The sequence below is a fragment of the Budorcas taxicolor genome, chromosome 7, assembly GCF_023091745.1.
Source record: "Budorcas taxicolor isolate Tak-1 chromosome 7, Takin1.1, whole genome shotgun sequence".
NCBI lineage: Eukaryota > Metazoa > Chordata > Mammalia > Artiodactyla > Bovidae > Budorcas > Budorcas taxicolor.
In genome coordinates this window covers 14,285,587-14,429,765 of record NC_068916.1, presented here as the reverse complement: position 1 = coordinate 14,429,765, position 144,179 = coordinate 14,285,587, and the positions used below count along the sequence as shown (strand labels likewise).

The 144,179-nt window shown below is 40.5% G+C and overlaps 3 protein-coding genes and 2 pseudogenes across 3 annotated transcripts; 2 read left to right on the top strand and 3 right to left on the bottom strand.

The window, feature by feature from the left end:
* Positions 1 to 9,198: 9,198 nt before the first annotated feature.
* On the bottom strand, positions 9,199 to 26,433 carry LOC128050522 (zinc finger protein 266-like). Its single transcript, XM_052642773.1, has 6 exons — positions 26,346 to 26,433; positions 17,286 to 17,374; positions 16,650 to 16,776; positions 15,944 to 16,024; positions 14,993 to 15,075; positions 9,199 to 10,623 (listed from the first exon to the last, which is right to left on the bottom strand). Exons 2-6 carry the CDS (start codon positions 17,316 to 17,318, stop codon positions 9,199 to 9,201), a joined length of 1,749 nt encoding a protein of 582 aa, XP_052498733.1. The 5' UTR covers positions 17,319 to 17,374; positions 26,346 to 26,433.
* A 12,596-nt stretch (positions 26,434 to 39,029) lies between these two features.
* LOC128050521 (zinc finger protein 26-like) lies at positions 39,030 to 95,105 on the bottom strand. The gene is made up of 7 exons (XM_052642772.1): positions 94,748 to 95,105; positions 88,959 to 89,041; positions 43,643 to 43,732; positions 42,999 to 43,125; positions 42,305 to 42,385; positions 41,400 to 41,482; positions 39,030 to 40,916 (listed from the first exon to the last, which is right to left on the bottom strand). The coding sequence occupies exons 3-7, from the start codon at positions 43,673 to 43,675 to the stop codon at positions 39,030 to 39,032; spliced, it is 2,211 nt and encodes a 736-aa protein (XP_052498732.1). The 5' UTR covers positions 43,676 to 43,732; positions 88,959 to 89,041; positions 94,748 to 95,105.
* Positions 63,181 to 63,891, top strand: LOC128050520 (olfactory receptor 7A10-like; annotated as a pseudogene).
* A 10,089-nt stretch (positions 95,106 to 105,194) lies between the features above and the next one.
* On the top strand, positions 105,195 to 116,992 carry ZNF699 (zinc finger protein 699). Its single transcript, XM_052642770.1, has 4 exons — positions 105,195 to 105,242; positions 106,468 to 106,594; positions 115,000 to 115,180; positions 115,534 to 116,992. Exons 1-4 carry the CDS (start codon positions 105,195 to 105,197, stop codon positions 116,990 to 116,992), a joined length of 1,815 nt encoding a protein of 604 aa, XP_052498730.1.
* Positions 116,993 to 127,852: 10,860 nt separating this feature from the next.
* On the bottom strand, positions 127,853 to 135,795 carry LOC128050518 (putative gustatory receptor clone PTE01; annotated as a pseudogene).
* Positions 135,796 to 144,179: the final 8,384 nt, after the last annotated feature.

Sequence of the window (144,179 nt, the reverse complement as noted above, 5' to 3'; positions counted from 1 at the left end):
CTACAGAGTAGTCCCTCTCCCTACAACTAGAGAAAGCCTGCATGTAGCTACTGAAGACCCAGCATCAGTTCAGTTCAGTTCAGTTCAGTCGCTCAGTCGTGTCTGACTCTGCGACCCCATGAACTGCAGCATACCAGGCCTCCCTGTCCATCACCAACTCCTGGAGTTCACTCAAACTCATGTCCATCGAGTCGGTGATGCCATCCAGCCATCTCATCCTCTGTCGTCCCCTTCTCCTCCTGCCCCCAAATCCCTCCCAGCAGCAGGGTCTTTTCCAATGAGTCAGCTCTTCACACGAGGTGGCCAAAGTACTGGAGTTTCAGCTTTAGCATCAGTCCTTCCAAAGAACAGCCAGGACTGATCTCCTTTAAAATGGACCAGTTGGATCTCTTCACAGTCCAAGGGACTCTAAAGTCTTCTTCAACACCACAGTTCAAAAGCATCAGTTCTTCAACACTCAGCTTTCTTTACAGTCCAACTCTCACATCCATACATGACCACTGGGAAAACCATAGCCTAGACTAGACGGACCTTTGTTGGCAAAGTAATGTCTCTGCTTTTGAATATGCTATCTAGGTTGGTCATAACTTTTCTTCCAAGGAGCAAGTGTCTTAATTTCATGGCTGCAATCACCATCTGCAGTGATTTTGGAGCCCAAAGAAATAAAGTCTGACACTGTTTCCACTGTTTCCCCATCTATTTCCCATGAAGTGATGGGACCAGATGCCATGATCTTTGTTTTCTGAATGTTGAGCTTTAAGCCAACTTGTTCACTCTCCTCTTTCACTTTCATCAAGAGGCCTTTTAGTTCCTCTTCACGTTCTGCCGTAAGGGTGGTGTCATCTGCATATCTGAGGATATTGATATTTCTCCCGGCAATCTTGATTCCAGCTTGCGCTTCTTTCAGCCCAGCGTTTCTCATGATGTACTCTGCATAGAAGTTAAATAAGCAGGGTGACAATATACAGCCTTGACATACTCCTTTTCCTATTTGGAACCAGTCTGTTGTTCCATGCCCAGTTCTAACTGTTGCTTCCTGACCTGCATACAGGTTTCTCAAGAGGCAGGTCAGGTGGTCTGGTATTCCCATCTCTTTCAGAATTTTCCACAGTTTATTGTGATCCACACAGTCAAAGGCTTTGGCATAGTCAATAAAGCAGAAATAGATGTTTTTCTGGAACTCTCTTGCTTTTTCCATGATCCAGAGGATGTTGGCAATTTGATCTCTGGTTCCTCTGCCTTTTCTAAAACCAGCTTGAACATCTGGAAGTTCACAGTTCACGTACTGCTGAAGCCTGGCTTGGAGAATTTTGAGCATTACTTTACTAGCTTGTGAGATGAGTGCAATTGTGCAGTAGTTTGAGCATTCCTTGGCATTGCCTTTCTTTGGGATTGGAATGAAAACTGACCTTTTCCAGTCGTGTGGCCACTGCTGAGTTTTCCAAATTTGCTGGCATATTGAGTGCAGCACTTTCACAGCATCATCTTTCAGGATGTGGTGCACTGGAGATGGGAATGGCAAACCACTTCAGTATTCTTGCCTTGAGAACCCCATGAACAGTATGAAAAGGCAAAATGATAGGATACCAAAAGAGGAACTCCCCAGGTCAGTAGGTGCCCAATATGCGACTGGAGATCAGTGGAGAAATAACTCCAGAAAGAATGAAGGGATGGAGCCAAAGCAAAAACAATACCCAGCTGTGGATGTGACTGGTGATAGAAGCAAGGTCCGATGCTGTAAAGAGCAATATTGCATAGGAACATGGAATGTCAGGTCTATGAATCAAGGCAAATTGGAAGTGGTCAAAGAGGAGATGGCAAGAGTGAAAGTCAACATTCTAGGAATCTGCAAACTAAAATGGACTGGAATGGGTGAACTTAATCAGATGACCGTTATATCTACTACTGTGGGCAGGAATCCCTCAGAAGAAATGGAGTAGCCATCATTGTCGACAAAAGAGTCCAAAATGCAGTACTTGGATGCAATCTCAAAAATGACAGAATGATTCTGTTCGTTTCCAAGGCAAACCATTCAATATCACAGTAATCCAAGCCTATGCCCCGACCAGTAACGCTGAAGAAGCTGAAGTTGAACGGTTCTATGAAGACCTACAAGACCTTTTAGAACTAACACCCCAAAAAGATGTCCTTTTCATTATAGGGGACTGGAATGCAAAAGTAGGAAGTCAAGAAACACCTGGAGTAACAGGCAAATTTGGCCTTGGAATACGGAATGAGGCAGGGCAAGGACTAACAGAGTTTTGCCAAAAGAACGCACTGGTCATAGCAAACACCCTCTTCCAACAACACAAGAGAAGACTCTACACATGAACATCACCAGATGGTCAACACTGAAATCAGACTGATTATATTCTTTGCAGCCAAAGATGGAGAAGCTGTATACAGTCAGCAAAAACAAGACCGGGAGCTGACTGTGGCTCAGATCATGAACTCCTTATTGCCAAATTCAGACTTAAATCGAAGAAAGTAGGGAAAACCACTATACTGTTCAGGTATGACCTCAATCAAATCCCTTATGATTTATACAGTGTAAGTGAGAAATAGATTTAAGGGCCTCGATCTGATAGATAGAGTGCCTGATGAACTATGGAATGAAGTTCGTGACACTGTGCAGGAGACAGGGATCAAGAACATCCCCATGGAAAAGAAATGCAAAACAGCAAAATGGCTGTCTGGGGAGGCCTTATAAAAAGCTGTGAAAAGAAGAGAAGCGAAAAGCAAAGGAAAAAAGGAAAGATATAAGCATCTGAATGCAGAGTTCCAAAGAACAGCAAGAAGAGATAAGAAAGCCTTCCTCAGAGATCAATGCAAAGAAATAGAGGAAAACAACAGAATGGGAAAGACTAGAGATCTCTTCAAGAAAATTAGAGATACCAAGGGAACATTTCATGCAAAGATGGGCTCAATAAAGGACAGAAATGGTATGGACCTAAGAGAAGCAGAAGATATTAAGAAGAGGTGGCAAGAATACACAGAAGAACTGTACAAAAAAGATCTTCACGACCCAGATAATCACGATGGTGTGATCGCTCACCTAGAGCCAGACATCTTGGAATGTGAAGTCAAGTGGGACTTAGGAAGCATCACTACGAACAAAGCTAGTGGAGGTGACAGAATTCCAGTTGAGCTATTTCAAATCCTGAAAGATGATGCTGTGAAAGTGCTGCACTTGATATGCCAGCAAATTTGGAAAACTCAGCAGTGGCCACACGACTGGAAAAGGTCAGTTTTCATTCCAATCCCAAAGAAAGGCAATGCCAAGGAATGCTCAAACTACTGCACAATTGCATTCATCTCACAAGCTAGTAAAGTAATGCTCAAAATTCTCCAAGCCAGGCTTCAGCAGTACGTGAACTGTGAACTTCCAGATGTTCAAGCTGGTTTTAGAAAAGGCAGAGGAACCAGAGATCAAATTGCCAACATCTGCTGGATCATGGAAAAAGCAAGAGTTCCAGAAAAACATCTATTTCTGCTTTATTGACTATGCCAAAGCCTTTGACTGTGTGGATCACAATAAACTGTGGAAAATTCTGAAAGAGATGGGAATACCAGACCACCTGACCTGCCTCTTGAGAAACCTATATGCAGGTCAGGAAGCAACAGTTAGAACTGGGCATGGAACAACAGACTGGTTCCAAATAGGAAAAGGAGTATGTCAAGGCTGTATATTGTCACCCTGCTTATTTAACTTCTATGCAGAGTACATCATGAGAAACACTGGGTTGGAAGAAGCACAAGCTGGAATCAAGATTGCCGGGAGAAATATCAGTAACCTCAGATATGCAGATGACACCACCCTTACGGCAGAACGTGAAGAGGAACTAAAAGGCCTCTTGATGAAAGTGAAAGAGGAGAGTGAACAAGTTGGCTTAAAGCTCAACATTCAGAAAACAAAGATCATGGCATCTGGTCCCATCACTTCATGGGAAATAGACGGGGAAACAGTGGAAACAGCGTCAGACTTTATTTCTTTGGGCTCCAAAATCACTGCAGATGGTGATTGCAGCCATGAAATTAAGACGGTTACTCTTTGGAAGGAAAGTTATGACCAATCTAAGGAGCATATTGAAAAGCAGAGACATTACTTTGCAAACAAAGGTCCATCTAGTCAAGGCTATGGTTTTCCCAGTGGTCATGTATGGATGTGAGAGTTGGACTGTGAAGAAAGCTAAGTGCCGAAGAATTGATGCTTTTGAACTGTGGTGTTGGAGAAGACTTTTTAGAGTCCCTTGGACTGTGAAGAGATTCAATTGGTCCATTTTAAAGGAGATCAGTCCTGGCTGTTCTTTGGAAGGACTGATGCTAAAGCTGAAACTCCAGTACTTTGGCCACCTCATGCGAAGAGTTGACTCACTGGAAAAGACTCTGATGCTGGGAGGGATTGAGGGCAGGAGGAAAAGGGGACGACAGAGGATGAGATGGCTGGATGGCATCACCGACTTGGTGGACATGAGTTTGAGTGAACTCCGGGAGTTGGTGATGGACAGGGAGGCCTGGCGTCTGCAATTCATGAGGTTGCAAAGAGTCGGACATGACAGAGCGACTGAACTGAACTGAACTGAAAGCCAAGTCGCAAATCCAGAAATTATTTTTAAAAGCAGAATCCTTTGTTATATAAAAAAAATGACAGCAAAATGTGAAAAATTATCATAGTAGAATAACCATTAGGTAAATGTAAACACATTTGATAATTAATGTGAACCTTCTGATAAAACATGTTAGAACATGAGGGTTTTAAAAAATTTCAATTCTCAAAGGCCATCCCTGAAACCCACAGCAAACAAGGCTACCAGAGAAACTGTGGTACTGCTCCTGAACGACAAAAAATGCCTGATATCAGTGCTATTTTAACATAGTAGGGGAAGTCCTACCCTGTTTTGTCAGATATGAAAAACCCAGAAATACACATTTGAAAAGAAATTTTTTTTCAAATTTACATATCTATATTGAAAAATATATTTCAATTTCTACACTTAAAATTCCAACAGAACCCAGTGTTTAGACTTTAGCATGGTATCCATGTAAATAAAAAGCAGTAAGAGGAAACAAAGGCCTAACAACAGGATTGACTGAATGGACCACGACTTCGAAGATGAGCAGGCTCATCAGTATGGGGAGAATTCCTACAAAAGCTCTAGGAAACTGGATAAGTGATGGAAAATCTTTTTGATGAATATCCTGTGGGGTGAGCCTTCAACCTGCATTGCCCTTCCAGCCTCTAAATCCCACGCTAGACCTGGTCCCACCTCCAGGCCCAACCCTGGGTGTGCGCGCCACCTTCTGCCCAGAGCCCGCGTCACAAACGTGTTTCTAGCCTCATCCTCTTTCCTTTGGTCCAATGCTGTCTCCACTTGCCTCTCTGGGCAGAGCCAAAGTCCTACCTGCATCCAGTCATGAGGGAACTACTTACAACTGTGTGACGCCGCCTAATACGGCTGACATCCAAAGCCCCATGCTTCTTTTTCAAGATGCAGGATGGAAACGATGCATGAGATTCGCGTTGTCTGTGCTTCTCCCTGTGTGATTAGCTTTGTGGTGGTTAGTTGCATCCCGGCTAGGTGAGCCCCTCAGTGAACCCGAGTGTACCATGCTGGAAGGAGGGCGTCCAAAGACGAGTTCCTAGTAGGAGGCTTCAACGGGCCTCCTTTGGACGGCCTGGCTGGCACTGCTGATAACTACCCAATCAGTGTAGGTGTAATCAAGATTTTTAATTTTGTTTCTTGGGACTACTTTATTGAGACATAATTTGCCTACCATACAATACACCTATTTAATTTATACGACTCAATGTTGTCACAATTTTATAATCTTTTCACTTCAAAAGCAGCTTCTGGCTGTCAAATCACCCACTTCATTTCTCTCAATATCTAAACAACCACAAATATACTTTCTCTATGTGTAGACTTGCACTTTCTCGATTTTTCATATAGATAACTATTTTCACTTAAAATGTTCTTCAAGGTTATCCATGTTGTAGCATACATGGCTCACATCATCTTGGCTTCGGAGAATTTCCATGTGACTATGCCACTTTGTAACTCACTGAATAACAAAAGCTGGGACCATATTTACTTGATTTATCTTGGGGAGGCCAAGCGGAATGAGGTCAGTCTGCAGTAATCTCAACATTGCCCACAAGGTCTCAGACTCAGGCAATTGTAAGAAATTCAGTGGGTAGGTCTTTAAAAAAATATTTATTTGACTGTATTGGATCTTAGTTGCAGCACATGGCATCTTTCATTGTGGTATATGGACTCTAGTAGTGCGCAGGTTTAGTTACAGCATGTGGGATCTTAGTTCCCAGACTAGGGATCAAACACGAGTCCCCTGCATTACTTAACTCCAGGGGTTAAGGCGATGCTTAATCTCTGGACCACTGGAAAAATCTATAGGATACTCAGGTCTTATTTCAGACAATTAGGCTACATCTAAAGCCAATCTGTAACCCTTAGTCATTGCAAATAATTAAAGGGGGCAACAGATGGGCTGAGTCACAATGTACACACCCCAAATTAAACTACAACATGACATATTCCTCCATACATACAATTGTGTAACACAAAAGTGCACATGCAATTCTTGTTCAGGATTTATTGTTAAGGTTGATCTGGATTATCATTATCATTACAATGGTTTGATTAAACCTCAATAAAGCATCATCAAGCAGCTGCAGGCATGATAGCCAAACTCAACATAACCCAAGGCTGCTCAAGCATGAGAACTTTGTCAAGGCTAAAATGAGTTTCTGCAGGTCTGTATCTGCACCCAAGACCCACACTCAGGAACTGCCACTGATGGCATCAAGCACAACAGATGATCAGGACCAGCTCTATTCACATGAGTTTTTCTGTTCTCACAGCAGATGAGTGGAATAACAAATACAGAAGCAAGTTATATCATCAGTGACAACTGTTTTCTGACCAAGAAAAATAGTTGTTTTGTCAGACTGTAGTGTTGGGTTTAGGGGTGAAAGAGAACATTATTCTCAATTACTTTCTGCACAGCTTGAGATTAAAGATTCTCCCTCAGATGCTGGGGTGTTCACCTACAAAAGTCATGAAATCGGGGTGACTCACATTAGATGTAATCTCCACTCATGCCATGCCAGGATCAGGGTAAGAATGACAGGATAATTTTACAAAATTTATAGACATACCATATCCCTCACCTTGGACAGCATGAAAAGAGTTAGTCGACCAGTCATGTCCAACTCTTTGTGACCCCATGGACTGTAGACCACCAGGCTCCTCTGTCCATGGAATTCTCCAGGCAAGAATACTGGCATGGGTAGCCATTCCCTTCTCCAGGGGATATTCCCGACCCAGGGATTGGACCCAGGTCTCCTGCACTGCAGGTAGATTCTCTACCGTCTGAGCCGCCAGGGAAGTCCTCACCGTATGTGAGGTTGGTGAGCACTGTACACATTTAAGCACTCACTGTTTTCACAATTGTGAAGACAATGTCAATCCAACAGAGAATCCAGCAGGTTAGACAAGGATAAAGTGTGTATCCTATAGATCCACTTTAGACCCAGCTGCAAACTGAAAGTGTAGTCACTATACTGGCCTGGTCTAGCTATGAGAGTGAAGAAAGACACACCGTGTGCACGAATTTGTTCTTGTTGTTTAGTTCCTCAGTTGTGTCGGACTCTTTCCAAGGTCAGAGCCAAATCACAAATGCTTAAAATAGATCTACAGAACCCCCAGAACTCTACACCTCTCAGCAACTCTAAGATTTCAGACTCAGGGTAGTATTTTCCAAATACTCCAGTTTCTCTTGGCTGTGAAACACCTCATGTTTATTAAGAATGAGGAACAATCTAATGGAAAATGATGACTCTACAACTAACTTCTTACATTCATAAAGTTTTTCTCCACAGTGAGATTATAAGTGAACATTAAACTATTTAGCAGAACTAGAATTTACACAGGAAAAGATACATTGGATGTCTTCAATAAATAACCATGTAAATCTCTAAGAACAAGTTAAAATTACTTTCTTTTTCCTAAAGGTATAAACTGTAAAAAATAATAAAACTTACCCACATAGCTTAAATCAGTAGGATTTCTGTCTGCTGCAAGATCTCCCATATTTAAAAAATATTAATTTCACTAAGGAAAGAGTGAAGGGCTGTCCATGCCTCTTAATATTATAATATGGCTTCACTGTGTTTTTTTTTTTTTTTAAGTTTATTTATTTGGCTGCTTTGAGTCTTCTTTGCGGCATGTAAGAAGTTTGTTGCCTCATGCCAGATCCTTTGTTGCTGTGTGTGGACTCACTAGTTGCAGTGTGCAGACTCAGTACTTGTAGTGTGCGACCTTAGTTGCTCTGTGGCATGTGGGATCTTAGTTCCCCAAGCAGGGATTGAACTCGTGTCCACTGCATTGCAAGGCAGATCCTTAACCACTGGACCACCAGGGAAATCCCCATTGTGATAGCTTACAAACCAGTTGTGAGACTGAGGTCCTTCCCACATTCTTAACATTTGTAGAGCAGCTCCCAAGTGTTGACCTTTCATGTTGTTGAAGTGAATCAGAAAGACAAAAAGCTTTCCTCTGTGCCTTACATTTATAGGGTTTCTCTCCAGTGTGAATAGCTTTGTGTGTGGTAACGGATGAACTGGTGCGTGTTTCCCCACATATATTACACTTGAAAGTCTTTTGCCCTGTATAAGCTCTAAAATACTTAAGAGAATTCCCTGGCAGTCCAGTGGTGGTTACAGCTCCATGTTCTCACTCCCAAGGGCCCAGGTATAATCCTTGGTTGGGAAACTAACACCCTACAAGCTGCATGGTACAGCCAAAATGAATAAATAACATTTCAAAACTGCTTAGAAGCAGCAAATCCCTCCCCTCATTCCAAACATTTATACGGTATCTCACCAGTGTGAATACACTTGTGAATGGCAAAGGGTGAAGAATTTGCAAATCTTTTCCCACACTTATTACACTCTAAAGGCATCTTTCCATTCTGAGTTCAAAAATATTTAGTAAGGGACTTCCCTGGTGGTCCAGTGGTTAAAACTCTGCCTTCCAATGCAGGGGACTTGGGTTCAATCACTGGGAACTAAGGTCCTACATGCTGTGGGTGCAGCCAAAATTTTTAAGAAAATGTTTCATAAGATATGAGAAAGCAGCAAGGGGTTTTCCACATCTGTCACATTTCAATGGCCTCTCTTCAATGTCGTTTTATATGGTAAGAAAGGCTTGAGAAGTGAGAAAACGTTTTTCCACATTCCTTACATTCATATGGTTTCTCTCCAGTGTGAGTTCGTTTGTGTATGATAAGATATGAAGAAGTGGTAAATGTTTTCCCACACACATTACACTCAAAAGGCTTCTCTCCAGTGTGAGTTCTAAAATGTATAGTAAGATATGAGGAATTAGCAAAGGCCTTCCCACATTTGTCACATTTAATAGTCTTCTGTGCAGTATGAGACTGCAGATGTCTAATAAGGTGGGAAGAAGAAGCAAAGGCTTTCCCACATGTATCACATTTAAAAGGCTTCTCACCAGTGTGAATTTTCATATGTCGAGTAAGGCCTGAAGATCGAGTGAAGGTTTTTCCACATGTGTCACACTTAAAAGGCTTCTCTCCAGTGTGTGTTTTCATATGTTCAGTAAGGCCTGAGGATCGAGTGAAGGTTTTTCCACATGTGTCACACTTAAAAGGCTTCTCTCCAGTATGAGTTTTCATATGTTCAATAAGGCCTGAGGATCGAGTGAAGGTTTTCCCACATTCCTTACATTTATAGGGTTGATCTCCAGTGTGAGTTCCCATGTGAATGTTAAAGGGCAGAGAATGTTTGAAGTCTTTCCCACATTCCTCACATTTGTAAGGTTTTATTACTGTGTGAATTTGACTGTGAACACGAAGGTATGAGGATAATCTAAAGGCTTTCCCACAATCCCTGCATTTGTAGGGTTTTATTCCAGTGTGAATTTGACTGTGAACACGAAGGTATGAGGACAATCTAAAGGTTTTCCCACATTCCTTACATTTGTAGGGTTTTATTCCAGTGTGAATTCGACTATGAACAAGAAGGTATGAGGAAAACCTAAAGGCTTTCCCACATGTGTCACACTGAAAAGGCTTCTCTCCAGTGTGTGTTTTTATATGTTGTCTATGGCTTAGGGATGCAGTGGAGACTTTTCCAGAGTCCTCACATCTGTAGCATTTGTTAGCAGTGTGAGTTGGCACATGTGCATGAAGGCTTGTTGAGTGACCAGAAGTTTTTCCACATTCCTTCCATTTGTAGAGCTTTTCTTTATTGTGAGCTCTCACTTGTGTCCAAAGGTAAGACTGATTAACAAAGGCTCTCCCAACATCTCTGCATTCTAAGGCTTTTTCTTGTACGTAAGATTTCCAGGGCACAATATTTGGAGACAGCATGACAGTTTCTCGACACTGATTAAACATGGAACATTTTTCTCCAGTAAAGGATTTGTTGTGCAGAGTAAGGAAGTTTTTCCCATCCTGATTATCTTCATAAGGGTTCCCTCCATTTTGAGTACTCCTGTGTGTCCTAAGGCATGAGTGGTCACTGAAGTCTTTCCCACATTGCTCACTGTCATAGAGTTCCTGTACATTAAGGCCTCTTGCCTGTGGAGAAATGGAAGGATGATGATTCAAAGATTTCTCAGACTCATTAACTCCTCCTCTCCATCTCAAAACAGAAACATTATTATAATGAGAATGAATGATTTATACCATCTCCATTACATTCATACTATTCTTGCCCTGTTGATTTATTTCAATTTAAATGATGAAATCCTTCTGTAAGAATGATGTGCCATATACTCTCATCTTAAAAGAGTTCTACAGGGGACTCCCTGGTGGTTCAATGGTTAAGAATTCACCTTCCTATGCAGAGGATGTGGGTCCAATACTTGGTCATGGAACTAAGAACCCATATGCCATGGGGCAACTGAGTCTGTGTGCTACAACTAGAGAGAAAGCCAACACACTGCAATTAAGACTCACAGGAGTCAAATAAATAAGCCATCAAAATAAAGTAGGGGATTGATTCAAGATGGTGGAATAGAAGGATGTGCACTCTTCTCTTGTGAGAGCACTGAAATTGCAACTAGCTGTTGAACAACCATAGACAGAAAGATGCTGGAACTGACCAAAAAAAGTATACCCCACGTCCAAACAGAAAGGAGAAGTGGCAACAAGATGGTGGGAGGAGTGCTATCACAATAAAATCAAATCACATACCCACTGCATGGGTGTCCCACAAACTGGAAAACAATAATACCAAGTAAGTTCTCACACTGTTGTGAAGGTTCTGAGCCCCGTCCAAGGCTTCTCAGCTTCCAGATCCAGCAAAGGGACTAGAATCATCCTGCAATCTGACTTTGAAAGCCAGTGGGATTTGACTGCAGGACTTCCATAGGACTGGTAGAAACAGAGACTGCACTATTGGAAGTCATAAACAAAATCTTGCATGCACCAGGACCCAGGAGAAAGGAGCAGTGACCCCACAGGAGACTGAACCAAACCTACCTGCTAGTGTTGGAGGGTCTCCATCAGAAGCGTGGACCACCAGTGGCTCACCTTGAGATGGGGGCACTGGCAGCAGCAGTCCTGGGAGGTGCCCCTTGGTGTAAGCCCTCTTGGAGATAACCATTAACCTTACCATAGCGCCTGTAGACTCTAGGACTGGGCTGCCTCAGGCCAAACAACTAACAGGGAGGGAGTACAGCCCCACCCATCAGCTGACAATTGGATTAAAGTTTTACTGAACAAGGCCCTGCCTACCAGAGCAAGACCCAGTTTTTCCAACTGCCAGTCTCTCCCATTAGAAAGCTTACACAAGCCTCATAGCCTTATCCACCAGAAGGCAGACAAAAGCAACAAGAAAAACATCAATTCTTCAGCTGTCAGAACAGAAACCACATCACAATAAGTTATTTAAAATGAAAAGGCAAAGGATTATGTCTGAGATGAAGGGACAAGATAAAGCCCTAGGAAAACAACTACATGAATTAGAGATATGCAACCTTCCACAAAGAGAATTCAGAACAGTAATAGTGAAGATGGTCCAGGATCTCAGAAAGAGAATGGGGAAAATACAAGAAATGTTTACCAAAGACTTAGAAGAACTAAAGAACAACAAACAGAGATGAACAAGACTAGAAGACACAGCAGAATAACTAGATAGGATAAGTGACCTGTAAGACAAAATGACAGAAATCACTGGCACAAAACAGAATATAGGGGAAAAAAAAAATTGAAGACAGCCTAAGAGACTTCTGGGATAACATTAAATGCACCAAAATTGACATGATAGGGGTCCCAGAAGGAGGGATCTGAGAAAACATTTGAAGAGATAATAGCTGAAAACTTCCCTAATGTGGGAAAGGAAATAGTCAACCAAGTCCAAGAAGTGCAGAGAATCTCAGGCAGGATAAACCCACGGAGGAACACACTGACACACATAGTAATCAAACTGACAAAAATTAAAGACAAAGATATTAATAAAATATTAAAAGCAACAAGGGAAAAACGTTGCTTTTATATACAAATAATACACAAGGGAACTCCTATAATGTTATCACCTGATTTCTCAAAAGAAATTCTATAAGCCAGAAAGGAATGGGATGATATATTAATATTTAAAGTGATAAAAGGGAAGAATGTATAACCAAGTATATTCTACCCAGCAGGACTCTCATTCAGATTTGACAAAGAAAAGTTTTAGACAAGCAAAAGTTAATGAGAATTCAGCACCACTAAACCAGCTTTACAACAAACGCTAAAGGAACTTCTCCAGGCAGGAAACACAAGCAAAGGAAAATACCTACAAAAAATAAACCTGAAACAATTAATAAAATGGAAATAGGATCATACATATCAATAATTACCTTAACTGTAAATTGGTTAAATGCACCAACCAAAGCAAATTGGCTGGGTGGATGAAAACATGCACATATATGCACTTCCACTTACCATATCACTCTACTTAACCACCTAAATTGTATGTAATTCTTTTATATTGTTAGGTTAATCATGTGTCCATTATAGCTTGCAATTATAACTATCTTTTATTTTTTGTCTGGCTATTGGTTGTGAAAATTGATAAACATCCTTTACTATTGTGATTATGTAACTATTATTCATTTTAACACCACTGTATCATAATTGGTCAACAGAAAATAATAGAATTCTATATTACTAAAATTACCACTTAACAGAAAAACTTGTAACCACTTTTTAAAATCCAGATGACTTATCCATGAATTATCTTGGAATTTTTTGAAAAATACAAATGCCCAGGTATTGTTTTTTCCTCCAAAGCTCCAGATGTGATTCTAATGAGCAGTCATGTTTAAAAATAACTAAACTATATGATGAGCTTTTACTTTTATATAATTTCACCTTTTCTTTTTCATCTTCAATGCTCCCATTTCACTTAGTTTGTTTTCCAGTTTTTTTGTTGTTGTTCTTTCTTAAGCCTTTATGAAGTGTAGAAGAAAAGTTTTTGTATACATATATATACGTAAATAGTATGTATAATATATATTTTAGAAAACTTACAAATTTTTGATTAGCTACAAAATTTATGATATTTTGGTTCTACATGTTTAAGTATAATACAATGCTAGATTTAATTTATATTCACTCAGAAACTCTGATACAGATCTATTTATTCTAGCATCTAGTATCACTGGTAAAAGCCAAGAAAGCTTACTATTTTAGTTGTTTTTTAAAAAAAATTGAATGAGGCTTGAAACATTTAATCCAATTCTGAGAATATAAAGAAATACTATGTTGCTAAAAAAAATTAACATATGATACAATATTATTAATTAAAGTACAGATTTTGTTCAAATTTCACAAAATTTGATGTTAGTGTCCATTATTTGTTATTCAAGATTCCACATTGTATTTAGTTGCATTGAGCAACTTCAGCTGCATGCAATAAGTTCTGATAAATTTTCTTTTCATTTTTATTGTTACTAATATTTTCTAATTTTCCTTCTTATGGCTTCTTAGCTACACTTATCATTTAAAAGTGGACATTTAATTTCCAAATACATGGGGTTTCTAAAGTATCCTTGATATTAATTTCTCATTTAAATGCTTTCTTCTCTGCCATCACCTTCTGTGTTTTTTCAGTCTTTCAACTTTATTGAGGCTTTCAATGGCTAAGTTAAAGATCTCTCTTGGTAAATGTCACATTACACTTGAAAATATGAGGGTTTTTTCAGTTATCTCTCGATATTGATTTCTAACATAATTTCCTACAGTGACAAGAGAACAGACACTATGATTTCAATACTCTTAGAGCATGAAATTTCTGCACCTTGTTTTATGTCCCTGGATATGTTCTAGTGTCTCCTGGATTACAGCCTATGGGAACCTGAATAGAATTTATATCCTGCAGTTGTGTGAAAATTGTATAAATCTTAATTATGTTGAATTGGTTCATAGTGTCTTTAAGGTCTGCTATACCCTTCTACTTTTCCTCTGTTCATTCTATTAATTTCTGAGAGCTGATATTGAAACTCTACTAAAAACCTTAATTTTTATACCTGAAACAATAATTGTAGTATATATAGTGTATAAATGTAGTATATATATGTAACTTTGTTCTGTATTTTCCAAGTCTCCTGTAAATGTGTTATCATACTTTCATAATTAAAAAAAAAAGGACAAAAAAATAAACCTGTTTCTTAAAAAAGAAAAAAAGGCTTCTACACAGCTTCATTGAATTGTTTTGAAAACTCTATGTCTAATTTATATAAGTGGGAATGATTCCTTGCAGGAATTTTGAAGCAACAAGTATCAACCTAGGGATAGGATATCCCCAACCTAGTCATAATCAGAATTCTTTGAGAAACATTGCTATCTCCAGGGTGAATGCCTTTGATCTCAAATATCACTTGTGCTCAAATTCTACAAAAATCCTAAAATTATCTATGTGGAAAATAAGAAATATTTTTTTGAAACTTAGTGACCTTACCTTTTCTATCCCATTTGACATTTTTTTCCCAAAAATATTCTGCCCAATTCTTGAGTCTTTGGCTTCAAGTTGGATTCCCCACTCTAAAAGAGAATGACAAATTTAAGACTTTGCAAAAAGAAGTGGATGTTAAAAGTAGTAAAAACAATAAGGCTCAGTTGTATGTTTTTCCAAATTAAGCATATCTTTTAAAAAGGCAAGATAGATTTGGGGAGTTTGATTATGTCAAAAATTAAGTAGTAATATATGTATATGTAGTTAAAATTCAGCATTTGATTTATTTGATTTATTTATTTTTACAGAAATACATGTTTTTATTTATTTTTTTAACTTTTACTTTTACTTTATTTTACTTTACAGTACTGTATCGGTTTTGCCATACATTGACATGAATCCACCACGGGTTCAGCATTTGATTTAAAAGACAAGTCTTTGAAAATTAACATGAAGGAAAGAGACAGAGTATTATCAGGGAACGTTCTGGACAAAGAGTATACATCAAAATGTTAAAACTAAAGAAGAAACAAAAGGTTATTTTATGAGATCATTGGAAATTCTAATTAAATGGAAAGTAAGTACATGAGGGGCTTCCCAGGTGGTGCTAGTGGTAAAGAACTGGCCTGGCAATGCAGGAGACACGAGAGACATGGGTTCGATCCCTGGTCGGGAAGATCCTCTGGAGGAGAGCACTCCAGTATTCTTGCCTGGAGAGTCCCACGGACAGAAGATCCTGGTGGACTACAATCAAAAGAGTCACAACGACTTGGACATGAGTGAAATGACTTAGCACTCACATACAAGTACATGTGAGAAGTTGAGGAAGGTACAGAGCATCAAAAACCAATGACCTCAGCCTTCTGAGAGAAAAGCACATCTTAACAAGTTGCCTCCTTATAAACTAAAAACACACTGAAATTTTATTAACATGCAAACTTCTTTACAATCACTCACCTTGGAGGACTCCTTTCTCCACAGTACTCAACTCTTCTTCTTCCAACCAAGAGATCAGAGTGGGTTTGAACACCTGATATCCTGTTCATGAGGAAAGATCTATTGATAGAAACAGCCCTCCAAACAAGACAAATCTTCCCATGAATAAGGTCCAGTATCTAATCAGGTCATTAGAATGAATGTGGTATTAATAATATTCCAAAAGAGATATAAAGGTGAATAGCTTCTCTTTCTGTGTCTCAGACAGATCATCTCTCTGGCTCCTGAAATACACTTTCAGACCTATATGTACATTTACAAAGCACTAAGACTTTTACTAAAGTGGGAAATGAAATAAGTGCAAAAAGAAAATATTCATTCTCATGGAGAAGGCACTAAACTAGTGGTTCCCAAATTTTGGTGTCTATGAAAATCATGTCCAGTGCTTGTTAAAACACAGATGACTGGGCCCAAATTCCAGTGTTTCATTTACTATGCCTTAGGTGAACAATTGAGAATGCACATTTCTAAAAGAATGATAGTAACACTGTTAGTTCTAAAACCATATTGTTACAGAAACCACACTGGGTTAAAACTCATTCATGTAGAGACGAATGTCTACTAGTTCCCATTGTGTTCAGGTTGACATCACCTATCTCAGAACACAGACGGTACAGCACATATATGTCTGTCTCCTAAGAGGCTACAGGAATGATGGCGGCTGTACCTGCTGTGGTCAGGTTCTTGTAGTTCTCCAGCATCACATCTCTGTATAGCTTTCTCTGAAAGCAGTTCAGTAAAGTCCATTCTTCCTGGGTGAAGTTCACAGCCACATCAGCAAAGGTCACTGAGTCCTGAACCGTCATACACATACTAGCTTCAGTGAAGTAAGATCTTCAACAGTGTTCAGTGGGGAATGGAGTAGGAAGACTCAATATCAATAGAGGGCTTCAAGTTCTCTCATCATCTCCCCCACGACACAATGGTCTTCTTTCTATCTACACTCATTTCTGATCAATATGGAACCAGTAACATAATTCTAAGCAAATTACAAATATTTTTACAAGCTGATGAATAAATAAATTCACTGAGAAATACACACTATCATTCCTTATCATGTCAGAACAACAGGCAAAAACAAAACAAAACAAAATGGGGAGTTGCAATCATGAGACAATATCAGAAGGTAATTATTGAAATATTATGATTATTCAGAGCAATCCCTCTGAATAATCAATATGAGAGCTTCCACTTTGTGAGGCAATTCAACAGGGATTCAGACAGACTTTATTTAAGTAGCTCAAATGTGTCCATCTGGTAAATGCAGCAGGTCATTTTGTACAAGGATACACTTTCTTCTTACCTGAGAACAATTTCTTAAACACTCAGTTACCATCCTGTTTGCTTCTATCTTTTCCTCAGGAAGGCAGGAAGAGTCCTTAGTAAGAACACCTAGGAGAAGAAAGAAGGCATGGGCACCCAGAATTGATCATAATTCCCACAGTCCTTGCCTGGAAATCATTCCACTTTAGTTCAAAATTTCCGAATATCCCTGCACATTCAGAAAATCTCAGAGAGGAAAGTTGGTGAAGTAGGAGGCCACTGAGCTCACATCCCTCTAAGGAATAAATAAAAAGTACATCCACATGTGGAGCAAGTCTCACTGAAAACAAACTGGACATCAGCAGAAAGATGCTTCCAAAACCAAGTCTGTAAAAAAGGTCCCCACGGAGTCAGGTAGGAAAGGAGGCAAGTGGTCGGGGGGTCCACCAGGAAGGGGACACAGAAGAGGAATATCATGAGCCTGGAGGTCTGAACCACAAATTGGACACTGCAAACCTGTGGTCTGACATCAGGAAGACAAGTTCCTTTAGCTGGTTTGAAAACAAGTGGGACTTACAGGAAGGCTGTAAGAATCCAGGACTCCACTCCTGATGAGAGAGCACAGCTTGCTTATTCCCAGGAACAAGGTGGAAGAAGCAGGCTGAACCTGCCTGAAGCTCAGGTCAGTTTCTAACTAGGGAAAAGTGTTTGCTGCCAAGGAAGAGTGTACACTTGGGGGAGGTACCAGATTTGGACCCAACACCTCATCTGAATGGGGTGAGGGAGCATACTGCTGGCACTTGTGGAGGTGGTGGATCGCAAGTTGTCTGGATCCTTGACTGGCTTCTTAGACAGTCTCAGTGTGTGTCTGACACACAACAAACCTCCTGCTCTAGCTGCTGAGAGAAAAGAGAGTGCATACTTGGAGGGAACAGAACCAACTCAGACTCAACAGTCAAGGCTTCTGCTTCCAGCACATTGGGACCTGCCCCTGTCCCTGCTGACAGGACACTGATAGCCACTGGGCATAGGAAAAGAACCAGCCCACACAGGGTTCTGGCTCTAGCCCTTCTATCTCCAGCCCAACTCCAATTTTATCTCCAGCTATCACCCAACAAGGTGACAGCTGCCAAAACACCCCGAGGAAAGACAAAACATGTGCTCACTTTGTTTTTTAAAATGTTATTTATTTATGGCCATGCCACACAAGTTGTTGGGTTCTAGCTCCCTGACCAGGGATTGAACCCATCCCCTTGCAGTGGAAGTGCAGAGTCTCCACCACTGGACAACCAGGGAAGTTGCCCTGTGCTTACTTTAGATCCAGCCACCAATCAAAGCTATGGGGTACACGAAGAATGCATAAGGGTCGTCCCACAAAACGACACACCTTCAAAGATGGGATAGGCAACTGTTTTACTTAATTTCATAGGGACAGAGAAAGTTAAACAAAAGGAGAAGACAAAAGAATTTGTTTCAAATGAAAGGACACACACAAAACCCTGACAAACAACTAATTCAATGAAGATAAATATAACAAGATGTTAAAGCCGTAGTAATAAGAATGCTAATTGAACTCGGGAAAAGAAAGAAAGAACACAATGAGAATTATAACTAGAAAATATAAAAAAGAACCAGTCAGAAGTGGAGAATACAATAACTGAAATGAAAAACACACTAGAAAGGATTAACAGTAGATGGGGTGACATAGAAAGGATAAGTGATCTGGAAAATAGAATAACAGAAACCACTCAATCAGAAAAATCAGAAGAAAAAACAAATTAAAAAAATTAGGACAGTTTAGGAATTCCTTGGTGGTCCAGCGATTGGGACTGAGCACTTTTACTGCTGTGGGCCTGGGTTTGATTCCTGGTCAAGGAACTAAGTATCTTCAAAGCCACATGGTGGGGCAACAAAAAAAAAAAAAAAAGTTTAAGGAGCTTCTGGGACAACATTGGAAGGGTCCCAGAATGAGTAGAGAGGAAAGGGTCAAAATGTATTTGATGAAATGTTGGTTGAAAATTTCCTGAATCTGAAGAAGGACACAGAAAGTACAGAGTCCCTAACAAGATGAATCCAAAGAGATCCGTACAAAAATATATAATAATAAAATGCAAAAGCTAAAGAGAAAATTCTAAAGGCAGCCAAGAGAAAAAGAATCACATACAAGGGACACCTTTAAGGCTATCAGCTGTTTTCTGCGGAAACTTTGCAGAACAGAAGGACATAATACATTTAAAGTGCTGCAAGGGAAAAACCTACAACTTAAGATACTCTACCCAACACGCTTATCATTCAAAACTGAAGGAGAGATAAAGAACTTCTCAATCAAGCAAAAACTAGAAGAGTTCAGCAATACTAAAAGAACCCAAAGAGAAATGTTAAAGGGTCTTCTCTAAGTAGAAACAAAAAGGCTACAACAAGAAGAAAGAATGTACAGGAAAGGATAATCCCACTAGTAAAGGTAAACATATAGTAAAGGCTGTAGACCAAGGGTTTAAGTAAGCTAAAATGAAGATTAAAAGAAACTGTAGGTCATCCCCATGCACCAGCCCCAAGCATGCTGTATCCTGCGTCAGATATAGACTGGCGATTCAATTCTTACATGATAGTATACATGATAGAATGTTATGGGGAGGGAGGTGGGAGGGGGGTTCATGTTTGGGAACACATGTAAGAATTAAAGATTTTAAAATTAAAAAAAATAAAATAAAAAAATAAATAAAATAAAAGCCAGAAGGCACAAAGTAAATAAATTAAAAAAAAATAATAATAAAAAAAATAAAAGAAACTGTAACTACAATAATCAGTTAAGGGATAAACATAAAACACGACATTGAAAACAAAAAATGTGGAAGAAGGGAGCAAATAATTTAGAATGTGCTTGAAGTTAAATGACTATTAGTTTCAAACAAGTAGATCTAGTTACAGGTCAACATATGAGCCCCATGGTAACCACAAATTAGTAAAGCTAAAGACATACACAGATTGAAAGTGAAAGGATGGAAAAGATATTCCACACAAATGCAAACAAACAAAAATCTGAAGTAGCATTACTCATGGCAGACAAAGAAGACTTTAAAACAAAGTCCAAAGGACAAAGAAAGGCATTTGGTAATGATAGAAGCATCAGTACAAGAGGATGTAACATTTGTTAACATATATGGCTTAATACAGGAGCACCTAAATAAATAAAGCAATTACTTACAGTCATAAAGTGAGACATTGACTACAATACAATAAAAATAGGAAATTTTAATGCCCAACTATATCAGTGGACACATCAGCAAGACAGAAAATAAGTAAGAAAACAATGGTACTAAAAGACACATTTAGGCTAGCTGGACTTAATAGATAACTACAAGACATTCCATCCCCAAATAGTAAAATAAATATTCTTTTCAAGTACACACAGAATGTTCTCCAAGAGAGATAACATGTAAGCTCGACAAATTTAAAAGGACAGAAATTATATTAAGGCTTTTTTTCTGACCACAATGGTATGAAATTAAAAATCAATTACAGAAAGAAAAATGGGAAAAGAATAAGCATGTGGAAACAAAGCAACACGCTACTACAAAACCAATAGGTCAACGATGAAATCAAAGAGGAAACTGGAAAATACGTCAAGACAAATGAAAACAGAAACAAAACTTCACCAAATTTATGGATGCAGCAAATGCAGTTAGAAGAGAAAATTCTATGATAGTAAATATCTATCATATTTATCTATCATATCGTATCTCAAGAAATAAGAAAAAACTCAAATAAACAACCTAATTTAATACTGAAAGGAAGTAGAAGAAGAACAACCAAAGCCCAAAGTTATCAGAAGGAAAGAAATAAAAAACATCAGAGAGGAAATAATCTGAGAAAATATCAGTGAAACCAAGAGCAGGTCTTTTGAAAAGATACATAATGTTGATAAGGCTTTAACCTGTCTCATCAAGAAACAAGAGGAAAGAGGGTACCAAACAAAAGCAATAAAAAAACGGGAGAGGAGAAATTGCAACTGATATCAGAGAGGCAAATAATCATAAAATAATATTATAAAAAAAAGAATTCTATGAACAGTTATACGCCAATAAATTGGACAATCTAAAAGAAATATATTTCCAGTGTCACACAATCTTCCAAAACTAAGTCAAGAAAAATAATCTGAACAGATCAATTACCACTGCTGAAACCGAAATAGTAATCAAAGCCCTTAAAAACCAAAAGTTCAGGGTGACAGTTTCACAGGGGAATCCCACCAAACATAAAAAGAAGGCTTAATACGTATTCTTTTTTGCCATGCCACATAGCATGTAGGATCCCATTTCCCTGACCAAGAACTGAACCCACACACTGCACTGGAAGAGCAGAGTCTTAACCACCGGCATGCCAGGGAAGTCCCTTTAATGCTTACTCTTATCAAACTATTCTGAAAAACTGAAGGGGTGGGAACACTCCCAAATTCATTTTATGAGACCATCATTACCTGATGCCAAAATCAGAAAAAGGTAATATAAAAAATTAAATTACATGCAAATATCTCTCATGAATATAGATGCAAAAATTCTCAACAAAGTATTAGCGAACTGAATTAAAAAATCTATTAAAAAATCATTCACAATGATCAAGTGGGATTTACTCCAGGGATTCAAGTATGATTCAACATTTGAAAAATGAAGTAATGTGATACACCACATTAACAAAAGGACGAATAAAAATCACAAGATCATTTCAATAAATGCAGGAAAAATATTTTACAAAGTCAGTATCTATTCATGATAAAGACTCTCATCAAAGCTGGTATGTAGAGAACATATCTCAACATAACAAAGGCCATTTATACAAGCCCACAGCTAACACCATACTCAGTGGAATACAGAAAGCTTTTCATCTAAAATCAGAAGTAAGACAAGGATACTCACTCTCACCACTTGTACTGGAAGTCTTAGCCACAGCTATCAGATGAGAAAAAGAAATAAAAGGCCTTCAGATAGGCAAGGCTGCAAACAGTCAGACATGACTGAACAACTAACACTTTCACTTTTTCTTTTTCAGATAGGAAAAGAAGAAGTCAAACTGTCACTATTTGCAGATGACATGGTACTATATATACATACAATACCTTAAAGTCTCCACCAAAAAACTAAAAATAAATGAATTCAGTAATACAGCAGTATACAAGATTAATATACAGAAATCCGTTGCTTTTCTATACAATAATAACTATCAGAGACAAAAAGCAAGGAAAAAATCCCATTAAAAATGCATTAAAAAGAATTAAATTACTAAGTTAGAATGAAAAAACTTAACAAAAAAGAACTATACTCTGAAAACAATAAAACACTGAAGGAAATTAAAGATGATATTACAAAGAAGTGGAAAGATATCCCATGCTCATGGATTGGAAGAATTAATACTGTTAAAATGTCCATATTACCCAAAGCAACTACAGATTTAATGCAATCCCCAGAAAAGTACTCATGACAGTTTTCACAAAACTAGAACAAATAATCCTAAAATTTATATGGAACCAGAAAAGATGCTAAATGCCCGAGGCAATCTTGAGAAAAAGAACAAAGCTGTAGATATCACATTCCTTGACTTCAGACAATACTACAACGCAGTAATCAAATGGTATAGCACTGATACAGAAAAAGACACACAGAACAACAGAATACAGAGCCCAGAAATAAACCCACACACTTATAGTCAATTAATCTATGACAAAATACACAATGGAGGCAAGAATACACAATGGAGAAAAGACAGTCTCTTCAATAAATGGTGCTCAGAAAACTGGACAGCTCATGTAAAAGAAAGAAACTAGAACATTTTCTCATACTATGTACAAAAAACTCAAAATGGATTAATGATCTAAAGGTAAGACCAGAGCCATAAAACTCCAGACAGAACAGTCTGTGACATAAATCATAATCAATTTATGATTTGGATAAATCATAAATTTGGATGACTTTTGGATCTGTCTCCAAAAGCAAAGAAAACAAAAGCAAAAATAAACGGGATTTAATTAAAAGCTTTTGTACAGCAAAATAAACCATCAACAAAATGTAAAGACAATTTACTGAATGGGAGAAAAACATCTGCAAATGATATGACCAATAATAGGTTAATATACAAAATATATAAACAGCTGTACAACTAAAAAAAATATTCTATTAAAAAATGAAGGGAAGCCTTGAAAAGACATTTTCCCAAGAACATATACAGACAGCCAAGAGTTACGTGAAAAGATACTAAACATCATTCACCATCAGACAAATGTAAATCAAAACCACAATGAGATATTACCACACACCTGTCAGAATGGCTGTCATCAAAAAGACCACAAATGACAAATTTGGCGAAGATGTGAAGAAAAGGGAACACTTGTATTTTGTTGATGTGAATTTAAATTGGTGTAGCCAGTAGGGAAAACAATATGGAGATTCCTCAGGAAACTATAATATGATCCAGCAATTACATTCCTTTGGGTACATATCCAAAGAAAATGAAAACAGTAATTTGAATAGATACATGCACCCCAATGTTCATAGCAACATTATACACATACAGAAGTCAAGATATAGAAGCAACCTAAGTATCCATCGACATATGAATGGATAAAGAAGTTTAACAAAATATCATTCAGTCATAAAATAGAATGAAATTTTGCCATTTGCAACAACACTGATAGACCTGGAGGCTATTATGCTTAGTGAAACAAGTCTGACAAGGACAAATACTGTATGTTATCACTTATATGTGAAATCTAAAAAATGAAGGAAACGAATAGAACAAAACAGACTCAGAGATACAAAGAACAAACTAGTGGCTACCAGTGGGAGGGCCAGTAAGACTGGAGCAGGGAATTAAGAGGTATGAACTACTATGTATAAAATAAAAAAGCTATGAGGATATACTGTACAGCACATGGAATGTAGGTGATATTTTATAATAACTTTAAATGGAGTATAACCGATCAAAATACATTCATTATGTTGCATACCTGAAACCAATACACTACTGTAAATAAATTATACTTTAACGAAAAGTTAAAAAAATAAAATCGACATTGCAACTCTGAGATAAACACACACTCAAAACCAAAAACTAAAAAACTCACAAATATACACTACTGCCATGAAGTACCAGGGAAGTCCTGTCCCATCTGGAGCCACAGAGATAAACGGTGTGCCATGTTACCCACCAGGCAAAGAGTAATGGGTCATTTCACAGGCAAGGAAACATAAACGCTGAGTAATGTGAGTTTTTACTTATCGAGGCAATAAAATACACGAATAGGACTATGCAGCAACTCTACCTCATGCATACATACTAGGAAGCTGTCTTAGAGAACAGCATTCTCTGGCTCATTTCAGCTCCTCTTAGATAAACAAGCAGCACAACTGCTCAGAACCACACCAAAGAAATCTCTATTTTAAAAACAGAATCCAAAGCTGAGCCTCTGGGGAAAAAAAAGCATTAATGACAAATTACCATGGGGCATATGATAGGCTGCTATGCTGCATGACTGATAGTGAAATTTACATAAATACTCATCCCTGAATCATGATCATTTCAGGGTAGCTTAAGAATGCAAGTGGATAGGGCCATCTCCATCCCTCTGAAGATATGGTTATGTGGAGCTCAGCTTCCTATCAAGCACAGATCAACAAATACTAATTATCAGTCATCAACATGATAAATTAGCTCCTTCTGTGCAGAGGACATATATGAAAGCTACTAAAACTGTATGCTCTACAACAAGAGTATCAGCATCATCAACTGCCATTTATTGACAACCATTATGTACCAACTGTCCACTAGGACCTTATAAGTCTGGTTTATATTTGGAACAACTTCAGTATTTGAATCTGCTCTTTCAATTGTAAGTTGCATATGGTCTAAACACTAATCTGGGCTTCCTTGGTGGCTCAGCTGATAAAGAATCCGCGTGCAATGCTGGAGACCTGGGTTCGATCCCTGGGTTGGGAAGATCCCTTGGAGAAGGGAATGGGCTACCCACTCCAGTATTCTGGCCTGGGGAATTCCATTGACTGTATAGTCCATGGGGTCGCAAAGAGTCCAACATGACTAAGCGACTTTCACTTTAAACACTAATCAAGGGATTTCCCTGCTGGTTGAGTGATTAAAACTGCACTTCCACTGCAGGGGTCATGGGTTCAATCCCTGGTTGGGAAAATAAGATCCTAAATGCACACTAATGAAGTATATCTGATAAAAATTTAGGGTGCAGCTAATTTTGGACACTTTAAATGAAGAAAGCAGCATAAAAAAAAATCTCATTTTAAATAGATTACATGCTTAAGTAATACTATAGTACATATTGGGCTTCCTTGGTGGCTCACATGGTATATGCCTGCAATGCAGATCCCTGAGCCAGGAATCTCTTCTGGAGAACGGAGGGGCATGAGTAGCCACTCTCCAAACAAGTATTCTTGCTTGGAGAACCCCATGGACAGAGGATCCTGGCAGGCTACAGTCCATGGGAGTCTCAAGAGTCGGATATGACTTGAAATACAATGAAGTGTTCCTTTCAGATGTACTCAAAGAAGATTCAGTTACACATATAGAGCCTTCTGAGATGTTCTTCTAGGGTTGGAATCCTCAAATCTGGCTCAAATAAAGTGGTCCAACTCTTTTTTAGATTAATTTTTCGTGGAAAATTACCCATATCCTTCCCCCGAATCACATATATACTAACATCACACCTCATGTCTTCAAAATAATTTCTCAGAGCTATCTCAGAGGCTGACTCCTGGGCAACAGTCGCCAGGTAAAACACTGAATAAACTCAACTCTTTCATTTTCAAGTGAACATCTTCATACTCAAGCAGGATCACTAACTTCAGGATAACCAGAAGGTGCAGGGGCCTCAGTAACCTGAATCAAACAGTGGATATTCATGATCTCAAGAACTAAAGTCACAAAGGGTTTCGAATAGGGAAGCACAGTGAACGACAATACCCCGAAAACTCCCCTTAGCGCCCGTACGACCTGGATGAAAGCGGGGCCTTAGGCCCCGAAGGATGTTAAGAGAAAGGGGCGAGGTCTGCCCAAGGAGACCTCTCGAAAACTCGGACCAAACCTGTCCTTTAACGCGCTCCTTGTATCCCACAGCCCTTCCTGAACGCGGGCCTCACAAAGGACACGCTGAAACACAGGACGACCAAAACCACTCCCTCCTAGAAGCACGGAGCCGCCGGATGGAAGACCGACACAGACAGTGACGCCACTTCCGCTTCCTACTTCGGCCGTGGCGGGGTGGAGTTCTGAGATTGGGGTTGTCAGTCAAATTCAGCCATTGCAGAGAAAACTTGCAGTTTCTCCCCACGTTGCGGGTGAGGGGTCTCGCAGTCGATTCAGTGGGGGGAGCTGGAAGCAGAAACACTCCCAACGGATGATTCCGAGGCTAAAACTAGGCTCGAGGGGGGAGCTGCGAGTGGAGGGCGGGACCCATGACCGGAAATGATGGGGAGGCAAGACGAGGCGCAGTCCCGGGTTTAGGGGTCAGAAGGGAGACGCGTCCAAATGGATGGTCTTCGAAAGCTTTTATATCTGTCTGTTCTCAGCTCCCTGGAGTCCTTAGAGTAAGAGTCTCCTATATTGATAAACCTGCCAATCCGAGATATGGTCTATCTCTTCGATTCAATCAATCTCATATTTGACGTTTTTTGCTTTCTTTGTATGAAGTTAGGACACCGTGCAAAACTTAAATTATTGACTCCTTTGAGTATTCTAAGTAGTGAAAATTTTCTGTAACCGTTGTATATATTGTGTTCAAGTATGTATTTCGGTTATTTTTTCGACCTTACCATACCGTCTAGGGCCTCCCGTATTAAGAGAAACAGCTCTGATAACCAGGCCTACTTCACTCATTCAGAAATAGTTCTGTTTTCTCCTTAATCATGTTTTCTGTATATTTTAGTGTGTGGCCGCAGGAGTTTATGAAGGTATTTTGAAATCCTACTTGTTAGCACATTTACGAAAATTGCTTATGAGCCTTATCAAATGTGTTTTATGCGCCTGTTAAACTGATAATTGTTTTGCCATGTTAATGTTTCATCAGTTGCAAATGAGATACTCACTTTTTACATACCCAGAGGACTCTCTTCTTTAAAAAAATTTTTTTTCTGGGTTTTCTCCTAGTCTTCCTTAAAAATTCTCTTCCAACTCTAGGTTACATACAGATTTTCTAATTTTCTTCTAAAATTTATATTTTTACTGACATTTTAATCTTCAAAGTGTGTTTTGTCATGTGTTATGGGGTAGTAGTGGAGAAGGAAATGGCAACCCACTCTACTGTTCTTGCCTGGAGAATCCCATGGAAAGAGGGACCTGGCAGGCTACAGTCTGTGGGGTCGCAAGAGTCAGACACGACTTAGTGACTAATTACTATTAAAATTCGCATTGAAGAAAGAAATGGCAACCCACTGCTGTATTCTTGTCTGGAGAATTCCATGGACGGAGGAGCCTGGCGGGTTGCAGTCCATGGGGTCACAGAGAGACACAGCTGAGTCACACACACACACACACACACACACACACAGAGACACAGCTGAGTCACACACACACACACACACACACACGGGGTAGTGGATACAATTATGTTTTTCCTCCAGAGAGAGGATCAGTTGTTACTGATAAATTATCCTTGACATACTAATTTGAAATTCCACCTTTATTCAATAAATTCCTATATATATTTAATTCAGGTTTTAGACTCTTCTGTGTCAGTAATATTTACTTATACCTGTATCAGACTATTTTGACAACAACAGATTTATGTTATTTTAAAACCTAGAAAGAGATGGCAATACCAGACCACCTAACCTGCCTCTTGAGAAATCTGTATGCAGGTCAGGAAGCAAGTTAGAACTGGACATGGAACAACAGACTGGTTCCAAATAGGAAAAGGTGTACGTCAAGGCTGTATATTGTCACCCTGCTTATTTAACTTATACACAGAGTACATCATGAGAAATACTGGACTGGAAGAAACACAAGCTGGAATCAAGATTGCCGGGAGAAATACCAATAACCTCAGATATGCAGATGACACCACCCTTATGGCAGAAGGTGAAGAGGAACTAAAAATCCTCTTGATGAAAGTGAAAGAGAGTGAAAAAGTTGGCTTAAAGCTCAACATTCAGAAAACGAAGATCATGGAATCCGGTCCCATCACTTCATGGGAAATAGATGGGGAAACAGTGGAAACAGTGTCAGACTTTATTTTTGGGGGCTCCAAAATCACTGCAGATGGTGACTGCAGCCATGAAATTAAAAGACACTTACTCCTTGGAAGGAAAGTTATGACCAACCTAGATAGCATATTCAAAAGCAGGGACATTACTTTGCCGACTAAGGTCTGTCTAGTCAAGGCAATGGTTTTTCCCGTGGTCATGTATGGATGTGAGAGTTGGACTGTGAAGAAGGCTGAGCGCCAAAGAATTGATGCTTTTGAACTGTGGTGTTGGAGAAGACTCTTGAGAGTCCCTTGGACTGCAAGGAGATTCAACCAGTCCATTCTGGAGATCAACCCTGGGATTTCTTTGGAGGGAATGATGCTGAAGCTGAAGCTCCAGTACTTTGGCCACCTCATGCGAAGAGTTGACTCATTGGAAAAGACTCTGATGCTGGGAGGGATTGGGGTCAGGAGGAGAAGGGGACGACCGAGGATGGGATGGCTGGATGGCATCACGGACTCGATGGACGTGAGTCTGAGTGAACTCCGGGAGATGATGATGGACAGGGAGGCCTGGCGTGCTGCGATTCCTGGGGTCGCAAAGAGTCGGACATGACTGAGCGACTGCACTGAACTGAACTGAACTGAAAACCTAGTTGTACTTTACAATATTGTATTGGTTAAGTAATTAACCTCCAATTAAAATAAATTTATAATAAAAAAACCTAGTTGTAAAAATATAATGAAATTTCGGTTCCATTATAAAGTACTCTTTGGTTGTTACACCACCATATTCCTAGACACTTAACATCTATGCTGCCATGATTCCACCTTCTGTCTCTATCCATTTACCTTTTCTAGACATTTCATGTAAATAAGATCATGAAAGCTTTCATCAGTAATTTTTTCACTTAGTATATTTTCCAAGATTCATACGTGTTATAGCAAATATAATTTCTTTGTATTTCAGAATGATATTCCATAGTATGAATATATTGTTTTATTTACTTATCAATTGATGAATATTTGGATTGTTTCCACTTTGTGCATATGATGAATAATGGTGCTATGAAAAAGCCATGTAATTCAAACATATTTTCATTTCTCTTGGGCCTTGTTATTAGGGTTATCCAGAGAAACAGAACAAATATGTATATATTTGTTGTATATATCTCCTATGATTATCTACTAGCGAAGGAAGGGGAGAAGGCAATAGCAACCCACTCCAGTACTCTTGCCTGGAAAATCCCATGGACGGAGGAGCCTGGAAGGCTGCAGTCCATGGGGTCACTAAGAGTTGGGCACGACTGAGTGACTTCACTTTCACTTTTCACTTTCATGCATTGGAGAAGGAAATGGCAACCCCCTCCAGTGTTCTTGCCTGGAGAATCCCAGGGACGGGGGAGCCTGGTGGGCTGCTGTCTCTGGGGTCACATAGAGTCAGACATGACTGAAGCGACTTAGCAGTAGCAGCAGCAGCAGCAGCAGCAGCAGGGGAGGAAGGAAAACCAAATCAATTAAGGAATCAAAATAATGACTGCTTTTATTGATGCCTACTACTAAATCCCACCAAACCTTCCTGAGGTACAACATATGTGTCCCAGAACTTTCCACTCAATAGATGAAAAGACCTCAGCTCATGCTTTCTATGGGCCAGAGATGGTCCTAGAGAGATTAGCATCCCTTTATGTCTGAGTTGCACACTTCTGAATACAGAGCAGATTCCCTCAAATGTCCCATAATTTGGTATCAGAAGTTTCAGGGCAGAAAGCGGGAGGTGTTTGGCATGTGCGGAGATCAGTCCTGGTTGTTCATTGGTAGGACTGATTTTGAAGCTGAAACTCCACTACTTTGGCCACCTGATGCAAAGAACTGACTCATTTGAAAAGACCCTGATGCTGGGAAAGATTGAGGGCAGGAAGAGAAGGGGACGACAGAGGATGAGATGGTTGGATGGTATCACTGACTCGATGGACATGGGTTTGGGTGGACTCTGGGAGTTGGTGATGGACAGGGAGGCCTGGCGTGCTGCGGTTCATGGAGTCACAAAGAGTTGGACATGACTGAGCAACTGACCTGAACTGATTGGCAAGGTGTCTAGTTGGGGCTGAGCAAAAAACTTGTCACAACTTCCACTGAAATAATTACAGGAGACATGGCTCAAGTAACAGCTGTAGCAAGAGGATTTTGAAATGGTGCTTGCCTTATCCTAATAATGCTAGACTGGGTGACTTACACAACAGAAATATATTTTCTAACAATCTTAGAGTCTGGAAGTTCAGCAACAAGGTCCCACCAGAGTTGGTTTCCTCTGATGCCTGTCTCCTTGTGGGGTCCAGCAGCTGACCTCTCAAAAGCCAATAGACAAGTGAGATTGGTGGAAAGGAAAGTTTGCTTTACTTTGGATGCTGGCAACCAGCAGGGTGCCAGGGGGAGGGCAGATGCCTAGCAGAAGGCTGACTCCCTGCACTGACAATCTGTGGGCAAGAGCTTTTATAGACAGAGGGAGGGGCCTACATGCAGATATAGTACAGTCAGCTCTGATAGTCTCCTTGAAATTGGTCATGTGGTGTCCTAATCAGATTCATCTTGTTTAAGTAGTTAATCTTCAGTTGAGGATCGGTTTGTTCCCATTTCCTTGATGGCAGTTCTTGGAACTGTGACAGTTCATATCATGACTACAGTCTGGTCATCAGGTAGTTAACTTCTCCCACCTGATGTGCAGTTCAGTATCTACAAGACACCTCACAGGATATCATCTATAACAGCCCTTGAGCAGGAACTAAATGTCCTTGACTCTGCTTAATATGACTATTAACTATTATTACTTGGCCTCCTTTGACAGTTTTCGTTTCTGCATTTTTTCATTTCTCTGATTAAGCTTATTCTTTGGCTAAAGTTGTTCCACAGACAAAAGGTAGGTTGAGGACATGGGGGGAACATAGACCATAATGTCCTGCTCCATTTCACTTAGATTGCAGATGGCCACCGTCACGCTGATTCTGAACCTGGTCCTCCCTTCGTGCAGGTTTCCCTGGCCTCTGGGTGTTCTGACTTCCTCTTCTTATAAGAACACCAGGGTGATTGAATAAAGGTTCACCCTGGTGACCTCATGTTAAAATTAACTACCTTTTGAAAGGCACTTTCTCCAAATACAGGCACATCTTGAGGCCTTGGGAATAAGGATATCAACATAAAATTTTGAGTGAACACAGTTCAGTCCATAATAGTACCCAAATAAGTGTAATATTATTGTTAGTCATATGAAAAAACGCTGAAAAAGAGGAACCTGATGCTATCTTGACTGCAGTGTTTTTATATTTCTTTACACTGTTATTAGATTTGGAATTTTCCCTTACAGACAAAAATTACCTAACAGCTGCATGTCATTAAAAGATATATGGAAAACAAGACATTCTGAGATTAACAGATGGACTGCAGCCATTATACAGATTTTTGATAATTACAAATGTTGAATTTGTGTAGGTGATGTTTCAGTTCAGTTCAGTCACTCAGTCATGTCCAACTCTTTGCGACCCCATGAATTGCAGCACGCCAGGCCTCCCTGTCCATCACCAATTCCCAGAGTTCACTCAAACTCACGCCCATCGAGTCGGTGACGCCATCCAGCCATCTCATCCTCTGTCATCCCCTTCTCCAAAGTTTAGTATCTGGCAAAAACTAGAAAAACTTCCCTTGGTGGCTCAGGTGATAAAAGCATCTGCTTGCAATGCAGGAGACATGGGTTTGATCCGTGGGTCGGGAAGTTCCCCTGGAGAAAGAAATGGCAACCCACTCCAGTTCTCTTGCCTGAAAAATTTCATGGATGGAGGAGTCTTGTAGGCTACAGTCCATGGGGTCGCAAAGAGTCGGACACGACTGAGTGATTTCACATTCACTTTCAGGATTTCACTTTCAAAAACTAGAAAAGAAAAAAATTGAAACATTTCTCTGCTCCCAAGTTAATTTTTTTCTATTTTGTCCTTTTTTTCCCACAAAAGATGAAACCAGTTTCTTTCTGATGCTAATAATAGCAATGGTTTGACTCATGCCTTTAAACATTTATTAAATATTATCTTATAGGTACTGGTATAAGACTTGGAAGAAAGCTGAGCGCCAAAGAATTTATGCTGTTTTTCAACTGTGGTGTTGCAGAAGACTCATGAGAGTCCCTTGAACTGCAAGGAGATCCAACCAGTCTATTCTAAAGATCAGTCCTGGGTGTTCTTTGGAAGGACTGATGCTAAAGCTGAAACTCCAATACTTTAGCCACCTCATGCGAAGAGCTGACTCATTGGAAAAGACTCTGATGCTGGGAGGGATTAGGGACAGGAGGAGAAGGGGACGACAGAGGATGAGATGGCTGGATGGCATCACCGACTCGATGGATATGAGTTTGTGTAAACTCCGCGAGCTGGTGATGGACAGGGAGGCCTGGCGTGCTGCAATTCATAGGGCCGCAAAGAGTCGGACACGACTGAGCAATTGAACTGAACCGAACAATAGTTAACACAGTAAATTTTACATGATGTACATCTTAAAATAGTAGAAAATTGTGAGTAGAGAATTACTAACAGTAGTATTTAGTGGATCTTCCAGAAGTACATCTGGCGAAAAAAGTTTTAAAACTAGTTGATCAGCAGTGCCTCTCTTAGACTCAGCTGTATAAAATATCTGTGCAGAAGACCCTAAAGTGCTAGAGGTTTCTTTCAGTTCAGTTCAGTCACTCAGTCATGTCTGACTCTTTCCATGAATCGCAGCATGCCAGGCCTCCCTGTCCATCACCAGCTCCCGGAGTTTACCCAAACTCATGTCCATTGAGTCGGTGATGTCATCCAGCCATCTCATCCTCTGTCGTTCCCTTCTCCTCCTGCCCTCAAATCCCTCCCAGCATCAGGGTCTTTTCAAATGAGTCAGCTCTTCACATGAGGTGGCCAAAGTATCAGAGTTTCAGCTTCAACATCAGTCCTTCCAATGAACACCCAGGACTGATCTCCTTGCAGTCCAAGGGAGTCTCAAGAGTCTTCTCCAATACCACAGTTCAAAAGCATCAATTCTTTGGCATTCAGCTTTCTTTACAGTCCAACTCTCACATCCATACATGACCACTGGAAAAACCATAGGTTTGGCTAGACGGACCTTTGTTGGCAAAGTAATGTCTTTGCTTTTTAATATGCTATCTAGGTTGGCCATAGCTTTCCTTCCAAGGAGTAAGTGTCTTTTAATTTCATGGCTGCAATCACCATCTGCAGTGATTTTGGAGCCCAAAGAAATAAAGTCTGACACTGTTTCCACTGTTTCCCCGTCTATTTCCCATGAAGTGATGGGACAGATGCCATGATCTCCATTTTCTGAATGTTGAGCTTTAAGCCAACTTGTTCACTCTCCTCTTGCACTTTCATCAAGAGGCTTTTTAGTTCCTCTTCACGTTCTGCCATAAGGGCGGTGTCATCTGCATATCTGAGGTTATTGATATTTCTCCCGGCAATCTTGATTCCAGCTTGTGCTTCTTCCAGCCCAGCATTTCTCATGATGTACTCTGCATAGAATAAGCAAGGTGACAATATACAGCCTTGACGTACTCCTTTTCCTGTTTGGAACCAGTCTGTTGTTCCATGTCCAGTTCTAACTGTTGCTTCCTGACCTGCATATAGGTTTCTCAAGAGGCAGGTCAGGTGGTCTGATATTGCCATCTCTTTCAGAATTTTCCAGTTTATTGTGATCCACACAGTCAAAGGCTTTGGTATAGTCAATAAAGCAGAAATAGATGTGTTTCTGGAACTCTCTTGCTTTTTCCATGATCCAGCAGATGTTGGCAATTTGATCTCTGGTTCCTCTGCCTTTTCTAAAACCAGCTTGAACATCTGGAATTTCACAGTTCACATATCGCTGAAGCCTGGCTTGGAGAATTTTGAGCATTACTTTCCTAGCATGTGAGATGAGTGCAATTGTGAGGTTGTTTGAGCATTCTTTGGCATTGCCTTTCTTTGGGATTGGAATGAAAACTGACCTTCAGCTGTTTATTTAAAATGGGTATTTTAAATGAATTAGTAAACCAAACTCAGATTCTTAGAAAATGTTAGTTTTAAAAAACTACTAAAGTCAGATTGTAAATGGAGAAATGTAGCGTATGATAAAAGAGAATATAAAGAAACTGGTTAGCTGGTTATTTCCAAGACTTAGTACACTGAACAAAACCTCTCACACAAAACATTATTCTTTGTGTGTGATGCACTGGGACTTCAAGGTTGTAAGGGGCTTTTCTCCATGTGTGGTGCAATAGCTTAGTTGCCCCACTGCATGTGAGATGCTTGTTTCCCACCCAGAGAATGGATCTGTGTCTCCTGAATCTCCTGCATTGCAAGGTGGATTCTTAACAATTGGACCACCAGGGTAGTCCCACAAAACAGTATTTTAAAATACCCACATGCAGGGTCACTTCTGTAGGCAGCCTGCTGGGGAGATCAGTAGTCTCACAAGTACAGCTGCCTCAGTCATACAAAAACAGGAACTCCCTGTTCACAGGCAGGTACCAGAGGGTGAATCAAATGCAGTGGGTCATGCAAGGACAGTAGTGGACAGACATCACTGACTGTCAGTGCTGGTGGGGAAAGGTGAACATTATTTAAAAAATGTTTTTTTAAATTGGAGAGTAATTGATTTACAATGTTGTGTTGGTTTCTGCCATACAACATGAATCAGCCATAAGAATACCTATGTACCCTCCTTCTTGAACCTTCCTCCCAACACACACACCATCCTACCGCTCAGAACCAGGTTGAGCTCCTTGTGTTGTATAGCAACTTCCCATTAGCTATCTGTTGTATATACGTCAGTGAGTGAGTTGCTCAGTAGTGTCTGACTAAGTGATTTTCCAAGTTGCTCAGTTGGGACCCCATGGACTGTAACCCATCAGGCTCTTCTGGCCCTGGAATTCTCTAGGCAAGGATATTGGAGTGGGTAGTTGTTCCCTTCTCCAGGAGATTTTCCCAACTCAGGGATCAAACCCAGGTCTCCCATGTTATAAGCAGATTCAAATACCGTTCTCTTAATTTATCCCACCTCCTCCCTTTCAGCCTCAGCCCAAGTCTGTTCTCCAGGTCTGCACTTCTATGGCTTCCCTGCAAATAGGTTCACAAATATAATTTTTTAGGTTCCATACGTATGTGTTTGGAGAAGGAAATGGCAACCCATTCCAGTATTCCTGTGTGGAAAATCCTATGGATGAGAGCCGGGCAGGCTACAGTCCATGGGGTCACAAGAGTCGGACATGACTTAGCAACTAAACCACATAAGTATTAGTATACAATCTTTGTTTTTCTCTTTTTGACTTACTTCACTCTGTGTAATAAGCTCTAGGTTCATCAAACTCACCAGAACTGACTCGAGGACATTGCTTGTATTGGTGAGTAACATTCAGTTGTACATATGTACCACAACTCCTTTATTCATTCATCTGTCAATGAACATAAAGCTTGCTTCTCTGTCCTATCCACTGCAAACTGTGCTGCAATGAACACTGGGGTACATGTGTCATTTTCAATTATGGTTTTCTCATGGTATATGCCCAGCAGTGGGATGCTGGGTCATGTTAGTTTTAGTCCTAGTTTTTAAAGAAATCTCCATACTATTCTTCATAGTGGACGTATCAACTTACATTCCCACTAACAATATAAGAAGGTTCGCTTTTCTCCACACCTTCTCCAGCATTTACTGTTTTTAGATCTTTTAATGATGGGCATTCTGACCAATGTGAGGTGATACTTCATTGTAGACTTCATTTGTATTTCACTCATGAGTGATGTGGAGCATCTTTTCATGTGTCTGGGGGCTACCTCTATGTCTTCTTTAGAGAAATGTCTGTGTAGGTCTTCTGCTGATTTTTTGACTGGGTTGTTTCTCTGGTATTTGATCTGCCTAAGCTGCTTATATATTCTGTAGATTAATCCTTTTTCAGTTGTTTCACTGCAATTATTTTCTCCTATTCTGAGGGTTGTCTTTTCATCTTGTTTATAGCTTCCTTTCATGTGCTAGAACATTTAATTAGGTCCCACTTGTTTATTTTTGTTTTTATTTCTATTATGCTAGGAGGTGGGTCAAAGAGAGAATGCTGTCATTTATATCAAAGAGTGTTCTGCCTATATTTTCCTCTAAGAATATTATAGTTTCTGGCCTTACATTTAGGTCTTTAACCCATTTTAAATTTCTTTTGTGTATGGTGTTAGGAAGTGTTCTAATTTCATTCTTTTACATGAGGCTGTCCAGTTTTTCCAGTACCACTTTTAAAAGAAGCTGTCTTTTCTCCATTGTATATTCTTGCATCCTTTGTCCAAGAAAAGGTGCCCACAGGTGTGTGGATTTACCTTTGGGCTTTATATCTTTTACCATTGGTCTATGTTTCTGTGCCAGGACCATACTCTCTTAATGAGTGTAGCTTTGTAGTATAGTCTGAAGTCATGAAGGTTGATTGTTCCACCTCCACTCTTTCTCAAGACTGCTTTGGCTATTTGGGGTCTTTTGTGTTTCCAGACAAATTAAAATTTTTTTCTTTCTAGTTCTGTGAAAAATGCCATGAGTATTGCACTGAATCTGTAGATATCACTGGATAGTACAGTCATTTTCAGAATATGGATTCTTCTAATAACAACATGATACATGTCTCCAACTCTTTGTGTTACCTTTGATTTCTTTCATCAGTATCTTATAATTTTCTGTACAGAGATCTTTTGTCTGCTTAGGTAGGTTTATCCCTTGGTATTTCATTCTTTGTGTTGCGATGGTGATGGAATTGTTTCCTTAGTATCTCTTATTTTTCAATGTTAGTGTACAAGAATGCAAGGGATTTCCACATATTAATTTTATTTCTTCCAACTTTGCTAAATTAATTGATTAGCTCTAATGATTTTCTGGTGGCATCTTTAGAGTTTTATATGTATAGGTTATGTCATCTACAAAAAGAAAGGTGAGTCTTGACACACATCAGCCTGCAAGAAGTATTTCAAGGAAGAAGCCCCCACAAGACAGTGCTCTGCATTCCCAGCTCAGGGGAGCCCAGTAGCTCCTGGAACTGCCCTTGTAGATATCTGGGTTCCAATCTACCTGGCTGGTGCAAAGGCATCACCTCGCCTTTCATGCCACTGCAGGGACCTGGTGTGCAGGAGTCACCATGGGTTGAACTGTGTGTTTGTGTTGTGATCAGGAACTCTAGGCTTTGCTCTAGTGACAAGACATGATAGATTCAGGCAGAAGGAAATCCTGAACTAGTCTCCTTACTTTTTCCATTACTACTGAGATACGAATGATAAAACTGATCCCCATATTCCTGAAGTTTATGGTGTTTTTCCAGTGTGCATACATTAGTGAATGCTAAAGGGTGAAGAATTGGTGAATAAATCCTTTCCCATGTTTATTACCCTCAAAAGGATTCTCTCCTGTGTTGATTTTGAAAATATTTAGTAGGGGACCTCCTTGGTTCTCCAGCAGTTAAGGCTCTACCTTCCAATACAGGGGGCATGTGTCACATCTCCAGTCGGAGAACTAAGGTTTCATATGCTGCACAGTGCAGTCAAATATTAAAAACAAAATGTTAAGACAGGAGTTGTCAGGAGCTGTGTTAGGCATTACTGACAAAATAGAGGCACGGCCCTAAACACCCTCCCTTTTTTCTGTAGGCATGGACCCAGAATGAAGGAATTAGGTTTTGTGATTCTGACTTGTTTTTTCCTTTCCTTGGCTGAGTTGGCTGAGAGACTATTAAAGTGCTTACTGTTTTTGAGAGGAGCAGGAGAAGGCATAAAGCCTTCTGCAGCTGTGCTCAAAGAATAATTCATAAAGTTAATCACTGACATTTGTTCAAGGACTTTTACAAAAAAATGTTCCAGGGTGAGCACAGAGACCACAGCTTGAGACCATGGGAGGGATTCCTATCTGAAGCCTATTTGTGAGAAAAGTGTTTATGGCAAAGGAGTTTGCTGAATTTAGGGCTTAGGAATAATTAAAATAGTTAGAAGCTAAAGATTTAAGGATTGTTGTAATGTTACAATATTCTACTATAGCTTATAGAAATTAGGGACTTTAGAGATATTAGCTAGAAGCCCTTTCTAAGAAATAGTGAACTTAGGATACTAGGGGCAAACAGGACTTAGAAACATAAGAAATAAACTGAGGAATATGGTATGCAGCCCAGACATTAGCATGAGTAACAGTGTATTCACAAGGACACATGAGAAAAAGTAGATGAAAGAATTGCTGAGGAAGGAACTCCTTTTGAGGGGCAACATTGATTTTTGGAGAAAAATAAATCTGGGTCAATGGGAACTAAAAATATCAAACCTCTGACCTAATGCTTTTGTAAAAGAATAAAAGAGAATCATAAGCTTGAAATAAACAGGCAGTCCAAGAAAACTGAGAGGCTGCCTCAGTTTCTCTCGCCGACACTGCCTACCCCTTCAGGTTGAATCCCTGGCTGCTGGAGCTGGACTCCGGCAAGGAGTAATCAGTAAGGGCTTTCCCACATATCATGTTCCAATGGCTTCTCTCCCAACGTCATTGTACATAGGAAGTCAGTATTGAGGAACATAAAAAGGTTTACCCATGTTCCTTACAAGAATATGGTTTCTCTCCAGTGTGTCTTCGCTTGTGCATGGTAACAGACAAAGAAGTGGTAAATGTTTTCCCACATATATTGCACTCAAAAGGCTTCTCTCCAGTGTGAGTTCTAAAATGTTTAGTAAGACGAGAAGAAACAGCAAAGGCCTTCCCACACTTGTCACACTTAAAAGGCTTCTCTCCAGTGTGAGTTCTAAAATGTTTAGTAAGACACGAGGAGTCAGCAAAGGCCTTCCCACATTTGTCACACTTATAAGGCTTCTCTCCAGTGTGTGTCGTCATATGTTGACTAAGACCTGAGGCTCGAGTGAAGGTTTTCCCACATTTTTCACATTTAGCAGTCTTCTCCCCAGTATGAGACTGTAAATGTCTACGAAGAATAGAAGAAAACCCAAAGCCTTTCCCACATGTGTCACACTTATAAGGCTTCTCTCCAGTGTGTGTTCTCATATGCCGAGAAAGGTATGAGGATTGACTGAAGGTTTTCCCACATGTGTCACATTTAAATGGCTTTTCTCCAGTGTGAGTTTTCTTATGTTGAGAAAGGCCTGAGGATTGAACAAAGGTTTTCCCACATGTGTCACACTTAAAAGGCTTCTCTCCAGTGTGAGTTCTGAAATGGTTACTAAGATATGAGTAAGCAGCAAAGGCCTTCCCACATTTGTCACACTTAAAAGGCTTCTCTCCAGTGTGTGTTCTCATATGCTGAGTAAGGTATGAGGTTTGAGTAAAAGTTGTCCCACATATGTCACACTTAAGAGGCTTTTCTCCAGTGTGTGTTTTCATATGTTTAGTAAGGCATGAGGATTGAGTGAAGGTTTTCCCACATGTGTCACACTTAAAAGGCTTCTCTCCAGTGTGAGTGTTCATGTGTTCAATAAGGCGAGAGGAACCAGTGAAGGTTTTCCCACATTCTTGACATTTGTATAGTTTTATTCCAGTGTGAATTTGACCGTGAACACGAAGGTGTGAGGATGACCCAAAGGCTTTCCCACATTCCTTACATTTATACAGTTGCTCTCCAGTGTGAGTTTTCGTATGTCCAGTGAGGTCTGAGGATCGATGGAAGTCTTTCCCACATACCTTACACTTATAGGGCTGGTCTTTAGTGTGAGTTTTCATATGTCCAGTGAGGTTTGAGGATTGAGAGAAGTCTTTCCCACATTCCTTACATTTGTAGGGTTTTATTCCAGTGTGAATTCGACTGTGAACTTGAAGGTATGAGGAGGATACAAATGCTTTCCCACATCTCTTACATTTGTAGGGTTTTATTCCAGTATGAATTCGTATGTGAATGCGTAGGTATGAGGATGATCCAAAGGCTTTTCCACACGTGTCACACTGAAAAGGCTTCTCTCCAGTGTGTGTTTTTATATGTTGTCTACGGCTTAGGGTTGCATCGGAGACTTTTCCAGAATCCTCATATATGTAATGTTTGTTAGCTGTGTGAGTTGGTACATGTCCATGGAGGCTTGTTGACTGAATGGAAGCTCTCCCACATTCATTCCAGTTGTCATGTCTTTTTTTCTTCTGAGCTCTCACTCGTGCCTGAAGAAAAGACCCATTAGCAAAGGATTGCCCACAATCTCTGTGTTCTAAGGCTTTCTCTTGTATGCTAGATTGCCAGTGCACAGTATCTGGAGTCAGCCTGATGGCTTTTCCACACTGATTAAACATGGAACATTTGTCTCCAGTAAAGGATTCATTGTGCAGAATAAGGAAGCTTTTTCCATAATGATTATATTCGTGAGAATTGCCTCCATTTTCAGTTCTTCTGTGTATACTATGGTACAAGTAGTCACTGTCACTGAAGTCTTTCCGGCTGTGCTCACAGTCATACAGTTCCTGCCCATTGTGGCTTTGTGTCTGTGGAGAAATGGATGGATGATGATTCAAAGATCTCTCAGATTCATTAACTGATCCTATCCATCTCAAAACGGAAACATCATTACAGAGAGGATGATGATTTTTACCATCTCTGTTATATTCATACACTTCCTGCCCTGTTGATTTCTTTACAGTTAAATGATGAAATCCTTTTGACACAATGAGGTGCCATATATTCTAATCATAAAACAGTTCACTACAATTTCATTAATTGTTCTCAAAGTTAATTGCCTAATTATATACATGGGAATGATTCCTCGTGGGAAGTCTGCAGCAACTATTTTGAACCTTGGGTTAGGATATTCCCAAGTTGATCATAATTAGAATTTGTTGACAGACACTGCTATCTGGGGTGAATGCCACTCAAATATCTATCACTAATGTTCATGCTGTATGGAAATCCCAATATTAACTAAAAGGAAAATAAGTATTTTTTTTATGAATGAAACTTACTGATCTTACCATTTGTACCCTATTTGATGTTTTTTCTGGCAAAATATCCTGCTGAATTCCCAAGTCATTGGATATAAGTTGCATTTCCCATTCTAAAGGAAAAGAGAATAACAAATTTAAGACTTTGCACAAAGAAGTGGATGTTAAAGGGGTTAAAAACAGTAAGGCTCATCTGTATAAGTTTCCAATTTGACATATCTTTTAATAAGGCAAGACAGACATGAGGAATTTGACTATGACAAAAATTAAACAAGAATATATATATGTATTGAGTACTTGATTTAAAAGACGAGTCTATGGAGAGTAAAAAGGAAGAAAAGAGAATATTATTAGGGAAAGTTCTGGACAAAGAACATACATCAACATGATAAAACTAAGGGACTTCACTGGTGGGCCAGTGATTAAGAATCTGCCTACCAATGCAGAGGACACATGTGAGAGCTCTGGTCCTGAAACTAATATGGCATGTGCTGTGGAAGAGCCAAGGTTATGTGCTACAACTGAGCCTGTGCTGTAGAGCCCAAGTGACACAACTAGTGAGTCTCAAGGCCCTAGAGCTCATTGTCTGCAACAAGAGAAACTAACCAATGAGAAGCCTGCACACCAAAAGTAGAGTAGCCCCTGATTGCTGCAACTGGAGAAAGCCTGCACGCAGCAACAAAGAGCCCATATTCAGCACCCTCACTCCTCCAAAAAAAATATATAACTAATACAGAAAGAAAAGACTATTTTGTGAGATCACAGGAAAGTCTGATTAAATGTATGTTTGTATGAGAAGTTCAAGAAGTCACAGAACATTAGAAACCAATGTCCTCAGCCTTCTGAGAGAAAGCCCATTTCAATAAGCTTCCTTCTTATAAATTCAAAACACACTGAAATTGAATTGACATGGGAAGTTCTTTATAATTGCTCACCTTGGAGGATTCCTCTCTCCACAGTTTTTAATACATCTTGTTCCAACCAAGAGACTAAAGTGGGTTTGAATGCCTGATATCCTGTTCATGAAGAAAGATATATTAATGAAAAAGTCCCTGTCAAACATGACAAACCTTCCCATGAATCAGGTCCTATATCTAATCAAATCATTAGAATGAATGTGGTAATTATTTTTAAAGAGAGAAAAAGGCAAACAGCTCCTGTTTCTGTGGGTCAAAGAGATTGTATCTGTGGTCAGTGAAAAACATATTCAGACCTATGTGAACATTTACAAAGCATTGAGAATGTTGTTAAACGGGAAATGAAATAAATGTAAAAGAGATGTTTGGCCTCATGGAAAAGCTGCTAAACTAGTGGTTGCCAAATGCTGGTTTCAAGAATCATGCCCACTGCCTGTTAAAACAGATAACTGGGCCCAAATTTCAAAGTTTCATTCACTATGCCAAAGGTGAACTCTTGAGAATGCGTATTTCAAACAAGAGTCATGATAATGCTGTTAGTTCTCAAAGCACATTGTTACAGAAAGTATACTGGAGTAAAACTCATTCTTTAGATACGAGTGTCTACTAGTTTCCATTGTGTTCAGATTGGCATCACCCATCTTGGAACATAGAAGGTACAGCACATATATGTCCGCTCCCTAAGAGTGTACTGGAATGATGGCAGCCTTACCTGCTGTGGTCAGGTTCTTGTAGTTTTCCAGCATCACATTTCTATATAGCTTTCTTTGAAAGGGGTTCAGTAAAGTCCACTCTTCCTGGGTGAAGTACACAGCCACATCAGCAAAGGTCACTGAGTCCTAAACCATCGCACACAAAGTAGTTTCAGTAAAGTAAAATCTCCAACAATGTACAGTGGAGAATGAGGAAGGGAGCCCCAATATCAACAGAGGGCCTCAAGGTCTCTCTTCATCTCTCCCAGGACACAATGGTCTTAGCTTTCCTTTTTAGCTACACCCACTCGTGATTGATATGGAACCAATAACACAATCCTAAACAAATTACACATACTTGGGCAAGCTAATAAATAAGGTCACTAGGAAATATCTACCCTCATTCTGTACCATGTCAGAACAGTCAAAATAAAACACACGCAGCAGCAATCATGACATAATATCAGAAGGTAATTACTGAAATATTAAGATTATTCAGAGTAATCCCTCATCAATATGAGACCTTTCACATGGGGAGGAAATTCAAAAGGAACTCAGACTGGCTTTATTTAATAAGCTGTGTACATAGGTCTAACCAGAAGGAAATGTTTCCATGTGATGCATGCAGTAGCTCACTCTGTATAACAATGCTCTGTCTTCTTACCTGAGAACAATCCCTCAAACACTCAGCTACCATCCTGTCTTGCCGCTATCTTTTCCTCAGGATCGCATAAAGGGTCCTTAGAAAGAAGACCTATGAGAAAAGAAAGAAGGCATGGGCATTTAGAGATGATCATAATTCCCACAATCACTGTATGAAAGTCATTCCATTCTAGTTCAAAATTCCTGAATATCCCTGCACACTCAGAAAATGTCACACTGAGAGGAAAGCAGGTGAAGTAGGACCCTGAGCTCACCTCCCCCTCAGGAACATAACAAAAATACATCTATATGGAGCCCCTTCCCACTGAAAACAAACTGGAGACAGAATGATGTCCAAAACCAAGGCTGTAAAAATGATCCACAGAGTCAGGTAGGAAAGGAGGGGAATTGATATGGTTTTAGTGTTTGCTGCCAAGTAGAGTGCACACTTGAGGGTATGCAGCAGATCTGGACCCAGTACTGCATCTGAATAAGGTGAGTTAGGCCAGTGCTGGCACTTGTGGAGGTTGTGGATCAGGAGTTGTCTGTATACCTGACTGGCTTCCTAGACAGTCTCAGTGTGTGTCTGGCCCGTAAAAACCCTCCTGTTCTAGCGTTGCTTCCTCCAAGGCAAAGGTACAGTTGCTGGGAGCAGAGAGAGTGCAAACATGGAGAGAACAGAACTGACTGAGAGGCAACACTCAGGGCTTCTGCTTCCAGGACCCTGGAACCAGACCTGGCTCCTGCTCCTGATGACAGGGTAGTGATAGCCACTGTGCACAGGAGAAAAACAGCTCACACAGGGCTCTGGCTCTAGCCATTGTATCACCAGCACAACTTCCTAACAAGGACGCCCCGAGGAAAGACATATCTGTGCTGACCACATTTTATTTTTTGTTTTAAAGATTTATTTACTTATTTTTGGCTATGCTGGATCTTCTTTGCCATACTCAGTTACAGTGAACTGGGGCTACTCTGTAATTGTGCATGGGCTTTTCATTGGGTTGGCTTCTCTTGTTCTGTAGCACAGGCTCTAGGGTGAACGGACTTAGTAGTAGTTGCAGCATGTGGGCTCAGTAATTGCAGTACCCAGGCTCTAGAGCACAGGCTCAATAGTTCTGGCATACAGTCTTAGTTGCTCTGTGGCATGTGGGATCTTCCTGGACCAGAGATCAAACCCATGTCCACTGCATTGGCAGATGGACTCTTCACCACTGAGCCACCAAGGAAGCCTCTTTATTTTAATTTTTAAAGTCTTATTTCTTAAATTTTGCCCACGCCACACAGCTTGTGGGATCCGAGCTCCACTACCAGGGATCAAACACTGTAGTGGAGCGTGGAGCCTCAATCAAGGGACCGCCAAGGAATATTCTTCTCTGCTTAAATCCAGCTCTCCCACCAAAGCTACTGCACACAAAGACTGCATAGGGACCTACAAAAGGACATACCTTCAAAGATGAGATAGGTAAATGTTTCACTTAATTTCACAGAGACAGAGAAAGTAAAACAAAATGAGAAGATAAAGGAGTTTGTTTCAAACAAAAGAACAAGGATAAAACATAGATGAAACAACTAATTTAACACAGATAAATAATATACCAAGCAATCAGTCTAAAGCATTAGTAAAAGAACTCCAGGGTTTCACCAGATGAAGCAAATGAAGATGAAATAGGCAGTCTACCTGAAAAAGAATTCAGCGTAAGATTATTAAAGATGATACAAGACCTCAGAAATAATATGTGGGCACGGATAAAGAACGGAGGCACAAATTGAAAATGTACAAGAAACATTTGACAAGGACCTATAAGAGACAAAGAACAGACAATCAACAATGAAAAACATAAGAACTGAAATAAAAATACACTGGAGGGAACCAACAGCAGAATAACTGAGGCAGAAGAATGGATAAATGAGCTGGAAGATAGAATGGTGGAAATAACCAAAGCAGAGAAGAACAGAGAAAAAAGAAGGAAAAAGAAATGAGGACAGTCTTAAAGACTCTGGGACAAAATTAAATGCTCCAATATTCAAATAACAGGGGTTTCAGAAGAAGAAGAGGAAAAGGGTATGAGAAACTATTTGAGGAGATTACAGTTGGAAACTTCCTTAGGGTGATGGGAAAGGAAATAGTCACCCAAGTCCAGGAAGCCCAGAGTCTCTCATAAAGAAAAACCCCAAAAGAACCACACCAACATACATATTATTCAAGCTAACAAAAATTAAACACAAAGAAAAACAATTAAAAGCAGCAAGGGAATGCTGGTGGAAAAGGAAACTGATACAGCCAAATGGAAAACAATATGGAGATTCCTTTAAAAATTAAGAATAAATCTACTATATGACTCAGAAATCTCACTACTAAATTATAGTATTTATTGCAGCAATATTTACAATAGCTAGAAAATGGAAGCAATCTAGATGTCCAGTGACAGATGAATGTATATAGCAATTATGGTACATTAATACAGTGGATTTTACCCAGCTATAAACAGGAGCATGTCTGAGTCAGTTATAGTGGATGAACCTAGACCATCTTATACAGAGTGAAGTCAGAAAGAGAGGAAAAAAAAAACCAAGAATCATATATTAAGGCATATACATGGAATGTAGCAAAATGGTACTTATGAACCTGGCAGAGAAGAAACTTGTGGACACAGAAGGGGAAGGTGAGGGTGGGCTGTATTCAGAAAGCAGCACTGACATATATACACTATCACGTGTAAAATATTAGTGGGAAGTTGCTTAATAACAAAGGGAGTCCAGTCTGATGCTCTGTGATGACCAACAGGGGTGGGATGTGGGAAGAAGAGGGAGACTCAGGAGGGAGGTGATACATACATATGCATATATATGTGTGTATATATATACATACATACATATATGTAAACTTGTGACTGATTCTTAGTTATATGGCAGAAACCAACACAAAATGTAAAGCACAAGAATGCTAGGGCTTTCCAGGTCATTCAGTGGTAAAGAATCCATCTGCCAGTGCAGGAGACATGGGTTCGAGCCCTTGATCGGGAATATTCCCTGGAAAAGGAAATGCCAACCCATGCCAGCATTCCTGCCTGGGAAATGTCATGGACCGAAGAGCCTGTTAGTCCGTAGGGTCGCAAAGAGTTGGACATGACTTGGTGACTAACGAACAACAACAAATAAGAATGGTAACTGAACTGGAGAAAAGAATGAATGAACATAGTTAAAGTTGTAACAAGGAACATAAACAATAAAAAAGAACCAGTCAGATGTGAAGAATAAAATAACTGAAATAAAAAACATGCTGCTGCGTCGCTTCAGTCGTGTCCGACTCTGTGTGACCCCATAGACGGCAGCCCACCAGGCTTCCCCATCCCTGGGATTCTCCAGGCCAGAACACTGGAGTGGGTTGCCATTTCCTTCTCCAATGCATGAAAGTGAAAAGTGAAAGTGAAGTCGCTCAGTCGTGTCCGACTGTTCGCGACCCCATGGACTGCAGCCTACCAGGCTCCTCCATCCATGGGATTTTCCAGGCAAGAGTACTGGAGTGGGGTGTCATTGCCTTCTCCGAAAAAACATGCTTGAAAGTACTAACATCAGATCAGGAGGCACAGGAGAGTGCACAACTGATATGGAAGATAGAATAACAAAAATCACCCAATCAGAAAAACAGAAAGAGAAAACAAATTTTAAAAATGAGAACAGTATGGCAATACCCTGGCAGACTAGTGGTTAGGACTCAGTGCTTTCACTAAGGGGGTCCTGGGTTTGATTCCCCATCGAGAAATTAAGATCCTGCAAACTGTGTGTTGTGATGGAAGAAAAAGGGACAGGTTAAGGAATCTCTGGTCTAATATAAATGATTCTAACATTCTCATAATTGGGTCTCAGAAGAAGAGAGAAAAAGAGGGGAAAAATGTATTTGATAAAAATATGAACTCAGATCATGAGTTCCTGATTGCAAAATTTAGGCTTAAATTGAATAAAGCAGGGAAAACCACTAGGCCATTCAGGTATGACCTAAATCAAACCCATTATAAGTGAGGGTGACAAACAGATTCAAGGGATTATATCTGGTAGACAGAGTGCCTGAATAACTATGGATGGAGGTTCATAATACTGTACAGGAGGCAGTGACCGAAACCATCCCAAAGAAAAAGATGCAAAAAGCCAACGTGATTGTCTGAAGCCAAAGCTTTACAAATAGCTGCGCAAAGAACAGAAACAAAAGGCAAAGAAGAGGAAAGATATATACCCAAATGAATGCACAATTCTAGAAAACCACAAGGAGAGATAAGAAGGCCTGCTTAAATGAATAAAGCAAAGTTAATAGAGGAAAACAACAGAATGGGAAAGACTAGACATATCTTCAAGAAAATTAGACATATGAAGCATGTTCATGCAAGCACAGGCATGATAAAAGACAGAAACGGTAACATCAAACAGAACCAGGGAAGATTAAGAAAAGGTGGCAAAAATACAAAGAAGACCTATTAAAAAAAAAAGTATTAATGACACGGATAACCATGAAGGTGTGCTCACTCACCTAGAGATAGACGTCCTGGAGTGTGGAATCAAGTAGGCCTTAGGATGCAATACTACAAACAGAGCTAGTGGAGGTGATGGAATTCCAGCTGAGCTATTTAAAATCCTAAAAGATGATGCTGTTAAAGTGCTGCACTCAATACATCTGCAAATTTGGAAAACTCAGCAGTGGCCACAGGCCTGAAAAAGGACAGTTTTCCTTCCAATCTCAAAGAAGGGCAATGCCAAAAAATGTTCAAACTTCTGTACAATTGCACCCTTTTCACATATGCTGGAGAAGAAAATGGCAACCCACTCCAGTATTCTTGCCTAGACAATCCTGTGGATGGAGGAGCCTGGTGGGCTGCTGTCCATGGGGTTGCACAGAGTTGGACATGACTGCAGTGACTTAGCAGCAGCAGCACATATGCTAGTAAGGCTATGATCAAAAATCTTTCAAGCTAGGCTTCAACAAAACAACCTGGGTTTAGAAAATGCAGAGGAACCAGAGATCAAATTGCCAACATTTATGGACCATAGGAAGGCAAGGGAGTTTCAGAAAATCATCTACTTCTGCTTCATTAAGTATGCTAAAGCCTTTGACTGGGTGGATCACAACAAACTGTGGAAAATTCTTAATGAGTGAGAATACCAGACCACCTTAACTGTTCCTTGAGAAAGCTGTATGTAGATCAAAAAGCAAGTGAAATGGACAGGGAAGGGTGACTGGTTCAAAGTTGAGAAAGGAGTACAAGAAGGCTGTATATTGTCACCTTGCTTATTTAATTTCAATGCAGAGTACATAATTTAAAATGCAAGATGGGATGAATCACAAGTGGGAATCAAGACTGCCAGGAGACATTATCAACAACCTCAAAAATGCAGATGATACCATTCTAACGACAGAACGTGAAGAGGAACTAAGGAGCTTCTTGATGAGGGTGAAAGAGGAGAGTAAAAAAGCTGGCTTAAAACTCAATGTTAAAAAAACTAAGTCAATCATGGCATCTGTTCCCATCACTTCATGGCAAAAAGAAGGGGGCGGAAAAGTAGAAGCAGAAACCATATTTTTATTATCTCCAAAATCACTGTGGATGGTGACTGCAGCCATGAAGTTAAAAGACGTTTGCTCCTTGGAAAAAAAACCTATGACAAACCTAGACAGCGTATTAAACAGCAGAGACATCACTTGCCAACAAAGGTCTGTTTATTCAAAGTTGTTTTCCAGTAGTCATGTATGGATGTGTGAGTTGGATCACAAAGAAGACTCACTGCCAAAGTATTCATGCCTTTGAATTGTGGTTCTGGAGAAGATTTTTGAGAGTCCCTTGGAATACAAGGATATCAAACCAGTGGATCCTAAAGGAATCAACCCTGAATACTCATTGGAAAGACTGATGCTAAAGCTGAAGTTCCAATACCTTGGCCACCTGACGCAAAGAGCTGACTCACTAGAAAAAACCGTGATGCTGGGAAAGACTGAAGGCAAAAGCAGAAGGGGGTGTCAGAGATAAGATGGTTAGATAGCATCACTGACTCAAAGACATGAATTTCCCGGAGACAACTCTGGGAGATACTTAAGGACACTGAAGACTGACGTGCTGCAGTCCACAGATCACAAAGTCAGACACGTCTTAGCAACTGAACAACAAGAATGACCAATAATTTCCCAAAATGGAAGAATGAAACAGATATCCAGCTACAGAAAGCACAGAGTCTCAAACAAGATGAACCCAGAGACACACACCAAAATATATCATAATTAAAATTCAAAAAGTAAACAGAGACTTCTAAAGGCAGTAAGAAAAAACAAGGAGTCATATACAAGGGACCCACTTAAGGCTATCAACTGATTTTTCTGCAGAAACCTTGCAGGACAGAGGGGCATATACTTTGAAAGTGCTAAAAGGGAAAAACCTACAAATTAAAGATACTCTACCCAGCAAGGTTATCATTCAAAATCAAAGGCAAGACAAAGAACTTTCAGGTAAGCAAAAACTAGAGGAGTTCATCAAATCTAAAACAACTCTAAGAGAAACAGTAAAGGGTCTTCTCTCAAGTGGAAAAGAAAAGGCTACAAGCAGAAGAATGTATAGGAAAGAAAAGTCCCATTAGTAAAGTAAATATATAGTAAAGCCTGTGCAACAACCATTTAAGTAAGCAAGTACAAAGATTAAAAGAAACTATAACTACAACAATCAATTAAGTGTTAAACAAGAAATATGACATTAAAGACAAAAAAACGTGCATTAAGGGAGAAATAACATAGAATGTGCTTGAAATTAAATCACTATTAGTTTAAAACAAGCAGATCTAGTTACAGGTCAACATATGAATCCCAGAGTAATCACAAATTAGTAAAGCTAAAGACACACATACAGACTGAAAGTGAAAGGACAGAAAAAAGATAGTCCATGCAAAGGCAAACAAACAGGAATTTGGAGTAGCAATACTCAGTAGACAAAGTAGACTTTAAGACAAAGTCTAAATAAAAGACAAAGGACATTATGTAATGATAAAGGCATTAACACAAGAGAATGTAACAGCTGTTAACATATGTGTATTAATACAGGAGAAGCTAAATAAATAAAGTACGTATTTACAGACAAAGGGAGACATTGAGAGTAATAGAATAATAATAGGGAATTTTAATATCCAATTAGCATCAGTGGTGGAGAAGGCAATGGCAACCCACTCCAGTACTTGTGCCTGGAAAATCCCATGGATGGAGGAGCCTGGTAAGCTGCATTCCATGGGGTCGCGAACAGTCGGACACAACTGAGCGACTTCACTTTCACTTTTCACTTTCATGCCTTGGAGAAGGAAATGGCAACCCACTCCAGTGTTCTTGCCTGGAGAATCCCAGGGACAGTGGAGCCTGGTGGGCTGCCGTCTATGGGGTAGCACAGAGTCGGACACGACTGAAGCGACTTAGCAGCAGCAGCATCAGTGGACTAGAGAAGGCAATGGCAACCCACTCCAGTACTCTTGCCTGGAAAATCCCATGGATGGAGGAGCCTGGTAGGCTGCAGTCCATGGGGTTGCTGGGAGTTAGACACGACTGAGCGACTTCACTTTCACTTTTCACTTTCATGCATTGGAGAAGGAAATGGCAACCCACTTCAGTGTTCTTGCCTGGAAACTCCCAGGGACGGGGGAGCCTGGTGGGCTGCCATCTATGGGGTCGCACAGAGTCAGACATGACTGAAGTGGCTTAGCAGCAGCAGCAGCAGCAGTGGACAGATCATCCAGACAGAAAATCCAGAATAAAACAGTAGTCTTAAGACGCATTTGGCCACTTGGACTTAATAGATATCTACAGCATATCCTAACCCAAAACAGAGACATAAACATTCATCACAAGTGCACATGGAATGTTCTCCAAGACAGATGACATGTCTGCTCAACAAATTGAATGGACAGAGACAATTCTAATTTTTTTTTACTACAATGCTGTGAAACAAAGAAATCAAATACAGAAAGAAAAATGGGAAAAGAACAAATATGTGGAGACCAAACAACATATATGTGGAGACCAAACAACATGTTACTACAAAATGAACAGGTCAACGAAGAAATTGGAAAATACCTCAAGACACATGAAAATAGAAACAAAACGTCCCTAAATTGATGGGACGCAGCAGAAGTAGTCATGATGAGGGGATTTTATAATGATACAGGCCTATCTCAAGATGTTAAGAAAAATCTCAAGTAAACAACCTAATTTACCATCCAAAGGAATTAGAAAAAGAACAAAGCCTTAAGTTAGCAGAAGGAAAGAAGTAATAAACATCAGAGAGAAAATAAAATAGAGAACCCCACTCCCCCTACATTAGAAAAGATCAGTGAACCCCAAAGCAGGTCTTTTGAAAAGATTATTAGTGTTGATAAGGCTTTAGCCTGTCTCATTAAGGAAAAAAGAAGACCTAAATAAGCAAAATAAATAATGAAAGAGGAGAAATTATAACTGATTCCACACACAGAGAAATAATCAAAAGGGAATACTATGAGAAAAAAGAAAGTATACTGTAAAGTTATATGTCAATAAATTGAACAACTAGAAGAAATATGTATCTAGAATTACAAAACCTTTGAAAACTGAATAGGAATCCATGGATAATCTAAGTAGACGGATTACTAATGTTGAAGCTGAATCAGCAATCAAAATTCCCCCAAATTAAAAGTCCAGGCAAGGCAGCTGCACAGGAGAATTCTATCCCACATATAAAGAAGGCTGAATACATAAGCTTGTGCCACACAGCATATGGGATCCCAGTTCTCTGACCACCAGGGATTGAATCAGTGCCCTCTGCACTGAAATAGTCTTAAACACTGGCCCACCAGGGAAGTCCCTTAATGTCTATTCCCAAAAACCAAAGAGGTGGAAATACTCCCAAATTCTTTCTATGAGACCATGATTACCCTGATGCTAAAACCTGAAAGGGGCAGTATATATAAAAAAAAGATTATAGGCCAATATTTCTTATGTATAGAGATACAAAAATTCTCTGCAAAATATTAGCAAATAGAATTCAACAGTCTACAAAATGGATTATTCACAATGATCAAGTGAGATTTATTCCAGGGATGAAAGAATGGTTCCAAATCTGATCATCAAGCAATGTCATATACTACATTAATAAAAGGATACTAAAAATCACAGATAATTTCAATTAATGCAGGAAAAACACTGAATAAATTCACCATAAAGACTCATCAAAGTTGGTATGGAGGGAACACATCTCAACATAATGAAGGCCATTTATGACAAGCCCCAGCTAACATCAAACTCAATGGAATACAGAAAGCTTTTCATTTAAAATCAGAAGTAAGACAAGAATGCCCACTCTCATCACTTTTCTTTAATGCAGTATTGGATGTCCCAGCCACAGCTATCAGATGAGAGAAAGAAACAAAGGCATCCAGATTGGAAAGGAAGAAGTACAATTGCCACTCTTTGAAGATTACATGGTATTATATATAAAAAACCCTAAAGTCACCATCAAAAAACTATTAGAACTAATAAATGAATTCAGTAAAGTGGCAGTATACAGGATTAATATAAAGAAATCTGTTTCTTTTCTATACCATAATAATGAATTACCAGAGAAAGAAAGCAGAAAGAAGAAGTTCCTTTGAAAAAAAGAATTCAGTTACTAGAAATAAATTTAACCAAAAAAAGACCTATACTCTGAAAACTATATCACAGTGTAGGAAATTGAAGATGATATTACAAAGAAGTGGAAAGATATCCTGTGCTCATGGACTGAAAGAATCAATACAGTTAAAATTCCATACTACCCAAAGCAACCAGAAATTTAATGTAACCCGTAGGAAAGTACTCATGATATTTTTCACAGAACTAGAAAAAAAAATTCTTAAATTATTTTAAATTACTCTGAAGAGCCAAGGCAGTATAGACATCAAAGAACAAAGCTAGGGGTATCACAGTCATTGACTTCGAACTACACAAGTTTGTTTGTGTGTGTGTGCGCACAGTAGTGTTCAACTCTGCGACCCCATGGGCTCCTCTGTCCATGGAATATCCCAGGCAAGAATATTGGAGCGGGTTGCCATTTCCTTTCCCAGGGGATCTTCCCGACCCAGGAAGCGAACCTGTGTCTTTGGTGTCTCCCTCACTGGCAGGCAGGTTCTACACCACACTACAAAGCTACAGCAATGAAAACCATATAAAACTGATACAAAAACAGACTCATAGATGAATGGAATAGTATAAAGAGCCAAAAAATAAACACACACACTTAGAGTCAACTAATCTCCTACAATGCAGTCAAAAATACACAATGTAGAAAAGACAGTATGGCCAACAAATGGTGTTGAAAACTCTGGACCGCTCATGTAAAAGAATAAAATTGGAATGTTTTCACATACCATGTATGACAAAAAGCTCAAAACGGATTAAAGACCTAAATACAAGACTAGAAACTTGGGCTTCCCTTGTAGCTCAGTCAGTAAAGAATCTGCCTGCAAGGCAGGAGACCTGGGTTTGATTCCTGCGTTGGGAAGATAATCTGGATAAGGAAATGGCAACCCACTCCAGTATTCTTGCCTGGAGAATTCCATGGACAGAGGAGCCTGGCAGGCTACAGTCTATGGGGTCACAAGAGTCGGACATGACATAGTGACTAAACCACCACCAGAAACCATAAAACTCCTAGAAGAAAACATACACAGAACGCTCTTTGACATACATATTAGCAGAATGCTTTTGGCTCTGTCTCCTAAGGCAAAGAAAACAGAGGCAAAGACAAACAAATGGAATTGAAGTAAATGTAAAAGCTTTTGTAAAGCAAAATAAACAATCAAAAAATGTAAAGAAAAAAAAAAGTAAAGACCATCTACTGAATGGCAGAAAATATCTGCAAATGATATGACCAATAATAGATTAAAGTACAAAATATGTAAATAGCTCATACAACTTAAGATTAAAAAAACCCCAAATAATCCTATTAAAAAAATGAACAGAAGACCTGAAAAGACATTTTTCCAAGGAACACACAGATGGCCAACAGGTTCATGAGACGATTCTCAAGGTCACTTATCATTAGAGAAATGCAAATCAAAACTGCAGTGAGCTATCGCTTCACACAGAATGGTCATCAGAAAGATCACAAATAACAAATTTGGCCAGACTGTGAAGAAAGGGGAACACTGGTATTCTGCTGGTGGGAATGTAAATTGGTGCAGCCACTATGGAAAATAGTATGGGGATTCCTCAAGAAACTACACCATGATCTAGCAATTCCATTTCTTTGGGTGTATATCCAAAGAAAACGAAAACAGTAATTTAAAAATATACATGCACCCCAATGTTTATAGCAACGTCATTTACAGCAGGCAAGTTATGGAAGCAACCTAAGTGTCCATCAACACATGAATGGAAGGAAAAGATTCAAAAATGAAATATTATTCAGAGTCACTGTAAAAGATTCTGATGCTGGGAAAGATTGAGGGCAAGAGGAGAAGGGGGCAGCAGAGGATAAGATGGTTGGATGGTATAACTGACTCAATGGACGCAAGTGTGAGCAAACTCAAACAGACAGGGAAGCACAGGGAAGCTTCCACTGCAGAGGTCAGGGGTTCAATTCCTGTTGGGGTAATAAGATCGTGCATGCCTCCGGGAGATAATATCCCACATACACCATGGTGGGGACAAAAATATACATAAACAAATGATGATGGTAGTTTAGTGGCTAAGTCATGTCTGACACTTGCAGCGCCATGGACTGTAGCCCGCCAGGCTCCTCTGTTTATGGGATTCTCCAACCAAGAGTCCTGGAATGAGTTGTCAATTCCTTTTCCAGGGGATCTTCCCGACCCAGGGATTGAACCCAGTCTCCTGCCTTGGAGGATTCTTTACTACTGAGTTACCAGAGAAGCCCCCAATAAATAAATATACACACAAATACACACTAAACAAGGGCTTTCTGTGATGTTCTTCCAGGGCTAATCCTCCAATATGGCTCAAATACAATTCCAAAAATTTCTTAGATTAATGTTTCGTGGACAGTTCAGTCCAGTTGCTCAGTCCTGTCCAACTGTTTGTGACCTCATGGACTGCAGCATGCCAGGCCTCCCTGTCCAGCACCAACTCTTGGAGCTTGCTCAAACTCATGTCCATCGAGTCAGTGATGCTATCCAACCATCTCATCCTCTGTCGAACCCTTATCCTCTTGCCTTCAATCTTTCCCAGCATCAGGGTCTTTTCCACTGAGTCAGTTCTTTGCATCAGGTGGCCAAAGTATGGGAGCTTCAGCATCAGTCCTTCCAATGAATATTCAGTGTTGATTTCCTTTAGGATGGACTGGTCTGATCTCCTTGTTGTCCAAGGGACTCTCAAGAGTCTTCATCAACACCACAGTTCGAAAGCATCAATTCTTCAGTGCTCAGCTTTCTTTATGGTCCAGCTCTCACATCCATCCATAATGACTACTGGAAAAACCATAGCTTTGATGATACGGACTTTTGTCAGTAAAGTCTGCTTTTTAATATGCTGTCTAGGTTGGTCATAGCTTTTCTTCCAAGGAGCAAGTGTCTTTTAATTTCACGGCTGCAGTCACATCTACAGTGATTTTGGAGCCCAAGAATATAAAGTCTGTCATTGTTTCACCATCTATTTACCATGAAATGATGGGACTGGATGCCATGATCTTTGTTTTCTGAATGTTGAGTTTTAAGCAAGCTCCTTCACACTCCTTTTCCACTTTCATTAACAGGCTCTTTAGTTTCTCTTCACCTTCTGCCATAAGGGTGGTGTCATCTGCACATCTGAGGTTATTGATATTTCTCCCAGCAATCTTGATTCCAGCTTGTGCTTCATCCAGTCCAGCATTTCACATGAAGTACTCTGCATATAAGTTAAATAAGCAAGGTGACAATATACAGCCTTTTCCCAATTTGGAACCAGTCTGTTATTCCATGTCCAGTTCTAACTGTTGCTTCTTGACTTGCATACAGATTTCTCAGGAGGCAGGTAAGGTATCCCCATCTCTTTAAGAGCTTTTCACAGTTTGTTGGGACCTACACAGGCAAACGCTTTCGTGTAGTCAGTAAAGCAGAAGTAGATGTTTTTCTTGAATTCCCCTGATTTTTCTATGATCCAATGGATGTTGGCAACTTGATCTCTGGTTCCTCTGCCTTTTCTCAATCAGCTTGAACATCTGGAAGTTCTCAGTTCAGGTACTATTGAAGCCTAGCTTGGAGAATTTTGAGCATTACTTTACTAGCGTGTGAGATGAGTGCAATTGTGCTGTAGTTTGAGCATTCTCTGCATTGTCTTTTTCTGGGATTGGAATGAAAACTGACCTTTTCCAGTCCTGTGGCCACAGCTGAGTTTTCTAAGTTTGCTGGTATATTGAATGCAGCATCATCATCTTTAATAGCATCATCTTTTAGAATTTTAAACAGCTCAGCTGGAATTTCATCACCTCCACTAGCTTTGTAGTAATGCTTCCTAAGACCCACTTGACCTCACATTCCAGGATATTTGGCTCTAGATGAGTGACCACACCATCATGGTTATCTGGGTCATTAAGACCTTTTTTGTATAGTTCTTCTTTGTATTCTTGCCCAGGGATAAACACACCTACCTTTGGTTACCTAATCTGTGACAAAGGGAAGAATATCTGATGAATAAAAAACAGACTCTTCAATAAGTGGTGCTGAGAAATCTGGATCAGTTCAGTTCAGTTCAGTTGCTAAGTCGTGTCTGACTCTTGTGAGCCCATGAATCGCAGCACGCCAGGCCTCCCTGTCCATCACCATCTCCCAGAGTTCACTCAGACTCACGTCCATCGAGTCAGTGATGCCATCCAGCCATCTCATCCTCGGTCGCCCCCTTCTCCTCCTGCCCCCAATCCCTCCCAGCATCAATGTCTTTTCCAATGAGTCAACTCTTTGCATGAGGTGGCCAAAGTACTAGAGCTTCAGCTTTAGCATCATTCCTTCCAAAGAAATTCCAGGGCTGATCTCCTTCAGAATGGACTGGTTGGATCTCCTTGCAGTCCAAGGGACTCTCAAGAGTCTTCTCCAACACCACAGTTCAAAAGTATCAATTCTTCGGTGCTCAGCCTTCTTCACAGTCCAACTCTCACATCCATACATGACCACAGGAAAAACCATAGCCTTGACTAGAAGGACCTTAGTCGGCAAAGTAATGTGTCTGCTTTTGAATATACTATCTAAGTTGGTCATAACTTTTCTTCGAAGGAGTAAGCGTCTTTTAATTTCATGGCTGCAGTCACCATCTGCAGTGATTTTGGAGCCCCAAAAAATAAAGTCTGACATTGTTTCCACTGTTTCCCCATCTATTTCCCATGAAGTGATGGGACCGGATGCCATGAGCTTCGTTTTCTGAACGTTGAGCTTTAAGCCAACTTTTTTGCTCTCCTGTTTCACTTTCATCAAGAGGCTTTTCAGCTCCTCTTCACTTTCTGCCATAAGGGTGGTCTCATCTGCATATCTGAGGTTATTGATATTTCTCCCAGCAATCTTGATTCCAGCTTGTGTTTCTTCCAGTCCAGCATTTCTCATGATGTACTCTGCATATAAGTTAAATTAGCAGGGTGACAATATACAGCCTTGATGTACTCCTTTTCCTATTTGGAACCAGTCTGTTGTTCCATGTCCAGTTCTAACTGTTGCTTCCTGACCTGCATACAGATTTCTCAAGAGGCAGGTCAGGTGGTCTGGTATTCCCATCTCTTTCAGAATTTTCCACAGTTTATTGTGATCCACACAGTCAAAGGCTTTGGCATAGTCAATAAAGCAGAAATAGATGTTTTTCTGGAACTCTCTTGCTTTTTCCATGATCCAGCAGATGTTGGCAATTTGATCTCTGGTTCCTCTGCCTTGTCTAAAACCAGCTTGAACATCAGGGAGTTCACGGTTCACATATTGCTGAAGTTTGGCTTGGAGAATTTTGAGCATTACTTTACTAGCATGTGAGATGAATGCAATTGTGCGGTACTTTGAGCATTCTTTTGCATTGCCTTTCTTTGGGCTTGGAATGAAAACTGACCTTTTCCAGTCCTGTGGCCACTGCTGAGTTTTCCAAATTTGCTGGCATATTGAGTGCAGTACTTTCACAACATCATCTTTCAGGATTTGAAACAGCTCAACTGGAATTCCATCACCTCCACTAGCTTTGCTCATAGTGATGCTTTCTAAGGCCCACTTGACTTCACATTCCAAGATGTCTGTCTCTAGATTAGTGATCACATCATCATGATTATCTGGGTCGTGAAGATCTTTCTGTACAGTTCTTCCGTGTATTCTTGCCACCTCTTCTTAATATCTTCTGCTGCTGTTAGGTCCATACTATTTCTGTCCTTTAAGAATGAAATTAGAACACTTCCTAACACCCTACACAAAAATAAACTCAAAATGGATTAAAGCCCTAAACATAGGCCGAGGCAGTATAAAATTCTTAGAGGAAAACAAAGGAGAAACACTCTTTGACATAAGTCACGATAAGATCTTTTTTGACCTACCTAGTACATTACTGAAAATTTAAGAAATTGAATGGGACCTAGTTAAACTTAAAAGACTTTTCAAAGCATAGGAAACTATATAGAAGATAAAAAGGCAACCCTCCAACTGGGAGCAAAAAATTTTGTAAGAAAGCAATACAGAAGGGTTAGACTCCAAAATATACAGACAGGTTATGGAGCTCACTATCAAAAAAGAAAATCAAACAACCCAATCAACAAATGTGGCTTTCCCACATTTTTCACATTTGTAGGGTTTTAATCCAGAGTGAAATTTTTGTGACACTGAAGGCATAAGGAACATTTAAATTGCTTACATAAAAAAGGACTCTCTCCAATGTGAGATTTTCAATGAGTCCTAATCTCAGATCTAACAAAAATGTCACCACAGTATTCACATGAAAACTTTCTATCATGGGTTTTGATATGTAAAGTAAGTAAAGAAGACAAGATGAAGGCTTTACCACATGTAGGGAACAAGGTATAAAGAAGGTTGAGAAGTGCTTGCAAACGAGACTCTCAACCAGGGCTGAACATTCTTGCAAACGAGATGTTCTGCCCAGTGTAGGGAACTAGGTATAAGGAAGGTTGAGAAGTGCTTGCAAACGAGACTCTCAACCTGAGCTGAACATTCTTGCAAACGAGATGTTCAGCTAAGAATCCTGTTTGTTCCCGTGGGAAAAGAACATTTCTTGCGCACAAGGATGTTTCTCTGATTCCTCAAAAGGAACAGACCCTGGGACAAAACGGATTCTAAGTTGATAAGGAAGTTCCCCAAAACACAGTCTTAGCTGCAGTAAATAAGTCAAGGTAAAGGTTATCTCGCCCTGTGCCTGCGCACTGTATAGTCTCTGAATCATAGTGCTTGGCAGCTTGCCCTGTAGGTTGTTGTGCAAGGGATATAAAATAAAGTAGCTGTAAGAAGCAAGTGTTAAAAATATAAAGATTTAAACCACTCTGCAGTGTTGGTGTTTCATTCCGTCTCCAGCAACCACATTCCTCATATTTATATGGTTTTGTTCCAGGGTAAAAGATGAAACAATATACAGAGAAGTTTATTCACACAATAACAGATGCTAAAAGAAATTATAGGAAGGTGCTGGGAAACAAGTTATTCTGAGGATCAGAATATCACCACACACAGGACTTTACTCTATAGGAAAGTCTACCTTTAAAATAGAAAACTCTGATGATTCCTAGCTTAAGCAAGTAGTCCTACTTAGCAACACAACCAAGGGATGTCCTAATTTACATTTCCTGATGGAACCCAACTTGATGTACACAACATCACCTTCAAAATATGCATAAGAAATAACCAGTAGAATATACCAGGAGTTGGCACATTTTGGTCATAGGTGTATTTTTGTAAATAAAGTTCTTTGGATCACAGATATGCCCATTTGTTTCCCTAAGTCGACAGTATTATTCTGCTACTAAGGCAGAGTTGAGTAATTCCATACCTTATTGCTCGTGACACATCAAGCACTAACTATCTGGGCCTCTTCAGACAATAAGTTGGCCAGCCATGGCTCTCAACCAATTACCAACAAACAGAAACTACACGACATGAAGGAAAACTTAAACATACTGTGAATATAAAACCACAAATGTAAAACTGTGACTTTTTAAACAATGTGTGACTCCTCAAAGTGTCAATATAATGAACTTAATAGACAACGGCAGGTGATTTCGGTTAAAAAAAAGACTAAAAGGCATTAACAGTTGTCACGTATAAGCCCTGATTGGGTTCTAGATCCCCAAAGTACCAAAAACACATTTTGGAACCACGTGGAGAGGACAATTTATTATAGTAGATACTTCAAAATATTATTTTTACCTTTCTTATGTGAAATAATGGAATTCTGATATTTAGTAGGATAATGCCCATACCTTTAGAAGAAGGTATTTAAAAGGCAAGTCATCATGTATGCGATTTATTTTCAACTTATTCTCAAACAGCTCACCACGGTGTTTTTGTAAATCGAGGAGAGAATAAGCATGGAAAATACTAAAACTAAATGAATCTACGACAACGAACATTCACTGTACTGGAAGGTCACATTTTATTGAGGTTCTAGGCGTTACACAATCACATAATGTGGGGAAATATACATTTTATTCAAACAAGTTATTTATGGTTTCTCATTCTTGAACTTGTATCAAAAAGCCTCCACCGTATCTCCTGGAGACCCAGTTTGACTGTGGGATCCCAGGTATTTCAGATGAGTTAACTGCTCTCGGGGTGGGTGTGGGTGTGGGGGTGTGTGTGTGTGTGTTTTGAAAACAAGTTCTGTAATCTACATACATTTAAACAGAGTAATATGCGCAGCCTTGATATCCGAAGAATCTGTACCGCTATGTAATATCCAAAAACAACGTACAAAGAGAAAGCCAAATTGTTTGGTGAAACATTATTTTTCATACAAAAGAAGCAGGCTTTTAAACCAACTCTCCCCAATACTCTAAGCAACAGAGCAGGGTAGTCAGGTTCTTAACACCCAGAGGACGTGGGGGACGGAGCAACGCACACTGGAACAGCGGAAATTCTTTTCCTCGTGGACGAAAGTCACAAAGAACTCATTGGAGGCTTTCGAATAGGGGAGCACAATGAATGTTGACACCCCGCAGACGCGCCCTCACAGCACTTACCACCCGACGGTGACTCAGATCCCGCGGACGCGAAAGGGGCCAGGCCTCTCTCAGGCGTCCCCTCGGAAGCCAGGCCTAACATGCTGTATAACGACCTCGGTGCATCCCAGAACCCTGCCTCCACGCAAGATTCACCCACAACAATGTGAAACACAGGACGACTAGCCTACCTCTTTCCACCAGGCATAGACCAGTCCGATCAAAATGCTGTCGCGAGCCAGTGACGCCACTTCCGCCTAGTGCCGTGGCTGTAGAGGGGCGGGGTTCCAGGACGCTGGCTGCCATTCAAGTTCGATTGATTGGCAAGTTCCCCTGTTAGCAGCGATACGGTAGTTTTCGTCGCGTTGGGGCGGGACCCCTAGGTCAGCTCAGAACGCGGACTGCAGGCAGAAGCAGGCCCAGCTTAAGCAGCTGAGGCCAGAACTGCGAGCAGAAATTTTGGGGGCGAGTTTTGGGGCGAGTAATTGTTCTGGATTTGGAGGGCAGAAGGGAGAGGCTGGCGATGGTTACCCACTCAAAACGATGCTACTCAAAAACTTTTCTGCCTGCCTGTTCTCAGATTCCTGGAGCGCTTAAAATTAGATTCTCCCATATTGACAAACCTGGCAATCCTTGAGATGGCCAGATTCGGCCAGACACCACTTTCTGATCAAATTCGCTGTTGTCAGGGGGTAGGGCCACAGAGCAAAGTGGGGTAAGTGCACTATCAACACACATGGAGCTGCTTGACTACTACAGAAATTTTGGAAAAAGCAGAATTATCCAAGGGGAAAACTCTACCTCAAAGAAGGAAGAACGTTCAAGCCATTGACATGCTACACCTGAAATAGGCTGAAGCTGAGCTGGACACCACAAAGGTTGATGGTCTTGAAGGCAGCGACTAATTTGTGAAAAAGAAGAAAGGAAGAAATTTTCCCTAAAATAATATCTGTACAAGATAATGGTGTTTATCATGCTCTCAGGGAAGGAATATTAGATTGTCAGTCAAAATGTGTGGGGTTTTTTCCTCATTTTTCTGATTGTTCAGTCACTCAGTCGTGTCTCCTTGCAACCTCATGGACATCAGCATGCCAGTCTTCCCTATCCTTCACTATTTCCCAGGGTTTGCTCAAACTCATGTCCATTTTTCTGGGGGTGTTCATTAATAGGATAAAGTTTCTTCATATTTGGGGACTCCTGTTTGTTTGAATTAGCTTTGCTTTGTTGGTTACCTGGCACAGTGATCAGCTACATGGATGCAGAAAACCAGAAAGTTGTCTCAAAATTCCTCTTCTTGGGACTCAGAAGATCCAGACCAGCAGCTCCTCCTCTTCAGGCTTTTCCTGTCTATGTACCTGGCCCTGGTGCTCGGGAACCTCATCATCCTCACTGTCAGCTCTGACCCCCACCTCTACCCCCAATGTACTTTTTCATCTCCCATCTGTCTCTTTCTGATATTTGTTTCAATTCCACTGTAGTTCCAAAAATGCTAGCAAATATCCAGACACAGAGCAAAGTTATCACCTATGAAGGCTGTATCATCCAGATGTATTTTTTCTTGGTTTTTGGGTACTTGGACAACTTCCTCCTGACTGTGATGGCCGATGACCACTATGTGGCCATATGCCACCCCTTGCACTACACAGTCACCATGAGTCCCCACCTGTGTGCCCTGCTGGCTCTAGTCTCTAGGTCTCTCAGTGTCCTAGTCAGCCTCTTGCACAGTCTGATGGTATTGCATCTCTCATTCTCCCTGCACATGGAAATTCTGAACTTCTTCTGTGAATTTGCTGCAGTGCTCAAGTCTGCCTGTTTGGATGCTCTCAGCAATTACATCATGCTGTATTCTGTGACTGGATTGCTGGGAATTCCTCCACTTGCTGGGATCCTTTTCTCTTAAACTAAGATTGTTTCCTCCATATTGAACATCTCTTCGGTGGAGGGGAAGTACAAAGCTTTCTGTGTACTGTGGGTCTCACCTAACAGTCATTTCCTTATTCTATGGGACAGGATTAGGAGTGTATCTCAGTTCTCCCCTTCCTCCTCAGAGCAGGCAATTGCCTCAGTGAGGTACACCGTGGTCATCCCCATGCTGAACCTCTTCATCTACAGCTTGAGGAAAGCGATATGAATGGGGCCCTGAGGAAACTTGCCAGCAGGTCTTTCTTGTCCTTGTGAGGAGACATGGATGTTGGGACGGGAGAATCACTGTAATAACCTATATAAATATATTGGCAATCAGAAATACCTAATCTTCAACTTCATTGAGTGTATGCTTTGTCCCTGTTTTTCTGAAATACCATAGCTTGAGCTTCTTCTAAGTTTTCACTTCCTAAAGCAACTGATTCTTGGACTTCTCTGATGGCTTAGTGGATAAGAATCTGCCTGCCAATGCAGGGGATGTGTGTTTGATCCCTGGCCAAGAAGATTCCACATACTGAGGAGCAACTAAGCTTGAGCACCACAATGACTGAGGCCATGATCTAGAGCTCATGAGCCGCAGCGACTGAGGCCATGTGCTGCAACCAATGATGTCAGTGCACCTCGAGTCTATGCTCCAAAACAAAAGAAGCCATTGAAATGGGAAGCCATCCAATGACAGTTGAAAGCAGCCCCTGCCAGCTACAACTAGAGAAAGACAGCCTGTAACAGTGAATACCCAGTATAATTAAAAATAAGATAAAAAATAAGTAATAAAAATAAAACAAAAGCAACTGATTCTCAAGAACTTCCTTTAGTGAAATTTATGATCTCTTTCCTGTGCAGAAATGTTCATTCTACAGTTCAGTTCAGTGCAGTTCAGTCGCTCAGTTGTGTTCAACTCTTTGCGACCCCACGGACTGCAGCATGCCAGGCCTCCCTGTTCATCACCAACTCCTGGAGTTTACTCAAACTCATGCCCATTGAGTCGGTGATGCCATTCAACCATCTCATCCTCTGTTGACCCCTTTTCCCTCCATCAATCTTTCCCAGCATCAGGGTTTTTTCAGATGAGTCAGTTCTTCACATCAGGTGGCCAAAGTATTGGAGTTTCAGCTTCAGCATCAGTCCTTCCAATGAATATTCAGGACTGATTTCCTTTAGGATGGACTGGTTGGATCTCCTTGCAGTCCAAGGGACTCTCAAGAGTCTTCTCCAACACCACAGTTCAAAAGCAGCAATTCTTTCTTTCACTCAGCTTTCTTTATAGTCCAACTCTCACATCCATACATGACCACTGGAAAAACCATAGCCTTGACTAGATGGACCTTTGTTGGCAATGTAATGTCTCTGCTTTTCAATATGCTGTCTAGGTTGGTCATAACTTTTCTTCCAAGGAGTAAGCGTCTTTTAATTTCATGGCTGCAGTCACCATCATCAGTGATTTTGGAGCCCAGGAAAATAAAGTCTGACACTGTTTCCACTGTTTCTCCATCTATTTCCCATGAAGTGACGGGACCAGATGCCCTCATCTTTGTTTTCTGAATGTTGAGTTTTAAGCCAACTTGTTCACTCTCCTCTTTCACTTTCATCAAGAGGCCTTTTAGTTCCTCTTCACTTTCTGCCGTAAGGGTGGTGTCATCTGCACATCTGAGGTTATTGATATTTCTCTTGGCAATCTTGATTCCAGCTTGTGCTTCATCCAGCCCAGCGCTTCTCATAATGTACTCTGCATATAAGTTAAATAAGCAGGGTGACAATGTACAGCCTTGATGTACTCCTTTTCCTATTTGGAACCAGTCTGTTATTCCATGTCCAGTTCTAACTGTTGCTTCCTGACCTGCATATAGATTTCTCAGGAGGCAGGCCAGGTGGTCTGGTATTCCCATCTCTTTAAGAATTTTCCATAGTTTGTGGTGATCCACACAGTCAAAGGCTTTGTTATAGTCAATAAAGCAGAAAGAGATGTTTTTCTGGAACTCTCTTGCTTTTTCTAGGATTCAACAGATGTTGGCAAATTGATCTCTGGTTCCTCCACCTTTTCTAAAACCAGCTTGAACATCTGGAAGTTCATGGTTCCTTACTGTTGAAGCCTGGCTTGGGGAATTTTGAGCATTACTTTGCTAGTGTGTGTGAGATGAGTGCCATTGTGTGGTAGTTTGAGCATTCTTTGGGATTGCCTTTCTTTGGAATTGGAATGAAAACTGACCTTTTCTAGTCCTGTGGCCACTGCTGAGTTTTCCAAATTTGCTGGCATATTGAGTGCAGCACTTTCACAGCATCATCTTTCAGGATTTGAAATAGCTCAACTGGAATTCCATCACCTCCACTAATTTTGTTCATAGTGATGCTTTCTAAGGCCCACTTGACTTTGCATTCCAGGATGTCTGGCTCTAGGTGAGTGATTATACCATTGTGATTAACTGGGTGATGAAGATCTTTTTTGTATAGTTTCAGACTTAAATTGAAGAAGTTAGGGAAAACCACTAGACCATTCAGGTATGACCTAAATCAAATCCCTTAGGATTATACAGTGGAAGTGAGAAATAGATTTAACGGATTAGATCTGATAGACAGAGTGCCTGATGAACTATGGATGGAGGTTTGTGACATTGTACAGGCAACAGGCAGCAAGACCATCCCCAAGAAAAAGAAATGCAAAAAAGCAAAATGGCTGTCTGAGGAGGTACTTTCTGAAAAGGAAAGATATACCCATTTGAATGCAGAATTCCAAAGAATAGCAAGGAGAGATAGAAAAGCCTTCCTCAGTGATCAGTGCAAAGAAATAGAGGAAAACAATAGAATGGGAAAGACTAGAGATCTCTCCAAGGGAACATTTCATGCAAAGATGTTCATTCTTGGTCTCTTTCATATACCATTAGGCATATCAAGATAATCACTGGGACTTCCCTAATTGTCCAGTGGTTAAGACTCTCTACTTCCACTGCAGGGGCCCTGGATTGGATTCCTGGTTGAGGAAATAAGATCCCGCCTGGCACACTATGTGCCCCTCTCCCTCCTGGAAAAAAATCATCAATTCACCCATCAGAATGGCTAAAGTTCAAAAGATTAAAAATACCAAGGGCTGGCAAAGACATGGAGCAATGGGGACTTTCATATATTACTAGTGTACTAGGATATTTATACTGGAGCATAAATGGATTCAGTTGCTTTGGAAACTGGCACATGCACTAAATCTAATTATACTCCTTCTCTACATCATAGCCCTCCTGCTCTTAGGTATACACCTGACTGAAATGAGTGCTTATATTCACAAAACATGTCTGAAAATGTTTACAGCAGCATTTGAAAGATAGCACCACAGTGGAAATAATTCGAATGCCCATCAGTGCTAGAATGGATAAACAAAATATGGTACACCAAAACACAGAAAATTCCACATTAACATGAAAAGAACAAATACTCCTATGCACAACAACATTGACAAACCTCAGACACAAGTTAGATTTTCATGAAAGTGTATACATTATATGATGCCATTTTTATGAAATCTAGGAGCAGGGAAACTCGTTGACGGACATAGGAGTCAGTGTAGTGGGTACTTTGGATGTGGGAAATGTTGACTGAGAAAGGTCACAAAGACACATTCTGGGTGATGGAAGTGTTTTATATCTTTGTCGAGGTGAGTAGCTATGAAGATATATATTAGTAAAAGCTCTTCATGTGTTTAAGATTTTTTCATGTTATGTTATTATATTATGCCTCAATTAAAATAAAAAAGAGATAGGACTTCCCTGGTGGCCCAGTGGTAAAGAATCTACCTTCCAATGCAGAGGACATGGGTCATGGGTTCAATCCCTGGTCAGGGAGCTAGATCCCACATGCCATGGAACAGTTAAGCCACAACTAGGGAGAAGCCCGTAGGCCACAATGCAAGATCCTGTTAGTCACAGCTATGACCTGATGGAGTCAAATAAATAAACAAATACATTTTTTAATTTAAGAAAATAAAAATGAGATAATTATATAAAGCAGTGACATTGTGTTCACTGAAAACTCTCTTCAAAATTAATATGTCATTCAAAATTTAAGTTTTATTTACTACAGGAAATTTAGAATTAATAGCTTAGCATTGAGACCAGTGTCAAACAGGTTCGTGGCCCCAGAAGAGATGATTTCAGTCCAGGACCAAAAGACACAGTCCTAGTCACTCAGAGCTTTGTGCAGTAAAGTTTATTAAAGTAACAGTGATAGAGAAAGCTTCCAACAATATCACTGGAAGGGACACAAAAGTGCCCGCATCGCTAGTTTAAGTGGGGCATTATATACTTTTCAACTGGCTGTTGGGAATAAATAAAAATAATACCACAAGGTTGAAAGAGTTCCATCAGACCCTTTCCCAAGGCATACATCCTGAGATAACTTTGGCACAAGATTAGCCAGAGACAACGGGTTCTGGGCAACCTCTCTGGGCAAGATATACTGTTGCTGTGTTATCAGGGCTACAAGTCTTGAGACACAGGTTCCTAGGCAAGATCTGTTACAATTATAATGATTAACATAGAGCCTAAGAAAAACATTTCCATGAGTAAGGCATTATGCTGTGTAATCATCAGCTCCTAAAGAAAGGCCAGATCTCAGGCAAACACATTGTTGCACAAGGCTTAAGGAAAGCAAGACTGAGAATGTTCACCTCCCCCTTAAAGGGGTCTGAACTGCATAAGCTAACACTCTCAGAATCGAAGGAAGTGTATATGGTCTGCAGGGATGAAATAAAATTAACCTAATTTGCCTAAATACCTTTGGTTATATTGATAAATTATCTGAAGCCTCCTGTTTAGGTTTCTTCTAGTTCTGCTTCTCCCCGACTCACTCCCTTCCCTACTCTTTTCTAAAGTCTTGACTATATGCTCCCTGGAAGTCAAGATATATATTTGGCCAACTTTGTCTTGCATAGCAAATCTATACCATAGTGAGCCTCTCAAATATTGTTAAGTGAATGAAACCATATTTGAGGTACCTTTTGGAACTAAGTTTGGACTAACAGGTTTAATCAACAAATCTTAGAGCCGGAAAAGTCCTTTGTGTCTTTCATGTAGCTTCATTAGTTGTTCTTTTTTTTTTTTTAATGAGAGTACAGATTTCCTTGAGGAAGACTAAATTTCCAGGAATGGACCACTGATGTCAGAGACTGTTTTGGGGAAGACAGATGAGTCTATTCTGTGAGCAACTTATTATATATTGTATTGTTTCCATAATATCTTACAGAAAAACACAAATGATCTTTTCAGCCAGTCCAGTAGTTCTTTCTGTAAACACATAGTCTATTGATCTTTGTAGCAGTGCTTCACATCCTTGATAGAAGCTCTCATTTCTATCGAAGATGAAGCCTTTACGACGTGATTCTTACCCTTGTTAATCACGAGAGAGCTTGCTTTTTCTCTCTGCCCTCTGCCCTGTGAGGACTCAATGAAAAGGAAACAATCTGCAAACCAGAAGATAACTTGATGATCCTGGTGAAAGAGATGAAACAGGATAGTCATACAGAAAGCTGTTGAAATCCTGGTAGGGGATTACAGATACAGAGGTAAAGAAACCTAGCGAACTTTGTTAGTTAATGATCGCTTAAGAAGGCTATCAGAACCTCATGAAATGAAGTAGGCTTGCTTAAGTATAAAGTATGAGACATGCCCCAGGTCATGAGGTGAAAGAAAAAAATGTTATTAATCTTCTGATGATGTGAATAAGCGCTATGACAGGCCTAGTTTGACCTCGTAGGGTCAGACACTCTTCTGCCCCATACAAAGGGGGAGCTGGTAACAAAAGCCTAACATCTACTTGAACAACAAGGAAGAAAGAGGTATTTTCTTTCTCCTCCACTCTCTTTTGATTATAAAAATATAGCTTATTTAATCCTTGGGAGGGCTTTCCTAGTGGCTCAGAGGTAAAGAATTCGCCTGCAATGCAAGAGCCACAGGAGACATGGGTTCAATTCCTGGGTCAGGAAGATCCTCTGGAGAAGGAAATGGCAACCCATTCCAGTATTCTTGCCTGGAGAATCCCATGGACAGAGGAGCCTAGTGGTTTACAGTCCATGGGGTGGCAAGAGTCAGATACGACTTAGCAACTAAACCACCACCACCACCAATCCCTGGGGTGGAGTCCCCTCCACATGGCCTGCTTGCATCTCTCACAAGTGTCCTATATTAATAGATCAACTTCATGCCTACTACTTTCCCTCTTGCTGAATTCCATCTGTGCAGAGACACAAAGAATCTGAGCCTCGGTAAGTTCAGACACCAGGTGAGTGATTGTAATGGGTTCGAGTCCCAGTCTGAGGTTCACAGTTTCGCTGGTACCTAGATCTCAGAGTTCCAGCCTGTAGAACTGTGAGAAATACATTTTCATTGTTTTCAACCCCCACCCCACCCCCACTTATGATATATATATATATATATTTTTTACAGCAACCCAAGCTGACTTAACACTCCTTTTTTTCAAGTAAATGGAAGAATTTGTGTAACCCATCAATATTATGATGTTGTTGTTTAGTTGCTAAGTCTTGTTCAACTCTTCTGTGACCTCATGGACTCTGGCCCACCAGGCTCATCTGTCCATGGGATTTCCCAGGCAGGAAAACTGGAGTGGGTTGCCATTGACTTCTCTAGGGATCCTCCTGACCCAGGGGTTGAATCTGCCTTTTGAGCACTGCAGGCAGATTCTTTACCACTGAACCACTAGGGAAGTGCTTCCAATTTTCCAAATAACCAATATTCTCTCTACACACTCTCATTTGTCAAGTTTCCTATCAAAATTGTTATTTTAAAAAATTCCCATAGTTTTTACTAATAAATTGTTTCCAATCCAAGTTCTCACTATAATGCTTTTGTGATATTAATAATTTGAGCCTTAATACCCTGCTTATATTTTTTGTCTTATCAATAAGTTCAGGGTTTAAATGCAAAAGTTTTGAAAGTACACACTGTGTAAAAAATCTATGCCATCCCTCTGAAGAAAGGAAGAGAGAATGAAGGAAAGAAGGATAAAACATTGAATTTGTTCTCAGTTTAGCTGTCACTTCTTAAGAGAAGCCTTTTCCAACTATGGAATCCCATGCAGCACAAATAAGTTCTCATCAGACACTGTTCATACTACTGTAGGTCACACTCCCTGCAAAGCTGGTTCTGAGACAAGGACAGACTTTTAGGAAGCTTTTTGGGGTGTGTTTTGGGGATAAACAGAATTACCATATGACTCAGCAATTCTACTCCTAAATCACTGAAAACACTCAAACAAATATATTGGGTTGGCAAAAAAGTCTAAGTTTTTCCGTAATATGTTACTTTTCAGCCAAACCAATATGTGCATGCAATCCAATATGTACAGCACTACTCCCAGTTAAAAACCATGGAAATAACCCAAATGCTCATCACTGGATGAAAGGATACACAAACTGTGGTACACATATACAGCGGAACATTATTCAATCATAAAAAAGAATGGAGCAATTAAATATCAGTTACACAGCCAGAGGGCAGGAGGAGAAGGGGACGACAGAGGATGAGATGATTGGATGGCATCACTGACTCAACGGACATGGGTTTGGGTGGACTCCGGGAGTTGGTGATGAACAGGGAGGCCTGGCGTGCTGCGGTTCATGGGGTCACAAAGAGTTGGACACACTGAGTGACTGAACTGAACTGAACACAGCCAGAAATTTTTCCTAAGGAATGAAATACTAATTTCATGAACGTGCTCAGTGAAAGATGCCAGATACAAAGGTCTCATATTGTATGACTCCTTTTATCTGAAATATCCAGAATAAGTAAATCCATAGAGAAAGAAAGCAGATTGGTGGTCTCCAGGGCCTGGTAGAGAGAGCAAAATAATAATTGCTGAATGGGTACGGAGTTTCCTATTGGGGTGATAAAAATAACCCAGGTCTTCTGTCAGGAGCTGCGTTAGGCATTACTGATAAAATGGAAGCATGGCCCCAGGCCCCCTCTCCTCATTTCACAGGCACAGATCCCAGGATGAAGGAGTTAGGCCTTGTAATTCTGACTTGTCTTTTCCTCTCCTCGGCTGAGTTGACTGAAAAGGAATATTAAGGTGCTTATTGTTCTTGAGAGGAGCATGAGAAGGCACAAAGCCTTCTGCAGCATTGCTAAAAAAATAATTCATAAAGTTAATCATTGACATTTGTTCAAGGTCTTTTACAAAAGAGTGTTCCAGGATGAGCACGTAGGCTGTAGATTGAGGCCATGGGAGAGATTGATATCTGAAGCCTATTTGTGAGGAGAATGTTTATGGCAAAGGAGTTTACTGAATTTAGGGCTTAGAAATAATTAAAATAGTTTGAAGTTAAAGATTTAAGGAATGTTGTAAAATTAGCATATTTTACTATAGCTTATAAAAGTTAGGAATTTTTAGAGACACTATAGCTAGAAGCCTTTTTAAGAGATAGTGAGCTCAGGATGTTGGGGGCAAACAAGGCTTAGGAAGATAAGTAGTAAACTGAGGAATGCAGTATGAGTTACAATGTAATCACAAGTTAACTATAGGACACATTAGAAGAGGTAGGTAATAGATGATAAGGCTGATTCCGAGAGACTCACTGAAGCAGGAACTCTGAAGAGCAACAATGATTTATAGAGATAATAAATCTGGGAGAGGGGGATCTGAAAATGTCAAACCTCTGGCCTAATGCTTTTGTAAAAGTATAAAAGAGAATCTTAAACTTGAAATAAACAGGCAGTCCAAAAGAAAAATGAGAGGCTGTCTCATTTGCCGACACCGTTCACCTCTTCAGGTTGAATCCTGGCTGCTTGAGTTGGACTCCGGCAGTCTTCTGCATTGCAGGCTGATTCTTTACTAGCTGAGCCACCAGGAAGCCCAAGAATACTAGAGTGGGTAACCTATCCCTTCTCCAGCAGATCTTCCCGACCCAGGAATTGAACCAGGTTCTCCTGCAGTGCAGGTGGATTCTTTACCAGCTGAACTACCAGAGAAGCCAAAAATGTCTTTAGGGAAAAGATTTAAAAATTGGAAAATGGGCATTTCTTGGAATTGCCTTTCCCAGTTTTGACAGTAAATGGTAAAATACAACATGAGAAAGAAATGATGACCAGGGCTGACAACATTCAGGGATGAGGTTCAGGGTCCCCCTACCAACTAAGCCATCTGATCTACCAGAGTATGAGTTGAGAATGGGTAGCACAGGAGGGAGACAATGAGAATCAACTGTGGCCCTGAGGCTGCCTACAGTAGCAGAGGCTATAGATTGGCCCATTGACCCTCTTTTAAGTAGTAGTTTATCTTACTCACCCTCACCCCTAAAAACAACCCATGGAAACTATGAGAGTATCAAAGAAATTATTTCAGTGAGCCCAGACTCTTGGAAAATTGCTAAATTCCTTCCCTTGACATATCTAACTTCTTTAATTAACAATAATCTTTTGACTTTCAGGTTACCTTGTCTTTGTTGTAAAAGCTCCTCTATGTCCTAGCTCACCTCTGACCTCCTTGGAACAGTTTCTCAGAATATCTGAAATGCTGTTTCCCAGGATACACTTCTCATTTGGCCCCCACTAAAACTTAACTTGCTGGGGACCTTCTTGGTGGTCCAGTGGTTTAGACTTTGCTTTCCAATGCAAGGGATGCAGATTTGAGCCCTGGTTGGGCAACTAAGATCCCACATACCATGAGATGCGGCCAAAAAAACATCAGTAACAACAAAAAAGCAGCAATAAAACAACTTAACTCGTAACTGTCATGTTGTGCAGTTTTTTCCAACAGGAGTTATGTTCCATGAGCCTGTTTCCCCACATCAAATCCTTCCTTTAGAGGCCCACGTACTCTGTTGGAGACACAGCACATCACGCTTGTCATTGACTTAGAGTGTATACTGCATTTTGCAAATTAGTTAGAATACCCTGTGTGTTCAAATGCCTACACTAAACATGATCATTCCTTAAGAAATTAAACCTCTTCTTATGTCTTCTATTAAAATTTTTAATCTTTCCTATATTTTATACTCCTTTCAGACTATACATTCCTCTTTCCTTCTCTTTATAGTTATTTTATATTTGCCACATATATGTCCTTAATATTTTTCGACCCACTTTACCTGGGTTATTTCTGTCCCTCTCTTTAGAGATAATAAGTGGAGCCCTCTCTAATAGCAACAAAGGTCTCCTGACATCAGCCATTACCAGGGGATATTTTTCAGTCTTCATTTTGATAGTTATTTCAAGAAAACCAAAACTATTAACCAGTTTATTTTTCTTCAGAAAGGACATTTTTTCTCCGTGATGTTGTGGACACCAAATAATCCATGAAACCTCCAAAGATTCATCAAGGGAAGAGCATTATAGAAAGTTGGTTCCTGTAGAAATTAAAGTTTCTCTGGGGGACACCTTGTAATTTTAAGTCAAGACAAAGAAAGAAAAATTTCTCCTTGGAGGAAATAAATCCATCTCCCTCCAAGGCTACATGCAAGGACACCGCACTGGCTGAAAATTTTCCATTCTTTTATCTTTGCACCCCAAAGGAGGAGGTGAATTGTTTGGAGAGCAGAAAAACAATAGAACAGTTTAATTTACTGAGGAGCTATGAGGATCCAACCTCTGAGACGCTGAAGACTTTAAAACTCTTCTGTTGTCCCATTCCTATAATTTTCTGACTCTAGCCAAGTGAAAACACAACTGGGCTTCCCAAGAACAGACAATGGAGAACAGAAAGCTTCAGTGATAAACATCAGAGTGTGTCCCTCAGGATGTGCTGCTGGAATAAGAAGGAATAGAGAGATGGTACTGGGTGTTGACTTAAAAATACTGACAACCTAAAAGTTCAAAGTTGTGTTTCATTCAGCAGGAATTTTTAGGACTTCAAGCTTGGGAGGCAGCAAATAAAGGAATTCTGAGAGAATTACTTTGAGAAGGTGAGGAGGGGGGCAGCCAGGTTATATAGAAGTTTTATAACCAAGGTTAAGTAGTCTGAACACCAAAAGATTATTGTTAATTAAAGAAATTGGATATACCACTTTAGGAATTTAGTGATTTTCTATGCCTGTGAAGATTCAAGAGTCTGGGCTAACTGAGATCATTCCTTTGATATGCATATCAGCTATGTAAGGCCCCCATCCTAAGCTTTCATATCCTGAGTTTCCTCAGTGCTCACCATAGGGGCTGTGCTCAGATAGCTGCTAGATGCCAGGTAATCTTTTGCTTCTTGTGTTCCCTCAGGGCTCACAGGTTCATGAAGGAGGGCTGTAATTGCCGATGACTGTGACATCCTTGTTTACTGATGTGGCAGGAAACAGTCCATCCTCATTGGCTTGACTTGTAAAATAGTGAGACTGGGAGAGTCTCATATTTACTTGATGTGTAACATTGAAGTCCCTGTTTTTTTGAAGGTGCCTTAGTTTCAAATGAAATTAGCCTTTTCTAGTTCTGGTTGTTTCTTTCTACTCTTCTTGGGATCTTGAGCCTCTTCCAGTGAAGAGTATTTTTTTCAGAGAATCTCCACCTCTTCCCTCAGTTCATTTGCTCAGTCGTGTCCGACTCTTTGCGACTCCATGAATTGCAGCACACCAGGCCTCCCTGTCCATCACCAACTCGTGGAGTTCACCCAAACTCATGTCCATTGAGTCAGTGATGCCATCCAGCCATCTCATCCTCTGTCGTCCCCTTTTCCTCCTGCCCCCAATTCCTCCCATCATCAGAGTCTTTTCCAATGAGTCAGCTCTTTGCATGAGGTGGCCAAAGTATTGGAGTTTCAGCTTTAGCATCAGTCCTCCCAACATTAAAGCTCAACATTCAGAAAACAAAGGCCATGGCATCTAGTCCCATCACTTCATGGCAAATAGATGGAGAAATAGTGGAAACAGTGGCAGACTTTATTTTCTGGAGTTCCAAAATCACTGCAGATTGTGACTGCAGCCATGAAATTAAAAGACGCTTAGTCCTTGGGAGAAAGGTTATGACCAACCTAGACAGCATATTAAAAAGCAGAGACATTACTTTGCCAACAAAGGTCCATCTAGTCAAGGCTATGGTTTTTCCAGTAGTCATGTATGGACGTGAGAGTTGGGCTATAAAGAAAGCTGAGTGAAAGAAAGAATTGATGCTTTTGAACTGTGGTGTTGGAGAAGACTCTTGAGAGTCCCTTGGACTGCAAGGAGATCCAACCAGTCCATCCTAAAGGAAATAAGTCCTGAATATTCATTGGAAGGACTGATGTTGAAGCTGAAACTCCAATACTTTGGCCACCTGATGTGAAGAGCTGAGTCATTTGAAAAAACCCTGATGCTGGGAAAGATTGAAGGTGGGAGGAGAAGGGGACAACAGGATTAGATGGTTGGAAGGCATCACTGACTCAATGGACACGAGTTTGAATAAACTCCAGGAGTTAGTGATGGACAGGGAGGCCTGGCAGGCTACAGTCCATGGGGTCCCAAAGAGTTGGACATGACTGAGCGACTGAACTGAACTGAGTACAGTTGGCACTTAATAGTTCTGTATTGATTATTGTTGTTTCACTCTAGTGTCCATGATACTCAGTTCAGTTATGTCACTCAGTCGTGTCCGACTCTGTGACCCCATGAATCGCAGCAGGCCAGGCCTCCCTGTCCATCACCAACTCTTGGAGTTCACTCAGACTCATGTCCATCGAGTCAGTGATGCCATCCAGCCATCTCATCCTCTGTCGTCCCCTTCTCCTCCTTCCCCCAATCCCTCCCAGCAGCAGAGTCTTTTCCAGTGAGTCAACTCTTCTCATGTGGTGGCCAAAGTACTGGAGTTTCAGCTTTAGCATCATTCCTTCCAAAGAAATCCCAGGGCTGATCTCCTTCAGAATGAACTGGTTGGATCTCCTTGCAGTCCAAGGGACTCTCAAGAGTCTTCTCCAACACCACAGTTTAAAAGCATCAATTCTTCGGTGCTCAGCTTTCTTCACAGTCCAACTCTCACATCCATACATGACCACTGGAAAAACCATAGCCTTGACTAGACGGACCTTTGTTGGCAAAGTAATGTCTCTACTTTTGAATATGCTATCTAGGTTGGTCATAACTTTTCTTCCAAGGAGTAAGCGTTTTTTAATTTCCTGGCTTCAATCACCATCTGCAGTGATTTTGGAGCCCCCCAAAATAAAGTCTGACACTGTGTAACAATTTAATTAAATCTTACATTCATTATGCAGGATATTTTTCTATTCTCATCTTACCATCTTTTTAGTTGTTCAAGAGAGTACTGAAATATTAAAAGTTGGAATAGACTGACTTGTTCTGTTCATAAATTTAATAAAAATATTTTCATGTTTTAATGTAGAATATCCTTTTGGATAAAGTTTTAAAAACATTTTTACTGAGTTAAATTTTGTCCTTGATTTATTCAGTTAGTGAGAGGCTTTGTCCTGGCTGATAACCACAACTGTTAAATGTAATGATTGGTACATTTTCTCAAATGAATTTTTTATTGTAATTGTGATTATGATTTCTCTTCAGTGACCTATTTTTGTGTTGAAGTATGTTAACAAACATCATTGTATTAAACTAGCTCTCCATTCTGAGAATAGTTATTACTTATTCATGATATATTGTAGATATGAGTGCATTTAACTAATACTAGTATTCAATTTTGTTTCTAAATTCAGTGTATGATAAGCTTGAAATTTTCTTTGTGTAATAGTTTATGCTTTTCAACTCAATCTTTATTACATGTGCATCATTTGCATGTGTTGAGCACCTAGTATGTGCCAGGCACCATGCAGGTCCCTGGAAAGACAATGATAAGCAAAAACAATCATGACCTCTGACCAACAAATAAATACAAAATTATCAACATGAGAAGCACTTCAAAAATAGTACAGGATGCTCAACTTTGGGGCCTCATACTTTGTGCTCCATTACCAAGTCCAAATTTACTCTGCTCACTGCATGATAGGCTAATAAATCCACATATAAGATGTTGAGGTAAGGAATATGCCTTTATTTCAAAATCCAACAGACCTAGAAGATGGCAGACTAATATTTTAAAATAACTGTCTTATCTGGGTCTAGATGCCAGATTCTTTTATAGAACAGAGATGGGGGTAGGTGAGGAAGTAAAGTAAAAAGGCTATTAATCTTGCAACTATCTCCTGGAATGGCAAGCATCAGAGAAGGATGTATTAGTTTCTTCTTTCCTGCAGCCATTCACAGGTGGACAAGGTCCTGAATAAAGGCGCAAACAAAGGTTCTGTTGTGCCCAAGTTGCGAAATCTCCCAGTGACCACCAGGGAGCTGATATCCGAAGCAAAAGCAAGAGAGTTTTTATTACCAAGCTCGAGCTGGGGCTCCCACCCAATACCGACGCAGTGGCTATACGGAGGAGCCCCGAGTTCTGGGTTACATTGCTTATATAGGGTATTCTTGCGCGAGAAATTTGAAACGGGAGTTTCCAGGTTGGGAGACATCTAATTGGTTACCTTCTGTGGAAGGGTAAGGTGTTGGTTTCTGATTGGTTCCCATTTCCCGGGCTGGCCACGGGTTCTGATTGGTTCCCATTACCTAGGTAGACTACGTTAAGTCAGGAGATTTTGGTCTGGGGTCCGATTGGCTCGAGGGTGGTGGGGTGAGGTCAGGGGATTTCCAAAGGCTCTTTTCCTGGAACCTTACAAAATGGAGTTTTTCTGTTAACAAAGTGGAGTAGCTTAGGTCCTTCAGTTTAACATTCAAGCACAGGGGCAGAGCTCCCCCAGGGAGGGTATTATGTATAGACAGTATCCTTTAAGTGAACAAAAGGAACTGGAAGCAAAGGTTAAAGTGAAAGAAACAGATCCAACATGTAGTAAGATTTTGTTTTTCCCTGTAGCACTCCTGAACCACACTCTGCTCTCCATTTCACAGGCCTCTCACATCCCTTCTGTTACCAAGCTCACTGACCCACATGGCAAATGGGAATTCTATCTCTCACTCAAAATGCTTGCCCTTTCCTTATTTCTTTTGATTAACAATTACCCAGTGTTCTGCTCATAACGTAATATTCGTATGTCAGAAAGACCTTTTCTACCTACCTCTCTCGGGCAAATTGTTTCTCAATGATTTTTTCTCTGTTTAATGAACTGCATTTTCTAGGCTTTTATAATGCCAATACTTTATTATTATTATGGAGACAATACACATTTGTTTCCATTTTAAATTTGCCTTTCAATTTTTAGGATCTATAGAGGCTTTGATGGAGAAGACGATGGCACCGCACTCCAGTACTCTTGCCTGGAAAATCCCATGGACCAGGAGGAGACTGGTGGGCTGCAGTCCATGGGGTTGCAAAGAGTCGGACACGACTGAGCGACTTCACTTTCACTTTTCACTTTCATGCACTGGAGAAGGAAATGGCAACCCACTCCAGTGTTATTGCATGGAGAATCCCAGGGACGAGGGAGCCTGGTGGGCTTCCGTCTATGGGGTCACACAGCGTTGGTCACAACTTAGCAGCAGCAACAGAGATAAACCATCTTGCAAAAAACTAGCAAGGGGACATTCTTTTTGCCCCCTTCTGATGTCTATGTCAGAAGCTTTCTCTCTCTTTCTCTTATACTTTAATAAAATTCTGTTACACAAAATCTCCAAGTAGTCAAGCCCGTCTCTGGCCCCGGATCAAAATCCTCTCCTCTGGAGGTCAGGAATCCTGGCATAGCACACAGCTCACAGCAGCAACTATTCACTTCTAGTTACTGGTAAATGATTTAGAAGACAATAAAGTCCCGAGTTTCATAGAACATACATTCTATTGGCCCGAAAATAAAATAACATGTAAATACATGTTACTGGTAAATGATTTAGAAAACAACAAAGTCCTGAGTTTCATAGAACATACATTTTATTGGCAGAAAATAAAACATGTAAGTACATGGTAAAACTAGACTTTCAGATAAGTGCCAAGAAGAGTATAAGTCTAGTTAGGAAAATTATTTTAACATAAGGTTATTATTACATAACCATCTAGAACAATTCCATGTGTGGATCTGTTTACTTTCCCAGTGTTGTTACTCTGACAAAATGTTTGGAGTTAAAAGGAAGAAAACAATGTCAGTTTAACCTTATTAAGGTTTGGTTTTCTGTGTCTGTGAAATACCCCACTGAGAACTTTGATTTCAGAGTGGCATGAGTTGGTCTGGTGTTCTGTTTCGTGGTAGCAGTGGTGGTAAGTAGAGTACGCCCGGCTGAGTCTTACACATGACGCTTCAGTTCTTGGTTTGGCTCTCACATCCATAGGAAAGTCCATCCCAACTTCTGACACCCATGCTTCACAGGTAAGCTCCCAGGGGACACAGTCCATGTTGTTGCAAACTGCAATCCAAATAGCCTATGGTATGGGCTGTAGCCAATCCTGGGCTGTCTCCCACTTCTCCCTTCAGAAGTGAAGGCTTATTTTTCCAGGTGTAGTCAAACAGCAGCCCTGAGCCTTCTCTTTAAGTGCTGTGCTCAGCTAAGGAAGTCGCCTCACACAAGATCACATCATTTGGATCTCTTGCCGTGGGACCATAACTGACCACCATCTGAATCCACCACTGTGCTTGCCCCGAGGCTGCTCCTGCTCCCAGCCACTGACTGAGCACATCAGGGAACCAGTGCTCATTGCCATGGTCACACAATGACACTGATCACCAGGGTCAGTTACCCCTGTCTGGAGGATGATTCCTGTTCTTAGCATGAAGAACCTGAAACGTCATGCAGTAGCATAGACTGAAGTTCAGTGGGACATTTTTCATGTCTCTGGAAGTATTGTCATTTTAGATGTCAAGGCTTTCAAATCTATGGAGGCCAGATATGTGGAGATCTAAAGCACAAATTCCTCATATGGCTCCTGGAAGTGACCTTACAAGGGTTCACTTCTTCTGCCAACCCCTGATTCCTGGATCCATGTCCTATAAACAGGAGATACAGCATATTATGACTGTCATTGGTTTAGAGTGTATAATGCATTCTGTGAATTATGCATCCAGAAATTCCTGTTGAATTCAAATGCTTGCACTAAATACCATCATTCACTTGAAATTAGATGTGACCCCATAAATTCACTAAATTGTAGCTTTAACTTTTTCATGTCAGATATATTTAGTTTTCTCATCAATTTTACACTTTACAATTTATTACTCCCATTGTTGAGATGTCTGCAACTAAAGAGATTAAATAATTTTGTCAAGGTCACACAGATAGACCAAAATTCTTCTAGAAAGCCTGGCTCAAGGTCCCATTGTCTAAACCACAACTCTTCAGGAGAGTTATGTATCAAAATTATTTTCATAAAAAGAAAAAATAATAAAGCTATCATTAAGATGGTATAAAGTGAGTACAGAGAAAAAGAGAGTGAGCCTGGCAATCAGGCAAGAAAACAAAACTTATTAGAGGGAAACGAGAGGGAGACTGGCTCTTAAGGAAAACCAGTGTCCTCCCTTTCTGATGGAGTCTTTCTTATACCTTGCCAATGAAAAATTCACTAAAGGGATGATTAAGTTTTAGCCTGTAGCTGAGACCTGTGGTCACATAGCCAGAGGTGTGGAATCTGGTGGTCTTATAGCTTTAAGAAGGTAGGGGCCAGTGGTCAAACAGAATGCATTTGGGTAATTTGTTCAGTCTTAAGGGTCACTGTGGTTTTATTCTTTGTGAGGTCAACATAATGAGCCATTTCAACCATTAGCCCCCATGGAGGCCCTTTCATTCCAGCCTGATTTGGGATAAGGGCCAAAGGTCAATCTTCCGTAACTGCTTCCTGTGGGACAGGGCTGTCATGGGGGTAAGAGAAGAAAAGGCTGGAATGTGAGTCAAGGGGATTTGTGTGGGGTTGAAATTTTTGATAATTTGAGTGAGTTAGAAGTAATTCATGGATAGTTTGGTTGGTGAAGGCTTGTAAGTGGTCCTGAAGAAATTTTGAAAAAGATTTATTAAACATGTCCAAAAGTTAGAATAAGGCTAAGAAGGAGAGGGCCTAGAAGTTAGGATCCAGGGTATCCAATTCCAATTGCTTAGCCAGTTTTCCCATGAATTACTGAGGTGTTGATATATTCTTGGGGCCCTGTTTATCAGATTTCTTCCTGCTTCCTTTACAACACCTGATTTGTTGGCATAGTAGCAGCAAGCTTCCTCCAAAAATAGACATAGGCCTCCTTTTTCTGCCGTGAGGTCTAACCTTCTTCTGTTTTGGAGGACCACTGCTGCCAGGGAATCTGGCTGGTTTGGGACAGTGATAAGGCTAGTAGTTATTTCTTCTAGGTTCTCAGTGAGGTCTTCAGAAAGGATTTGGTAGTAATTTAAAGAGGTTGTGAGTGAAATCAATTTTCCAGCCCTCTCCTGGCATATACCCTCATGCATGATGTGTTGGGAATGAGGGAACAGGCCTTAGGGCTCCCTGAGGTGAGACTGAAGAGCAGATAATGCAAGAGTGAGTGAGTGAGTGGTTGTAAGAGTGAGAAGGTTAGGTGATAAGAAGTCTTAAGAGATGATAAAGAGGTTTAGTGCCTATGTGTAGGGACTGATGAATGTTTGTAAGAATCTGCGTGGACTGAGGTCAGGGAAGGACATAGTGGCCCTGTTTTTGTAACCAATCTCCTTGCGGTTGGCGTCCCTCTTATAATAATCACATTTTTTTTTTCCCTTCAGGGAGGTAAAGTAGCTTTATGTTGGGGATTACTATGAATTGTTGAGCCAGTGATAGGAGTGAGGCTCGTTTTGCTTCCCTGTCTGCAGCATTGTTGTCCTGTGAAATGTGGTTTGAGGCCGCCTGGTCACCTCGGCAATGTATGATGCCTACTTCAGTTGGCATGTTCAGTTCAGTTCCCTGGTGGCTCAGAGATTAAAGCGTCTGCCTGCAATGCAGGAGACTTGGGTTCTATCCCTGGGTCGGGAAGATCCCCTGGAGAAGGAAATGGCAACCCACTCCAGTATTCTTGCCTGGAGAATCCCATGGACGGAGGAGCCTGGTGGGCTACAGTCCACAGGGTCGCAAAGAGTTGGACACGACCGAGCGACTTCACTTCACTTTACTTCACTTCTTCAGTTGGCACGATCAGTTCAGTTCAGTCTCTTAGTTGTGTCTGACTCTTTGCGACCCCATTAATCACAGCACGCCAGGCCTCCCTGTCCTTCACCAACTCCCGGAATTCATTCAAACTCACGTCCATCGAGTCGGTGATGCCATCCAGCCATCTCATCCTCTGTCGTCCCCTTTTCCTCCTGCCCCCAATCCCTCCCAGCATCAGTCTTTTCCAATGAGTCAACTCTTCTCATGTGGTGGCCAAAGTACTGGAGTTTCAGCTTCAGCATCATTCCTTCCGAAGAAATCCCAGGGCTGATCTCCTTGCAGTCCAAGGGACTCTCAAGAGTCTTCTCCAACACCACAGTTCAAAAGCATCAATTCTTGGGCACTCAGCCTTCTTCACAGTCCAACTCTCACATCCATACATGACCACTGGAAAAACCATAGCCTTGACTAGATGGACCTTAGTCGGCAAAGTAATGTCTCTGCTTTTGAATATGCTGTCTAGGTTGATCATAACTTTTCTTCCAAGGAGTAAGCGTCTTTTAATTTCCTGGCTGCAGTCACCATCTGCAGTGATTTTGGAGCCCAAGAAAATAAAGCCTGACACTGTTTCCCCATCTATTTCCCATGAAGTGATGGGACCAGATGCCATGATCTTTGTTTTCTGAATGTTGAGCTTTAAGCCAACATTTTCACTCTCCTCTTTCACTTTCATCAAGAGGCTTTTTAGTTCCTCATCACTTTCTGCCATAAGGGTGGTGTCATCTGCGTATGTGAGGTTATTGATATTTCTCCTGGCAATCTTGATTCCAGCTTGTGTTTCTTCCAGCCCAGAGTTTCTTATGATGTACTCTGCATAGAGGTTAAATAAGCAGGGTGACAATATACAGCCTTGACATACTTCTTTTCCTATTTGGAACCAGTCTGTTGTTCCATGTCCAGTTCAAACTGTTGCTTCCTGACCTGCATATAGGTTTCTCAAGAGGCAGGTCAGGTGGTCTGGTACTCCCATCTCTTTCAGAATTTTCCACAGTTTATTGTGATCCACACAGTCAAAGGCTTTGGCATAGTCATATAAAGCAGATATAGATGTTTTTCTGGAACTCTCTTGCTTTTTCCATGATCCAGCGGATGTTGGCAATTTGATCTCTGGTTCCTCTGCCTTTTCTAAAACCAGCTTGAACATCAGGAAGTTCACGGTTCACATACTGCTGAAGCCTGGCTTGGAGAATTTTGAGCATGACTTTACTAGCATGTGAGATGAGTGCAACTGTGTGGTACTTTGAGCATTGTTTGGCATTGCCTTTCTTTGGGATTGGAATGAAAACGGACCTTTTCCAGTCCTGTGGCCACTGCTGAGTTTTCCAAATTTGCTGACATATTGAGTGCAGCACTTTCACAGCATCATCTTTCAGGATTTGAAATAGCTCAACTGGAGTGCCATCACCTCCACTAGCTTTGTTCATAGTGATGCTTTTTAAGGCCCACTTGATTTCACATTCCAGGATGTCTGGCTCTAGATGAGTGATCACACCATCGTGATTATCCGGTCATGAAGATTATTTTTGTTGGTAAAGACTGAAGGCAAAAGGAGAAGAGGGCAGCAGAGGATGAAATGGTTAGATAGCATCACTGATTCAATGGACATGAATCTGAGCAAACTCTGGGAGGTAATGGAGGACAGAGAAGCCTGGAGAGCTACAGTCCATGGGGTCACAAACAGTCAGGCATGACTTAGCAACTGAACAATAACAACAATAAAAACTATTACAAAAAATAATGTTAATAAACAACAAAAAAGCAGCATAAAAGGAAATGTCTTTAAACCTGAAAACATGTCAAAAATATACAGCAAGTGTTTCAATTTACTAGGTAAAAGCTGAAGGCCTTTGAAACACAGAAAAACAGTGGCTCCTTCTACTAAGCATGTTACAGACAGCACAGTAAATTGGGGAGAGTGGACAAGGATGGGGAGACATGATAGGCTAGAAGATAATAAAGGAAGAATATCATCCTGCCATTCCTGGATGATATGACAGTGTGTAAACATCCAAAAGCATCTACAGGTAAGATTAATAGAAAACTAAGAGATATGCAGCTTGCTGGATACGGAATATAGCTCTGAGGACTCAAAACAGAACAAGGGGGCACTTTGCAGTATATAGAACAGCACTTATGACCCAAAAACTCAAGTTCTAAAAATCGACCTTAAAATTTAAAATACTAAGTCCATAAATATGAAGAAACATGGACAAACCCATTCAGATGGGAACAACTCAATCGTCCACCAACAGGATGATTCCACACAACAGAGCTGCAGAAGAGGTTTTTTTTTTTTTTTTTAAAAAAGGCAGATCTCCGTGAACTAATGAGAACTTCAAGACACGTCATTAACGTAAGAAAATGAGACACAAGAATGGACATCTTACGGAAATGCAGTCTGACTTCGAGGCTTTTTAAAGAGGGTGGACAGGAAATGGAGAAAAGACCCCGCACACGTACCCTGTCCGCATCTCCTCCTTGGTACAGACCGATCGATTGAGCAGTCTTTCTGGAGATGGGAAAAGCGAGGCCCCAACAGGTGGGGATGGAGTCGGTCGCTGCTGGGAGTAAAAGCGGCGGGTCTTGCAGCCCCATGCACGCAGCTAGGGCTAGCAGTCGCGCGAGAAGCTTGGCAATAGGCGCTGCGGTCCAGAACAGCTCGCGCCTTCTATCATACCCATGATCCTTCCCGGTTCTCCAAAGGCCACCCCAGACTCGAGTCAGAACCTGGGCTTGGGTCTGGCCGGATCGGATGCCAACGGATCACGCCGTTCCCGGAGGGGCACTTCTGCTTCTGGTCTTGACCTTAACTCCGAAGAGTGGGCAGGCCTGCTGCTGCGTCACTTCAGTCGTGTCCGACTCTCTGCGACCCCACAGACAGCAGCCCACCAGGCTCCCCCGTCCCTGGGATTCTCCAGGCAAGAACACTGGAGTGGGTTGCCATTTCCTTCTCCAATGCATGAAAGTGAAAAGTGAAAGTGAAGTCGCTCAGTCGTTTCCGACTGTTCCCGACCCCATGGACTGCAGCCCACCAGGCTCCTCTGTCCATGGGATTTTCCAGGCAAGAGTACTGGAGTGGGGTGCCATTGCCTTCTCCGGTGGGCGGGGCTAGGATGCGGCAAAGCAGAGAGTGGCTAAGGCCCAGTGAGGCTGCTGGGCCACAAGCTGAGGACAAGCCCAGAAAAGTTTGGGGGCTTGCCAGGTGTGTCGTGTTACAGAATCCACCTGGCAATGCAGGAGACGGCAGGTTTCATCCCTAGATCGAGAAGATCCCCTGGAGTAGGAAATGGCAACCCACTCTAGTATTCTTGCCTGGAAAATGCCATGGGCAGAGCAGCCTGGCGGCCTGAGTCCATGGGGTGACAGAAGTTGGACAGCCCGAGAACCCATGCAGGACATTTTATTTTAAGCAAAAGAGGCTTATCAAGTAAAGTAACTTACTCTCGATGTCACATTAAAATATAAAATGATCCCCAGGTACATGAGCCCAGGTCTTTGACTCCATTTGCTCTCCCCAAGGGAAAACGTAGAGGTCCCCAAGATTTTGAAAAGGAGACCGAGCAGTCAAAAGGAGTCCAAACTTCACTTCCTCAGCCATTATGGATTCTCTTGTGTAGTCAAAGCCTTTCCCTTCTTCCTAACCAAAATAAGCCCCCCAGAAGTCAGAGACCTTTCTGTCCCAACTCTGATTTAAACAATGATTATCCTGGTATTAAAAACAAATAACCAGACAGTCTAGATCAGACTTTAAGCTACCTGCTGAGACAGACAGACAGAGACAGGCAGGCCACTACAAATCTGAGAATGGCCAAAATCTGATACTAATAATGACAAACACTGGTAAAGATATAGAACAGGAAAGCTCATTCAGTGCTGGTGGAAATACAAAATTGTACAGCCACTTTGGGATACAATTTGGTGGTTGCTTACAAAACTAAACATAATCCTACCAAGTAATACAGTAGTCACACTCTTTGATATTTACCCAAGTAAGCTGAAAACGTATGTCCACACAAAAACCAGCACATGCATGCTCTGGTTTTTTTTTTTTGGGGGGGGGGGGAGTTGTTTCTTTGCACATGAACGTTTATAGCAGTTTTACTCATAACTGCCAAAACTTAGAAGCGGTCAAGATGTCCTTCAGAAGGTGAACAGATAAGAAACAACAGATTACCAGAGCTAAACTGAATGAACTATCAGGCCATGAAAAGAACTTAAATGCATATATATTAAGTGAAAGAAGCCATTCTGGAAAGATTAAATACTGTATGATTCCAACTGTAAGACACTCTGGAAAAGACAAAATTGGAGATCAGTGATTGCCAGCAATTAGTGAAAGTGATTGGTAGAATATATAAGCAGGGCACAGAGGATTTTTAGGGCAGTGAAAATACCCTGTATGATACTATAATGAATATATACCATTACAGTTGACCCTTGAACAACAAGGGTTGATCTGAACAGGTCCACTTATATGTAGATTTTTTTTTTCAATGAGTACATACTAGAGTACTACACAGTTCATGGATGGTTGTATTCACAGGTGCAGAACCCAGAAGGCTGACTGGTGAGTTGTACTGGGGTTTTTGACTTTGAAGAGGGTCAGGGTCCTTAGACCCCATGTGTTCAGCATTCAACTGCAGTTCTCAAATGAGATTCATTCAAATGAGAAATTCACATCTGGTTCAATAGTTTTATGCCAGCTTCATCATTCCTGGCCTCAGGTTCTGCTTGGCACCTGGAAGCCATCTATGTGGGTACCCTCAGGACTTACTGTTACATCAAACTAGTGTCCCCCACCCGTCCTAAATATTTTTATCCATCCGAAGTAGGAGCAGTGTTTGGTGGTCCTGAAGTGGAAGAACCTTGAGGTCAGGGCCAAAGGTTGTTAATGATTATAGCAGGGAGCAGAGCAAAGTTTGGTGAGAAGAGACATGCCACTTGTCTGAATTTCTGGGCTGTCTGACCCCTTCTGGAACTTCCTTCTACCTCCTCCCTCCCAAATTAGAACAATGGAATAGACCTCTTCAGTGAATTCTCCTTTCTAGGCTGTATCCCAATGAATAAGCAGCCTGCCCTCTGTTTCTGTTGGGTGCAGCCTTGTCATTTCCTCTAGGAACAAGAGGCTCTGGGTTTCTAGTGAGGTGCATGAGTATGGATGGCCAGGGCAGAGTTACTGGCAAAAGGTGTGTGTGCTTGTATTTACAGTAGAGCTCAGGAAGGGCCCCTCTCTCTTTTTTCTGGTGATATATGATGTGGACCATCTTTTCACACGCTTATTTGCTATTTGTATGTCTTCTTTGCTGCTGTGTCTATTAAGGTCTCAGTCCATTTTAAACCAGCTATTTGTTTTCTTATTGTTGAGTCTTAAGAGTCTTTTATCAGTTGTCTTTTGCAAATATTTTCTCTAAATCTGTGTTTGCCTTCTTACTCTCTGGACAATGCCTTCAGCAGAGCAGAAATTTTAAATTTTAACAATGTCAGTTTATCAATTATTTCTTTTATGGATCATGTCTTCCATGTTATATTTAAAAAAGTATTGCCATTCCCCAAAGGCTTCTAAGTTTTCGCCTGTGTTATCTTCAAGGAGTTTTACAGTTTTGTATTTAATACCCAGGGCTGCAATGCATTTTGAATTAACTTTTGTTCAGAGTGTTAAGGTCAGCGTCTAGATTTATTCTTTTGCATGTGGATGTCTGGCTGTTCCAGCATCATCTGTTGAAAAGAATTATATTTCTACATTCCATTTCCTTCACTCCTTTGTCAAAGATCAGCTGACCATATTTATGCTTAACATCATTAGTCTTTAAAAATAAGAGTATATACAAGAAACAAATTGGTATGATTGAACTTTTTTGTTTTTTCCTTTCATTTTCACTGCAGTGCATGGTTCCAGGCCTCACTGCTTTCAAGCAAAATGAAGTGATCATTCTGCAACAAAGCTCTGTTGTATTCTTTACTTTCATAAGGATTCTTATAGAGTTGAGCTGATAGTTGACCAAAATGAAATGATTTATCCAAAACTTCATCAGGATGACATATATGGGAATATTTAGCCAAGTGAATTCTATGCAAAGAAACATATTATGAGGGGTATTTCAAGTATCTGCCAAATTCACAATGCTCAGAGACTGAAAAACAGGTGAATGACACAAGCCTCAAATATCTATCAAGGTTATCGTGCTGCTTTTCTATTTTATGGAACTGTTAAACTTCCACTAGTGGAAGGGAAGGAATTATACCTTGTGAATCTTACCATGTCTACCACGTTGGATTTTTTCCCATTCAAAATATTCCACTGAGGTGCTGACCTTCTGGTATTGAGACAAATCTCCCAATCTGAAATAAGATTACAAAAAATTATGTTATTGGAAAATAAATGGAAGGAAGGTGTTAAAAATGAAGGCCAATGTGTATTTACTTTCAAACATTGACTTAAATGCAAAATTAAAATTAAAAAATGGGACAGATTCTACTGTCAGGCCAAAAGAAAGTTTCCAAAAGTGAGGGAAAAGTTAAAGAGAAGAAAAGTTTGGACTTCCATGGTCGTACAGTAGATAAGAATCCACCTGCCAATGCAGGGGATGTGGGTTTGGTCCCTGGTCCGAGAAGATCCCACTTGCTGTGGAATAACTTAGCCCACGTGCCACAACTGCTGAGCCTGAAAGCCTAGAGCCTGTGCTCCACAACAAGAGAGGCTACCAAAATGAGAAGCCTGTGCACCACAACAAGGAGTAGTCCCCACTTGTCACAACTAGAGAAAGCTGCGAACAGCAACGAAGACCCAGCACAGCCAAATAAATAAATAAATAGTTAGCCTTTCCCCCCTCTTGGAAAACTTTCTATTTTCTTCAGCTTTCCTCTTAGTTCTACCTGAAAGATCAGATGAGGTCTGCGTAACTGGTGCCCTGCTCTGAGAGGAAGATGCCTGATATAAGACTAACACGTAAAGGGATGACAAATACTTCCATAAATAAGGGGCCGAGAGTCTGCTCTTCAGGGATACCAAATACTCTCAGGTATAACTTGAGAAACAACAAAATGTTCATGTCAACTTTATCAAACCAGTAAACTTTAAAATAAAACTAAAACGCACACATATTCACATTCTCTCTCTCATTTTTCACAAAATAGACTCCCTATCTTTTGCCTAAAACCCAAGCTCAAGCTTATATACACAATTAAGTCCTAAGCCTTTTATCCTACAAAAAATAAAGTCAGTACAACGGACAGATCTTCATTTTTCAAGAGGAAGCCATTGTACTGTAAAGTCTGTGACCTCAAAGGTCACTAGATCCTACACCATCACAAACATCCTGGCATCAGGCAGTTGCCATCTCCATCAGTGTGCACTTGCAAAAGAGGAAGGGAGACCCAAAGCCTAGACAGGTTTCGTGTTCTCCCACCATCAACCCCGGGGCTTGATGGTCCTCAAGCCCCTTCTCCCCTCTACCTGGACATATTCATAGTGATCTCATCCAATTTTGTAGCTTAAGAGCACCTCTCTCTCTCCTAACGATGTATCTCACAACTAGATTGTGACCTCTTCTGGTCTTAATTTTCTCTAGTGATAGGATTAGCAATAGTTCTGAGCACATTACAGACAATAAATGCTGGAAATGCATCACTCCTCCAGTGACAGCACAAATTCTCAGAATTACATGTCAGCTCCCTGTCTATTATAGCAAAATGAGGGCACACAATCAGCATGGATGATCGGATTGAATTAGTGAATACTGGGATGATGGTATCATTCTCTTATGTAAATGAAAGACCCTAAGATCTGAGGAAATTTAACTTGGACCCAGTCCCTAAGCAGGTTCTGTTGGAATAAAAAACTCTGTTTCACTAGAAGGAAACACATCTACCTGGAAGGAAGAAGCATGTGCTTTTATAAAAGAATAGAATAAATTTCCTACTCATTTGAAAATAATTTGTCACACATCCAGTCACAGTCCTTCCCCTTCTAACTTCTCTTCATAAAGACAGAAAAAGTCCTGAGAAAGCCTTAAGGAGAAGAAACAAAACCTGAGAATTCAGGCTGCCCACAGTTTCCATACTCACAAGCCTGGAAACACCCCACACTAATTCTAAGTAAACACATACACACTGCTGCCATAAAATGCCCTACAATCCGCCTCATCTGAAATTAGAAATGGATTTTGATAAAAAGGAAAAAAGTTTAATAATCTAATTTCATTTTACAGATAAAGTCTAGACAGGTAAAATTGGTTTTTTTTTTTTTTTGGCTAACAGTGATAATTCATCATGTAATTAAGCAGAACTTCTCTCACAAAAATGGGCAGACTTACCCCTCTCTCCCCAAGTCCCAGGATTTACACAACAGGATATTGTTATATACCTTAGCACCCTCCTAGACAGCCCAGAAGCAGGACTATGTAGATCCAGACCACAAAGACATTCTGCTCACAGGCCAGTAAAGTACTGTCTCTGAAAGGAGCATCAGCAAGTACTTGCCACAAGGGAAAAAATCAAGGGCTGGCATCTGTGAATCTGACAGTGAAATCTGCCTTATACATGTTATTCCCAAAGTCTCTTCAAGACAGTTCAATTCCGATTAAGTAGTAGTGTGAGTCTTGCCTCATGCCATCAATCTTTAAGCAGTAGGCATTACTGATTTGTCATCAAGCATCATTTATTAGCCATCGCTCTGTAGAAGACAGCCATTATATATTATGTGAAAGTCATTAGAAACTGTAGACGACATGAATATAAATAATGGTCATTTATTGAGGACCCATTATGTACTGGAAACACTGAAAGCTCATATGATTATCAAGTTATTCTTACTGTCATTCAATAGTTGAGGCAGTTCATGTGCAAATAGCAGTAGTAATTGGTCCAAGATCACCACTTAGGAAGTGGTGAGCCAGAGCCTGAATCGAGGTTACTCTGTCTCAAAAGCCTGAACTCCTAAGATTATTGTTAATTCTCCAATATGACTGGACAGTGATCACGAAATAGTGTGCAGGAAATGATTAACTTAGCAGGTCTGGGTTGCCCAAAATTTTTACTAGGAATATGAGTATGAACCTATGATGTAAGAAAAGATATATTTTAATTGGGTTTTTGAAGAGTAATAATATGACAGTATGTTCACAATATAATTTATATGGAAGGAGAATATAAAGTTATAAATATTTTTTAAAAAACTTACTTATTTACATTTTTGGCCACTTTGTGTGGCATGTAGGATCTTAGTTCCCCAACCAGGGATCGAACTTGTGCCCCCTGCAGTGGCAGCATGGAGTCTTAACCACTGGACCACCAGAAAAGTCCTGAAAATATCGATTTTAGATGTCCACTGAAAGGCCTAGACACAATTAAACCCCAGAAGCACTGAATCCATGTATCATACAGACCTTGGTGTCTACAAGGAAACAGGCTTCTTGGAGAAATCATTGATTATGGTCTGGTAACAGTCAAGTTTGGGGCTTCTCTGGTGCCTCAGCAGTAAGGAATCTGCCTGCAATGCAGCCAGGAGACCTGGGTTTGATCCCTGGGTTGGGAAGATACCCTGGAGGAGGGCATGGCAACCCACTCCAGTACTCTTGCCTGCAGAATTCCATGGACAGAGGAGCCTGGCAGGCTACAGTCATAGGGTCACGCAGAGTTGGATATGACTCAAGTGACTAAGCAGCAACAGTCAAGTTCAAAGTGAACTGGGAATTGACGCTCAAAGACTTATAGGGATGTGTTGAAAGGACACATGAATCAAATTAAAAGGACTACTCTTGGCCAAGTTTGGGAGAGCCTGAGCATCAAATAACAGCATCTGTTTATAATATGATAAATGAAAGAGAAATAGGGGAATATGTTGTGAAACCCTGAAAGGGAAAAAAAAATAGAGAAGGCTGGGTAAGTGGGGAGAGAAAGCTCTTGTTTACAAAAGACTGACAGCAAGAGAATGGAAAAATTTGGAAAAAAAGAAAGAGAATTAGAAACAACAACAACAAAAAGCAGTTTTCAAGACCCCAATGTAAAAATAGGTAGAAGTAAAGATCAACAAGTGATGCTAAAACCACTGAGTGAAAGGGCTGGGCAACAGATTATTCCCCTGTTGCCAAGTTATCACCCTCAGATTGTTGTTGTTTAGTTGCTGAGTCATGTCCAACTCTTTTGTGACCCCACAGATTAGCCCATCAGGCTCTTCTGTTCATGGGATTTCCCAGACAAGAATCCTGGAGGGGGTTGTCATTTTCCTCTCCAGGGGATCTTCCTGACAAAGGAATCAAACCAGCATTCCTGCACTGTGGACAGATTCTTTACCACCGAGCCACCTGGGAAGCTTATCACCTACAGATTACCACAAAGAAAAATGTGACTGTGCGAGACAGAGATGGGTACCTTAACTAAATGTGTTGCGCTCCTAATACACAGTGGACCAGTTGCATTTATGTGCCTCCTGATTTGACATAACATGAAGTACACATCACCTGGGAAATTTTCAAGTCTTTAAACCTGCAGTCTAACGCAGTAGTCATTGCCTTGCTCTATGTGGCTATTGTGAGTACGAAATGTGGCTAGTGAGACTGAGGGGCTGAATTTGTCATTTTACTCACTTTTAATTAAATTTTAGAAATAAAACTGTTCAGTTACTAAAAAAATCTTTCAGTATGTTTGGAGCAATCTGGGTTTCCCCAAATATTTTTTTTCAACAGTCAATTTTCTGAAAGCTAAATACAGATCAGGAATTTCTAATAAAAATTTAGCATCCATACTGAGGTGAGCTTAGGTGTAAAATACATATCAGAGTCCAACAACTTGGTACAAAAGAAATGTAAAATTTCTCACTAATAACTTTCTATAAGCTACACTGGTCATTAATTTCACCAACAGTTATATATTAATAACTGGGTAAACTGGGTTAGCTATGACATATTATTAAAAATAACTTCACATGTATACTTTCTCCTAATTTGACTACTAAAAATTTTTAAATCACATTACATTTGTATTAGATACTACTGGCTGTACCAGGTGACTCAGTGGCAAAGAACCTGCCTGCAAAGGCAGGTGACCTGGGTTTGACCCCTGGGTCAAGAGGATCCCCTGGAGGAGGGAATGGCAACCCACTCCAGTAGTCTTGCCTGGAAAATCCTATGGACAGAGGAGCCTGGTGGGCTACAGTCCATGAGGTCGCAAAAGACACAGACATGACAGCACACACACCCTAGACTCAATGTCCACTTTATGAGATACACAATTACATGAAATTAAAGGAAAACATCACCATATGGGAATGCCAACATTTTTCCATATAAATCTCCTGGACTGCAGGAACCAAAAATACTGGCAAATGTTTTCGGTAAAACAGATGTAAAACCTAAATGCAAGGTGCAAACCTTATTTGAATCCAGCTCCCTCCAAAACCAGACAACTATAAAATATACTTTTGGAAAACTGGAGAAATTTTGATTTTCTTGGATGTACAACGGAGTTTTGTTCTTAGTAGGAAACTGTCCCTCATTCTTAGAAGTCAATGTTTTGCAATTTACCATTAAGTGGTTCATCATTTTATATATATATAAAATGACAGACAAAATCTTAAATTAGTGAACTTAGATTCATGGATATTCCTTTTATTGACCACAATTTTTCTTAAGATAAAAATTTCAAGATGAGGGAATTTCTTGGTGGTCCAGTGGTTAGGACTCCGCACTGTCAATCCCGTGGGCCAGGGTTCACCTCCTGGTGGGGGAACTAAGATCCCTCCAGCCGTGTAGCACGGGCGAAAAAAAAAGAATGAGAAATTCTAGATGAATACCTAGAATAAAAATCTACCCGTCAAAACTCATCTTACGTAAATTCAATTCCAACGGCGGCTACTAACGGAAAACAGCCTCGATTGGCTTCCTTCCCAGAGGCTTCCGTATTTTGAAGGTTTGGGGCTTTACGCGGCTCTCATATGGTAAATTTATTATTTATATGAATCCCTTCACTCCTGCTCTTATTAAGATCAAACACACGTGCTCCCTAATAACCTACAAAGGTTTCTTCTCTTTCCAACGGAATATGACTTACCAAACTTCAATGATCGACAACCACAGCCGGAGTAAAGCCACCGAGAGCTCACCGGGACCCGGGGGGTCGAGAAGGACGGAGATGCTATTTCTTTTCCTTGTGGAGGAAGGACCCAAAGGCTGCTCTGGAGGCTTGTGAAATAGGGAGCAACGCGGCTGGAGAGTAGGCCGGGCCGGCCCGCCTCCTCCTGGAACTGCCGCCGGGACTCCGGCGGGCCGAGTGGGTCCGAGCTCTCGGAGGAGGGGCCGCCGCCCCGCAGCACCGGCGGGGAGCCAGGGCGGCCAGGTCAGCCCTCGAGGCCACTGTCCTTTGACTTCAAGCCTCCTCTTGGGTCTGTTCCCCTCCTGCTTGACCACACAGAGAGGAGAAGAGAGAAACGAAAATTTCACCTCACACCCGAGCCGGGGCACACAAATAACAGAACTTCCGCATTGCCCACGCGCAAATACAAACGCGCAGGCGCACTTCCAGGGCCGCGTGCAGCCTAAGGGGTGGGGCCTCGGCGGTTGGGCGGGCCCTAGAGGCCACTGCTTCTAAAGTCCCGGATCCGGGAGTTACACCCTTTTCCTTCCGCTGAGAGGCACTGAGGCGCAGGTTCCGGACCCGCATGGCGGGGCTGTGGCCCAAGATTGGCTCGGAGGTTTGTTTTCCTCAGTAGTTCATGCATCTTACATAAATGACAATTGCTTTCAAATTTGGGTGCATAATTGAATAGTCATATCATAGAAGGAGGCAGATAATTAAGGTGACAGTGCACAGTTCACAATAAGCTTTAGGAATCCTAAATATGTGAACCGTGAACTTCCAGATGTTCAAGCTGGTTTTAGAAAAGGCAGAGGAACCAGAGATCAAATTGCCAACATCCACTGGATCATGGAAAAAGCAAGAGAGTTCCAGAAAAACATCTATTTCTACTTTATCAACTATGCCAAAGCCTTTGACTATGTGGATCACAATAAACTGTGGAAAATTCTGAAAGAGATGGGGATACCAGACCACGTGATCTACCTCTTGAGAAACCTGTATGCAGGTCAGGAAGCAACAGTTAGAAGTGGACATGGAACAACAGACTGGTTCCAAATAGGAAAAGGAGTACATCAAGGCTGTATATTGTCACCCTGCTTATTTAACTTCTATGCAGAGTACATCATGAGAAATGCTGGGCTGGAAGAAACACAAGCTGGAATCAAGATTGCTGGGAGAAATATCAATAACCTCAGATATGCAGATGACACCACCCTTATGGCAGAAAGTGAAGAAGAACTATAAAGCCTCTTGATGAAAGTAAAAGGGGAGAGTGAAAGGTTGGCTTAAAGCTCAACATTCAGAAAACGAAGATCATGGCATCTGGTCCCATCACTTCATGGGAAATAGATGGGGAAACAGTGGAAACAGTGTCAGACTTTATTTTTTGGGGCTCTAAAATCACTGCAGATGGTGACTGCAGCCATGAAGTTAAAAGACGCTTACTCTTTGGAAGGAAAGTTATGACCAATCTAGACAGCATATTAAAAAGCAGAGACATTACTTTGCCAACAAAAGTCTGTCTAGTCAAGGCTATGGCTTTTCCAGTGGTCATGAATGGATGCGAGAGTGAGACTATAAAGAAAGCTGAGCGCCGAAGAATTGATGCTTTTAAACTGTGGTGTTGGAGAAGACTCTTGAGAGCCCCTTGGACTGCAAGGAGATCCAACCAGTCCATCCTAAAGGACATCAGTCCTGGGTATTCATTGGAAGGACTGATGTTGAAGCTGAAACTCCAATATTTTGGCCACCTGATGCGAAGAGCTGACTCATTGTTAAAGACCCTGATGCTGGGAAAGATTGAGGTCAGGAGGAGAAGGGGATGACAGAGGATGAGATGGTTGGATGGCATCACTGACTCGATGGACATGGGTTTGGGTGGACTTAGGGAGTTGTTGGTGATGGACAGGGCGGCCTGGCCTGCTGCGATTCATGGGGTTGCAAAGAGTTGGACACAACTGAGCAAATGAACTGAACTGAACTGAACTAAGTTGTCTTTCAGCAAAAGGAAACAGAATTTTTAAAAATTTATTCTACTTTATATTGATGTATTTACTTCGCTGCATTGGATCTTAGTATTGGCGCACAGGCTTAGCTGCCCTGCAGCATGAGTGATCTTAGTTCCCCCACCAGGGATGAGCCAGTGTCCCCTGCATTGGAAGGGGATTCTTAACCACTGGACCACTGGGGAAGTCCCCAGGAAAGGGAATTTTTAATAGCTGTTATTCAGTTTGGTGTGAGGACTTGTTTCTCAGTGTTACATCATGAACTATACAATTAACCTACTAAATCTGATTTAATTATAATTTATCCTCAGAAACTTTGTGTCTTATTTCTTTATTTTTGGCTGGGAGGCTTGCAAGATCTTAGTTCCATGACCAGGGATTGAATCAGGCCCCCTGCAATGAAAGCACTTATCCCTAACCACTGGATCACCAGGGAATTCCCAGAAACTGTATATCTTTAGATAACAAAGTTTTCCAGAGATAAAAATATTTCTCTTGAGGCGAGGTTAGATCAGGTGAATATAAAAGTTCAGCAGAGGATAAGATGGTTGGATGGCATTACCAACTCAATGGGCATGAGTTTGACCAAGCTCTGGGAGATGGTGAAGGACAGGGAAGCCTGGCATGCTGCAGTCCATGGGGTCGAAAAGAGTTGGACAGGACTGAGCATCTGGACAACACCACCACCACCTAGAATCAAAGTAGAAGAATAGGGAGGTTGAAAGGCTTGGAGATTATGGTTGAGAAACTGGAAGACGTAGGAGGGGATGTTAGTGAAGCCTTGTGACATCACACTTCCAGGTGTATTGTTTTGTCATACTAAAGTGAAAAGGTATTTGGAGTCAGGATGTAAAGGAATACTAGAGAAAGCTGAACAGAGACCTACTACTGTAAAGTATGCTGATTTCAGAAGAAAAGAAGCCAGAATGGCAGTTAGGTTGGGGGGGGCCACAGGAAATGTGGGCACATGATAGAATTTATAACCCCCCCCTTTTTTTTTTACAAAATAATTCCCCTTATAATTTTTTTAAGAGGATAGGAGTGTTTCAGAGATTAGTACAAGGAATGAGTAAGCTCTTGACTATGAAATCTGCAACAATAGATCATAGTGCCTCTAGTTCTTTGAGATTGTTGTTGTTTAGTTGATAAGTCACGTCTGACTCTTTTGCGATCCCATGGTATATAGCCCACCAGGCCCTTCTGACCATGCGATTTCCCAGGCAAGAATTCTGGAGTGGGTTGCCAGAACTGTACAATTGCAGAGGCATTGCGGGGTTTATATTGATTCATATGGGTCTATAATCTTTCTTTCCCCCACATCTGTAGATGAGAAGTCAGTTATTGAGAAAAGTAAATCAGAAAACTGAACTAATTAGTGAGTTGGAGAAACATGAGTGGAGGGTCTTTAAGGGAAGCCAACATAAATTAGTATATTAGGACATCAGAGCCTGAGAGATTAAAGAAGGGAAAAAAAATCTTTCAGGTGTGAACCTAATAGTGGCTCTTCATTGAGTCAGAAGTTCCCATCTAAATAGGTTAGTGGGAATGAAGAACTGAGAAAGATGTGTTGAGTATTAACAGTCCCAGAGAGACAGGCCAGAGAAGGCAATGGCACCCCACTCCAGTACTCTTGCCTGGAAAATCCCATGGATGGAGGAGCCTGGTAGGCTGCAGTCCATGGGGTCGCGAATAGTCGGACACGACTGAGCGACTTCCCTTTCACTTTTCACTTTCATGCATTGGAGAAGGAAATGGCAACCCACTCCAGTGTTCTTGCCTGGAGAATCCCAGGGACGGGGGAGCCTGGTGGGCTGCCATCTCTGGGGTCGCACAGAGTCGGACACGACTGAAGTGACTTAGCAGCAGCAGCAGCAGCAGCAGCAGCAGCAGCAGCAGCGAGACAGGCAAGGTTGGGAGAAAAAGACGGAGTGGGAGAGAAGGTGGAAACATATGGTTGGTAAATCCCACCATTGAGAACTTTTTATTGCTTCAAGAAAGGTCCATGGAAGACTGAGAGAAATTAATGGTGGAGAATATGTCTCAAGTGTCTTAAAAAACTGGATGTTTGATGGCAACTCACAAGCAGAGTTATTTTACCTTGCTGACCCAAGGGCCATTTGTAATATAAGTTTTAAACATAGTCACACCCTCTTGGTGTATGTGTGTGTGGCATAATATCTTGACATGCAAATAAAGTTTGGGGTGGGGGTTCCATTCTGTATCTGCAGAGTGACTATGACAATAGGATAACTGGTTCTGTGGATACCAGTAAGCCTCCTTTTCCAGCTGCTAGTCTCCCCAGTGGGCTCCGGAACAAAGTAGCCACGGTGGCAGGGATGAAAGTTATACACAGGCTCAGCAAAAACCTACCACCTCGGGACTTCTCTGGTGGTCCAGTGGTTAAGCATGTGGTTAATTTCTGTCTTGCTATGCAGGCAACAGAGGTTCAATCCCTGACTGGGAAACTAAGATGCCACATGGGACTAGTCAACTAAGCCACGCCCCTAGGCCTGGTCGCGTCCCAGCTCCGCCCCACAGGCCTAGTCAACCAAGCCCCGCCACGGGCCTGGTCCTGCTCCAGCGTCATCCAACGGCAAGTCCTCGGCTGATCCGGCTCCAAGACCCAGACGCGTCTCTCCCTGGAGGAAACTAGCACTTCTCCGGTTGCTGCTGGAAGCTGCAACCGCCACCCCAAATTTCCCAGCTCCCGAGACCCCGCCCCTTACGCTGTACGTGGCTCGGAAACCGGAAGCAGTAGCACGCTTCTGCGCGTGCGCGAGCGGGCGGCCTTGTCTTCTTGCATCTCTGTCTAAATCTGATAGAAAATTTCCCATCCAGTTCGACCCAGCCGGCCCAAAGTCTGGTGCTCGGGAGGTGGAGAACTCGGCCTTGGGATCTGTGGTCAAAAGGCTGCCGCTTGGGCTCCCCGCCCCTCCCGGGGTCTGTAGCAGCCGCGGCTGGTCCCAAACTCCCTGAATCAGGAACTCTGTGAGGGTCCAGCAGTCGGGGTGAATCGGCTGCAGGCAAGAGTTGAAGGGCCATTCTTGTACTTAATCGGCCTCCAAAAGCATCCTCTGCTCTCCTTCCGGAAAGGAAAGCATCCTTGCCATTCGGGTCACGAGGACCTGAGCCTCCACCTTGTTTCTGCGCCGGTCTGTGGATTTCGGTTTGTTCGGTGAGTGCGGGGTGACGTTTGCTTAACTCCGTCTGCATCTCCCTTCCAGGTGCAAGAGATACATTTTAACCTGTTTTTTCTTTTTCTTTGATTGTGGGAGTTAGTTTGCTGCATTATATTCAGGTACATACTAGTGAACTGATTACTTAGTATCTTTTTAACCCCTGTTTGCCAGTTGCTGCTCTGAATGTTGGTCAATTATCTATAGATTTTTAAAGATTTTCAGACCGGAAGTGTGATCATATGCCAGTTTTAGCGTTTTCTTTTTATTCCTTGTATCTTACACTTTTGTTTATTTAGTGCATTTCCCAGGACTTTCAGTTCAATGTAGAAAAGCATATAAATTGCATCCTTGCCTTGTTCCTGATCCCAGAGGGAATTCTGTCATTTCATTATTAAATAGGATGTTTGCTATAGGTGTTTGTAGATAATATATATATTTTCTAATTAAAGCCTATTTCCTTCTAGTCCTAGTGGGTTAAATTATTATCAATGGGTATTGATAGACATAAGTCACTATTTTCTATTGAAGGAGATAAGTCATATGATCTTTTTCTATTGATGTGAATTATATTTATCACATGTAAGATTTACAGTCTTTTTTTATATAGTATATTCTTTTTCATTATAGTCTATCCCAGGATATTGAATATAATTCCCTTTGCTATGCAATAGGACTTTGTTGTTTATCCATTCTATAGTTTGCATCTACTAATTCCAGACTCCTAGTCCATCCCTGTCCTATCTCCTTTCCCCTTTGGTAACCACAAATCTGTTCTCTATATCTGTTGAGTCTTTTTCCATTTTGTAGATTGGCTTGTTAGCGCCACATTTTAGATTCCACATATAAGTGATATCATATGGTATTTGTCTTTCACTTTCTGGCTTACTTCGCTTAGTGTGATAATTTCTGGCAGTACCCGTTTTGCTGCAAATAGCATTATTCCTTTCTTTTTTTAAATGGCTGAGTAGTGTTCTATTTTATGTATGTATCACATCTTCTTTATTCCTTCCTCCACTGATGGATATTTAGGTTGTTTAACTGACTTCACTGTTGTGCTGTGGTGAATAGTGCTGCTTTGAACATAGGGATGCGTGTATCTTTTTGAATTGCTTTACTCCAGATATATGCCCAGGAGTGGGATTTTTGCATCATACGGTAGTTCTGTGTTTAGTTTTTTAAGGAACCTTACATAGTGTTCTCCACAATGGTTGTACCAGTTTACATTCCTACCAACAGGTAGTAGGATTCCCTTTTTGCCATGGGAGAGAGTGTGTTCTAATTTCTTTGATTTACATGCAGCTGTCCAGCTTTCCCAGCACCCACTTGCTGAAGAGATTATCTTTTACCCATTGTATATTCTTGCCTCCTTTGTTGACGATTAATTGACCACAGGAGTATGGGTTTGTTTCTGGGCTCTCTATTCTGTTCCACTGATCTGTATGCTTGTTTTTTTTATTTTTATTTTTTATTTGGGTGTGTGTGTGTGTGTGTGTGCAAATACCACACTGTTTTGATTATTGTAGTTTTGTAGTAGTCTGAAGCCTGGGATGGTTATGCCTTTTGCTTCGTTCTTTTTCCTCAGGCTTGCTTTGGCAATTCTGGGTCTTTTATGATTTCATATAAATTTTAGTATTATTTGTTCTAGTTCTGTCAAAAATGTCATGGGTAATTTGATAGGGATGGCAATAAATCTGTAGGTTGCTTTGGGTAGTATTGCCATTTTAGCTTTTCTGATTCTAAGTTTTTAAAAATATCATGGGTGGTGGTTTAGTCACTAAGTAATGTCTGACTCTTGCGACCCTGTGGACTGTAGCCTGCCAGGCTCCTCTGTCCATGGGATTCTCCAGGCAAGAGTACTGGAGTGGGTTTCCATTTCCTTCTCCAAAAAATATTATTAATTTTGTCATATATATATATATATATATATATATTTACACCTTTATGTGGTTCTTTTTCTGCTATTATACATCAATGGTTAGCCTATAATTACTAATTTTTCTTCTATAGGAACTGATGATATTTATAAATATAATTAACCCTTGAACAACATAGGTTTGAAATGCATGTGTCCACTTATATGCAGATTTTTTTTTTTCACTATTAAATACAGGATGGGCCATTGGTTGAATCCTTGGATACTGAGGGCTGACTATGAGTTAAACTCAGATTTTCCATTGCTGGAGGCTTGGTACCCCAACCCCTTCAATTGTTTGAGGGTCAGTTGTGCATAAATATATGTGCCACATCAGCCATTGATTTTTTTGTGTTATTTGAAACAGTTGTTCTATTTATTTATTCTTAAAAAGTTATTTTTGGCTGCACTGGGTCTCCATTGCCAAGCATGGATTTTCTTTAGTTGTAGCGAGTGGGGGCTACTCTTCTTTGCAGTGCGTGGGCTTCTCATGGTGTTGGCTTCTTATTGCAGAGCACAGACTCTAGGTGTGTGGGCTTCAGTAGTTGCAGCATGTGAGCTTAGTAGTTGCAGTGTGAGGGCCCTAGAGTGCTGGGGCTCAGTAGTTGTGGTGCACAGCTTAGTGGCCCTGTGGCATGTAAAATCTTTCTGGACTAGGGATCAAACCCCTGTTCCCTGCAGATTCTTAACCACTGGACCACCAGGGAAATCCTAAAACTGTTGTTTTAATTTCCTGCTTCTACCCTGTCACATAAGTGGTTCTGACTTGCTAAAGATAAATGTGTGTGTATCTCCTTATCTCTGTAATGTGATATATTTTTATATAGCATATACCATCACCTGATACTATTTTGGTAATTTACTGGTCCTCCTTAAAACAATTATAAGATTCAAGTACTTTAGGGTTTTTCTGTTTTGTTTAGTGCTGTGTCTCCTATGACTGCACATAGTTGGACAGGGCAAATATTACCTAAATAAATATGAGATGAAGGAGCAGGAGGTAGGGACCTTAAGGGGAGCATCCTTGTTGAAGACATAGGGTTTAGTCAAGAGAAGGAGCTCAAGGGCAGGAATAGAGATGCAGATGTAGAGAATGGACTTGTGGATAGAGTGGAGGAAGGAGACGGTGGGATGAATTGCGAGAGTAGCATTGACATATAAATGCTACCATGTGTACAACGGATAGTAGAAAGCTGCTGAATAGCACAGGGAGCTCAGCTTGCTGCTGTGTTACAACCTAGAGGGTGGGATGGACATGGGTGAGAGGGAGACTCAAGAGGGAGGGAATATATGTAATTCGTAGCTGATTCACATTGATATATAGAATAAACCAACATAACATTGTAAAGCATTTGTTGTTCAGTCACTAGTGAAAGTGAAAGTTGCTCAGTCGTGTCCGACTCTTTGCGACCCCATGGACTATACAGTCCATGGAATCCTCCAGGCCAGAATACTGGAGTGGGTAGCCATTTCCTTCTCCAGTGCATCTTCCCATCCCAGGGATCGAACCCAGGTCTCCCCTGCATTGCAGGCAGATCTTTACCAGCTGAGCTACCAGGGAAGCATTCAGTTGCTAAGTTGTGTCCAACTGCAGCATGCCAGGCTTCGCTGACCCTCACTATCTCCCGGAGTTTGCTCAAACTCATGTCCATTGAGTCAATGATGCCATCCAGCTGACATCCATCTTCTGTCATCCCCTTCTCCTCTTGCCCTGAATCTTTCTCAGCCTCAGAGTCTTTTCAATGAGTTGGTTCTTTGCATCAGATGGCCAAAGTATCGAAGGTTCAGCCTCAATCCTTCCAATGAGTATTCAGGGTTGATTTCCTTTAGGATTGACTGGTTTGATCTCCTTCCTGTCCAAGGGACTCTGAAAAGTCTTCCCTCCAATTAAAAATAAGTTAATAAAAAAAGAGAAGGAGCTCAAAGATAAAACAGTCAAAGGGAATACTTTATTTGTTTACTCTCCGTAGTGTGCCCGACAGCATTCTAGGCTAGACCCCAGTAATGTTAGGGCATAAGGGCCTCACTGACAAGTATATTATAAGGTATATGTTCAGAAACACACTCTTTGGGCATTTAGCTTTGAAGGTAAATACACCTGGATACACACCCTCCCTTAGCTTTCTAATTGGATAACACTGAGCACATGTCTAAGTGACTTAAGTTTCTATTGGCTCTACAATACATATATGGTCCACTGAAGTGAGAGAGACTGCTGTGTTTTCACTATTTGAAATTCATGCACTAGTGCTGTGGATGCTACTGTCAGAGATGACACATATGCCAACTTTACTTCAGGTGTTCTTGTTATGCTGTGACTATATCTCCTGTACAGGCAAAATTTAACATGAGATGTCTTCTCTGCCACCTGCATGTAAAATTCAGTCAGTTGTGCTGTTTCTCAAAAACCAGGTTTTGGAGACCCTGCAGCCCTTGGGAAGATCTCATAGTTAGAGATTGAGTAGTAATACATGTTGACCGGCCAGGCACTGCAGAAATAAATATTGGGTCTGGAACCCCTGGAGATCTGGCGTACAAGTCACACTTTCCTTTGAGATGGAATGTATATTACTACTGAAGGCATTCTCTTATATCTTTAATGTTTTCATTATCATGGGCAGATTGACAGCCAAATTTTTTAGACTCCGGCTGACTCACTTACAAAATGGACTCTTAAACCTTTTTTTTTTCCTTAATGATCTACAAGAGTGAGAGGACTGTTTCTAGCTCTGGAGGAGATAAAATTGCTCCAACTTTAAAGAAAAAAAACTTTTTATTTCGTATTGGGATGTAGCTAATTAACAGTGTTGTGATAGTTTCAGGTGAGCAACTAAGACACTCAGCCATACATATACATGTATCCATTCTTCCCTAAACTCTCCTCCCATCCAGGCCTCCACATAACATTGAACAGAGTTCCATGTGCTACACAGTAGGCCCTTGTTGGTTATCCAGTTTAAATATAGGAGTGTGTACATGTCCATTCTAAACTCCCTAATTATCCCTTTCCCCTGTCCTTCCCCCTGGCAACCATAATGTCCTTCTCTATGTCTGTAAGTCTCTTTCTGTTTTGTAAGTAAGTTACTATTATTATTTTTTTTTCTTGCTCCATTTTCTCACAAGATCAATGTGTATTTGCTTGGGTATGCAGGGGCTTTGCGTGTGTGTGTGTGTGTGTTTTGAGGAGAATGATCACTCATAACAGATGTGCTGCCGAATCCACAGTCTTGATTGTGGAGACTGTGGGGACACCCAGATTCTCATGTCTTCTTTCTCCTGTCTCAGCTGTAACATCTCAATACTCTGTCTTTCTTCATGAAGGGAACATGGAGGAAGAGAGAATAGCTGCTGAGTTACAGAAAAATGTGATACAGGTAAGTAAGAGCTAATAATTCTCCAAAAGAATATTTAAATTCCATCAGGTTATCTATGTCCTAAATTTAGAGCAGAGATCTAACAACCTATTCCTACATTGGGTCACATAGTAAGCATTTTAGGCCATAGTTTCTATTTTACTTAGTTCTGGCATTTTATTGTTTTTTGTTTGTTTGTTTTGGGCAGCTTGTGGGATCTTATTTCCCTGACCAGGAATTGAACCTGTGCCCTCAGCAGTGAAAACATGGAGTCCTAACCACTGGACTGACAGGGATTTCCCATCAGTTCTGCCATTTTAGTGTGAAAGCAGCCATATACAGTGTATAAATAAACGTTTTATTGTGTTCCAGTAAAACTTTACTTAATATAAACAGGTGATAGGCTGATTTTAGTTCACGTTTTATAATTTACAGCTCCTGGGCCTAGAGTGTAAGAAAATACAACTGACTGTGGGCCTGGGTTGAATATTGTGCTTCTTGCTGACTTCTGGGCTCCAGGTGTATGGAGGGAAAAAAGAAAAACAAAAGGTCCTTGTCTCTTGGGGATTTAAACCTCATCCAAATTTTAGCTAGTGTTTTGTGTTGTGCTGATTGCTATGGTGGGGAATAAGGAAGCAGGTGAACTTGTTTCTGTAAGAAGGATTTTTTTTTAATAGTTTTTTTTGTTGTTGTTGCAGTAGTTTTTCTATTTTACAGTAAAATGTTTTGTTACAGTTGTTTTTTCTGTTTTCTGTTTTGGTTTTTTGGCCCCAAGGCATGTGGGATCTTAGGCCCTCAACCAAGGATTGAACCCACATCCCCTGCATTAGAAAGCACAGTCTTAAGCCCTGAACGTCCAGGGAAGTCCCTCTAACAAGGGATTTTTGCTTCTTTCAATGTGGAAATTATTTCATTTTTAGAGCATTTCTCTCATTTCTGCAATATGTTCTGGATGTTTTTGATTATTGTAAGAGTGGAACTAGTCACCATCAAACAGTGGAAAGATAAATTTAGTGTTTCAAAAATGTTGTTAAATCTATGAGACAGAATTTGATCAGTCAGGATGCTTAGATAGAATGAGAAAGATCTGATGACTGAATCCTAGGGTAGATATTTGGGAGAAAAGAATCTTTTGAACTTCCTGTGAGTTGATTCTCAGTTCCCTGGTCCTGTCAGCCTCATTCACCCTCCTGCACATGCTGGGGGAGTTGGTACCTTTCTGAACAAAGTATGTGGAATGTTTTAGGACACAGTGGTCTTTGAGGATGTGGCTGTGGACTTTACCCAAGAGGAGTGGGCTCTGCTGAATCTCGCTCAGAGAAACCTCTACAGAGATGTGATGCTGGAAAACTTCCGGAACCTGGCCTCATTAGGTAAGGATGGTAACATTCCTCCAATGTTATGTTATTTAGAAAACAGGTTTATCTTATAAATTGCCCTTGTTCTAGGATTTGGGTTGAGAAACTGGAATAAATTGTTAAATAAGACAGACATGGTCACTGACCCCAAGGAGCTAGTGGAGTCTAGTGGCTTCACCATGAAAATAAACATGTGTATTGTTAAAAGTATTTCACCAATATAAAACAAGCAAAAGAATTAGTGAAAGTTTCCTTACCCATTTTGCCACTGGCACTGAATGCAGAGTTTTCATTTTCTCAGGGTTGTAAAGTTTTCACTTTCTCTCAGGGTACTGAAAGCATTATTTTTCTTTATTCAGTCATTCTTTCATTCTTTAAGCATTTTTTTTTTTTTTGAGGATGAATTTGTATCAAACCCTTTCGAATATATACTATAGACAATAAGATGTCATTGTATTCAAAATGCTTCAGTAATGGAAAGATAAATATGAAATTAACATGAGGAAAAGAAAGAAAATAAACATATATATTGAACCTGCTTTTCCTTTTTTTTTTGTGGTCAGAATCCTCAAGGAGGCTTATTAAGTGTGTATGGTGTGGGCACAGGCTTCAGGGGTCACTTTGGGGGACAGGGAGAAAATTGGTGGTTTGAGACCTTTTGAGAATTTTACTGCTATTAATTCCCTGTACTCAAAGACCACCAGTTTAACAAGTTGGGTTTATTCCTTGGAGCAGTGAGGGAGAAACACGTCATGGGGAACAATGCAGTGTGTTAGAAAGTAAATATAGGATTTATATACTTAGGTTGAATGATTTAGGGGTAGGTCCATGACAACAGGCTGTTCTATTTTCCTAGGCCTTTCATAACAAAGTGCCACAAACTGGGTAGCTAGGAACAACAGAAACTTATTCTTTTATTTTTTAAAAAAACTTCCTCTACCTCTACTCCCCAGTTTTATTCTGTAGCTAGACAACTATTTTATTTATTTAGGCTGTGCTTGGTCTTTGCTGCACTTGGGCTTTCTATAGTTGCAGTGAGTGGGGCTACTCTTTGTTGGGGTGCATGGGCTTCTCACAGTGGTGTGTTCTGTTGTTGGGGAGCCCACGCTTTAGGTGCGAGGGCTTTGGTAGTTGTAGGGTGCAAGGGCTTCAGTAGTTGTGGTGCATGGGCTTAATTGCTCCATGGCATGTGGAATCTTTCTGCACCAGGGATCGAACCTGTGTCTCCTGCCTTGGCAGGCGTCTTCTGTACCACCTGTACTGCCAGGGAAGTGTGAAATTTACTCTTCTAAATTTCAAGAGATTGAAAGTCTGAAATCAAGGTGTCATGATCCTTCTGAAGGCTCAGGAGAAAACCCCTCCTTGCCTCTTCCTAGCTTTTGGTTGTTGCTGGCAGTCCTTGGTTGGTAGCCATATCACTCTAATCTCTGCCTCCATCTTCATAGGGCCTTTGTCCTTTGTCTCTACATCTTTCTGTCCTTGTAAGGACATGAGCCATTGCATTTAGGGCTTACCCAAATCGAGTATAACTTCATGTTAACTTGATTACATCTGCAAATATCTATTTCCAAATAAAGTGATGTTCTGAATTCTCGGTGGACATGGATTTTTTTTTTCCAGTACACTCTATTTTTTTTTAGAGCAGTTTGTATGCTCACAGCAAAATTAACTGGCAAGTACAAAGATTTACAATAAATGCACTCACTGCTTTCTGCCAGAGTAGTATATTCATTACAGTTGATGAACCTATATTGACATATCATTATTAAGGTAAATCTCAAGTTTATATTCAATTCAGTTCAGTTCAGTTGCTCAGTCATGTCTGACTCTTTGTGACCCCATGAATCACAGCACACCAGGCCTCCCTGTCCATCACCATCTCCCGGAGTTCACTCAGACTCACGTCCATCGAGTCCGTGATGCCATCCAGCCATCTCATCCTCTGTCGTCCCCTTCTTCTCTTGCCCCCAATCCCTCCCAGCATCAGAGTCTTTTCCAATGAGTCAACTCTTCGCATGAGGTGGCCAAGGTACTGGAGTTTCAGCTTTAGCATCATTCCTTCCAAAGAAATCCCAGGGCTGATCTCCATCAGAATGGACTGGTTGAATCTCCTTGCAGTCCAAGGGACTCTCAAGAGTCTTGTCCAACACCACAGTTCAAAAGCATCAATTCTTCGGCTCTCAGCTTTCTTCACAGTCCAACTCTCACATCCATACATGACCACTGGAAAAACCATAGCCTTGACTAGATGGAGCTTAGTCGGCAAAGTAATGTCTCTGCTTTTGAATATACTGTCTAGGATGGTCATAACTTTTCTTCCAAGGAGTAAGCGTCTTTTAATTTCATGGCTGCAGTCACCATCTGCAGTGATTTTGGAGACCCCCAAAATAAAGTCTGACACTGTTTCCGCTGTTTCCCCATCTATTTCCCATAAAGTGATGGGACCAGATGCCATGATCTTCATTTTCTGAATGTTGAGCTTTAAGCCAACTTTTTCACTCTCCACTATCACTTTCATCAAGAGGCTTTTTAGTTCCTCTTCACTTTCTGCCATAAGGGTGGTGTCATCTGCATATCTGAGGTTATTGATATTTCTCCCAGCAATCTTGATTCCAGCTTGTGCTTCTTCCAGTCCAGCGTTTCTCATGATGTACTCTGCATAGAAGTTAAATAAGCAGGGTGACAATATACAGCCTTGACGTACTCCTTTTCCTATTTGGAACCAGTCTGTTGTTCCATGTCCAGTTCTAACTGTTGCTTCCTGACCTGCATACAGATTTCTCAAGAGGCTGGTCAGGTGGTCTTGTTCCCATCTCTCTCAGAATTTTCCACAGTTGATTGTGATCCACACAGTCAAAGGCTTTGGCATAGTCAATAAAGCAGAAATAGATGTTTTTCTGGAACTCTCTTGCTTTTTCCATGATCCAGCGGATGTTGGCAATTTGATCTCTGGTTCCTCTGCCTTTTCTAAAACCAGCTTGAACGTCAGGTAGTTCGCGGTTCATGTAGTGCTGAAGCCTGGCTTGGCGAATTTTGAGCATGACTTTACTAGCATGTGAGATGAGTGCAATTGTGCAGTAGTTTGAACATTCTTTTGCATTGCCTTTCTTTGGAATTGGCATGAAAACTGACCTTTTCCAGTCCTGAAAACAGAGGAGAGAAAGAGGTTGGTATTCCTTGGTTTACGCAGAAAGCCAATAAAGCCCCAGCATGGGACTTGCTCTGTTCACGTAAGCCACAGGCGCCCTCTCAACTAGCTGAAGGTGCCCCACCTTGGGCACCTTCTCGAGTGGGTCTTAGAAGCCCAGGCAAGAAAGTGAACTCAGAGGGCCCCTGCGCTCCAGGGGAATCAACCTGAAAAGGAAAGGGAAAGAGAGAGAAAGAATGACATGGGGAGACCAAACTTTGGTGAGCGAGGCCCGTCACTTTGTTTTCAGAGGGAACTTTTATACCCTGAGTTATACATTGAGCAAAGTGAAAAATGCAGAGTCAGCTCAACATTCCATCAGTTTTAACTTTTATCGATACCAGGTTTCTTCCTCCATACCATTTCATAAACAAGGGTCTTATTTTTTGTACATTATCTTCTTGCCCGGAGGCCTGTTGACATTTTATGACCCCTTTTTGATAAAGGTTGGTCAGCTAAAACACTTACTTTCCCTTGAAATGTTTTTTGTTAAATTCCTTAGCCCGCGTCACCCTTAAAGTACAGAGTTACATTTTTATGGAGCAAAGATTCAGTAGGTTACAGCAAAGAAAGAACTTATTAACTCAAAGCCTAATGTTGCTAATGCTAAGGCTACTACTTGTTTTTTCTCCATCTTAACTGTATGCACTCCCAGGAACACAATGGATAAGGGATGTGGGAATTTGGCAGCAAGCATTGGCTCAACATTGTTGCAAGAGTCTGGATAAACCTGCCAAGTAAGCTAGAATGCTAACAGGGGGTTTAAATTGAAATACTCCTTTTATGCCCAGGAGATTTATCAACTAGAGCCCTGAGTTGACTTTTTCCAGAAAAAGGTGGTCGGGGATAACCTCCTGTTAATGTCAGAAGAGTTGGTGAAAGGCATAAAATAGTAAGACAGATTCTGGTTTTGGGGTAGATGCTCAAGCAGGTCCAGGGGGTCCCTCGAGTCCTGAAGCCTTGCTTGTCAGGTCTCCTTTGCATGACCTTGTCATGGATGGGATCTCCCATGCTGGCTTCTGGCCGAGTATAGTTTTGTGTATGATGTGAGGGTGTGTTGTTGTTTCCTTGATACACATGAAACTGTCTAGTGTTCCCAACACCACTTGCTGAAGAGACTTTTTCTCCATTGTATATTCTTACTTTGGCCTATTTAAAAAAAACCAAGTTATTTTCTTATTGTTGAGTTTTAAGACTTCTGTATATATTTTGGATAATAGTTCTTTATCACACATGTCTTTTGCAAATATTTTCTCCAAGTATGTGGCATGTCTTTTCATTTTCTTGACAGTGTTTTACTCAGAGCAAAAATTTTTAATATTAATGAAGACCAACTTATCAGTTCTTTCTTTCATGAATTGTGCTTTTCAGGTTACTTATTGGCTTTAAAAATAAAAAGTTATTTTACCAACAAAAAAATAGTTTACTTGGGAATAGCAAGGGAATTGCAATTTGAGATAAGAAAGCTATAACAAAAGCCATAGGCAAGTCCACAGAACAATGGAGAAGAATGTAATTTTGTAGAGAAAAAGGAGGAAATTGGGAGAGGTTGTTTTGGATGAAAGTCCACTGGATAAAGGTGAGAGTTCATGGTGATGATGGCTGAGTTGCTGGAGTAGTGATTTCTGATAGGAGATGTGATGTACATCTTTTCCTGTTAGGATTATAATTGGTGATTCTTGTTGGGGTCTCTGATGGACAATTCTCCCTGTAATTAATGTTGTAAAGAATTAGATGAAAACTTCCTCTTCTGGCCTCTCAACTCCATTTAGTGAAGTTTTCCTTGATTAATTTTCACATATCTAACAAATCACTAGATCTTAGGGCATCTACTTTTTTTCCCTGTTGTCTTTTAGGAATTCCATAGTTTTACATTTTACATTTTGATTTGTGATCCATTTTGAGCTAATTTTTTACTCTCTATTGATGGACCCCAGTTATCCCAAAGCCCTGTATGCCTCCCTGTGAATTGTGAGTTAATTTTTTGCAAGTCTATGTCAAGATTTTTTTTTTAAATGTACCTTAATGTCTAGTAGTTGTTTTAGCACCATTTGTTGGAAAGACTTATTTTTTTCTCTACTGTATTTCTGAATTGCTGTATTTCTGTATTGCCTTTGAACCTTTGTCAAAGGTAAGTTGACTATATTTATGTGGGTCTATTTCTAGACTCTCTATTCTGTTCCATTGGTCTATTTAGATATGAATCTTTGAGGGCCACTGTCACCCTAGTTCACAGGTGTTCATTTTAGATTGGATGCTGACAGAAAGCAGGGGAAATTCTAGTAATACTTTGCCCCTAGGCTAAATCATGAAGTAGCCTTCTTTTGTTTCATTTTAACATGGTATTAGAGTAACCTTGTCTAAGATTGGTATTCGGAGATTATTTATCTTCAACAGGAGAAAAACATATCCTGCCTGTGAGTACTGGACCAGCTTCTAATAATATCGAGGTCTATGTGTGAATATCAGATCAGTTCTATTCATCAGACTGCCCCATCCCCTTAAAAGATAAATTAGATATTTTGTTGCAGTTAAACTCACACCTGTGAAAAAGTTCACTTCAGATTGGGAATTGAACCCGTGTGCCAGAGTTTGAGCTCATGTGCCAGGACTCGAACTTGGCCAAAATCCAGTTTGGGACTTGAACTCATGAGGCTGCAGCTTCAGCCTGGCCAAAACCCATGGTCTTCCAGCTGAGATCACATACCTGGTTTCTGGAGTTAGTGATGATCAGAGTCTTTGTATCTCAGTGCGAAAGGAACAGCAAGAAGCAAACTGATAGGCAAAAGGTAGATTTATTAGTATAAGATGCTTGCAAGAGATGTAAGTGGGTAGATGAGGGAGCCCTGCACTGAGGATTAAGTGGGCTATAATTTTATTGTCAAAGGAAAGTGTGTGGGGGGGAAAGGACTGCCTTCTTTGAGTTGATTTCAGGCTTACATCACTAGTTCCTCCTTTGTATCAGGCACAAGAATGTCTGACCCTGTGTGGTCAAACTAGAATTGTCTTCTGTGCATGCATGCTCAGTCATGTCTGACTCTTTGAGATCCCATAGACTATAGCCCATTAGACTCCCCTGTCCATGGAATTTTCCAAGTTAGAATAGTGGAGTGGGTTGCCATTTTCTACTTCAGAGGATCTTCTCAGCGTAGGGGTTGAACCTGTGAATCCTGCTTTGGCAGGCAGAGTTTTGACCACTTGTGCCACATTGTCATAGTGCTTATTTAAATCAGTAGAAGGGTGGTGACATTTTTATTTCACCTAATAACCTGGGGCATATATTTTGCTTTTATAAATGGCATTATAGTTAAACAAGCCTGCTTTGTTCCACCAGTCTAATAGCTTTTTGAGCATCCTTAACTTCCACAGAGTACATCATGAGAAAAGCTGGTCTGGAAGAAGCACAAGCTGAAATCAAGATTGCTGGGAGGAATATCAATAACCTCAGATATGCAGATGACACCACCCTTATGGCAGAAAGTGAAGAGGAACTAAAAAGCCTCTTGATGAAAGTGAAAGAGGAGAGTGAAAAGGTTGGCTTAAAACTCAACATTCAGAAAATGAAGATCATGGCATCTGGTCCCATCACTTTATGGGAAATAGATGGGGAAACAGTGGAAACAGTGTCAGACTTTATTTTTTTTTGGCTCCAAAATCACTGCAGATGGTGATTGCAGCCATGAAATTAAAAGACGCTTACTCCTTGGAAGGAAATTATGACCAACCTAGATAGTATATTGAAAAGCAGAGATATTACTTTGCCGACTAAGCTCCATCTAGTCAAGGCTATGATTTTTCCAGTGGTCATGTATGGATGTGAGAGTTGGGCTATAAGGAAAGCTGAGTGAAAGAAAGAATTGATGCTTTTGAACTGTGGTGTTGGAGAAGACTCTTGAGAGTCCCTTGGACTGCAAGGAGATCCAACTAGTCCATCCTAAAGGAGATCAGTCCTGGGTGTTTATTGGAAGGACTGATGCTGAAACTGAAACTCCAGTACTTTGGCCACCTCATGCGAAGAGTTGACTCATTGGAAAAAACCCTGATGCTGGGAGGGATTGGAGACAGGAGGAGAAGGGGATGACAGCGGGTGAGATGGCTGGATGGCATCACCAACTCGATGGACATGAGTTTGAGTGAACTCCAGGAGTTGGTGATGGACAGGGAGGCCTGGCGTGTTGTGATTCAAAGGTTGCAAAGAGTCAGACACAGCTGAGCGACTGAACTGAACGGAACTGAACTGAACTTCCACTGGTCTCTCAAAGTTCTCTAGGTTTCCCTCTTTATCTCTAATCCACTACTGGGACTTCTGCATAACTATCCTATCCTGTATAACTATCCTATTCTATCCCTATCACTTGCTTTAGAGTATCAGAAGAGCAGTTTTTGCTCTGTTTCATAGAAATATATGTGGTAACTCATTGTTTTCCCTCACGATATACCTTTCTATGTGAACAGGGTATCCACTACACAAACCGTATCTGATCTTACAGTGGAAACAAGAGGAGGACCTAGAGACAGTGGAGAGAAGACTGTCTCTCCAGGGGGAGCATCAGTAAAGCAAGAATACCTGATGTGGTTGGGGGATATTACATTTGGGAAAAATAACATAAAATCAAAATGAAGCTTTGTTTTGTCTGAGGAAGCTGAGCTTCCACAGATATCTTAGATTACTATTTTATTTATTTAAAAAAAATTTATTTTTTACTGTGCTGGATCTTCATTGCTTTGCATGGGCTTTTCTCTAGTTGCAAAGAGTGAGGACTGCCCTCTAGTTGCAGTGCTTGGGCTTAGTATTTGCAGCTTGTGGGCTCGAGGATGTGGGCTTAGTAGTTACTGCACACTGGCTTAGTTGCTCTGTGGCATGTGGAATCTTCCTGGACCAGGGATTGAACCAGTGTCCCCTACATTGGCATGTGGATTCTTATCCACTGTGCCACCAGGGAAGTCCTTGATTACTATTTTGACTTTTCTTCAGTCCTCTCACCTGTTCCTTGTTCTTGGGAAAGACCACATTTTGTCTTCGTAATGTAGTATTTGGTCACGTGTGTTTCATTCCATTTCTTTTTGTTTTATTCTCCGAGTAATATCTTATCTATGCTACCATCAGTTTCCATCTTCATGGGATTATTCCTAGTCACTTCACTATTTCTACCGTGTGCTTATTACCAAAGTCCTGAACCAGCTGTACTGCCAAAGTCCTTTGCTCATGGGTGCCTTTGCTACTTTGTTTCAGGTTTCGAGATTCAACTTAGAATTAATGAATCAGTTGCTCCACAAGATACTTATGGAAAAATATCCAATGAACAGGATGTAGTAGGATTCAAAAGGAGTGATTCCTCATTGTCCGTTTTACATAAAATCTGGGAATACCATGATATTGATTATCAGAACAAAAACCACAAGAAACGTTTGAGGTAAGTGCCATTCATATGAGAAAAGTAGTGTCTCAGGAAAGAATCTTAAAATATCACAGAATTAAAAAAAAGAAAAATCTAAAACTTAGTCAAAAATTGTAATTTCATAAAGACTTTTCATAAGATATTTTTTTCACAAGTGAGACTTGAGCCCTTCCATGTTTAACACATAAATCATTGAGCAACCATCAGAAAAATCTCATAAGTCAAAAACTCAGTCATAATATTGTCTGTCTTAGAGCACAATGTGAGTACTTTCATCTTATCATTGGACAGGCCAGAAAAATACACATAGGCACTGAAAATTGTAAAAATTTACTTGCCACTAATAATGTGCTTTTTATTTTTGAAAGAATTCATGGGGTTGAGAACATCTACAAGCATAATGAAGAAAATCAGTGTGGCCTAACCTTCAGCCAAATTTCACACCTTAAGATACTCAAGAGTACTACCGAAGTGAGAGCCTATGAGTGCCGTGTGTGTAAAAAGGCCTTCATAGATCATTTATCCCTGAAGAATCACATTAGGTCTCACACTGGTAGCAAACCCTATCAGTGTAACGAATGTGGGAAAGGTTTCCATTTTTTTGCTTGTTTTAAGAAGCATATGAAAACTCCCACTGAAGAGAAACCCTATGAATGTAAGGAATGTACCAAAGCCTTCAGTTGTTCTTCCTTCTTTCGGGCACATATGAAGATTCATGCAGGAAAGACAAGTTGCGAATGCAGGGAATGTGGGAAAACCTTTAGCTGTTCTTCATCCCTCACAGAACACAAAAGAATTCACAGTGGAGATAAGCCTTATGAATGTAAGGAGTGTGGGAAAGCCTTTAGCTGTTCCTCTTCACTCTCCAAACACAAAAGGATTCACAGTGGAGATAAGCCATATGAGTGTAAGGAGTGTGGGAAGGCCTTCAGTTCCTCCTCTCACCTTATCATACATATAAGAATCCATACTGGAGAAAAGCCTTATGAATGTCAAGAGTGTGGGAAAGCCTTCAGTGAGTCCTCGAAGCTCACTGTACACGTTAGAACACATACAGGCGAGAAACCCTATAAATGTAAGGAATGTGGGAAAGCCTACAACTGTCCATCCTCCTTGAGCATCCACATGAGAAAACACACAGGGGAAAAACCCTATGAATGCCTAGAATGTGGGAAAGCCTTCTATCTTCCCACTTCCCTGAATACACATGTGAAAAATCAGAGTAGAGAGAAACCGTATGAATGTAAAGAATGTGGAAAAGCCTTCAGTTGCCCTTCGTCCTTTCGAGCACACGTGAAAGATCACACTGGAAAGGCGCAGTATGAATGTAAGGAATGTGGGAAAGCCTTCAGTCGTTCCTCATCCCTCACTGAACACTTAAGAACTCACAGTGGAGAAAAGCCTTATGAATGTAAGGAATGTGGGAAAGCCTTCATCAGCTCATCCCACCTGACGGTACATATAAGAACTCACACTGGAGAGAAACCTTATGAATGTAAGAAATGTGGAAAAGCCTTCATTTACCCCTCAGCCCTTAGGATCCACATGAGAACACACACTGGGGAGAAACCCTATGAATGTAAGGAATGTGGGAAAGCCTTTCGCCATTCTTCATACCTGACTGTCCATACAAGGATGCACACTGGAGAGAAACCCTTTGAATGTCTGGAATGTGGGAAAGCTTTCAGTTGTCCTTCATCCTTTCGAAGACATGTAAGAAGCCACACTGGTGAGAAGCCCTATGAATGTAAGGAATGTGGGAAAGCCTTTGTTTGTCCCGCTTACTTTCGAAGACATGTGAAAACTCACACCAGAGAAAATATATAAAGTAAGAAATGAGGGAATGTCTTTAATGCTTTTTCAAAGCTTAGGGAGCATGTGAGATCTCACACTGTGAAGACACCCTATGAATGTAAGAAATTGTCACTCATCTTTTGGAAAAACCCATAACTGAGAGAAACTCTGTGTATGTAAATCATGTGGTAATACCTCCATGACCATCACTTATTGTGTTCTAAGAAAATTCATACTCAAAGCAAAGGTTAGTGCCTCATCCTTAAAGTGGGCTACTGCTTGATCATTGATTTCCAGTTTAATTTTCTGATATGAATGTGTAAGGTGATAAATTTCCTCTAATACCTTTCAGCTCTAGCCACGTATGTTTTATTATGGGGTGCTTTTATTAGGGTTCAGATGTAAATGTTGTTTCTATTACAGAGTTTTCTGGACCCATCAGGCATTTAAAGTATTTTTTTAATATATAGGCATGAGTGATCTTTTTTTATTATTATTAGCTACCAGTTAATTCTCTTTGTTCTCTAAGTGTGCAGTCATTGTGGTATCGACATTCAAGTATTTGTAGTTTCTTTGGTAAATGGTAATTTCATTTTGATCTAGTATGGTGGAAACTGGAAATTGCCTACCCACTATTCCCCGCCCCCCGCCTCTCTCTCTCTCTCTTTTTTTTTTACACAAAAACATTATTAGTTTTTACCATTAAAAGCTTTCCCTGTCTAATAAGTAATCCAGTGGAAATCAATAAGTGCAAAAGCCTTGATAGAAGAGTCTCATCTGTTATGTTATTTTTGTATTTTGTTCTTTATCCTTGCTTATGACTGGGAATTGGACCCAGTATTTTGAACTTTTATAAAAGAGACCTTGCAACAGGAAAGCTACAAGTAAAGTTGGTTGGGCTGTCTTATGTTGTAGTACTTTGGACATGGCTGGGACTGCATTTCCCAGAGTCAGTTCTTTATCTAGTTCCAGGTTTGAGTTGTCTAAAGTAAGAGTTTGTGTGAGAATTGGAAGGCAGAGGGAAGAAACCATTATTCTGAGTTTGGGGGCAATGAGACAGGGAGACAGATGCATGCGGGCCTGCCAAGCTTCAGTTTCCAGCTTTTTGCCTAATTATTGGACTCACTGATCAATACTGGCTCAAAGCAGAACACAAAGTGCTTGACTTTCATTATCTCAGAGGCAGCCACTCCATAGACCCCTCCATAAATTTCTCCATCATGGCCATACACAGCTTCTTGGATTTTTCTGGCAAGTTCTTGCATTGTAATTTTGCTGATATTACAGGCCCTTTGGCACATCTGTTGACTGCATAGAGTTGGCTCCAGTTTGGATCAGGGTTGTTGTCATCTACATGGTCCAAAGTGTGCTAATCTTAAGTGTACAGCTTGATGAAATTTTACACTAAATACTGTGACAAACAGAACTTTTCCAGGATTTCAGAAAGTTCATTTATCTGCTTTCTCAATAATTGCTCTGGGGACTTTCCTGGTGGTCCAGTGGCTAATAATCTGCCTGCCAGTGCAGGGAGCTGGGGTTTGATCCCTGGTCAGGGAACTAGATCTCACGTGCCACAACTAAAGATCCTGCATACTGCAACTAAGACTTAGTGCAGCCAAAAAAAAAAAAAAAAATGTTGCTCCACAATTTTGGCTTTGATTATAATTTATTAAGTTTGCTTGTTTTTGATCTTCATGTAAATGTTAAGATACAATATGTACAGTTACATATTTGGCTTCTTTTTTCCATGTCTAATTTGCCTCTTAATTGCTGTTTTGGCAGACTATGAACTTATGTCTCTTGTTACATACTTTGCATATAAGAATGAAATCACTGAATCATAGGATAGACTTTATATCTAGGTAGGTATTCCAGTTTTTCAAAAGCAATTCCACTTATAATCCTAAAAGCAATGAATGAAGGTCCTAACTGTCCCACATGCCTGATTAGCACTTTCTAATTTTAGCTGTTCAACACAGAATGTACTATTATCTTGTTTCTGGTTTTAATTTGCATTTACCTGATATGTAACAATGGTGAATACTTCTTTTATATGCTTATTGATTATTTGGATATCTGGTTTTTTTTTTTTTTTTTTTTTTTGGCTGTGTGACTTGCAGGTTTTTAGTTCCCTGACCAGAGATTGAACCTGGGCCATGATAGTGAAAGCCTGGAATCCTAACTGCTGGGGTCCAGCCCCTGCAGGATCCAGGGAAACCCGAAGGAGAAACAGTGTCGGCGATTGATTTAGAGAGAGATAAGGAAAGTATGTTGTAGATAAGAAAATAGAGGAGAGAAAGAGGCTGATATTCCTTGGTTTACATAGAGAACCAATAAAACTTCAAGACAAGAAGTTTGCCCTGTTCACGGAGGCCACAGGTGCCCTCCCGGTCTCCCGAGAGAGTGAAGACGCAGAACGTCTTCCCGTTTAGGTCTTAGAAACCTGGGCAGATAAGTGAACGCAGGGAGCCCCCATGCTCCAAGGGATCAGCCTGAAAAAGAGAGGGAGAGGGAGAGAGAGAGAGAGAAAGAAAGATAGAGAGAAGAAAAAACACGGGGTGACCAAGCTTCTGTGAGGCCCCAAAAGCTTTATTTTTCAAAAGGTACTTTTATACCTTGCCTTATACATAGAGGGAAATGAAAGAGGCAAGGTCATACAGAGTCAGCCCAAACATTCCAGCAGTTTTGCCCTTATCAAAACCAGGATTTTTCTGTATACCTTTTCCACAAAAGATGTTGTGTACAGTATCTTCTGGCCTTGGAGGCCTGTGAACATTTTATGACCCTCTTTTGATAAAGGCTGCTCAACCAGAAAACTTATTTTCCCTCAAAGTGTTTTTTCTTTATATTTTAAATCTATGTCAGCCTCAGAAAATGCCAAACAGAGTTACGTTTTTCATAGAGCAAAGGTGCAGTGAGTTACAAGAAAGAACCAATTAGCTCAAAAGTCTGATATGGTTAAATTCAAGGCTACACTTGTTTTTCTTGCATTCTCACTATGTTAACTAATGCATTCCCAGGTGCACAGTGGATAAGAGATATGGGAACTTAGCAACAAGCATTGGCCCAATAATGAAATCCTACATCAGCACTAGCATTACTCTAATAACTTTTAACTTCTTTAAAGGCTCTGTGTTTTAGGCTTTCTGTGCCTCTCACAGTTGGGAGGCTGTACATAATCACATGCGTAGCTCTAAGAGTCTGGATATACCTGCCAAGCAAGCTAGAATGCTAACAGAGGGAGTTTGATTTGAAATATTCCTCTTATGTCCAGGAAACTTATTAGCTATAACCCTAAGTTGATTTTTTCCAGAGAAAGGTGGTCAGGGTTAGCCCCCTGTTAATGTCAGAGGAGTTGGTGAAAGTCATGAAACAGTAAAACAGACAGATTCTGGTTTTGGGGTAGATGCTCGAGAAAGCCTAGGGAGCCCCTTAAGTTCTGAAGCCTTGCTTAACAGTTCTCTTCCACATGACCCTGTCATGGGTGGGATCTCCCGTGGCGGCTCCCAGCACCTAACCACTAGGCAACCAGGCAACTCCCTGGATGTCTTCTTTCTGGGGGATACCTGTTGAAGCATTTCACCCATTTTTGGTTCCTTTTCTGTTTGAAAGGTTTCCTATGGTTGTGTGTGTGTGTGCTCAGTTGATCAGTCACGTCCAGTTCTTTGCAATGCCAGGGACTGTAACCTCTAGTCCCCTCTGTCCATGGAATTCTCCAGGCAAGAATACTGGAGTGAGTAGCTGTTCCCTTCTCCAGGGGATCTTACTGACCAGAGATAAACCCCAGGTCTCCTACAATGTAGGTGAATTCTTGGCTGTCTGAGCTACCAGGGAAGTCAGGTAAGCCCTGACTATAGTTAGATCTCGAAAATTTATTCATCTTTTATCTGGCAGTTTGCATCCTTTGATCACTATCTCCCCATTTTCCCCACCCCTGGTCCCTGGAGAAACTGGTTGCGTGAAATCAAGATTAAATTGTGTAGAGTCCACAGAGATAAGAAAAGAGTTCTATACCTGTGGCAGTGAATGTAGGAGCATGTGAGAATACATAGCTGAGATCTAAAAATGTTATAGAAAATTGTAATTGTTATTGGCCCCATTTTAAAACTAAGAAACTGACATTTCAATAGGCTGGGTAACAAAGTTTTTAGAAACAGGTATTAATAGTTTCAGCTACAATTCATACTTAGAATTACAAGTTGATTCAAAAGAGGAAATATGAACTTTACTTTCATGGGAGGACTATAAAAGAATTTGAGAGCCATGTCTTAAAACTGCCACTTTTGTGCATGATCAGTCACTACACTCAGTCATGTCCAACTCTTTATGATCCCATGGACTGTAGTCCACCAGGCTCCTCTGTCCATGGGATTTCCCAGGCAAGAATACTGAAGTGGGTTGCCATTTCCTTCTCCAGGGGATCTTCTCAGCCAGGGATTGAACCCATGTCTCCTGTGTCTCCTGCATTGGCAGGAGGATTCTTTTGCACTATACCACCTGGGAAGCCCTTCCTCTGGTTACTTATCCTTTTTAAATGTATGTATATGTCTCTATCTAGTTGCATACATATACATAAAACATCTGTTGTATATTATATATATGTAAATTATGTATACTATATATACCTGTATTGCAGGTATATACTATATATAAACTGTATTGCAGATAATTTTTCCCAGTCTCTGGCCTGTCTTCATTCTTTGCATTTTTGTAAACTATAAAGAGAATTAAATAGTTTGATTACAGAAAAATCCTTGGTTATAACTAATTGCAGAGATGGCTGGATCCTGGAGCTAAAAAGATGTTATCTGGATGAATTCTGTCTCCATTCCTTGACTGTACATCTTTCTGCATTAACTATTCTTCCTGGTGGGCTCTTTCTCTCCACAGTGGCCCTCAGAAGATCCTAGCTGCTTTCTTTCCAGGTTGATGTATCAGGGAGAAGAGAGTGATTATCATTCTGACCAATTCCAATATGCCTATTACAGTTCAATCTGATTGGCTTACTTGCCAACTGTTACCAATTCATTGTGGCCAGAGAAATACAATTCTTTGGTTGGTTTAGGACTGGCTTCTCACTGAATCATGTTATTCCACTGCTAAGTCATGTCAGAATCTTTGTGACCCAATGGACTGAAGCACACCAGCCTTCCCTGTCCTTCACTATCTCCTGGAGTTTGCTCAAACTCCTGTCCATTGAGTTGGTGATGCCATCCAACCATCTCATTCTCTGTCACCCCCGTCTCCTCCTGCTCTCAATCTTTCCCATCATCAGGGTGTTTTCCAATGAATTGGCTCTCTGCATCAGGTGGTCAAAGTATTGGAACTTCAGTTTCAGTAATGGTCCTTCCAATGAATATTCAGGGTTGATTTCATGATGTATATGGTGAAGGGAGAAGGCAGCAGGGGCAGATAGGGTATAGTAATAGATGTAATAATAACATGAGCCAACACAATATGCTTACTCTGATCTTAGCAGTGGGAGGGAACTATGAAGTCTGGGAATTCCCAGCCAGCCATAGTTCAAGGAATCTTTCAGAAAGGTTTGATTATATTACCATCTCTTTTGATTGCTGAAGATGATTTCTCAGTCTTAACATAATTTTGCAATATTTTTAGATACTTGGTAGCAAGAGCCTTCCAACCTTTTTATTCATCAAGATTGTCATGCCTTCTCTATTCCCCACTTGATTCTATATTAATTTTAGGATCTCCTTAGCAATTTTCACAAATCTTTTGGGACTCTGCTTGGAATTGCATTGACTTTATAGAATAACATGAATAGAATTAACGTTTTTACAACACTAAGTCTTCTAATTGATGAGCCTAATATAATTGTTAATTTATCTAGGTCAGCTTTAATTCCTCTTGACAGTTTTTTTTTGTAGTTTCTATTGTAGAGGTCTTGAATAACTTTATTTCTAGGCTTGTGGTATGTCTTCCTTTGTAAATATTTTAATTTAATTTTTGATTTTGGAGGCTAGCACATAGAATTGCAGTTTCCTTTTGTACATTGATCTTTTATCCATGACATTTATAAATTCAATTATTTATTCAAATGGTTTATGAGTTATTTTGGATTTTCATTGTATACAATCTTATCAAGACCAATAAAAGAAAGTCTTACTTGATTTCTAAATTTTACCCTTTCTTTTTCTTTATAGTAATAAATAGAAATGATGAAAGTGAACATCTTTGCATTCTATATTTTGCCATTAAATATAATAATAGTTATAAGTTTTTCATAGATAACTTTTAAAAAGGAAAGGAATTCTGTTCTACTATCTATTCCTCAATTGTGAAGATGTTTTTGAAAAAATACCTTGTAACTTAAAAAAATCTTTATTGGAGGATAATTGCGTTATAACGTTGTGTTGGTTTCTGCAGTACAATAACATAAATAATCCATAATCAGTCATAAGGAGATTATATATATATATATGGGAAGAGTTTTAAAAATCATCAATGGATAATGGATTTTATCTAGTGCCTTTTCTGTCTTTGTCAAGGTCTTTAAAAATAATTCCTTGGTCTCTTAACGTGGAGAATTACTACATTCCTTGATTTTCAAGTGGTAAGACAACATGTATTCCTGGAATAAACCATACTTGGGAATGTTATAGATTAGCTTATTAACCTATTCATTTTGCTAGATTCAAAATGCTATTTAAAAAAATATTTCTGTGTCTGTGTTAATGACGTTTGTCTTGTAATTTCTTTTATGTCAGTATGCTTTGTATCAGGTTCATGCTGCCTCATAAAAGTTGGAAACTGTTCTGAGACTTTATATGAAATCTGAACTATCTATATCTATTCCTTATATATTTGGAAAAATTCACCAGGGAATCTATATTTGGGTTTTCTTGACAGGAAGCTTTTGTAAAATAGTTTTACTGGTAAATTTGTGTGTGTGTGTGTGTGTAATGCTCAGTTTTGTCCATCTCTTTGCAACCCCATGGACTGTAGCCTGCCAGGTGCCACTGTTCATGGAATTTTCCAGGCAAGGATTCTGGAGTGGGTTGCCATTTCCTACTCCAGTGGTGATTTATATTGAGTGTATAAATAGACAAAAGATTATTTAAAATTTGTGTTTGTTTTGCTATATTGTATCTGTCCATTCCATAACTTTCCAAATTTGTTGGCCTAAAGTTATTAATAAAATCCTATAATTTGTTTTTAATGTCTAAAAGCTGTAATGATAATAATATCTCCTTTTTCATTCCTGATCTTGGTAATTTATGTGGTCCCCCTTTTCTTCATCTTGGTAGGGATTTAGATATTTTAATTGTTTTTGAAGAACCAACTCTCAGTTTATTCTACTTATAATTCTTTAATTTTTGGTCTTATTCCTTCTACTGAATTTGGGTTTAATTTTGTCATATTTTCCTAGCTAGTTGTGATAGATGCTTATGTCAGTGCCTGTCTTCTGTTTTGCGTAGTTTGCTTATAGAACCATCCCATCAGAATATTCTACTGTTAACATTATCAGTTGCGATGCATTTGAGATGTATGCAGAGAAACACCTTTATGTGCCTATTGTCATAAGGTCACAGGGTTTCCTTGTTGGAATGGAAAGAAAACTGGTCTGGGAACCAAGACACCTGATTTCTAGTCTTCACTTTTCAGCTCATTACCTCTGTGACCTTAGAAAAAAGTCATTTAAGCTTTCTGGTCCTTAGTTTAGTGTATCAGAAATGCACATAGGAAGTGCTACTGCAGTGGCTGGAGTGGGACTGCATCCTTTCTGTGCTATCAGAAACACTTCCTTCTCAAGGACTTCCCTGGTGGTCCAGTGGTTAAGACTCTGTGCCTCCAATGATGGGGGGGTGTAGGTTTGATCCCTGGTCAGGGAACTAAGACCATTGGAACTAAGATGTTACATGCCATGGGGCCATACCCATGTCCCATACTGTGGAGAAGTTTGCTATTGCTGCTGCTGCTGCTAAGTCACTTCAGTCGTGTCCGACTCTATGTGACCCCATAGACAGCAGCCTGCCAGGCTCCCCCGTCCCTGGGATTCTCCAGGCAAGAACACTGGAGTGGGTTGCCATTTCCTTCTCCAAGGCATGAAAGTGAAAAGTGAAAGTGAAGTCGCTCAGTCGTGTCTGACTCTTCACAACCCCATGGACTGCAGCCCACCAGGCTCTGCCATCCATGGGATTTTCCAGGCAAGAGTATTGGAGTGGGGTGCCATTGCCTTCTCCGGTGGAGAAGTTTAGAAGACTTAAATCTGTTTCAGAGAAGGCTTTGAAGAGAAGGGGCTTATTTGGTTTTATGATAAGAGGGAAGAGGTAAGAGAAAAAAATTTAATATTTCATGAGTTTCACTCTGTGTCATTCACTATCTTAATACTCAAGATATTTCTATATATTAATCTTTTTGATTGTCACAAAAATTTATGAGGCAGATACTTATACACTTGACACAAATAGTGAAACAGCACACATGAGCTCAAATAATTGGCCGGTGTTATACATGTAGTGAAACTACGTCTGAATTCAGAGTGCATGATTTTTTTTTTTTTTATTAAATTTTTTTTTTCTATTTTTTTCTTTTTGGCTGCATCCAGCAGTATGTGGGACTTTCATTTCCTGGCCAGGGATTGAACCTGGGCCCTCTGCAGTGGAAACGTAGAGGCTTAACCACTGGGCCATGGGGAAAGTCCCATGATTTTTATAACTACACTATATTGCCTCCAGTGACCAAAGAATTCTGAAGAACCAGTTAGAGAAAGCAGGCTTATTTGTGGTTAGACAGGGAACTGCTAGGGTCAGCTGAGACTGAGACAGCATTTTGGAGTGACCTTCACTTGGCATCTTCTAGGCAAGCTCCAGATATCTTTTCAATTATCCACAGAATATGAACTCCTTATCTTATGGAAGGAGTGTGGTTACAAGGGAAGGAAAGAATCCATTTAATAAAGTATAAGACCTAATTAAAAAAGACACATGCACCCCTGTGTTCATTGATGGACCTAGAGAATGTCATACAGAGTGAGGTAAGTCAGAGAAAAGCAAATATTGTATATTAATTCATATATATGAAATCTAGAAAAATAGTATAGATGATATTTGCAAAGCAGAAATAGAGACACAGGTGTAGAGAACAAATATATGGATACCAAGGGGAAACGATGGGGTGGGAGGAATTGGGAGACTGATATTGACACATATATACTACTTATACTGTGTATAAAATAGATAACCTACTGTATAGCACAGGGAGCTCTACTTAATGCACTGTGATGACCTGAATGGGAAGGAAGTATGTACACGTATAACTGATTCATTTTTCTGTATAGTAGAAACTAATACAACATTGTAAAGCAACTATATTCCAATAAAAATTTAAAAAAAAATGAGACCAATACATACAGCTCGTCGTTAGCAATATATGCATATTAATAGTTTGATTCAACTGAAATAGTTATGGTTTATTGAATCGTTTGTTACTCTGTGCAGGGAACTCTTTGAAACACTTTATAGCTCCAACGTATTTACTCTTCACACACAAAAATTTTGAGATACCTCTTTTCCAGCTGGAACCATGAAGTGTGCAGAAGAGAAAAAAAAGGAGGTTCCTACTGTGCCTGAAACCCCTAAGAAAAAGCAAAAGAATTTCACAGAGCTTAAGATTAAGCACCTGAGAAAGAAGTTTGCCCAAAAGATGCTTTGAAAGGCAAGGAGGAAGCTTATCTATGAAAAAGCTAAGCATTACCACAAGGAATACATGCAGATGTACAGAACTGAAATTTGGATGGCTAGGATGGAACAAAAAGCTGGCAACTTCTATGTACCTGCAGAACCCAAATTGGCATTTGTCATCAGGATCAGAGGTGTCAACGGCGTGAGCCCAAAGGTTCAAAAGGTGCTACAGCTCCTTCGCCTCCGGCAGATCTTCAGTAGCACCTTTGTGAAGCTCAGCAAGGCTTCAGTTAACATGCTGAGAGTTGTGGAGCCATACATTCCCAAGAGATCGAGCAATCAACACGTTACCTGTCAGGGCAATTTGCTTCTTGCTGATTTTTCCATAACCATGTCTGTTACGGACTTCAGATTTGGGTACCTCTGGCGTGCTGCAATTCATGGGGTCGCAAAGAGTTGGACACGACTGAGTGACTGAACTGAACTGAACTGAACTGATGAAGCAATGTATGGCTCCACAATTCTGTGAATGACACAGAGTGAAACACATGAAATATTAAATATTATTTTTCTCTTACCTCTTCCTTCTTATCATAAAACCAAATAAGCCCCTTCTCTTCAAAGCCTTCTCTGAAACAGATTTAAGTCTTCTAACCTTCTCCACCGGAGAAGGCAATGGCACCCCACTCCAGTACTCTTGCCTGGAAAATCCCATGGATGGCAGAGCCTGGTGGGCTGCAGTCCATGGGGTTGTGAAGAGTCAGACACGACTGAGCGACTTCACTTTCACTTTTCACTTTCATGCCTTGGAGAAGGAAATGGCAACCCACTCCAGTGTTCTTGCCTGGAGAACTATTCATCTTTTGAGGATGCGTGGGCTACCAAAGATAAAATATAGAATCTCCATAGATATTAATGAGATTCATTCAAGGAGTGATTTTGATACAGAAGACTCTTAGAATTCCCCACTGTCATATTAAACCATGTGTGTTTGCACATGCTCAGTCTTGTTTGACTCTTTGCAACCCTGCAGACTGTAGACCACCAGCCTTCTCTGTCCATGGGATTTCAAAGGCAAGAATACTGGAGTGGGTTGCCATTTCCTCCTCCAGGTATCTTCCAGACTCAGGGATTGGACCTGTGTTTCTTGTGTCTCCTGCACTGGCAGGGGGATAAACTGTAAAGAGAAGTAATATTCAGGTAGAAAGTGAGGAGAGACATGAAGTCCATAAGAGCTATAAAAATGGTGTCATGAGAGAGGTGGAATTTTTAGATCTCCAGGTTTAGTTTTGCTACATTTTTTAGTATACACGCAAATCGGTTGCGAGGTCCTAAGTTGAGTTTGTGCTACCAGGAACCTCCACAGGGCCCTTTGGATGTCTTGGTTCCTCAGGCTGTAGATGAAGGGGTTCAGCATGGGGGTGACCACAGTGTACACCACCGAGGCTGCTGCATCCTTCCTGGGAGATTGTGAGATGGCTGAGCTGAGGTACACACCAAGACCTGTTCCATAAAATAAGCAAACAATTGCCAGCTGAGAACCACAGGTGGCAAAGGCTTTGTACATCCCACCTGATGAGGGGACTCTCAGAATGGAGACAAGAATTTTATAGTAAGAGAAAATGTTTCCTGAGATAGAGGGAAAACCAGTCAAGGCACCGATAGTATAGCTGACTATGTTATTGGTGAAAGTGTCAGAACAAGCAAGGTTGAGCAGTTGAGAAGGGTCACAGAAGAAACTAGAAATTTCTACATCCTTGAAACAGGTAAGTTGTAACACAATCACATTGTGCACCTGGGAGTCCAAAAGGCTAACACAAAAGGACACCAAAACTAAGGAGCAACACAGGCATGGGTTCATGATGACCATGTAGTGCAGTGGGTGACAGATGGCCACAAATCTGTCATAGGCATCACAGTAAGAAGCATACAATCTGTACGTGCAAAAAGGATAAAAATAGACATCTGAGTCAGGCAACCTGAATAGGAGATGACTCTGCTGTGAGATTGGATGTCCACAATCATTTTGGGGACTGTGGTGGAGATGAAACCTATGTCAACCGAGGACAGGTTGGAGAGGAAGAAGTACATGGGGGTGTGGAGGCAGGGGTCAGAGGTGACGGCTAATATGATGAGCAGGCTCCCCAACACGGTGACCAGGTACATGGACAGGAAGAGGACACAGAGCAAAGGCTGCAGTTCTGCATCATCTGAGAGGCCCAGGAGGAAGAATTCTGAGACACTTGTTAGATTTCCAGTTCTGTGTATCTCGGACACCTTTGGAAAAAGGAAACAGGGCTGGAAACAAAGGAAATAAGTAAACGGGCATTGAGACTGTGTCCATATTTTGGATTCAAGCAACTTATTTCTAAGATTATACACTCCTGTTCCTCCAGCAATATTTCTCACTATGACAAATTCTATTTGCTTAGAATTTTTCCTCCTTAGTTTCTGCTAGACACATCTGTCTACAAACTCTTAGATTATAAAACTCCACATAAAAGTGAAAGGGAACAAGAACATTAGAATTAATACATCTATGATCTCAGTTAAATACAGCCTACTTCTTTAGAAGTAATACAGAAAGAGAAATTCCCTTCCCCCTTTAAGAAAAAATATAATTCAAAGAAATGAAACATATTTGTATAAATCTTATTTAAATTAAATTCTAGTTGTTTCCTTTATTTGGAATATTTTTACATCTCTATGAAATGAAGAAATTATTCATCTGGATTCTAAACTAAAAATGAATGTTTACAATCAGAAAACATATTTAAGTGATATTCAGAGTTTTATTATTGGTTTTCCTGTCTTCCCTCCTTCATGAAATAAGTGATTACTCACTTATCAGGGTTGCATTTAAAAAATCATTTAGTATATACTTCATTTGACTTTGGTGGACTTAAAAATTTGATCTGTATGGTTTAATTCAGCACACGTGATCATACAGAATTAGTGACTATAATTATGACATTAGCATACAGAGCATTGTCAATGATTAAATGATAATGAAATTTTAGAAACGTTCTTGAAATTTTTTTTTAATCGTATACAGTGTTTGTTTTCCTACCAGCTCAGTTAAATGTCTAATGTGTGAGACCACTTTACATTTTTTGGAGTCCATTCTTTGCTGGTGAACTAATACTCCTTTTTTTTTCTTTTTTTTTTTTTTTCAGTTTATTGAAGTGATTGACAAAATTGCTTATATTTGGGTTTTGCCACATGAAGTTTATGAAAACTTGTACAAAATGATGATTTACTACAATACAAATTGTGACTACCACAATCAAATTAATTAATGTATGTCACCTTACATAACTTCTATTTGTGCTCACGTGTTTGTGGTGTAAGGTAAACAAACCTCTCATAGCAGATTTCAAGAACACAATACGAAATTATTAATTATAGTCATCAGACTGCATATTAGATCCCCAGAATGTATTCATTTTTTAGCAAAAGTTATATCCTTTGACCAACATTTCTCTACCTTCTCCACCACTAGGCCTCACAACTACAGCTCTTTTTAAAAACTTCTTATTAAAAAAAAATCTTATTTTATATTGGGGTGTAGTCAGTTAACAATGTTGTGATAGTTTCAGGCAGACAGCAAAGGAACTCAGCCATACATGTAAATGTACCCATTCTCCCTCAAAATCCCCTTCTGTTCACACTACCACATAACATTGAGCAGAGTTCCCTGTGCTATACAAAAAGTCCTTGTTGGTTGTACATGTGTACCTTTGGCCAATTCATGTCGATGTATGGCAAAAACTATCACAATTTTTAAATTATCTTCCATTAAAATAAGTAAATTAATTAAAAACATAAATGTAACACAGAACAAAAAAAAATATAACAGAGGGTTCATGTTGATTCCTCTCTAACTATCTCCCCTCATGCCTGAGTAATATCCCATTGTTTATATACACTCCACATTTTCTTTACCTGTTCATCTGTCAACAGACATATATCCATATTCTATTTCAAAAAATATTGCAATGACAAGGGAGTGTGTTGTGAAAAAGATTTAAATAGAATAATGCAAACACATCTGAGCAGTTTCCTTATCTATGAAATTGTGATAGTAATTGAACCTACCAATAGGACCATTGCAAGAAAGTTTTAAAAAATCATTTATATTGATTAGAGCAGTGATGTTCAGTTCCATTTCATCAATTATTTACATGTGCTTATTTAAAAATGCTTAGTTACCCTGACCTTAGTTAGCCTGCTTAGTTAGCCTAGAACCGATTTCAGCACCTCTATAGGTGAGTGTCTCACTGCCTTAGAATGAATATTGCCCAACACTTAGAAAAGACTCCATGAATATTATTGATTAATACTGTCATGAATACCACACTTATTCTTAAAATATAAACATGTAATAATATTTCTTCAGATCCCACATATTGTAGAAATTTGAAACATTAATGATAAAATTTAACTTCTCTTGGAACCTCAGTTCAATCCCACTTCCCTGCATACATGTCCCCAAAGCAACCAGTGTGATGAACTTGACATATGTTTTCTTGTAAATGTTTTCATAATGTCAATATTCATTTACATATCCATAACCAGCTTCTAGGGTTTCTGTAGTAGCTCAAACGGTAAAGAATCCACCTGCAAAGCAGGAGATCTGGGTTCAATCCCTGGGTCAGGTAGATCCCCTGGAGAAGGAAATGGCAACCCACTCCAGTATTTTTGCCTGGAGAATTCCATGGATAGAGGAGCCTCATGGACTACAGTCCATGGGGGTGCAAAGAGTTGGACAAGATGGAGTGACTAACACACATACAACCAGCTTTTAAAAAATCTTCCCTAAAAAAATAATATCCATACTGCCTCTGAATGCACTTCGTTACCACACCATTTGGTTAAGTCTCTTGTGAAGTACATACAACTACATCAAACAGTTTTCTGACACACATTATTACATAAGGAAAGACAGCATTTTCTTCAGTTGGTAAATTTATATAAATTAATTTCACTTTAACAAATTTAACACATTTAAGTGCAGTAATACATAATTTGATATATTTTGAAAAAGCAAGAGAGTTCCAGAAAAACATCTATTTCTGCTTTATTGACTATGCCAAAGCCTTTGACTGTGTGGATCACAATAAACTGTGGAAAATTCTGAGAGATGGGAATACCAGACCACCTGACCTGCCTTTTGAGAAATCTGTAGTCAGGTCAGGAAGCAACAGTTCGAACTGGGCATGGAACAACAGACTGGTTCCAAATAAGAAAAGGAGTACATCAAGGGTGTATATTGTCACCCTGCTTATTTAACTTCTATGCAGAGTACATCATGAGAAACGCTGGACTGGAAGAAACACAAGCTGGAATCAAGATTGCCGGGAGAAATATCAATAACCTCAGATATGCAGATGACACCACCCTTATGGCAGAAAGTGCAGAGGAACTAAAAAGCCTCCTGATGAAAGTGAAAGAGGAGAGTGAAAAAGTTGGCTTAAAGCTCAACATTCGGAAAATGAAGATCATGGCATCCGGTCCCATCACTTTATGGGAAATAGATGGGGAAACAGTGGAAACAGTGTCAGACTTTATATTTTTTTGGCTCCAAAATCACTGCAGATGGTGATTGCAGCCATGAAATTAAAAGACACTCTTTGGAAGAAAAGTTATGACCAACCTAGATAGCATATTCAAAAGCAGAGACATTACTTTGCCAACTAAGGTCCGTCTAATCAAGGCTATGGTTTTTCCTGTGGTCATGTATGGATGTGAGAGTTGGACTGTGAAGAAGGCTGAGCACCGAAGAACTGATGCTTTTGAACTGTGGTGTTGGAGAAGTCTCTTGAGAGTCCCTTGGACTGCAAGGAGATCCAACCAGTCCATTCTGAAGGAGATCAGCCCTGGGATTTCTTTGGAAGGAATGATGCTAAAGCTGAAGCTCCAGTACTTTGGCCACCTCATGCAAAGAGTTGACTCATTGGAAAAGACTGTGATGCTGGGAGGGATTGGGGGCAGGAGGAGAAGGGGACGACAGAGGATGAGATGGCTGGATGGCATGACTGACTCGATGGATGTGAGTCTGAGTGAACTCCAGGAGTTGGTGATGAACAGGGAGGCCTGGCATGCTGCAATTCATTGGGTCACAAAGAGTCGGACACGACTGAGTGACTGAACTGAACTGAACTGATATATTAAATAAATATTTAGTTTACATTACATATATTATTTTTATTTATATCAGTTCCTGCTTCTAACAATCCAATGAACATTCTTGTACATTTCTCTGTTTCAGACAAATGGATATTAGTACATAACATGTGAGTGGTAATTAGTTAAGTTCTCTCAGTGGGTGCATAACCAGTTTGGTATATGTGTGCTCAGTTGTGTCTGACTCCATGCGACCCCATGGACTGGAGCCCGCCAGGCTCCTCTGTAAGGATACAGAGGAGCCAGGCTCCATGTAAGAATACTGGAGTGGGTTGCCACTTCCTTCTGGAGGGAATCTTCCCAACCCAGGGATCAAAGCTGGGCCTCCTGCATCACAGGTAGATTCTTTGTTGTCTGAGCCACCAGGAAAGCTAATTCCCTGTACTCGTTTCAGTGCAAATATAATATTCTGTCAACTGCATCCATGCCATTTTCACCTTGTATAGGAAATCTTCTCAACCTTAAATTTCAAAGCTGGACTGCAGTTTGCATGATTATTCACTGAAAACCTTACAGTCATCCATGTTAGTGCCATTATGTCCTCTGTAAACTGCGACCTCAGTCCCATGATTCGCAGATTCTCACTGAACCAAAAGAGGATGAAGGAATTACATCACCTATGGGAGCCAAGTAGGTTTGAAAAGAAACACATTAGCTACAGTGGAGATGACTGAGAGCTGGTGCAGGAAAAAGCAGATCAGTGATAAGAGTCCTGGGTCTTTCATCCTTGTAAGTGAAATATGTGCAATTATCTCAAGCTCTCTGTGCTTCTCTTCTTGGACATGAAGATCTAACACCTACTCTAGAATACATGTGGCACCAGAGGGAAGTTGGAAACAATAAATACTTGGTCAGTTGTATAAAGAATTTTAATCATTATTGGGATAATGTGTTTATTAATAGGGCTTTCCATGAGGTGCTAGTGGTAAAAATCCTGCCTGCCAATGCAGGAGACATAAGAGATGCAGGTCAGAAAGATCCCCTGGATGAGGGCTTGGCAACCCACTCCAGTATTCTTTCCTGGAAAACTCCACTGACAGAGGGGCCTGGCAGGAGACAGTCCACGGGGTAGCAAATAGCTGGATACAACTGAAGTGACTTAGTACACATGCATGTTTATTAATTAAGTGCAATGCCCAAAATGTAATGATGTATCATGGAGTATATGACAGAGAGTTCAAAGCCTTTCCTATCTCAGAGGTGGAGCACAGATAACATCAAATCCTAAAATATGGCTAGGCATGTGAATTAAAATGTGCATGTCCTCTTCTTTTCTAACTCTTTCCCCCCATATTTACCAAAATTTCTTAAATGACTTCTCAATGATTGAATGTTGCAGATGCTATTAAATGGAAAATAACAAGTCTCAAAGGAAGTCCATGAAATAGACAGAAACAACCAGTGTTTTAACTTTTCTCTAGTCCTGTGGGACTTTCTGAAAAGGATGAAAACACTGACATAATTGGTCCACCGTGTGGACCATATTGCTCACATGTTGTTTCCATGAAAAAAGAGTTTATTCAACACTTAACTGGGTATTTTTATCCTTGGTGTCTCTTCTGCACCAACAAGATATAGGTTTTGGGGAATCAGAAATAAATGAGCCTCACTCAGTTCTCTTAGTCTAGGAAGAATATACTTGTAGAAACAAAAATAAAATGTCCTGTTAGGGATGTAAGGAAACCACAACATCAGATCTAGAGATATTTAAACCTGATGATATGACAAATAGCCTTATCATTATTAGTAACAAAATCAAATTTGTATTTTTCCATTTCTTTGTGCGTCCATCACATAGTTATTGCATTGAGGGTGAGCCTGTTTGCTTAGTCCCAATCCAGTGGTTCTGTATTAGTGAGGAATCCCTCAGTTGATAATTCTAAATCTCAAAGATTCTAAGAAATTACCCCACAGTACACTAAGAATGAGTGAAGCAAACAGGATTCAAAACTAAATGTTTTTCTTCTCTGAGTCCCATGCCCTAAATTTCATTGTTTATAGACTTTCTGAAAGTTTTCAGCAGAGGTAGAGAGGTATAACTATGGATACATCTGGAGTATATGATTTTAAATGTTTTCATTTTCCTTAATAGGACTGGACCCTAAGACTGATTTTGTGTCTCTTTCATGATTGACTTAGCTCATTCTAACTATAGAGGAGAAAGTGGACAGGTGAAGTGAAATCAAAGAACAGCATCAACAGAGATCTACCCTAAAGTATCAGGTGCCAGTTATTTCTATGGCTTCATCTGTGATCTCAGACATTCTTCCTATAGTATATGTGGCAAGTGATACCTGCCCAACACTGTGCCCTCCAGACAACTCCAAGGGGAAGGGCACAGTAAGCAGGGAGTCTCTGCCAGGAAGTGACAGGACTGTTTGGGTGAAAAGGGGAAGTCTGCCCTGATGCTCTGTGTCTGGAGTCAGTCTGCCCAGATTGACAGGCTTCAGACTTGGCTTTAACACTTTAACATGAAGTGGTAGATATGACATAAAATGCTCTGCTTCTTTCCTCTCATTTAAATAATAATAATGTGTGCACTAATAATTTGGGAAAGATTATGCAGACAGAATCAAGCAAGAAACATAAAACGTGCCTCAGAGCCTGATACTTAGGAAGCCTTGAATAACAGTACATGATGTTATGATGAGCTTTATCCTCCTCATTTTCATCATCTGTTCATCACCATTTCATTTTATTTAAATGTGTGAAAGAAAGTTTACAGAGACTCATTAGGTGCTCTGATGGGAAGGATGCCAGTCAGAACCAGAACCAGTAAGGCATACGCAGAACTCTGAATGAGAGTTCTCATATGCCAACCAGAACCAAATACATAAATTTCAAAAGTCACTATTCCAAAACCATGTAGATGGGTGTCTTCCTACCTTTCTATGAAAACTATCATATTTGTTGCTCTTGAGGAGGAAATAATGCTGAAATAGTTCCGCTGTCAACCACTGTCTCCCTCTGCACTTACTGGGCTGGGCTGCATCTCTGCTGGAGCATGACCAAGGAGCACAGACTCACTGTCCCTCTCCTGCCTGGTGTGTGATGAAGTCTCAGGGTCCCTCCTCAGGATGGGCAGGAAGACATATTCAGACTGGACCTTCTGATGCAGGTTCCTACCAAGGATGGAGACATAGGTGTGGACTCACAATATTAGAACAGGCAAACTAAAGAGCTGGAGGCACTGGCCAATTATTTTTAATGGTATGACCTCAGGGCTCAATGCCCAAAGCTCATCATTAGTCAGTTGGTCCATGTTATCCCAATCTCTGGAGATTTGTTAATACAGAAAGGAAAAGGAGAAAAGTGAACGTCCTGGAAATGTCCCTCCTCTCCTCAGGTGGTTGTGCACCTCTCCGCTTTACTTCTTACTTCCAAGTTGCAGGAGGATAACATAAAATTCAGACTTTTTTCTCAATTTAATCACACACTGTGTGATTTTTGATATTTGTAAGTCTCTTTATTTATCATGAAATCTAGGCATTTTAGGACTTTTTACCGGGGTGTGATACACTTTCCATTTTCTCAGTTAGTTGCCTCTAGGTATAAATTATTGTTTTCATTGCTTTACTTCTTGCTTAGAATGGCATTTTATATCATGAAGATTTACATTTTTTATCTCTAATTTGAATGAATCTTTGTTTCTGAGTTTTTATCTAATGGAATTACATTGCCATATTAAAATATTATTAAAAATTATTGGAATACAGTTGATTTACTGGTATTTTAGTTTCAGGTGTACAAGAAAGTGAATCAGTTATACATCATACATATCCACTGTTTTTTAGATTTTTTCCCAAATTAGTCTCACAGAATATTGAGAAGGGTTCACTATGCTATACAGTTCAGTTCAGTTCAGTTCAGTTCAATCGTGTCCGACTCTTTGCGACCCCATGGACTGCAGCATGCCAGGCCTCCCTGTCCATCACCAACTCCTGGAGTTTACCTAAACCCATGTCCATTGAGTTGGTGATTCCATCCAACCATCTCATCCTCTGTTGTCTCCTTCTTCTCCCACCTTCAATCTTTTCCAGCATCAGGGTCTTTTCAAATGAGTCAGCTCTTTGCATCAGATGGCCAAAGTATTGGAGTTTCAGCTTCAGCATCAGTCCTTCCAATGAACACTCAGGACTGATCTCCTTTAGGATGGACTGGTTGGATCTCCTTGGAGTCCAAGGGACTCTGAAGAGTCTTCTTCAACACCACAGTTCAAAAGCATCAATTCTTTGGTGATTAGCTTGCTTGATAGTCTAACTCTCACATCCATACATGACCACTGGACAAACCATAGCCTTGACTAGAGGGACTTTTGTTGGCAAAGTAATGTCTCTGCTTTTTAATATGCTGTCTAGGTTGGTCTTAGCTTTTTTTTTCCAGGGGCAAGCATCTTTTAATTTCATGGCTGCAGTCACCATCTGCGTTGATTTTGGAGCCCCTGAAAATAAAATCTGTCACAGTTTCCATTGTTTTTCCATCTATTTGCCATGAAGTGATGGGACTGGATGCCATGATCTTAGTTTTCTGAATGTTGAGCTTTAAGCCCACTTTTTCCCTCTGCTCTTTCGCTTTCAACAAGAGACTCTTTAGTTCTTCTTCCCTTTCTGCCATAAGGGTGGTGTCATCTGCATATCTGAGCTTATTGATATTTCTCTTGGCAATCTTGATTCCAGTTCGTGCTTCATCCAGCCCAGCGTTTCTCATTATGTACTCTGCATAGAAGTTAAATAAGTAGGGTGACAATATACACCCTTGATATACTCCTTTTCCTATTTGGAACCAGTCTGTTGTACCTTGTCCAGTTCTAACTGTTGCTTCCTGACCTGCATACAGGTTTCTCAAGAGGAAGGTCAGGCGTTCTGGTATTCCCACCTCTTGAAGAATTTTCCGCAGTTTGTTGTCATCCACACAGTCAAAGGCTTTGGTGTAGTCAACAAAGCAGAAGTAGATATTTTTTCTGGAACTCTCTTGCTTTTTCTATGATCCAACAGATGTTGGCAATTTGATCTCTGGTTCCTCTCTGCCTTTTCTAAATTCAGCTTGAACATCTGGAAGTTCATGGTTCATGTACTGTTGAAGCCTGGTTTGGAGAATTTTGAACATTATTTTGCCAGCATGAGATGAGTGCAACTGTGCAGTAGTTTGAGTGTTCTTTGGCATTACCTTTCTTTGGGATTGGAATGAAAACTGACCTTTTTCAGTCCTGTGGCCACTGCTGAGTTTTCCAAATTTGCTGGCATATTGAGTGCAGCACTTTCACAGCATTGTCTTTTAGGATTTGAAATAGCTCAATTGGAATTCCATCACTTCTACTAGCTTTGTTCATAGTGATGCTTCCTAAGGCCCATTTGATTTTACATTCCAGGATGTCTGGCTCTAGATGAGTGATTATATCATCTGAGTCATGAAGATTATCTGGGTCATGATTATTTGGGTGATTATCTGGGTGATTATCTGATTATCTGGGTCATGAAGATCTTTTTTGTATAGTTCTGTGTATTCTTGCCACCTCTTATTATATTTTCTGCTTCTGTTAGGTCCATACCATTTTTGTCCTTTATTAATCATCTGTCAATGAGTAAATGATAATATAATTTAAGAACTCTCTTGAAATTTTGATTCATGGTGATGTTTGGCAAGAACCATTGTAACATTGTAAAGTAATTATCCTCCAATTATAGTAAATGAGTTAAAAAATAGGCATAATATTCTCCAGGTCATTCCATGTTGTCAGAAATCGCAGGATGTCCTTCTTTTTATGGCTGAGTAATATCCCATTGTTTATATATACACCCAACATCTTTTACCTATTCGTCTTCAATAAACACACTTTCACTATTCAAGTAATATGATGATTACAAGGGAATGCAAATATCCCTTAGAGGTTCTGATTTCATTTCTTTGGCACCTACCCTGAAGTGGGTTGCTAGATCCTATGGTAGTTCTATTTCAATTAGTTGCAGCTTTTAATTTTTTTAAGGAAACTCCATTCTGTTTTCTGCAATGGCTGTATCATTATTCATTCCCACCAACCAAGTACAAGTGTTTCTGTAACAGTGAGCAGGGAGCAGGGAGTCTCTGCCAGGACTGACAGGGAAGTGAGTGACATGATGGTTTGGGGTGGCAGAGGTATTGCCCACATACCTTGCATCTGGAATCAGTCTGTCCAAAATGACTGACTTCAAACATGATTTTATCATTCTTTAACTCCTGATCTGGTTGCTATTGTTTAGTCCCTAAGTTGTGTCTGACTCTGCGACACCAAGGACTGTAGCTCGCCAGGCTCCTCTGTCCGTGTGATTTCCCAGGCAAGAACACTGGAGTCGGTTGCTATTTCCTTCTCCAGGGGATCTTCATGACCCGGGACTTGAACCTGAGTCTCCTGCACTGGCAGGCAGATCCTTTTACCACTAAGCCACCGGGAAAGCCCCATGAACTGGTACATGTTACATAAAATATTTCACTTCTTTCCTCTTATTAAAATAATAGTAATGTGTGTACATATGATTGGAGAGAAATTATGCAGATGTACTCAAGAAGAAAATATAAAACTTATACTTCAGAGCCCAACACCTAGGAAGCCTTCAGTAACAGGACAGGATTGTATGGTTCATATCATCCTCATCATGCTCATCCTCATCCTCATCACTGATCCCGTAATGAACTGAAGTGTTAGTGGGAAGGGGGACAGAGGATGAGATGGTTGGATGGCATCATCAACTCAATGGACATGAGTTTGAGCAAAGTCTGGGAGATGGTGCAGGACAGGGAAGCCTGGCGTGCTGCAGTCCACAAAGAACTGGACACAACTGAGTGGCTGAACCTCAACTGAACAAGGGGAAAGTTTACAGAGGTGCATTTGCTTCTCTAGTTGGCGGGGTCGGGGGATGCCAGCCAGAGCCAGACCATTGAGGGTGAAAGCAGAACTCTGAATGAGAGTTCTCACATTTCAACCAGAACTAAGAATATGAACTTCAAAGTGCTTTATTCCAAACCTGCATAGATTGCTCCCAACATTCCCTTCACCTTCCCTCTCTCCCTAGCACTTACAGGGCTGGGCTGCATCTCTGCTGGAGCATGACCAAGGAGCACAGACTCACTCACCCTCTCCTGCCTGGTGTGTGATGAAGTCTTAGAGTCTCTCCTCCGGTTGAGCAGGAAGACAGACTCAGGCTGGACCTTCTGATGCAGATTGCTATAAAGGATGGACACATAGGTGTGGATTCACTGTATCAAAACTGGCAAACTAAAGAGTTCTAGGCAATGGCCAATTATTTAAGATAGTATGACCTTAGAGCTCGATGCACAAAGCTCATCATTAGCTCATCATTAGGTCCATGTTGTCCTCATCTCTGGGGACTTGTTGATATTAACAGAACAGGAAAAGGAGAAAAGTGAATATCCTTGGAAAGGTCTGGTTCCCTCTTCTCTTTAGGAGGTAATTCCATGTACTCTTGTTCCTTACTTCAAAGTTGCAGGATCTTAACATAAAATTCCACATTTCCCCCCTCAATTTTGCCACTCAAAGTGTGGTTTTGATAGCTGAAAATCCATCGTATCAATCATGAAATCTATGTGGCAAGAGATCTAAACCAATGATGTGATACACTTTCCATTTTCAGAGTTAATAATTGTCTCTACAGATAACGTACTTTCATCTCCTTACTATAGCTCACAGTTGATGGGAGGAAATACACAATGGAATGAAAACCAGGAGTTGAGATCAGTGAAAGCATCTAAGGTCCTGCTCACCACACAGGCCTCATCCTCTATAAGGACTTTGTGCTTCAAACCCTTCAATAGTCATGTCTTGCCCATCTGCTTTGCAGCGTATTCCTTCATTCACTGCACCAACATGATCTCAGCAAAAATTCCCTGGAAACAAACTAGAAATGGGTTGACCTTCCTCTCCACAGGGTACTTCTGCAGACCCCACTCTATATCTTCAGGCCATGCAGTCTCAAGTAGACTGCTGGTTTATGGTATACTAGGAGAGCCCCTCCATTAGCATCAGGACAACCTGTAGCTGCTCCATGAACAGAGGTAACAAGTTTCCACATGATATGTTCCACATATTTCTGATTCCTGCTAATTCAAATGATATCCACTCAAACCTGGGTATGTTTTCTCTTGGTTTCCTTGTGGTCTCAGCTCTTGAAGACTTTAATAAAATATGGATTTGGCTTACCCATTTTTGCTAGTGGATAAAGTAGGATGTGTGTGGAGAGTGGTGGGATGTAACCTTCTCAGTCCTGCCATGCAGTCTTTCTGAGAGAGAGTGCTCTCCTGATGAATGCAGAGGTTGATTTGTCATTACTGAAGTCTCTCAGTCGTGTCTGACTCCCGTCCATGGGATTTTCCAGGCAAGAGTACTGGAGTGGGCTGCCATTTCCTTCTTCAGAGGATCTTCCTGACCCAGGGATCGAACCCAGGTCTCGCACACTGTAGGCAGATGCTTTACCCTCTGAGCCACCAGTGACATGAAAAAACTTTAAACCAAGTCAAATTGGATATGGAGAGAAGAATGTTATTTAACTGTATGTGAATAAGTGACAGGATATTTTTAAGAGAGAGCACATAGCCGATATGCACAGGTGGATATGAGAGGAAGAGACTGGGTGTTGGGACATTTAAATAATTTGTGGTTATTGTTGTTTATTCACTAAGTCATGTCCAACTCTGCAACACCAAGGGCTGTAGCCTATCAGGCTCCTCTTTCCATAGGATTCCCCAGGCAAGAATACTAGAGTGGGTTGCCATTCCCTTCTCCAGGGGATCTTCTCAACCCAGAAATCAAACCTTTGTCTCCTGCATTGGCAGGCGGGTTTCTTATCACTGAACCATTGGGGAAGCCCATCTTTTTAAAATTAATTACATTTATTTATTTTTAATTGCTTGATGATTGCTTTACAATATTGTTTTGATTTCTGCCATACATCTACATGAATTAGCCATAGGTGTACATATATCCCCTCCATTGTGAACCTCCCTCCCACCGCCCAAGTTTGAGTTCCCTGAGTCATACAGCACATTTCCATTAGGGATCTATATTGCATATGGTAGTGTATCTGCTTCCATGCTACTCTCTCCAAGGCCATCTTTTAAACTAGAGTACTTTAACCTCCATGTGGTTAAAAATAGTTGGAAAGCATAAGAGTTTGTTTGTTTTTTGCTGGTTCACAAGCTAATGACTTCCAGGAGTTGATGCTTCAGATGAAATATATTACCTGGAAAACCTTTTAGCTGAAACAAAATACTGGCCTATTAACAAGGTGAATATGATAGTGTACACTTCTTGATCCACTACTGTGTCCAAACACTGTTCTGATATGTACTTGTGATTGTCTCATCTCAACCACTCTCTCAGTTAAGAAATTTTGTTGAAATTCTCCTATAGATGAGGAAGTTGAAACGATGTTTTGTATCACACGCACAGTCACAGTTGGTAATATGAGGCAACACGTGAGTTGCAAGATGCTCACATGTATTTTGGAGTAGGAAATGGCAACCCACTCCAGTATTCTTGCCTGGAGAATCCCATGGATAAGGGAGCATGGTGGGCTACAGTCCATAGGGTCGCAAAGAGTTGGATATGACTGAGCACACGCACACATGCATAAATTTAAATACATTGCTATCAGGAGGTGAAGATGGGGGAATAAAAGGACACTGAGGTCAGCTCCCTGCAGGAAAACAACACAAATGCATCTACATGGGGAGTCATTCTCACTGAAAACAACTGGAAACTGTCAGAGAGACTCTTTTACCAAAACTGTAAAGAGTGAACCACATGTTAAAAAATGTAGAAAGAAATGTGTATGTGTGTATAACTGAGTCACTTTGCTGTACAATAGAGATTTGCACAACATTATAAATCAACTATACTTCAATAATTTTTTAAAAAAGATTAAAAGAAAACAGAATGATCCACATGAAATTGGGTAGGAAAGGAGAGTGACTTGAGGGGACGCAGAAGAGGAGGGAGTACAATGGGCTGGGTTAACCTCTATGAAAAGTAGGGATGAGAGATTTACACCATATATTGGACACCTCAGCCTGAGGTCCAACACTAGGAAGACAAATCTCCACCTCACACCTGTTAGACTGCTTATTATTAAAAGGACAAAAAGTAACAAATGCTGGCAAAAATGTGTAGAAAATGGAATCCTCATGCACTGCTGATGGGACTGTATTAAGCCCTATGGACAATAGTGTGGAGGTTCCTCAAAAATGTTAAATAGAACTGCCATATGCTACAATGATCCCACTTCTGGGTGTGTCCATAGGACATGACATAACTCTCTCAAAGAAATGACTGCATGGCCATGTTCATTCCAGCATCAGTCACGAGAGCAAAAGATGAAACCAACCTAGTGTCCATGGATGAATAAGGGATAAAGAAAATGTGATATACATTCAGTACATACAGTGGAATATTATTCAGTTATGAGAAAGAAGCAAGTCCTGTCATTTGGTACAATATGGGTGAAATTTGAGGGCATCATGGTAACAAATAAGTCATACTGTGAAAGACATATAATGTATTATTTGTTATATATGGAATATAAATTATTGGTCTCATAGAAACAGAATGTATTTTCTCGCCTTTGACCAATTGTATATATTGTGAAAAAATACTTCATGAATGTTGCAGAACATCTAGGATTAGTATCCAGGTGTGTGCTTTCTATTATAATAACTTTGGGTTTAAAATTTCCTTTTGCTGTGAGAATTTAATATGATTTAATAAGAAAATGGGGCTTCTGAGGCTCTAGTGGTAAATAACCTGCCTGCCAAAATAGGAGACATAAGAGGTGTGGGTTCGATTTCTGGGTGAGGACGATCCCCTGGAGAAGGGCATGACAACCCACTTCAGTATTCTTGCCTGGAAAATCCCATGGACAGAGGAACCTGGTGGGCTACAGTCCATCGGGTTGCAAAGATCCAGACACAACTGAGGAGACTTAGCATGCATGCATGCTATAAGAAAATAGGAGGTGTAAATTTAACAGAACATGAACTGGAAACCCAGTCACCCACACACAAAAGCAGCAATCCTTTGCCTTTTTCCAATATTCTTTCACTATCACTTAGGCTTGCCTAAATGGATATGCAGATATAGTATTCAAGTGATTTTCATGAATTTTGCTGGGTGATATCTCTTCCTCCAAACTAATTAAACTTTAGTCTGTGTCAAGTGTTTTCTTTTCTTTAATATAAAAGTTTCTCAACAATAAAGTTAGTCAGTGATTTTCCTAAGTGGCAAAATGCAAAGTAAATTAAACTAGTTTTTCACAGCTTTTGGATGGCCGAGATTACTTCCACAAAACCCAGGTGTGACACATCTGAGAAGCGATGGACACTAATCTTGTAGAACACAATAGGAA

What these genes read in the sequence shown, in the direction of transcription:
- LOC128050521 (XM_052642772.1), bottom strand. Translation starts at nt 43,675, where the DNA reads ATGGTAGCTGAGTGTTTGAGGGATTGTTCTCAG. An exon ending in GTTTGAGGGATTGTTCTCAG is followed by an intron (nt 43,126 to 43,642) that starts GTAAGAAGACAG and finishes GCGATGGTTTAG; the next exon opens with GACTCAGTGACCTTTGCTGA. An exon ending in CAAGAACCTGACCACAGCAG is followed by an intron (nt 42,386 to 42,998) that starts GTAAGGCTGCCA and finishes CTTCATGAACAG; the next exon opens with GATATCAGGCATTCAAACCC.
- LOC128050522 (XM_052642773.1), bottom strand. Translation starts at nt 17,318, where the DNA reads ATGGTAACTGAGTGTTTAAGAAATTGTTCTCAG. An exon ending in GGAGAAAGGAGTCCTCCAAG is followed by an intron (nt 15,076 to 15,943) that starts GTGAGTGATTGT and finishes ATTCTCTTTTAG; the next exon opens with AGTGGGGAATCCAACTTGAA. An exon ending in TGTCAAATGGGATAGAAAAG is followed by an intron (nt 10,624 to 14,992) that starts GTAAGGTCACTA and finishes ATTTCTCCACAG; the next exon opens with GCAAGAGGCCTTAATGTACA.
- ZNF699 (XM_052642770.1), top strand. Translation starts at nt 105,195, where the DNA reads ATGGAGGAAGAGAGAATAGCTGCTGAGTTACAGAAAAATGTGATACAG. An exon ending in CCGGAACCTGGCCTCATTAG is followed by an intron (nt 106,595 to 114,999) that starts GTAAGGATGGTA and finishes ACTTTGTTTCAG; the next exon opens with GTTTCGAGATTCAACTTAGA. An exon ending in AACCACAAGAAACGTTTGAG is followed by an intron (nt 115,181 to 115,533) that starts GTAAGTGCCATT and finishes TATTTTTGAAAG; the next exon opens with AATTCATGGGGTTGAGAACA.